Source organism: Phyllopteryx taeniolatus, chromosome 19 (genome assembly GCF_024500385.1).
Source record: "Phyllopteryx taeniolatus isolate TA_2022b chromosome 19, UOR_Ptae_1.2, whole genome shotgun sequence".
NCBI classification, from domain to species: domain Eukaryota; kingdom Metazoa; phylum Chordata; class Actinopteri; order Syngnathiformes; family Syngnathidae; genus Phyllopteryx; species Phyllopteryx taeniolatus.
Genome location: NC_084520.1, coordinates 9490001 through 9608642, shown reverse-complemented (window position 1 = coordinate 9608642; position 118642 = coordinate 9490001). Strand labels below are relative to the sequence as shown.

At 42.0% G+C, this 118642-nt stretch overlaps 1 protein-coding gene across 1 annotated transcript; it reads left to right on the top strand.

The window, feature by feature from the left end:
• The first annotated feature begins 49862 nt into the window (after positions 1-49862).
• tanc2b (tetratricopeptide repeat, ankyrin repeat and coiled-coil containing 2b) lies at positions 49863-118378 on the top strand. The gene is made up of 26 exons (XM_061755429.1): positions 49863-50313; positions 55426-55629; positions 71365-71469; positions 80934-81082; positions 84178-84361; positions 85233-85496; positions 92256-92387; positions 97707-97982; positions 98068-98192; positions 99197-99428; positions 100659-101107; positions 101627-101794; positions 101874-102034; positions 103155-103263; positions 104654-104776; positions 105796-106032; positions 106267-106473; positions 106923-107016; positions 107124-107257; positions 107342-107465; positions 108059-108234; positions 108322-108454; positions 113544-113635; positions 114546-114696; positions 114791-114890; positions 115328-118378. The coding sequence occupies exons 1-26, from the start codon at positions 49977-49979 to the stop codon at positions 117396-117398; spliced, it is 6537 nt and encodes a 2178-aa protein (XP_061611413.1). The 5' UTR covers positions 49863-49976; the 3' UTR covers positions 117399-118378.
• Positions 118379-118642: the final 264 nt, after the last annotated feature.

The window sequence follows — 118642 nt, the reverse complement described above, 5'->3', positions numbered from 1 at the left end:
TGTAATCTGAAGGAGGTTACCGACTGTAAGGTTGTGGTAGGGGAGAGTGTGGCTCGACAGCATAGGATGGGGGTGTGTAAGATGACTCTGGTGGTGGGGAGGAAGATTAGGAAGACAAAGGCAGAGCAGAGAACCATGTGGTGGAAGCTGAAATAGAACGAGTGTTGTGCAGCTTTTAAGGAAGAGGTGAGACAGGCTCTCGGTGGACAGTAGGAGCTTCCAGAAGGCTGGACCACTGCAGCCAAGTGCGTGAGAAGATGCCTGAGGAATGGACGAAAAGTGTGCTGGTGCCCATTTTTAAGAACAAAGGTGATGTGCAGCTGTGGGAACTATAGAGGAATAAAGTTGATAAGCCACACAATGAAGTTATGGGAAAGAGTAGTGGAGGCTAGACTCAGGACAGAAGTGAGTATTTGCGAGCAACAGTATGGTTTCATGCCTAGAAAGAGTACCACAGATGGATTATTTGCCTTGAGGATGTTGACGGAAAAGTACAGAGAAGGTCAGAAGGAGCTACATTGTGTCTTTGTAGATCTAGAGAAAGCCTATGACAGAGTACCCAGAGAGGAACTGTGGTACTGCATGCAGAGGTCTGGAGTGGAAGAGAAGTATGTTAGAATAATACAGGACATGTACGAGGGCAGCAGAAAAGCAGTGAGGTGTGCTGTAGGTGAGACAGACGAATTTAAGGTGGAGGTGGGACTGCATCAGGGATCAGCCCTGAGCCCCTTCCTGTTTGCAGTGGTGATGGATAGGCTGACAGATGAGGTTAGACCGGAATCCCCGTGGACCATGATGTTTGCAGATGACATAGTGATCTGCAGTGAAAGCAGGGAGCAGGTGGAGGAAGAGTTAGAAAGATGGAAGCATGCACTGGAAAGCAGAGGAATGAGGATTAGCCGAAGTAATAATAAGAATAATTATTCTTATATATGTGCATGAATGAGAGGGGTGGTGGGAGAAGAGATAGCAAGGGTGGAGGACTTGAAATACTTGGGGTCAACCATCCAGAGCAATGGTGAGTGTGATCAGGAAGTGAAGAAACCGGTCCAAGCAGGTTGGAACGGGTGGAGGAAGGTGTCAGTCAGGTGTGTTATGTGACAGAAGAGTCTCTGCTAGGATGAAGGGCAAAGTTTATAAGACAGTGGTGAGGCCAGCCATGATGTACGGATTAGAGACAGTGGCACTGAAGAGACAACAGGAAGCAGAGCTGGAGGTGGCGGAAATGAAGATGTTGAGGTTCGCTCTCGGAGTGACCAGGTTGGATAAAATTAGAAATGAGCTCATCAGAGGGACAGCCAAGGTTCGATGTTTTGGAGACAAAGTTAGAGAAAGCAGACTTCGATGGTTTGGACACGTCAGAAATAGTGAGTATATTGGTAGAAGGATGATGAGGATGGAGCTGCCAGGCAAGAGAAGACCAAAGAGAAGGTTGATGGATGTCGTGAGGGAAGACATGCTGGCAGTTGGTGTTCGAGAGGAGGATGCAGGAGAGAGGCTTACATGGAAAAGGATGACGCGCTGTGGCGACCCCTAATGGGACAAGCCCAAAGGAAAAGAAGAAGAAGATTGTTTTTTTTTTAATTGACAAACAGGATCAAGTTTAGAAAATCAGCAACATTGTATAAGATGTACTGCAACTTGTGTTTTAATGTACAGAAATTATTGCGCATGAGTGACATTTGAAAGCGTTTTGTGTGTCTGTGTGCGTGTGTGTTTGCGCATGTGTTGTATAGTTATTTAGTGCAATTGAACAGCCTGATTGCCTGTGGGCAAAAATGGCCTGCAGTAGCGCTCTTGCCTGCACTTAGGGTGTAAAAGTCCGGCACTGAAGGAGCTGCTCAGGGATTCTACAGTGTAATGCAGAGGGTGGGAAGTGTTGTCCATGATGGATGTCTATTTGGCCGACATCCTTCTGTCCGCCACCTCCTCGATGCAATCCAGTTGGCAGCCCAGGACGGAGCTAGCTTTCTTAACCTCTCATTTAAATCTCTTTCTGTGTCTGTACACAATACCTCCTCCCCAGCAATTAGGCTGCCTGGTGATGAAATTCTGCCACCACGAATGATAATGCAATGAAATTTCAATGGGCGCTCACTTTAAGTGCGTGTGTGGGATTATGGTTGATTTAGGCAGCCGTGGCCCAATGGTAAAGATCATTGCCTGCCACCGTGGGGGACCTAGGTTCAAGACCCTGATGGGACCATCCGCCAACATTCCCCAGACTCATGTCTGTGGTGTCCTTGAGCAAGACACTGATACCCTGAAATGCTCCCCGGGCGCTTCAGCTGCCCCCTGCTCCAGTGTGTTCCTACTAACATGTGTATGTGTTCACTGTGATGGGTTAAAGGCAGAGAACAAATTGCATGCATGCATGTTCATGACAATAAAAGATGATTCTTCTTCTAACATGAACGTACCAGTGAGAGCCAGGGCTTTGATTGTCAATCTTACAAAAGCTGGTCGTGCCATTGGGGTTTATGGAACAGGACGAGGGCTGGCGCTTAGCAAGAGACAGATCCGCCCCTAAACTGAGCCATTTCACCATGGCAAGAAATATATTTAACAACATATGTAACTCTTGATTTTTGAGATATTTGGCAAAAGCATGCTACAAACAGCTGGAATCTGATTCAAAATGTAGGGGGGGAAATGAACTTCTCCTTAGAATGTGTTTTATTTTGAAATTGTCGTTTTTCGGTCTTGTTTTGAAAGACGCCACCGGAAGTAGAGCGTGACAGCTGCTGCGGTGTTGACACGTCGAAAGGAGGAGGAGGCAAGTCGTCGCACCGTGTTGTTGCGGCGCTGCGTGGCACTGCTCGCCCGGGACTGCCTGTGATTAACTACCCCCACCACCACCACCAGTAGCAGTAGCAGCACGTACGGCGCACATGGCCCGAGTCCTGGTTCCGTCAGCGGTGCTGAGCTAGCAGCTACGAGCCGGCCGGAGAGGCGAGCTCGACCACCGACAAGCACTCACCGCCCTCTCCCCGCTTCAACCTACCTCCCATGGGTGTCGCTGCCGGGAGCGTCCCGACTCGTCGTCCGGTGCGGCAAACTACCGCAGAGTCGCTCGGCTCGGGCCGCCGGGGAGATCGTGTGTCGGCTGGGAAGCGGAACGAGAGGACGCGGCTGCCGATGTGATGCCAGACTCGGACTGCAAGACAAAGGTCCGAGGGTAGGAAAAGCCTCCAGGTAAGCAAGACACACACACACACACACACACACGCACACACACACACACATTAAATACTCCAAATGCCTGTGCATGTTTTTATAATAGAATACAACAGAGTAGAATATTGCTTGTATAATCAAATAAGCCTGTTCAATACCGAACACTACCCACCACCAATAATGAATGGTGTTTTTAAATGAGGACGCATGTCCTTTGTAGATAATAACAATCACATTTTTATTTAGTGTGCACAAGGCAACGTGTTCTTTTATATTGGGTCCCTCCGCAATGTATTGTTGTTGTTGTGCACACACACAAACAATTAGTGTTATACTGACTTGACAATCAGTGTGGTCTTGTGTGGGATTTCTTCCTCCCATAGTCCAAAGATGAACCGAACATGCGTGTTAAGTTCATTGAAGGAATTGTCAAAAGGTGTGAATATGAGTGTGAATAGTTGTTTATATGTGCCCTTTGATTGGCTGCTGACCAGTCCAGGTTGTACCCCATCTCTCACCCAGTCAGCTGCAAAAGGCTCCAGATCACCCACCACCCTAATGGGAACATGCACGATAGAAGATGGATGGAATCTAAAGTGGTAGCACAGTTCACTAGTGGTTGGCACGTCTGCCTCACAGTTCTGAGGTCATGGGTTAGAATCTTGACTCTGCCCCCCCCCCCCCCCCCCCCCCCCGTAAAGGTAGAACGTGGAAGCTTGGAAGCTGTTGTTACTTGTTGAGTGGCTGGAGGCCAACAAACTATTATGTGACATCTGCTCCGTCCTCACAGACGTGTTTTAATAGGATGTTGCAACAAAGGCCCGCTAATCAGTTTAATAAAAGCCCGCTGCATCCCGGACGCTCATTTTCTTAACGAGATTGCGTTGGCTGCAGTGGAGGTTTTACGACAAGAATGTATTTTGCGAGCCCCCTCGGCTATGTTAAAACCGCCGTCAGAAAAAGTAGGTCTACGCCAGCAAAGGTGTCAGCCAGGCAGATAAAAGACAGTCGGGCCTCAAAGCGTTCTCTGATCACATCATGTGTTGGTTTTACTTATCTTCTCATTCTCAACCCCCGCCATCTTTATACGTGCTTTTCCATTGTGCTGCTTTTCTCGTTTTTCTTCCTGTACCAGCTGGTCTGAAAGTTTTTATCTTGTCGGTCAGTCGCAGGGCGAGGACAAAGCCTCGTTTTCCACTAGATGAGCCAAAACTGTCCATCCACAAGGTTAAAAAAAAGAAATTACTCTCGATTTAGTTTATGCTATCCTTCCGAAGCTGAAAAAATACCCATAATGTAGGGCTTCGCTATATGGCCTTTTTTCCACAAATGTTTCCCCCTTATAGCAAACCCAAAAGTCAATGGTATTATTCAGGACATATTTTGCCTTGTTTCCTCCCTCCTGAGATGTGCTTTATTTTTCATACCAAACAAGACAACCCCAGCATGAACAACATCAACTGCCACTGAAATAATTGAATTTTTTTTTTTTTTTCTTAACAGAAAATGTCTTGGAAATATGTCCCCTTTTTGAAAAGATGTATGTGAGTGCAATCCTTACATGATTCTGCTTATGTTGTGCGTTTCTTAGCTGAAACTGAACTCACTAGTCTGTTTTTTGAAAAATATTTGATAAATCGGTGGGAAAAGTTGCTAAACATAACAACCACATTGCAAAGTTGGCAACTGTTTTGTAAACGAGCTCCTCTCTGTTCGCAGCCATGTAGTTAGAGTAAGCATTGCACGTCAACAGAAAGGCACTTTGAACCAGGGAAGTTGCTAACATAAAGGAAATATCATCGTGACAATTAAACGAAAATAAAATCGCGTAATCGCTCAGCCATACCATATAGGTAATTCAACTCAAATCACTGACTATAAGGGTATAATACAGACAAAAGTCATAAACAAATATCACTCAGTCCACATACATAATTTTTATTGAAAAAAAACTGTTGATTGGACACTTTGCTGACATGACAACAGCCCTAAAAATTCGAACATTTGAAAATGGCTCTCAAAGTGGAATGTTAGTGTTAGCTGTTTACGACATCGCTAATGTGTATGGCAGAGTTCCGTAAGTTCCGTTCTTCCGTAAGTTCCGTAACTGACTAAAGTCGTCCTTCTCGTATCACACGTATGCCTTCGAAGCGTATTTAAAAGAAGGCTACATCTAAATGGCGTGTCATTTTAAGTGACATTGACACCTGGTGGCATGGCATGCATATTACACCGTTTTCTTGTGCAGGTCTGTAAACGGGGACAAAGTTGTTGTCGTATAAACAGACAGTTTGTGTTTCACATCGTGTTGTCTTCTAAACAAAGGGCCCACTTTTCTTTTGCCAACTGTTGTTTTGTTCCATTTAATAGTCTCAAAATGTCGTCAGAAGCAAAATTAGCATACAGAAGTCTCAATGAAACAGGAAGTGTCAACTCCATGTTCAGGACTTTGCTATCCAGCCGATATTTCCTCTTTTGACAATTTATTGAACCCATTCTACTCAAAGTGCAGTTTCTATTCCCAAATGTGCTGTCCATTTACAAGTGACACCTGCCGCTTTATAACAGTTGCTCCCTTCAGCATCAGTCTAAACAAGGGCTGGACAAATTTACGGGTTCAAGGCCCACATTTGTTTTTTAAAACTGACAGATGGGCCGTTTGAAGATGAGGTAAATATGTAAAATAGTTGATCTATGAATACAACTGGTGTATCATTTATTTTATTTTAATGAAGCCAAGTTTATTTTTTAAATTAATGCCCTTAATCTCAAAATAGTCTCAAAGGGCTTCACAGAGAGCCTCCTTTTTGTGTCTTTGGCACAGCCAACATTTTCCAGACAAATCCATGAGTTGTTTAATGTTTGCAAAAAAAAATATATAAAATAAAAAAGGAACAAATAAGTGAGATCTTTCTGCCCCCTCATTTAGACCCTCATGCCATTTCCGGGTCTTATAAATTTAACATTCTCTTAAAATTCGTATAATTAAAAGAAGACAAAAACGGGGTGTTGAACTTTATTTTTTTTAATTTTTAGAATATTTTTTCTATGGCTTGAAACTTTTTTTGTCTCTTCAATAGACAAATGTAACAAAAAGAAAAAGAAAAATGTGTGGATTGCCTTGTGAAAGCGCCGATGCAATCAGGAGTGGACGAGGCCGAGTGTGTACTCGAGAGAAATCCAATTAGGGCGCTTCATTGGTGGACAACATTTGGAAATGTGTGGACGGATTAATAATCACACTTTAAAAAGTTTTAACCACTTCCATGTTTTTCATGCTACTTGAGCTCTCTTTGAAGTATCATTAAAAAAAACAACAACTTTGTGTTTCTAATATTGTGACCTAATTAATCAGAATATTAGAAACCGCTCTCAGTATGTAATGCATTTCTACACAACTGATTCCTAAAGAAGCCTTAAAGAAGAAACGTGATGTGAGGAATGTGCTTTTTATTTGTATTTTTTTCAGTTTTTAAACTATTTTTCACATCCATGTTGTTGTCTGTTTCTCATCAGAGGGTCTATTTTAAGAGCAGCCTGCTCGATCACAGCGCACCGCTGTTTCCGCCTTCTTCAATACCAGTGCGAACAAAGAGACGAAATGTCTTAGATGCAGAGGCCTACTTGAGGTTTTCGGAACAGTACATGCTCCTCACTGTCAAAAATGTTACCTTAAAGGACTTCAATCTCCTTATGTGACTCTAATAATTAAGCGACATGACGTCAAAGTGGCTTTGAGCTTATCATCCACACATTCAAAATGTTGTAGTCGGGTGTAACAAAGCAAAGCAAAGTCCAACTACAATCACAACCTTTATATTGCATGGAAAAAAGGCACGGTGTTCATATTCAAGGTTGTCGTTCATACAGAAAAGGTTGGCTCCAACTACCAACTTATTCCACTACTATCTGGCCTTTGGTTGTCAGCAAATGAATATGCTATGAAATCATTCTGTAACTAAAGACTGGAAATACATTAAAGGAAATAATGCAACAAAACTTACACATCGACACAGAATATATATATATTTTATGACAACACTTCCAAAGTAACCCACACAAAAGTCAATTGAACCGTCATTTAATATTTTAATATCATGAAAAACAACTCCAACTTGTCTGGTAAAAATATTGTTAGAAATACGCTATACATTATTCAATGAAAGCAGCCAGATGCATTCAAGAATTGCACGATGAAATGAATTAGTGACCTACATAAGCCAGAGGATGATACTTCCTGAATGAAAGATGGAAAAATGCAAAGCAGCCCTTCTGTTGTGCAAAAAATACACTTAGGCAATATAAGATTCTTAACAATATAATACACCCCATCACAGCTCTATAAAATATGCCTGAAAGTGGATTGTAAATGCATTAAATACAGTGTTAGTGAAGGACCTCGACGATAACCAAATCAAAGCTATCTGGGCATCACGAAGCAAGTAATGATTACCACGAATGTAGCCATTCTACATACACCACAAACGCGTGTATTGGGAAATCGGCATACCGTATTTTCACGACCATAAGGCGCACTTAAAAGTCTTACATTTTCTCCAAAATGGACGGGGCGGGGCGCCTTATAATGCACCGCGTCTTATGTGCGCACCGAGTTCCAAAATCTGTAAATGTTGTCGTGTGACTTTAATGAGCTCTCCGCTTGACTGACTGGGAGCATTTCCTGCCGACATGCTGCTTATATAGAGGAAGGCGTATGTGATTGAGGACTGCACACGGACGTAAAGGGGGAAGGGTGCGCGTGACAGGGGAGGCTAAAGGCACGCCCCCAGTAGGTATATAGTTCCGGTATGTGCATCGGTTTGGCTAAGGACCCCCGAAAATGACACCGACGAAGAGACACCCTTACGAAGCACAGTTTAAACTGCAAGCTATTAGTTACGCGGAGGAACATGGGAATCGAGCAGCCGCAGCCGCGAGAGAATTCAAGATTAACGAATCCATGGTTCGCAAGTGGAGGAAGCAGGAAAACGAGCTTCGCCAAGTCAAGAAGACAAAGCTGAGTTTCTGCGAAAAAAAAAAAAGAAAAACAAAACGCGGAAACAAGGCGAGGTGGCCCGAGTTGGAAGACTAACTCGAGCAATGGATTAATGAGCAAAGAACAGGCGGGAGAAGCGTCGCTACAGTCACCATTCGACTGAGTGCAATAACTCAGGCTTGGCGAACTGCTGGACATCCGTGTAAACAGGGCGTTCAAAGTGAAGTTGCGAGCGGCGTGGGAGCCATGGATGGCGAACACAGCTTTACTAAGACTAGGAGGCAGCGCCGGGCGAGTTACGCCACAATTTGTAAGTGGATTGTGGATGCTTGGCCTAACGTGTCTGCTTGCACTGTTGTACGAGCTTTCGTAAAAGCCGGCATCATTTCTGAGGAGCCGCTCGGCAACGAGACTGACTCCGACAATGACAAGAGGGAACCTGGCGTGTTTGATGGAGAAATTGCCCAGCTGTTCATTTCGGATACAGAACATGAGGACTTTCATGGATTTGTGGATGAGGATTGATAAAAAAATAACGTGAGTACATTGTTGAATACTTCAATAAAATACAACCGAACTCAGTTTTGCTCCCGCTGCCTTTTTAAAAACATTGTTTTTGCTTGCAACCGTATGTTTTAAGCTAGCGTATGCTTTACCATTCCTGCGCCCAATAATACGGTGCGCCTTATGTACGTGTTAAATACAGAAATAGACCCCGTAACTGAGACTGTGCCTTTTAATATTGGTCGTGAAAATACGGTAATTTCATTGTATCTCCAAAGAATGAAAATCTTTCTCTCCTCACAAAATTGTAGTAATGAATATCTGGATTGCTGAAATGACGCAAAGCCATAAAGAACAGATCGCTGATGCAATGGAATTGATTAGGCTGGAGAAAATTGCCTTTATATTGAAAAATGATGAGATCGACTATAACAAGGGCGCCATTAGAAATGTACTATAAATAATACATGTTGTTTTTTTCCCCCTCCCCTTTTCTTGACATAAGTGAGTTTGTGTCAATTCTGTGGCAGTGCTTTTTCTTTTTATTAGGCTCCAGCAGCCCTCGACCCTAGGTAGGATAAGCGGTAATGAAAATGGATGGATGGATAATATTAAAGTGTTGCCTTGAGATATGAGTTTCATTGGTTAAACAATTAAACAGTTTTTGCATCATGATTAATTAATTGCGACTCAGATTTAAAAAAAATATATGTAAAAAAAAAAAATTCCCCTCCCCCCACCGGGGAGCAGCATAATACAGTCATGCAGACCCAAACGAAGAGTTTAACTACGGTAAGGTATTCAATAAGCTGCAGTAGCATTAGTTGTTTTTCACAAAGTATAAAGAATATATGCAAGTGAGTATTGTTATTTTGTCTGTCTACATGTGTGGATGCACAATTTGTGTTCAAATATCCTTTGCTTGGAGTGTTATAACATCGCCACATTGATTGTGTTCGTTAGCTCATCTATGGCGTTTTGTATTGTTTGTTAGCTTTAAGCTAAGTGGACTTTTTAAGGCAAAGCTATGTGGTTGTTTTAATGACATAGCATGTAATTCTCTTTTTATGTTTATTTTGACAGTGAACTTCAACTCGGACAGTCATTAAATAGATCTGTTTTGAAGCATTGTTCACTTCTCAACTACTGCTTGCTTTGAAGGGGGTTGAGTTCACTGCCACAATACAGTGCTTGTATCTCAAATTTCTGCTGGCACGTCAAAGCAAAAAAAAACAGAAACTAAAAAATCAGCTGAACGATTGCTTATAATCAGGTCACTTGTATCTCAAGGCTTCACTGTATATATTTTTTTATAATTAACATGACAATGATTTCCCCAAAATCAAACATGCTAGACTTTTTATTTTGGCATTGTATGGCTATCGTAGGGCCAAATCATTGATTGTGGATTATGTCACATTACAAGAGTTTTTGTCGTTCCCGACGAAATCTGTCAGGCCCGATCTAAAAAATCGGCCGCGATAGGGCCAATAAGAGGGCTGAAATCTTGTAGTCTGATCCAGGAAGAGAAGAAGAGGATGTGACATGAGCTATGGGATGTTGAGCTACATTCACGTAGATCTCCAGATTGCATTATTCTGCTGCTCAGTGTCACACTGCTGTGGAAAAAGGACTTCAGAATATTTAGAGATTCTCCAATCCCCTTAAAGAAAGTAAAAACAATAAGTAATTTTGCTCAGTCATCCATTCATCCATCCATCCAGCCGCCCGCCCGCTGTACTGCTTATCTTGCCAAGGGGCGCGGGAGTGCTGGATCCTATCACAGTGAGCCAAGAGGCGGGTACGCCCTGAACTGGTCGCCAGCCAATCGCAGGGCACATATAAACCAACAACCATACATACTCACGTTCACAGCATCAATTAACCTAGCATGCATTTTTATGGAATATGGGAGGAAACCGGAATACCCTGAGAAAACCAACACTGAGAACATGCAAACGGCGCACAGGAAGGCCGCAGCCCAGATTTGAACCCCCGACCTCAGAACTGTGAGACCAATGAGCTAACCGGTTGGTCATCGGGGAAATTTAGCCCCCAATTGGACGGGGGAACCGTTGACTATTTTCTTATAATGGTACTAAGATGAACGAAGTGTTTCCTTTTCCGTTCAGACGGCAGACTTATTTATATGGGCCTGAATGAACCGCGCCCTCTGGTGGTGGTTTACAGTTAGGAATGCGGAATTACAGCGGAATGCCATTTGCCAGAGTCGGGAGGACTGCTGCCGGTTTAAGTAACATAAGTCAGCCTAGTAATTTTGAACTCCACCGAAGTTCTTGCTACCCGTCTCGCTACATTTAACATACCGAGACACCCCCCAAATAACACCCACCCAACCCCCATATTGTAGTCTTAATAAAACCGCGTTAATCCCTTTTTCTCCCGAGCAGTGTGAGCATTCTCTTTTACATTGTGTCCAATCACGGTGGGGGCGTCCTCCGGGGACACACACACGCTTAGCCTGTTAGGCAGCTGCTGGACTCGAGCCCAGCTGTCTCGTTGGTCTTGAAGGAGAACCTCCTGGCTGGAATGACGGCGATGATGTCAACAGTTTTGGAATGTTGAGCTACGTTCGACTTTTGTACCACACAATAATCACACACCCGTCAACATCAGTCGCTGCTAGCGGATTGCCATTGAAGTGTACAGCAGTGGTTTCCAGACCAGGGGTGTCCAAACTTTCTTTTCCATGGGCCACATATAGAAAAAGCAAAAGAAGCAGGGGCCACATTGACATTCTTCACGTTTAATTTATTAAACACAAAACAATCCATCCAGCAATGACTATTAGTGTATATTATATAGAGTATATTGTAGTTAATTTGCTACATCAAAGATTTACAGTGGTAAGGCATTTGCATTTTCAGATTTTTTTTGGGTGTGGCCCAGCGACCTGTATCTCACTAGAGCAATCTGTAGTAAGATGATAATCTTTAAGAAATGTTAATTTAAGGATCAGTAAAGAGGTTTGCAGTTTTGAAACCGTTATCCAGATTTGGCTTGGCTGGACTCAATCCCTATTCCCCTGTGAATAGTGACGGTTCACTGTTTACAAAACTAATTTATCATTTGTAGTAGTCGTAGTCGTTGTCAGGGGTAGGGTTGTCACGCTGACCCCTTCCCCACTTTTTTTGTAATTATTAAAAAAAAAATTGTAAATTAACATTGCACGGTGGTTACAATGTTATTTTTAGTCTAGGCCATGGGCAGTGGGCCACAAATAGCCCGTGGGCCAGACTTGAGACACCCTTGAAATAGAGTTAGGGCCTACTTCAAGGCCCCGTGTGCCGTCGAGGCTCAGCGACTTGACCCACCTACGCGCACACTGGTGCTCTGTGGCGTCTAAATGGACGCTCTGTTCCTCGTCCTCCTGTGTACATGTGCGCAGCGGGAGACCTCGGCTCGGCAGTGTGAAACGCCATTTGCAGGTTAACTCGGTTGTAATTTACCAGCCGTGTTTCGGCTTGAGGACAAGCAACGTCGTCGTTATGATCACAGCTGCTTCCCTCAGCTTTGTGTGCAGAGGAGGGCATGGTGGGCGGCGGTACTAAATGGAATAATTCCACGTGTGGGCCACCACGGTAGTCAGTGATACTGTCCCGGCTTTTAAAGGGAAGTCCTGTGTTTAGCTTGACCTTGTTCTTCTGCACACAACAAGATGATATGATAGCTACCTAGCGCTCAGCTGCTGTTTGTTAACCCTCAGCTGCATACATTGTCACAACATTAGTGTGGGGTAGCTGTGAGGAGATCTGTGTTTCATTATCTCTGCAGAGAAGATTATGCATTCTTCACTTTTTTTGGTTAGTTACCAGGGTTAAACAGTTTTTTAGCATTAGCATCGGCCTGAGTTTGGGCACTTGAATCAAGTCATGTGATTCGAGTCTCCAACTCTTACCCACCTCAGATTTAAGCCATCAATTTAAGGATTTAAGGACTCGCTCACTAAAACTTGTAAAGACTCAAGTTAGATTTGAACTATATCACTTTTTTGTGTACTGCGGCAAAGCTGACAACCCACCAGTATGGTTACCATCTTCCATTGGGCCATTGATAGTGTGGTGGTTCAAATAGCTGACTTTTGTGCAGCTGCCACAGGATCAGATTCTTGCATGCAGGACCTTATTTTTTCGCTCTCATGAAGCTACGTGGCACCGTGCATCTGCGCGCCAGGGCCGACTGAGGTGGTTTCTCTGAGCCGCCGGTGCACACTACATAAAAAAGCAACAATCATGCAGATCAAAGACACACAAACAAATGTCAGATGACTGACCGCAGCAGCGCTGCAGCTGCACAGGGCCGCACTCCTCTGCACAGCCCCAGAGTCGTCAACCTCCGCCAGTGAAACAATTCGTTGTCAATAAATGTTAAGCAATCTGTTGGCATGTTAGCAAACTGACATAGGTTTTCATTGAATTTGCTTTTAAAGCGCGGCATATGTAAGAAAGTGGCCTTTTTGCAGGGTCCATACTGGCCTGAGGCATAAGTGAACTCAGCAGCTGCTTGGCCCCCTGGCCCCTAACTCTGCTTATGGTCCCATAAAGATTTGGGCCAGCACTTCATACAATGTTGCAGCCGTGTTCTGAACAAGTAAAATGTCTGTTAAACATTTTTCAGGAGTGCCATTCACTGCTGGAGATTATAAAACAGTTGCACTGTTCACACTGCTCATCCAAGCGAACTTTTTCCCCCCCGTCGTTTTCACCACGTCGCTGTCCTGTGTGAAAAGGTACCGCTACGTAATAGTGGCGGTCGATGTCGACTTATGAATTTACCGGCTTCCGACCTAGTATTGGCAATGCCTCATTGTATTGAAAGCAATTGTTGTTGTCGCATTGAAGTCGCTACGCATGTAATTATCCGTTAATATAATAATAACTTTAGGACTCTTGACACATCAGATGGTTAAATCCTCGAAATTCTTTCCCCTTAATGACTGGCACATATTTTCCTCTGAACCTCCAGGAGGGGAAGCGCATCTGATGTAACAGTCTCCAAGGGGCTAGAAAGATGGCGCCCTAGCCGCACCTCAAGGTCAAGGTCGGCCGGTTTCGCAGTGGGTAACCCCTAGGGGGAGGTCTGCGCTCTCTAACAGGCTAATGAGCGTCTAATTGATATCCAGCTGGAAAACGCCATGGCCGCTTAATGCCGCTTGCGAGTAAAGCCTATTCTATGCTCTTTGAGTTGAGCCGGCGTGACATGGGAGGACCTAGAGCATGAATTTTTAACACCGCATGCCCCTGTAGGTAATGACTAACAATCACACTGGCGGCTTAGGGTACTTGTTTTTTTTTTTCCCCAAAGATGACACTTTTGTGTTTATTTCTGTCTGCCCAGCTCTTATCTCCCAGACTACAAGAAACCGAAAGAGTGCTAGCGTCGCGACGGCCTAGCGACATTCCCCACGACACCTTGCTCTTTATGAGTTGTAATGAAATGGGCTCAAAGGACGAGGTTAATCCGAGGTGGCGCACTCAAGCCGTATCACATTCGCCACGCCAGGAACGCCGACGTGGCCCCGTGGGGACGGCTTTCTGACGTTTAATCAACAGCAAATGAGATCAAACGAGCGGTCAAAAGTAGCAGTAGATGCAAAAGCACCCTCTGTGCCACTACGGCCTTGTAGGGTATTTTTCAGATGCAACTACCAATCAAGACTTTATGAAATCTGGCGTGCCTGTTCATCGTAACATTTTGTTTTGAAGATAAAGATGAAGGGATTGAACCGATTAGTCGATAGGTCGACTTGACCACTCAGAAATGACGGGTAGAGCTTCAGACACTTCACGGAAAGCAACAGGTGAGGATGGCGCTGGTTCTGTGCAGAAATCTAGAAGCAGTACCTCAAGCATGTAGAAATATTTTACTAAAAATGAGACTGGTAGCATGGTCAGTTGCAAAACATACAAGCCTATCCTCAAATATAAACACAAGTGCTATACATCCCATCTGAAAAAGCAGCCTAAATCGAGTTCAGCAAACACCGTTCTGTCATTCTAAATGGCAAATGGACTGCACTTGTATAGCGCTTTATCTACACTGTCACAGTGAAAAGAGAATATACTGTAGCGTCTGTTAAGACGATGAATCGAGGACAGGAGCAGTGGTCGATCAACAAACTCTTTACTGTCAAAATTAACGGTTGATGTCGGCTATGAGTATGCCAAAAAACAACAACATCCAGCTAATGTTTCGCTCAAGGCTTTATGTTGGCCTGCCCCCCGACTCACTCGTCCATCACAAATCAGTCTTGGACACCTTCGCTGCCTTGCTGACTGTCGGAGCTTGTAGAGCTTTGGCAAGAATACACACAACAGTTATTAGAATGGTTGCAACAATACATTATTGCTAAGCATTCCTTCCCCAGGTGATGTAAAAAAAAAAAAATACAAATCATAGTACTGAAGTGATTAGGGGCCGTGTTGCTTGGATTGAAGTTGGGGTTATGTGGGTTCCAGCTGTCTGGGGGTCACTGATGGTGTCTGAATGTGATTGGACGAGTGGGTCGGGGGTTGAAGCGACTGCACCCAGAGACGGTGGGAAGCATATATCTATGGCAAGGAGAGTGAGCTTTTATTTGGAAGCTAAGAGTTGCGCGGATAGATAGTCGACAAGTGAAAAAATAGAAATGACTATGTCAACCTCGACTCTACTATTATCACCTTAGCGTCGACTTCAAAAATTCGGAAGTCGTTTAACCCCTAGAATTGCCACATTTTTCAACGATTTTGACCATTTCAGGAGGTTGCACCTGAACAAACTCCATCTCAGGAATTCACCTGATCATCACCAGAATAAAACATTCTACATAGAGACAGATGTGTGATACTTAATTGTGAAAGATGTCACAAAATCCGTCATGCATGTTCATCATAACATTTTGACATGAAGGTGCTCTTATTCAAGGATTTTGACTATTTCCAGAGGTTGTAACCTGATGAAACAGCTCTAAGAGAATTTACCTGACAGCCACAAAACTCATCTGTGAAAGCTGAGTTTTCATGATTTGTCAACTGTGTCTGGTTGGCACAAAATCCGTCACCCATGTTCATCACAAAAGGACTGATGCAAATGAAAAGAGAATCTAGGCTTTCACAGCGTAGGTTCCGGTTGACCCATGAGGCTTCCATGACGTGGAGAATCGTCCTTGCTAAATGTTACACGTCTTTTTGGGGCTTCTGCCGTATTTCATTTTATTTTTTTGAACTTTAAACCTGTCAACTATCTGCTCTGGCTGGCTGAACATCTTGTGCTCATTTGCATAATGAGACCTTCACAATGATGTGTTTGAGCCAAGAAGGATGAAAATGCAGCAAATATTTGTTAAGAGAGGACCGTCTTTTACGAAAAGAAGTCGATGTTATTTAAATATATTTACCATTCAGTTGCCGATCCCACAATGGCTTCATTGAATTCTCTACTCAGGAACCAGAGGGTGTTTATTTAGACTCCAACCAGCGGGTAGCACTTAATTACTGGACTCAATGTGGAATTCACCTAGAGAGCAACACGGTTGCGCACTCTTGAGGAAATACAATAATTGTATTGCGGACTTCTTTGTGCTGTGTTGACAATCGACTTCCTCACTGCATCCACACTTACACCCCTTAAATTGTTCACTCTTTTTTTTTTTTTTTTATATTGCAGCCATTTGCAAAAATCATTTAAGTTCATTTTTTTCCACATTAATGTTCACACAGCACCCCATATTGACAGAAAAATAACGGAATTGTTGACATTTTTGCAGATTTATTAAAAAAGAAAAACTGAAATATGACACAGCCGTAAGTATTCAGACCCTTTGCTCAGTATTTAGTAGAAGCACCCTTTTGAGCTAATACAGCCATGAGTCTTTTTGGGAATGATGCAACAAGTTATTCACACCTGTATTTGGGGATCATCTGCTGTTCCTCCTTACAGATCCTCTCCAGTTCTGTCAGGTTGGATGGTGAATGTTGGTGGGCAGCCATTTTCAGGTCTTTCCAGAGATGCTCAATTGGGTTTAAGTCGGGGCTCTGGCTGGGCCATTCAAAAACAGTCACGGAGTTGTTCTGAAGCCACTCCCTCTGTATTTAGCTATGTGCTTAGGGTCATTGTCTTTTTAGAAGGTGAACCTTTCGGCCCAGTCTGAGGTTCTGAGGACTCTGGAGAAGGTTTTTGTCCAGGATATCCCTGTAATTGGCCGCATTCACCCTTTTTTTTTGATTGCAACCATTCTCCCTGTACCTGCAGCGGAAAAACACCCCCACAGCATGATGCTGGGACTGTATTGGACAGTTGATGAGCAGTGCCTGGTTTTCTCCACACATGGCACTTAGAATTAAGGCCAACAATTTCTATCTTGGTCTCATCTGACCAAAGAATCTTATTTATCACCATCTTTGAGTCCTTCAGGTGTTTTTGTAGCAAACTCCATGCGGGCTTTCATGTGTCTTGCACTGAGGAGAGGCTTCCGTCGGGCCACTCACTCTGCTTTAAAGCCCCGACTAGTGGAGGGCTGCAGTGATGGTTGACATTCTAGAACTTTCTCCCATCTCCCGACTGCATCTCTGGAGCTCAGCCACAGTGATCTTTGGGTTCTTATTTTCCTCTCTCACCAAAGCTTTTCTTACCCAATTGCTCAGTTTGGACGGAGGGCCAGCTCAAAGAAGGGTTCTGATTTGTCCCAAACGTCTTCCATTTCAGGATTATGGAGGCCACTGTGCTCTTAGGAACCTTAAGTGCAGCAGTTTTTTGTTTTTTTTGTAACCTTGGCCAGATCAGTGCCTTGCCACAATTCTGTCTCTGAGCTCTTCAGCCAGTTCCTTTGACCTCATGATTCTCATTTGCTCTGACATGCACTGTGAGCTGGAAGGCCTTATATAGACAGGTGTGTGGCTTTCCTAATTATAATTCCTAATAATGTTCCCAATCAGTCTAATCAAACACAGCTGGACTCTAATAAAGGTGTAGAACCATTTTAAGGATGATCAAAAGAAACAGCACCCGAGTTAAATATATGAGTGTCACAGCCAAGGGTCTGAATACTTATGGCTGTGGGATATTTCTGTTTTTCTTTTTTATGTCAACAATATAGAATAATATAAATCAATATTGGGTGCTGTGTGTACATAAATGAGGCAAAAAATGAACTTAAATGATTTTAACAAATGGCTGCAATATAACCGAGTGAAAAATTTAAGGTGTATGTGTCAATTGGTGGAAGTGAACTGCGCTGACACTGAATGCGATTTGGTAAATTTCACTCCTGCAAAATGTTCCTCCCCAAATCCATCAAGACAGTGTTGAAGACGTGCGAAATAATCACCAAATGGCCAATCGGGAATCTTAATGAAATTATTGATTGGAGATATCGCACAAGCCTCTTATCGCATGATTGAAAAGCTGTGCTGAGATTTCAGTCGCTCTCCCATTAGCAGCTCACCAACTGACAACATAATGACATTGCTCGGATCCCCTTAAACCCAGACTGCATCTTTTTAGGTCCAGTCATCCTTGATGGGGTTGACAAGCGTTTACTGTGCCACCTGTTTGTAAGACCCTCTCACAGCCAATGTTGTGAGTTGTCCACCTACCAACGCTTCCAATCAGCATTGGTTTGCATGCTCATGGTGGCTCAACTCTCAAGATTTAAATGGAGCTATTGTTGGTCATTTAGAGCCGCAAACCATTGGTGCATCTTGTTAAGGTCTTAATATAAGTGTACAGCGTATCCCATGTATTTGTGTGTCACTAGTCATAAATACTGTATACCTGTTGGATTTATCTTACCCAACATTATAAAAAATAGACACAAAAGGAATGAAGACTCTGGTTTCTTTTTCTCATGAGGAGGGCGTATGGGAGATTGTTCAGATCACAGCCTCTCAACACGCTCTAAACAATCCCCCCCCCTCGCTCCTGTATTTATTTGAAATTGGAGGGATTTACAAATCAGAATGTTTCTAAGCAATAAGACACAACACAAAATATTTGATAATAAGAGGGTTTTTCCCAGACATAGTATTCTAAGTAATAAGACACAACACAAAACATTGGACCAACACCTGTCACGTCCCCGACCACATCCGATCACGTCCTTGGTCCAGGCGCCCTTCCATCGGATGATGCTGAGTCTTCTTTTTGAAGGCGAGACATCTAAAATCGTCCATAATACTAATGCAAGCTAAGCAAATAAATGATAACTTCTAGAATATATTTAACAATACCTAACCTATTCACATTTTGTTCTGTGGAACATAAAATGGACTAAGATGCTGCAAGATGGCACCAAGCCCCGTCTAATAGGAAAGAGCGTACATTGGTGTCAAGAAGTGATACATCTCAACTAAGAGACAAGCTTTGTATGTCATTAAGGAGCAACTGTAAGTTTGGCCTGGGTTGTTAGCAGAAGAAGTTACGAAAGTCTTTGCCCCAAGTGCATGTACATGTACACTTCAGGTGCAGTGAAATGAAATCATCTGTAAGTCATTTATTTTTAAGGGTAATGTAAGATGAGTTTGACATTAAATGAAACTGTTTGGGCATTCTAGTTTGCGGTATATTTACTGTTAAAGATATTAATTTAGGCAATTCTAATAATTTTTTTGGGTGGACGTCACTTACTTGTGATTTTTCACAATCCGTGGCAGGGCTCCGCCCCTATTACCGTATCTGTACAAGATCTTAGCATAACTATGGACATGAGCCATAAATAGCATGTACCTGTCATTTCCTAGTTCTGCTGGACTTCAGCATGTCTCCCGAGTCTACCCTACAAAATTGATCTTTACCCCCGTGCATTCAGGAGAGCGCAACCGGCCCTGCGGGATAATTTGACCATCTAGCAAAGTCCTTTGTCATCAACGAGTCGAAGCATGCGTTTTCATTGTGTTTTTGGTGGAGCCTGGTGTATACGCCGCGTTTGATGACTCTTGCCCGGCTTTAAAATTGGCTGGGAAATAAATCCCGCCTGATCTGTAGAGTCTGTCTGGTGCTGCTGCAATCATTCCGAGTAAACAGGCTAACGATATGGTGGTAGCTGTTGCATACAATGATGCTTACTATTCATGTTCTTCGGTGTGTTGTTGGGCATTTTAATCATGACAGGACGCACAAAAAAGTGTAAGGAGCCAGGCCAGAGGGAATTGGCTCAAATGAGCCCCAATCGGAAGCAGGTAACTGACACTGAGGCTTGATTATGACAAAAAGGGGGTGTGAGGGCCCCTTTATTGTTGCTTAAAATAAGTTGAAGGCAAATTCAGTTCAGTCACCTCGATCAGACTTGGCTGTGCTGAAATGGTACGGTCGTCATCCAAGGTTGCGCTTGGTTCATTACAACAAATTAACAAGATAGGCTTGAGTGTGCTTTGGGCTCAAAACAAAGGGAATGCTGGTCTGCAGAGGCTGTACAGTGGCACCGTGGCCTGCAATTTTTATTTGTGTGTTCAAATACATTTTCCCCATTGCAGTGAATGAAAATGCCATTAAACCAGTCCAGCCCCTCAAAAACCAACACAAAGAAAAAGCACTGTATTGTACAAAAACATTATAAAACAAAACATAGACTATTTTTGTAGTGGAATTATGAGCGTATTGTAGTCTTGTCAAGTTGGGTGTGCCTTTACGAGGTGTGGCCTAGTGAGTAACGTAAAGAGCTGGAGTCGGGTTGGGCGGTTAGTCTGCGTATGAGCATCAAGGCGTGAATTGTCACTGACAGCAGCTCCTTGCAGGTGTTTTCATTTTGGATTTGCAGGTTTGACTGTTAGTCCCGTTCAATGAACGGCTCAAAGTGTATCTGTACGAAAGGCTCTACTTGCCCAAATGTGAGGGCATTAAAGCTACTTTTTTTTTTTCCAACTTAAATCGACCGCCAGGGACGTGCTGTCACCTCACTTGCATCATGAAGAGTAAAATATGAACAATTAATGATTTATTAAAATTATTTTCGATTTTAGTTCTCTGGGCTGTGCTTTATATTGATTTTCTTTTTGAATCCATTAATGTCCATGATGTAATAGTCCAAATTGCTTTTGCATATTTCCTGTCTGTAGGCGATACAGTTCTAATTGGTGGATGACTCCTTGTAGTTAAGAGCCACTATCTAATTTACACGTGACCTGGACAAGCAAGCTCAGACCTTTCGTTCTCTGCACTGTCCGTTTTTCAGTGTGATTGGCGGCTGCTGGCGGGTGCGTGCGGTTGCATAAACATGACATCTCCTGCTCGCTGCCTTCCGGCGTCCTTGAAAGATGCGTGTGCTTGCCTTTGATGTGCTTACCTGGCGAGGCAGGAAATGCATTTAATAACTTCCTCTTGCCTCGGGTCCCTCAAGTCATGTCATCATTCTGCAAAAATGCTGCATCAGAGTGTGATGACCGAGCATCCCGCTTTTGTTATGGCTCTGATAGTACCTCCGAAGGGGGTGTATTGAGTTTAAACCATGTACAAAAACAGAGTTTTGTCAGACATCAACTATTGCTTCAACACAGCAGTGTGGGAAAAGTGAGTGTCAGGTCAATTTCACTCAACTGTCACGGCTTTCAGGCATTCCCTTTTAGCCTCTGATGCTGATAGGGAAAATTGGCAGGACCGCTTTGTCTCCTATATTCCATGTTTGCACAACAGCTGCCCAGAAGAAAGGTGGAATATGACTTTGGTTCACCAATTGACTCACCCTTTAGGGACCCCTACCTCAGTACTCAAACGGTAGAGGGTGCCAAAGTTGCTTTTAACATCGGAAACCGTGTGAAAAATGATTTATCCCGCTTGCTTATTACATTTAAAGCCTTTGCCGTGATATTTGTCACGCGTTGACCAATCAGACGCTCCAGGCTGTAAAGCTCTATGAGGAGGATGATGAGTGTTGTCAGGTTGGGGAAGGAGATCTGACGAAGTTGTTTGCTCCTCAGGGGAAGTGTGTGTGTGTGTAAATGATTGTTCAGTTGTGTGTTTTTGTAGTGTGTGTGTTGTTTTTTTTGTTAGCTCAGTCGTCCTTTAAGGTGGTAGGCGGACTGTTTTGTCTTGTATTGAAACTAAATGAGATGAAATGGTGCATTAGTTGCAAAGTACAGGATACAAACTGACGATTGTCATGATTTTTTTCCCAGGGTATTTTAGCTAACCTACCGTATTTTCCGGAGTATAAGTCACACCGGCCAAAAAATGCATAAAAAAGAAGGAAAAAACATTTAAGTCGCACTGGAGTATAAGTCGCATTTTTGGGGGGAAATGTATTTGATAAAATCCAACACCAAGAACAGACACTTCATTTTGAAAGGCAATTTAAAATAAAAAATAGAATAGAGAACAACAGGTGTACGGTATGCTAACGTATCACATTCAGCTAATGTTACATGTCTTTACCGCTAATGTTGAAATTAATAAATTTTCAGAGGTACAGAAGTAGTAGGTAGAGATACACAGGGCTCGAGCGCCCTCTTGCGGTTGTCAGTGTGAAAATAACGTGAAATTATATAATCATGTGTTAATAATTTCACATATAAATTGCTCCGGAGTATAAATCGCACCGCCGGCCAAACTATGAAAATAAACTGCGATTTATAGTCCGAAAAATACGCTAATCCTAAAAAGACGTCTGGCAGGCGTTTTGTAAGCTGGACACGGCACAGTCGCTGCTGCCGCGGAGTTTTATAATCCAAGTCGTACATGAAAGGGCTCTGACAGACTTTTTATGCTCGCTCGTCACATGAATAACTTTTTTTTTTTTTCAGTCCCGTCTCGGTTGAATGTCAAAAGCTTTAAGCGTGATGGGTAGAAGGCCTCGCTTGCTGTGTTAATGGATGAAAAACTCCCATTTGTGACATTTGACATTTTCATAAAGACAAGCTTATCATTTGGAGGATGTGGTGAGGTGAGTGCAAAAAAGAGAACTATAATAGTTTACAATGGCGTAGTTTACAATTCAACCAATCAGATTATTGGTCCGGTCCACCACCTCCTTGAGAGCTAACTTTGACAACTTGTTTTTTTGTTTGTTGCATTTTGTTTTTCAATGCGCTTCAGCATCATTATCCATCCATCCATTTTCTGAGCTGCTTCTCCTCACTAGGGTCACGGGCGTGCTGGAGCCTATCCCAGCTATCATCGGGCAGGAGGCGGGGTATACCCTGAACTGGTTGCCAGCCAATCGCAGGGCACATACAAACAAACAACCAGTCGCACTCACAGTCACACCTACGGGCAATTTAGAGTCTCCAATTCATGCATGTTTTTGGGGAAAACCCACGCAGGCACGGGGAGAACATGCAAACTCCACACAGGCGGGGCCGGGCATCGAACCCGGGTCCTCAGAACAGTGAGGCTGAAGCTCTAACCAGTCGCTCACCGTGCCGCCTTCAGCATCATTAATTAAGTCTATATAATTAAGTCCTTCAAAAATGAATAATGAATACAAAAATGGAAATGAATACATATCAGTTCCATAAGACTATTAGAAATTCAAATAAACACAAATACCATTAAATAAACGTAAATAAATAATGATGTAAAATTCTTAAAAATACAAATACAAATTAAAAAAAATCAAGACAAATAAGAATAGTTTAAAAAGGTAATGAAATCCATAAATTGGTCATTAAATTAATAATAATTCACAATGTTTTAAGTTATGTTATTTTGTTATTATTAAAATATAATTCAATAAATACAAAAGTCATTTGGTACAAATATCATTGAATACATAATATTTACAGGAAATTATTACAAATTAAAATGAGTAAAAATGCTATTAAATACATTAAAATGCCATTAGATACATAAAAATGTCACAAGAAATATCCTAATCAAAAATTCTATTAATTCTATTCTATTTAATAAATTTAAAATACTGCTAATTTAATAAAAGAGAAATTAATTAAAAAGAACATGATAGATAAATCAGTCATTTAATCAAAAATAGTTCACAATGTATTTAATTATTTCAAATCTATTTCATTGACTTCATGAAATTTTGGCACAAAAAAAAAAAACCCTCCATAGTACATCTCTTTGTTCCCTGCTTTATTTACTTGCAAAATGTCTTCCAGGTAAATTTAGGATTTGCATAATAGGACCCACGTTGCACTCCATAGAACACTTCTTCTCACTCATGCTCCCTTACCATCGCTCTGTTAAGTTTAATTACTGTGTAATGTAAACAGAAAACAGAGCCATCCTGTTAGAATCTGAGTGAATTCTTTCAAGTAGTCTCCTTTGGGAACGTCCATGCACGCATTTGTTTAAACGAGCTCGCTGCCGCCGCCTCGCCATTGGACAGATGGGCCCGTCAAAGTGTCGCATTCCTTTCCGCCACAATTCGCCATATCAAAGAACGACAAAAAGGTACAGCAGGGCTACCCTGAGGAGGCTCAACTACAGCGGAAACTCTGAAGTCCGACATAATCCGTTCTAGAGCTGCAACTAACGATAGTTTTAATAATCGATTAATCTGTTGATTTTTTCCCCCCCTCCAATTAATTGATGAATCAAATAAAAAAAAAAAAAAAAAACAACAACACTTTTTCCTTGGTAGGGTTGTACAGGTGAGGCAGGTGACCTTGGCAAAAAACACAGAGTGAAAAGTAGGTATACAGGTAGACTTAAAAAAAACAACAATCATTTTATTACATTTACACTTATTTCTCACGATTACATTTAGTAAACACTGTTTAATCTCATAAATGCTCAAAATGTCCTTTTTCAACATTGTAAGATTCCGCAGCCCTTTCCAGAACATTAAGACACACAGCACGAGTCAGTGTTTACCAACAATTGGGCTTTTTGTAGTCTGGAAGCACGTACCTTGCGTCAAATTTCCAACGGGTTGATAAATCATTGCACGAATACCGAAAAGCCCCCCCCCCCCCCCCCCCCCCCCTCATCTAAAATGGTTTATGATTGCCTATAGATTCCACAAGATGGCAGCTAAGCAGTAAAATGAAGCTCCTCAGATCACTTCGACAGTTGGCGCCAAAGTAATACTTTTATATGAGGCAGGGCTTAGACCTGTGCATAAAAACAGCAAATTTGTCAGTTTCTAAGGAAATATCGGAGGATAGGTCCCCCAAAAAAATCTGTGAATGGGAGAATGCACAAATTGTTAATAGGCGGGGGTACACTGTATCCCCCAAAAATGAATAAAATAGACTAATACAATTGATTAACCTCCTAGTCCTAGGGTATCGACACACTTGTTGTCCATCGCTGTTAGGTCTTTTGTTCTGCACCACAAGAAAAGGCCAAAAGACAGCTAAGACAGCTGATTTATTCATTAAGAGGTGTGTCCCTAATTTTGTGCACTAGATACTTCATCACTAGATACTTTGTTTCAGTATGTGATGGCTGCCAGAATGTAAACAGTCGCGCGTGTGTGTTTGTGCACGCACGCATGCGTGCGTGTGTGTGAGTCACTGTTTGGCTAACACGCTAATTAGCTCCTTTAGAGCTCTTCTGCTCTGTCAATCAAACATCTGCAGCGGTCTGAAGCACAAGAGCGAGTCGTTTACGATGTATTCTCACTCCAGCACGCCCACGCTACCCTTTTTAATCCCCCGTCACTGTCATGCATTGAGACCCCGGAGGTATTGCTGCCATTGCACGGCACAGTCATTGCACTCAGCTCATTGTTACGAAGCCATGCTGTAGAGTGAGCACATGCAATGAACGATAACACACTATGGGTTTCACACAATCGTTAGGGGTTTGAAGCAAAGGTTTTGTTTCAAATTGCCATTAGAACCTTGGGTTAGGGTTTCAAAGTGGGTTTAAAAGTCAGGTTTTAGAACTCGGTTAGGGTTTCAAACAAGGGTTAGTGTTTCAGAATGTTAATACAAGGCAAGATTACGGTTTCAAACAAGGGTCAGGTTTTAAAGACAGTCTTTTTAGTTTCAAAATAGGATTTTAAAACTGCTATAAGGTTTCAAAGCCTGGATTAGTGTTTCAAATTAAGTTTTTTTTAGCCTGGTTTAGGGTTTGAAGGCTGGGTGTGGGTTTCAAAATAGGGTTTTAAGTCAAGGTTAGGGTTTCAAACCATAGCGTATCAAGCCAAGGTTAGGGTTTCAGAGTACGGTTGCAAGGGTTTCAAACAAGGGTTCCGGTTTCAAATACGGGTTTCAAACCAATGTTTTTGTTTCGACCCATTGTTATGGTTTCAAAGTAGGGTTTGAAGTAGAGGGACAGCAAATAATTGGTTAGTCGACAACTAATCGATCGTCAAATGAATTGACCACTATTGATCGTAGATTAATTGTTTATTCCTTGTTTAAAAAAATAATGAAAGTGAATTAAAAGAAAGGAGACCGATTATCTTTGTGATGAAAATGAGACATTTGCAAACATCTGGTTTTTACTTCGGAAAACAATGCTGAACATTTTTGCATATTTTCTGATGTTAGGGTCACAGAAACGGAATCATAATCCATTTATGCTTGTGCTTAAGCACTGTCAATTTGAAATAATATCCTGTTTTTGAATAATGGGATGTCAATCAAAAAAAAGTTTTTTTTAGAATCCAATTCATCAATTAAAAAAATAATCGATTGATTATTAAAATAATTGTTAGTCACAGCCCTAGTTTGAAATCAGGGTTAGGTTTTCAAACCAGTTTTGGGGTTACAAGTAGGACTGCAACTCATGATTATTGTAAAAAATCAATTTATCTGTTGACTATTTTTTTGATTGATCAGTTATTCGGATAAAACAAACTTTTATTTCCATCCCTTTATTCAAAATACAGGGCATTTTTTCACGTTGACAGTGCAGAAACTGCACAAACGAATTGATTATTACTCAGTTACTGGTTTGATTGGTAACAGCTGTCAGGAAATCGGCAAAGATGTTGATGATTGTTTTCCAAAGTAAAAGCGGATGTTTTCAAATGTCTTATTTTGAGTCAACACAAAAATCAGTCTGCTTTCATGGAGGACTACAGAAATCTCAAGAATATTTACTGGTAAGAGGCTGAAATTCTGTGGATTTGGACCAGTTTAAGTTAAGCAAGGTCTCTAAACGATTAATTGATTATCAAAACAATTGTCGATGAATTTAATTAATTTAATTTGATCGATTACTTGTCAATTAATTGATTGTTGCACCTCCTAGTTTTGAGCGTGACTTTGGGTTCCGAAGTAGGCTTGCATGTAGTGTAGTAGGCCCACTTTGACTTTGAAAGTGACTTGAGCTCCATTTTGCCCATGACTGAAATTCCCTTTATGTGACGTGCGCATGATTAAAGCACGAGCGTCGAGAGGACGCTTGCAGGTCCCAAACCGCACCTCCTCCGTCTTTTTAATTCTCACATTCATTCAGTCCCTTTTTAAACGTCTTCATGTTAATGTGTGCCAGCTTTGATTACCTGCCATGAGCGGGGTGACCTTCCCTCCCCATTTCATGAGGGCTCCTCCTTCTCTTCTCCTCTTCCTCCTCTTCCTGAATCACTGCCCTGTTTGTTCTGAGCGGTACGAGGGCGGCCCGGCCACGCTAAATTCATGCAAATGAGCGTACGTGACGGAGACCTTGGCGGTTATAGGCGACGTTTTCAATTAGGTTTCCGTTTGTCGTCCCAGTGCTGCTTTCGCCGTACTCCCCGAGTGGCCAGCAGGTGTAGCAATGAGAGCTCGCCGTGCAGAGAGTGGATTTACGAGCGGGATTAATCACACAATCATGTTTAACCTCACCAAGCGGAAATTCAATACCTGATCCAAATTTTATTCTGCTGTAGTCAGGCTTGAATCTTTTCTTCGTTTTTTAAAAATGGAATCATTACAATTTCATTTTAGTACAGTCACACGAATCCGAGAACTGTGATAAAGTTTTAATACGGGTTTAAAGTAGGGTTAGAGGATGACAGAGGTTTAAGGCTGGATTAGGGTTTAAAAATGTGGCTCAAATTGTGGTTAGGGTTTGAAGTTTGGGTTTTAAGCCTGCGTTAAGATTGGAAACAAGCTTTAGGGTTTCAATCTTGGGTTAGGGGTTCAAATTTGGATTTGAAGTTAGGTTTAGTGTTTCAAATAAAGGTTTCAAACCAGAGTTATGGTTTCAATCCAGGGTTTGGTTTTCAAAGTCAGGTTTGAAATCAGGGTAATGATTCCAAAGTACGCCTTCAAGCCAGGTTTATAGTTTCACATAAGGGTTGGGGTTTCAAATGAAGGTTTCAAAACAATGTTTGGGGATTTAAGCATGGGTAAGTGTTTCTAAGGCGATGTTCACACTGCAGGTCAGTTCCAATTTCCTTGCCCAATGTGACATGTATCTGATTTTTTTATGTCAATGTGTACAGTACAATTCCATTTTTTTCATATGTGGATATAAATTGGCAAAACAGCCAGTGGCGAAAAAAAGATACTTTACAACTGATAAATATAACAAAATGTTGGCGCCGGTTGTACAAAATCCTTGAAATTGCTACAAATGCATCATGATGAGACCTCCTCCACAACATTTACTTGTGTAAAGACGCCGCCTAGCAGTTGTGTGCATGCGTGTGACGTTGTGAAAGCATTCCGTCCACAGTACAAGTCTCATTTGTCTTTTGTAATGTGAATGACTACAAAAGAGATTGGATTGAACAAAAAATGCAAATTGACCGTCATGCGAACGTAGCCAAAGTCGCGTTTCAAGCCAAGATCAGGGTTTTAAAATAGGGTAAAGATTTGAAACAAAGGTTAGGATTCCAAAGTACGGCTTCAAGCCAGGTTTAAGGTTTCAAAACAGTGTTTGGGTTTCAAGGTTAGGGTTTCAAAGTAGGATTTCAAATCTGAGTTAGTTAGGGTTTCTTCAAGTTAGCATTTTCTTTTTTTTTTTTGATGTACTGTTGTGTGTGCGTGTGCATGCGCAGCACACATCTGCTAGCACACACACCTCGGAAGAACCTGAAACCTTTCCCAAAAGCGGTTTTCCGTGTGTTGGTCACAGATGGCCCTCTGACATTGATTCTCATGCGTCAGCACACTTAAAAAAAATGTTTTTTTTAAGAAACATTGTTCTATTGCTGCACTTTTACCAATAATAAAATGTGTGTGAAGCTGACATATTCACGTCTACTCGTAAAGAGACAAACAAACGAGCTTGTGCGTAACCCCCCCCCCCAAAAAAAAAAAACGCTGCAACTGCAGCTCGCAGAGTATTTAGAGGCAGAAAGCCATGTTTAATAATTCAGCACGATATTAAATTACGCACATTATTACTAGTGCTCTTCTTTGTGTGTGTGTGTGTGATTTTAATGGAGTGTCAAGCATGTTCTTTGAGAAAAGTTAGTTGAAATGATTGACTATGTTTTTATTTTAGGGCTGTATTGTTATGTCATGTAGTAATTATTCATTTCAGCAAGCACTTAACTCAAACATTACATAGCTCCAAACTCTTAGCTTGGCTACAAACCAGAAAACTGCAGTACTTAGTTAAAGCAGGGCTCAAAGCCTGCGATAGGGTTCCAACAAGTGTTGGGGTTTCAATTTAGGTTTTCAAGCCTGGTTTACAGTTTGAAACAAGGGTTAGGGTTTTAAAGTAAGATTTCAAGCCAGTGTTAGGGATGGCGTTAGGGTATCAAACATGGGTAAGGTTTTCAAAGTCAGGCTTTTAAAGCTAATTTTAGGGTTTCAAACTAAGGTAAGGCTTTGAAACAAGGGTTAGAGTTTAAAAGTAGGGTTTTAAAGCAGGGTTAGGGATCACATTTGGGTTTCAAGCCCTGGTTAGGGTTTCAAAGAAGCCAAAGTTGGGGTTTTTAAGTCAGTGTTAGGGTTTCAAGTAAGGTTAAGGGTTTCAAATCAGGGTTTAAAGCCAAGTTAGTGTTTCAAGTGAGGGTTAGGATTTAAAAATTGGGTTTCAAGTCCAAGACTCAAAATATCTTTTTTTTTCCTTTGAGGAGCAGTTTTGCTAATCAATGACTTCCTTTGAGGAGCAACTTTCTAATCTTATTTCGAGCCTTGAAGCCAGGGTTCAGGTTTCAAGTTAGGGTTTCAAGCCTAAGGTAGGGTTTGAACTAAGGGTTTGGGTTTCAAGCTAGGGTTTAGGAATAAATTAGGGATTCAACTCGAGGTTAGGGTTTCAAGTCAAGTTTAGGGTTTGAAAGTTGGGTTTCTAGTTGTGGTGAGGATTTCAAGCCTGGGTAGGGGATCACATTACGGGTTCAAGCCCAAGTGAGGGTATCAAGCCAAGGTCTGGGTTTCAAGTCACGGTTACGATTTCAAATGAAAGTTTTAGTTAAATGGAAAGTACAGTAAAATGTATTATTTTTGTAATTGATCGGTGCAACACATCTTGTATGATTTCCTACTAAATTCCTATGACATAAAGACTTGTTCACAGTCACTTTAAGAAAGTCCTTGTATTCTCCATTCATGAAAATATGATTATGAAAAAACACAAGGCGGTAACTCGGTGAACGTATTCCCTCTGGAATGGTGTCTTGGCTAACTCCTGATTGAATCTGCATTGGTTCCTCTCAGATGACTTTTAATTTGCAGGCCGTGAGGGTAACGGGAGATAAATCCAATGGGTGTGCCCTGCAAACGTGCCCTTTGCCATTAAAGAAGCTTTATTGATTGTAAATAAGCTTTGTAATTAATGGATGGGGCAGACGGGAGGAGCTTGGGGGAGGGCAACGGCCTGCTTGCACCTGCGGCAAGCTTGGATGCCTTTTGTTCTAGTCCGGCACACTTTGGATCTGATGCACACAATTACTGTATGACACTTGTACCTTGCATGATAGTGTTAAGTATTGCTCGAAATAATGCACAGTCAAAATAAACCGATGGGATGCTCGGTCACACAAGGGCATGTCAATACTGTAATACGATATTTCTACGCAAGTGATTCATTATAACCACATTCTTGCGCAAAAGACGAGTAGTCATAATTAATCAATGATTCGGATCCAAATTTGTCAGTGATCTGGTCAGTTACATCTGCGCAACGTACATGTAGCATAATTAATTTGATTTCTCTTCTGGCCAGTTATTCGTGATAACTTCCTCCTTGCACAATCAGAAAAGTGAAATAATCCGCAGTCAAAATCAGTCCACAGCATGGTTATTCCTGGAGGGACCAATTACAGGCATTTAATGTTATGTGATCATTCCTTGCAAGCTGTTCTTTAGCTTCTACCTTGCACTGTATGAATAAACACATGGACTAGAATTAATCCATGAAGTCAAAATGAATCCATGACATACCCGGTCACATGTATCCAATGTACTTGTCACATAATTAATATTTGATATAATATAATGTTATTCTCATAATTAATATTTGATATAATATGTTATAATATGTTATTCTTGATAACTGCCACTTTGCACAATAGAAATTGAGTGGCCCCCCGCTATTTGCGAGGGATAGGACCGGCCCAGACTGCGAATAGTGAAAATATGCGGGTAATTGATGCCCATTATAATTGCAATGAAATAAATGAATTAATTAATAAACCTTTCATTATTTTTTAAAACCCACAAAAATAATTGAATAAGCGGGAATAAACCGCCAGTAAGCATTTCTGGGTTGGTTGCACTGCAAAAATGAAAAAACAAAACAAAATGAATGAAAAAACAAAACAAAATGGAAAAAAAAATACAATTGAAGAATAATTGAACAAAAATCGACAAATTGGTGAATCCTCGAGTGCCGTCCACTGTAAATTGAAAAACTAGAAATGCACAGTCAAAATAAATCCACTGCACGGTTGGTCCTGTAGGGATCATACAATTACTGTAATGCCTTACAAGTAATTTTTGCCACTATGCATAATAGTAATAAATGACTAGAAATGCAGTCATCCACAAAATCATAATAAATCCATGACATACTCGATAACGCGTGCAAGGTATGTGTCTCAAAATTAACGCAATTTGTCCGCTCTGCAGTTATTCATGATAAATGCCACTTTGCACGATAGAAATAAAAGGAATGACAAGAAATAATCCACAGCGTCAAAATAAATCCACAGCACATTTGGTCTTGCAGGGGCCATAAAGTAACAGTAATGTGATTGTTCCTTGGAAATGATTCTTGATAACACCATCATGTACATTAAAATTATACCGAATGGCTAGAAATAATCCAGAGTAAAAAATAAATAAAACATTCGTGACACGCTTGGTACCACAGGGGTCACACAATTAGTGTAAAGTAATCGTTCTTTGCAAATTATTCTTAACTGCCACCTTTCACAATAAAACTAAATAGACAATGATTATTGCGATTGCTCCTCTCGTCAGTTATTCATGATAACCACTACCTTGCACAATAGAAATAAATGGAATGACTGGAAATAATCCACAGAGTCAAAATAAATCCACAACACAGTTGGTCCTTCAGGGGGCATACAATGATTGTAATGTGACCCTTCCTTGCAAGTTATTCTTGATAACCGCCAACTTGTAAAATAGAAATAAAGAGAACGATAGAGATAATCTACGGCATCAAAAAATAGTCCATGGCTGAATGCTGCCCCCAAGATGGCCCGCATCCGCTGACGCACTTCGGCCTCCCGAGCATGCTGCTTCTTGGCTTGCCTTCACGTGGCCGGAACGCCGGGTCAGAGAGAGTGGGAATGAGCACTCACACTCTGTCCTCCTCCTCCTCTTCTCTTTCTTTCTGTCTTTCCCTCTCTCTCTCTTCTCCATCTCTCTGGAATATAAAAAAGCTCCCGAGCATTTGTAACCATTAGCTGAGCAAATTCAAATGTCTCTGGACGTCGTTCCAGTGACTTTGCATGCATCAGTGCCTGCTCCGTGTTCTCCTCATCATGCATCATTCACGTAAACTCAACGCCGCTATTGTTCTGTGTGCGGATTAGTGCCTTGTTGCATACGCTGGCATTATCGCAGCTTCCAGTCACAACGTGTAACAATCTTCTTTGGATGAACTCATCGGTGTGAATTGTGGCTCCTCGATTGGTCACACCTCGAGGACCCACATTTATTTTTCTTTCAAAAGAGTCCTTCAACCCATTTTAATAAACCTAGCCCTATGCACACTGAGCTACGTGGCCGAACCTGACTAAACTGTCACAGGGTTCCGCATCTAGTTTTCATGACTGACCAGTCATGAGCCACTATTTTTTTTTAATCACGTGAACGCCGTCACAATGTTGCAGACGTTACAGCTAATCAAAAACGCACATGAACTGTCACAACTCACAAAAATATGTTTCCCAAGTTCAAAGCAAGACCCCGGCAGTTGCCACCACACAAATACAGTATATACAATGTGTGTGTGTGTGTGTGTGACACTTCAGTCAGTGAATGGGGCTATCTGTCATTCAAGATTTACTCCTTTTTCCTTGCCCGTTTCCTCTTCTTTGTGGTCATCCTGCTCTTCCTTGACAATCACACCATGTTTTTCATGGTTCCATAAAAACATCCATCCATCCATTTTCTGAGCCGCTTCTCCTCATTAGGGTCGCGGGCGTGCTGGAGCCTATCCCAGCTGTCATCGGGCAGGAGGCGGGGTACACCCTGAACTGGTTGCCAGCCAATCACAGGGCACATACAAACAAACAACCATTCGCACTCACAGTCACACCTATGGGCAATTTTAGAGTCTCCAATTAATGCATGTTTTTGGGATGTGGGAGGAAACCGGAGTGCCCGGAGAAAACCCACGCAGGCATGGGGAGAACATGCAAACTCCACACAGGCGGGGCCGAGGATTGAACCCGGTCCTCAGAACTGTGAGGCTGACGCTCTAACCAGTCGGCCACCGTGCCGCTCCATAAAAACATAATACAGTATTGCCACCTGTAATTTTTTCGCAATTCAGTCCCGTGGGCTGTGTGTGGCAGCCTTGCAGAAATATTATTTGTGCAACGTAACTGAGGACGAACATGATAAATGTGTCTAAAAAGCAATAAATAAAAATGAAATAAAGTAAAATCCACTAAAATGAATACAAAATAAATCAATTAAAATAAGTGTAAAATTAATAAATAATAAATCATAAAATAAATATTATTGTCAATATTTTAATTGGTGATTATCAACTGGTTCGTGAAAGCCAAGTCATACTGTGATACATACTAAATTCTTTAATTAGAATTCTATCCATTTTTCTGACTGGTGGTCTGCCCCACCCAGCACCCAATTTGTAAATAAGTAACAAATAGAAAAAAAAAGCAAAATTAAATATGAAAAATAAAAACTATATTAAAATGAAAGCCAAGCCCAAGTGGATTGAATATTTTAATTGAATTCATTTGATCATATTAACTTATTGACTCGGGGCCCACAACCAACCCAGAATTTTGGCTTCCAACCCACTAGTTGAAAATCACTGGTTGAAAATTGTCATATTCATGATGACTTATCAATTGGAATGCCTTGCTTAAGAATTAAAAATGGCTTGGTTAATCACAATAAATAAAAGTACAGAAATAAATTCTCCAAAAGTGCCAAAGTTATTGAAGAGCTAACTAGCATCCTGGGTAACCTCTCTCCATTTACTTTACACCAGTTATTCACACGATTGCATTATATTACAGTACATATGAATTCTTCTAGTTCTCTTTTTGTTGTATTCTCAGTTCTATGGCAACCCGTTTTGGCAACAAACTCTTAAGTGTGCCCCGCTACAGGCATGACAACTAAACAACACAATCACGTGTACATTCGACCAATACAACTGTATGTAATAAAAAAAACTAACAAAACAGTCATTCTTTTTCCCCTCTGACAGATTGTGGTGCAGTCCGGTCCGACGCATCCGGCCATCCCGCCATGTTCCGCAACAGCTTGAAGATGCTGCTGTCGGGGGGCAAGGCCAACCGCAAGAGTCGCAGCAGCGGTGAGTCAAACAGCTTTCCAGGCTTCTGACGTTGTTTCGCTCCGTCTGCTGCCAGAGCTTGGACAATTTCGGGAATCGGTGGTTAAGTTCTCACATCAAGTTCCTTTCTGGTTACCATGGGGACGGGGTGGACTTGTGGGTCTTAACCACCTGGCAGGACAATTAGAGCTTGTGGCATCGCTTGATTGGAAAATGAGAAAAGGGGTTGAAGGTGGACTTCTTTTGACGAGCACTTGCATGACTAATTAGTGTGCAGGAGCGACACCGGAGCCACACGAAGCGCTCATACATGGCCAAATTAGTTATGTATAATTGAGGAAAAAATAGGCATCATTTTTAATTAAAAAAAAAAAAAAAGTTCTTAGCTTGTTAGTTAGCACGCCACTTCCTGGTTTGAGGGGCATGATGTAAGTTGATATGGCTGGACGAAGTGTGCCATTTTGATTCCTGGTTGAAAGTGCCCCAGTATTTACGTTCTTCTTTGGCCGATGGGTCAACATGACACACATTTTTTTGTAGAAATCGAGATCACATACAAAACACTTGTTAACAAAAGTAGATAAAAAGAACGTAGAAAGTTGTTTGGGTGTTCACTTGTCAGTTGGTTTGTTAGTTTGCAGGCTTCTTCCAGGTACTTGAAGGATGAGTAGAGTGAGTAGAGTCCTGGTAGAGTGACCCAAAATCTTCTTTCTTCCTGGGCTCAGTTTCATGAAAATCAGAATTCCCCACTTGATTTATTAAAAAAAAAAAAATGTAGAGTACGGGTGACTACTTTTTTTTAAAGCTTTTTTTTAGCATGCAAGGTACTTTTACAATGCAAAACCTATTTATTTAGAAGTACAGCGAGTATTTGAACGATATAAGTTGGTGTACCTTACAATATGAACTGATATTGCACGTATTTTTGTTACTACATTCTTTCTCTGACTTAGACTGAATGGAATAAGCCAGGGATGCATAGCTCGGACAGTAGCTACTGCTGTTTTATTAAGTCTCGAAACAATGAGTCAGCCATTTCAACAAAGGCTTACAAACGCACGTCGATCGTGAAAAAGAAGTCCTCCTCCCATTCCTCATGGAAGTGGTAGGATTTTGGGTTCTCACTTGGTCCAGCTTCCCCACTCATTTTTATACCCTTTCTTAAGTTCAGTACAAATAAATGAGGATAGCTGGGCAACTTGGTAGCTTGTTTGAATTTTGAAGCTGCTAGTTGTCCTGTTCATCAATCAAGTGATTGATTGATCTCATAGGAAGGCTAATGTCAATTTGTCTTTATGCCATGCGATCTACCCACACTACCATTGTGATCTTGATCAATGTAATGGGCACCCCTGATGTAGAATGTCCTCTTTTAGTTTGCCTGTTGGTTCGTTTGTGAGTTAGCAGGATAATTCCTGTTTCTTGGAGGATGACATAAGATGTTATGACTACAATTCCTGGTTGACTGACCCACAATCTTCTTTCTTCCTTGGCCGACCAGACACACATTTTCGTGGAAATCGGAATCAAATTGTGCCATTTAGACTCCTGGTAGACTGTGAGCCAGAATCTTGTTTCTTCCTTGGCCCACGGGTCAAGTCAAGTCAATATTTTGTGGAAACTCAAATGAGACCTCTACAAAGTGAAAAGACTTTGTAGAATGTCATTTTTGTGTTCGTTTGTCTATTCGTTAGGCTACTTCTGGGTTCATGGGGGATGACTTATGATGACGTGACTGGACCTTGGCCCATGGGTCAACTTGATAGAATATTTTGTCAATATCGGAATCAGACATCTGTCAAGGTGACACTGTTAGCAATTGAATTGCCACCTTTTGCGTCCTCCGACATGCCCAAACAAATACTCAAGTGAAAATGCTTCAGTCAGTTGTGTCGAATGTGTTGGAGGAGCTTGACAGGAGATGGCATTGCTCCCCTTCATTGCAGCCTGCTAATTGACGGCTCATTTTCCTCCGGAGGAGGAGGACAACGCTAATTAGAGATCAGCAAACATGCTCCGGTAGTGCTACCCACAGGTGGTAACTTGTGACGTGCTACATTTGCGCTATTATATTTACCTAATTAATCTGGGGATAAATTACTGGTATACTTGTCAGAGTAGTTTCCGTGCAACACTTTTTATTTTTATTTGAGTATTTTTGTTAAGCAACACTACTTCTATTCCGTGACACTGAGCTGCGTCCTTCTCGCTACTTTTATTTGAATCTGTTATTGCTTGCACGACGTATTTGTTTTGGGTAGTCAGAGAGACGTCTGCCTCGGCTGCTGTCACATGACTGTGTCACCAATCCACTGTAACCACTAGCGATATTTGACTCCATTTCACCAATCAAACGGAGTGAAGCAGTCACCTGACTGCACGTCTTTGCGGCACCGCCCACAGCGAAGAAAAGTTTTCAAAGTGACTCATTTATGTGAAACATTTCTCACAGTCAGAAGAGGCTGAACACCCGAGGCCTCACATTTATTGTTTCCCATATGGACTACGCAAAAGAACAAGTACTATATATGTCATGCGTTGTCATCTGTGTCTGCCTACGAACATATCAGCCTCAAAGAGCTCAATTTTGAATTTGAGAAAAAAAAAAAGAAATCAGAAGTTTCTCACCAGTTACGTACTCAGTACTTGAGTTTTTTTAGTGAGTGCTTTCTTACTCTTACTTTAGTAAATATTTGGAGGACTACCGGTACTTATTACTTGAGTCATATTATTCAAAAGCAACAGTACTATTACCCGAGTAAATTTTTTTGACTACACTACCCATTTCTGGTGCCAGCACAACATGCTTGTATTTTGCAGCCGTTTCTAATATTTTGGACTTACACAACAGGGTCTGAATACTCGAAAGGTACGATGTAAAACCACAGCAATCATCTCTACGGCAGTGTCACATGATCCGACCCAATGGATCAAATCCAGCGAGCGACAGATTGGCTCCTGCTGATACACAGACGCTGCGCTTCCTTCCTGTGCCACCCGACATAGGAAGGAGCGCTATGAATGGGGGGAATGTGGCCCAGTGGCCAGGAATGAATGGGCGACATATCATTGATGTCTAGTAACAAGTATATATCTCCAAATGTTCAGATATTTGGGGGTATATAGGAAAAGCTGTTTGGAGATGTATGCAAAAACATTTCAGGAAAATCTCAGTGAAAACTCGAACTAAATCGAACACGTTCCGTTGTGTGATGATGGTTAGGGTTGGGAATCGAGAACTGATTGGAACCGGTTCTCCCGGAATCGTTCAAATTTTTTAAATTTGCTTCCCAGTTTCGATGCCTACAGTCCGCCCACCCCGAAGAAGAAGTGGTGAAAACCAACAAATAAGTGGTGAAAACCAACGAAGAGCAACGCGCACCAAGATGTGCTTGTTCCCAACGGCGGCGAACAAAAGTGTCTTAACTTTGTTAAAAATTAATGACCAGTCGTCTCAGTGCAACTTGGAATAAGATTATATTGTGCATAGGAAGCTTTCACAATGTGTAGCGTCTGACGTACTCCGAGCCGCAGCCGACACCGCGCGCAGCTTCAGTGAAGTCACCTCTCAGTCAGTTGGGTGAATGAAACATTCAAACACGTCTGTGCCAACATTGAGACAGCTATCAAGGTAAACGGTTGGTTGCACTTTTGCACTGATGGTTTTTAACGTTTATTTTAGACTTCAAACCCACGTAAGTTACAATGACAAACAAAAAGCTTAACATTGGGCTAAAATTTCACCTTAGCAACTCTACATCACAATGAATTGGGACAAAATTCATATAAACGTCTCACAGTATCACAAACACTTAACCTTGTGCCTCATCGGTGGGTAGGGAAAAGAATCAGCAGTTTATAGCTTTTGGTTTCATCCATTAAAAAAAAAAATGTAAATAAAAAAAATAAAAAATAAAAAATAAAAATATATATATATATATATATATATATATATATATCTCACCGGTGCCGTGTGAAGTTACTTTTCGTGCCAAAACGCTGAGTTCCGATGCCTACCCTTCAAAATAAAAGGCTTCAAGCTTAAAACAGGAAGTCAAGTTAAAACTTGCACATATAAACCATTTGACATGATGAAACGGTCCCAAATAACGATTTTAACAATGCTATATTTAACTTTTAGCTGAAACATTAATTAATGAATATTAAGTCAGTTGGGTTAGTTCCACACTCATTGCCTTTTAGTTCATAGGTTTGATATTGATACTGGTTATAAAGAACCCCGAGTCAAATGTTCATTTTAGTCTATGCTGCGGCCTGCTAAGAAAATTGATGTTCACAATTTGGACACCCTTTATTTAAACCATGCAAACATTTTTGACCCAGCCCCCTAAAAAAAATCTGAATCGGGAATCGTTTGGAACGGGAATCGAAATAAGCAATCGGAATCGGACTCAATAAGGAGCATTATAGAATGGTTGGCTTGGTAAATTTCATACTTCTCTATCAGAAGTGTGTACTTTTTGAAGTAGGTATGTCGTCCGGCATCATCTCTTGTTTGGAGTTATCCAGGAAATGGATATGTACCCTGATTCTTTTCCCGTTGTCACCATGTCACACAAGTCTTTTGCGAAAGGGAAGTGTGCTCGCTCCATTTTCACCAGGAGCATGTGGGCAGGATGGCGCGTGGGTACAAAAGATGAAGAAGAAGAAGAAGAAGCTGCAGCGTCCGTCTCCTCCTCTTCCTCCTCCGCGCTCTCATCGCAGCGTCATCGCCCCGCTGGTGTCGGCGTTTCCTGTTGTCCCACTTTGGGCCTTCGGCATTAAAATCTTAACACTTTTATTCTCCTCTAGGAGATTCTGAACTAATACATGGCTAAAGTTGTCATATTAAATGAAGAGTGTTTAATGTTTAAATTGCACTGTAACACAAAAGTGTGAAAGTTGTCTACTTTCCCAGTGGCAGCGAGCTGTAACACTTCAAACAAGACTTTTCATGGTTGTATGTAGGGCTGGGCTACATTGATTTTATTGATTTAAATCCAGTTTATTTGTCTGGATGATTTTAATTCTCGCTTGGAAACCAACAACAAGAGGCTAATCATTTTCAGGTTGTTTTCCGTATGACAAAAACCTGACTGAAATTGCTAAAGACACGGCGCCCATTTATACTTTGCAAAATTTGTGAATTATGGACCTGAGAAACTTTTTGGACCCAAGGTATGTGTGTGTGTATGTGTTCAAGCTTCAAATAATATGCAGAGGTCACCTTGCCTCACCTGTACAACTCTACATGACAAAAGACTGTGAGAGAGCTGGAGGGCGGGCGGCATTACTCTTGCATATGTACCAGCCATACAGTTTGACAGCTCCTTTTATGTTAAATTGTTTAGCATTTACATTGTTGATTTATTAAGGATCGTGTTAACATGTGTTTTGAAAAAACGGATGTTTTACCAAGAGGAAGTGGTTATTCTCACATTATCTGTAAAAAAAAAAAAAAAAAAAAAAGTTTATTTTGAAGTTGAGGCAAGTAAACGTTGGGGGAAGCAGATTCAAAGTGTGTTTGGTAGCAGGAGAGATGAAGCAAATCCTCGACGGGGATAAAAGAAAAACTTGTCAGTTAATGTGGAGCGGTGCATGCCAAACAAAAATACCCCCAAGTCCTACGTCAAATATTATTATAACATTATTATCAGAAGATAATGCTGGTAGCGCTGGAAGCTAACACAAACCTGTGCTAGCACTGCAGCTCTACTTATCTTTTGGCTTTTGACATGATAGTGCTTTGGAAGTCGCACAAGTGGTTCTTTCACTCTGGAATTATTATTATGTCATTGGCTGAAACACTCAGTATGGGGGTGGTTATTATGTTAATAAGCCCTACTGTTACCAAACAGTGGAGCTAATTACGTACTTTCAGAAATAGGTCAAAAATGTACTTGGTTGTTTAATTTCACACTTGAAGTTTGGACAAGCATTCCATAGACCCAATTTTTGTGTCTACAAACAGAAATTAAAGCGACACAGAGCTGTTGATGAACGAGTGAAGGAATTTAGCTACTGGTGGAAGAAGCAGAGGGTGAGGGTGAGGAGGAGGAGAAGGAGGAGGAGGAGGAGGACGAGGACGAGGAGGAAGAGGGAGAGCGAGCTTGTTTCCGTCTGCATGTGTTTGTGCGTGTGAGCTGAAGCGCGACTCGTTGAGTGGATGCGTCCTGACACCTGGCGCTCCCTCACTCGCCTCGCTCACACTCTCCGGGCTTGTCTGGTCCGTCCTCCGCCTCCTCCCTTTATCTTTTGTCCTCCCCCTCTCTCTCTCTCTCTCTCTCACTCTCTCTCTCTCGCTCTCTCCATTCGTTATTCCGCCTCGGTTCTCTACCAGCGTCCGCTCCTTTTGTGTCGGGATCTCGCCTCGCTATGGTGCAGGATTTTTACGGCTCGGGGGGACGAAGCGCTCGGCTGACAAAGGTGAGCCCTGGGGGTCTGGTTGTCGGGATGGATGGATGAATGAACGAATGGATGGAGGGATGGAGCAAGCGCTCATCTGTTGATCATTTCTCAGGATTTATTGGCAGCAGATCTGAGCTCCTGTCACACGTCACACACATTGCATCTTAATGTGAAACTGTATTTGAGTGGATTTTATTTTGTTAAGAAACATCTTCATCCTGTCTGTTTCTCGCTCTCTCTCTCTCACTTTGACCGTAGTGCCACACCTTCGTGCTCACGGTCTGGAGTGCTATTTTCAAAAAGAAATGAATATTTTTCCTGTTCATGCAACATGTTGTTGTCCAGTACATATCTCTTCAGAATTTGTGTCATGTTTTTTTGTACAAAAAAAGATTTTATTTTATCATCTTGTAAACTATTTGTTTTCAATCTTAAAAGGGAAAGAAATCTAATTAAATATTGATTTTGCACAAAAATAATGGAACATATATTTAGTTTTTTAAATGTATTTGAGTTCATTTAACAATATTTAAATATTAAAAAAAATGTTTTGGGGTATTGTCACTGTAGAAAAGCTAACTTTATTTATAAGAACTATATTTTAGTCGTTTGTGTAATAAAACAAAATCACTAAATTCGTTTTTTAATTTGAAAGCAATTTTTGTGTTCATACTTTTTCATTACCATTAGTTTGTCCTTCAGTGCAATATATATACAGTGATGCCTTGTGAAACGCGTTTAATAGCTTAATTTGTTAATTAATTAGTTTTTTGTGTTTCTTTTAAATAAGTAAAAATAGCACTCTGACTCTACAATATTGTACTATAAAAACCTACGGTAATAACAATAAATCCAATGTAAAGAATTGTGCTTTATTATTTTATGCTGTAATGCAACTGGTGTGCCAACCTTGCCCATCAGGAGGCAGTATAATAGTCTATGTGTGTTGCTCCACCAATTGTGTTCTAATAGCTGTTGCTTCAAGGGTTCTAAAACCGTGACTATCGATGCTAACCGTTAGCATGTCAATGACGTTTTCCTTTCATATGTTAGCATTAACCTAGCGGACCATTCAGAATGTTTGTTTTAAATACACAATGTATGATTGTCTTTGTTTGATGTTTATGTTGACAGTAAACTTCACCTGGGAGTGGCATTAAAAAGCTTGAAGCCTCTTTTTTGATGAAATGTTCAAACTCCAGCGTATTGTGAAGTGAGTTGAATTCGGTTCACTGCCACCATACAGCGCTCGTAGGTCAAGTTTGTGCTCGCAAGTGGCGCTACATAGTGCCGCAGTAGGTAAACGATGCTCTTAAGAACTCAAAGAGAATTGTGCAAATTCCAAACACAATAATAAAACAAACAAACTAGAAACACAATAATAAACATGATGTTGGCAGACTCTTCTCACCGCCTTTCCCTACCGCCCACTCAGACATTTGCGGAGAACAAAAGGAGCAGGCGATCAGGCTAATGAGTCCAACTTAGCCTTCTTGTTACGTTTGCGTCTCCATTCATCTTCCTCCTCCTCCGCATCTTCTTTTTTTCTTCCGCTCTCATCCCATCTGACTCCCTCTCGTTTTCCTTATTTGTCAAATCCCACTCTCACCACTACGCCCCCGTCGTCATCCGCTTAAGATCGCCGTCATCATCGCACGCTGATTTCCTTGCGCATTATCGAGAGAGATTTTTTGATTTGGAAGTGAGGAAACGATTGAAATCATGATTCAAACAGCAAAAAGAGACATTGTCGAATAATTTGTACTTCCTGGTTCACAGAACATGACATAGCAAAATGGGACTGTGCCACATTTGATTTGGGGCAAGGAGTAATGATCCAATAATGACTCATGCAAAAAGAGAAATTGTGAAATTATTACGGAATAATTTGCTTTGCCTGGGTATAGAGCTTGGTATAAAACGACAGGTAAGTGGGGAGCAATTCCAATCATGACTCAAAAAAGCAAAAAAAAAAAAGAAATTGTGTTATTATGTAATCACAGGCCTCATTTTTTATTAGGGACGGGGGAACGATCCCAATCATGATGAGTCAAACAACAAAAAGCAAGAAATATCTTGTAACAAAAGTGGTGGGGAAACGGTAACACGTTAAGAATAGGCAGACAATTCTGGGGTGGGTGGAATGAAGATATTAGCTGTTTTTTCATTTAGTCTTGGAGATCAAAAGTGGAACTTGCACAGCTAAAGAACCACTTTTGACTTGGCTGCAGAAGCAGTCATGTCAAAGCCAAAAGGTAAGCAGAGCTGCAGTATTGGCGCAGATTAGGATGAGCTTCTGTTAGGCTAAATTGTGGACGTAGGGGGTTATTTACGTTTGGTGGCGTTATGCACCACACCGCTACACTAACTGCCATTTGGTGGCTTGGTGATGAAATATTGCATCCATTGGTGATAATGCAATGGAATCTCCATGGTTCGAAAAACACTTTAGCTTCTTATACACGATATGAACGGGAATTGTCTGTACTGACTCTCCAGTAGGCCTGAGCCGAAAATGAACCCCGAACCTCAGAACTGTGAGGCAGACAGACGAACCACTAGACTTACTGTACTGCCCTGCATTTAGTCCTCCCTGTCGCAGCAACAATGAGAGAAAAGTGACCAAAAGGATCCGTCCTTGTTTTTTTTCCTCGCGCTTGCATTTCCTTCCTTCTATTTTTGCCGCGTGTGATGTAACAACACAGTGATGTGCTAGAAGCCTTGCCAGCTTCTATTCATTTTTTTATTTTTATTATTTTCTTTTCAAAACCAAGACCACCCACTTGTGACACAGCTTCCCTCAGCCTTCCGTGGTAGTGTGGGAGGTTTTTTTTCCTAATCCAACACATTTTAGACGTACTGTCCTTTAATACCTCAATCCAATGGTGCCTCTGAGCTTCTAGCTGTATGTCATTCATCAATCAATACATCCATTCCTCTATATGTTGAAAAAATACAAATGTAGCAGACAAAAATACAAACATAAATATTAGAAAAAAATATATATATGAAATAAAAATATTGGAAGTAGTACAAAAATACAGACCAGACCCCAAAGATATTTTGTCAAATACACAAATATTAGATTTTTAAAAAATATAAAAAAAATACAGATGAAAAATATTTAAACAATGTTATACCCCCAAAACTATTGCATGTAAATACACAAATATTAAACAAAATTATTATGAAAAAAATATTAATTACAAAAAAGTAAAAAATTATCTAATGGAAAAATAAAATAATATTAGACCAAAATGGAAAAAAAACAATTTGAGCAAATATGACAAAAATACAAAGATTAGTCAAAAATACCCAAATATTTTATTAACATCCCAGATATTACACAATGAAAATATTAGGTGAAAAATACCCAAATATTAGTAAAATCATAAAACCAAATATTAGGCCCCCTAACAATACTCTATTGATGAAAAATGCACAAATACTAAAAGAGAAATACATTTTAACGCTGAAATAATATAAAAATATAAAAATTTTGATACAAAAATACCAAAATATTAAACAATTGTCTTTATTAAACCTTTATTTAATCAGGTGAAAGGTTGAGATTTAAAATCTTTTTCAAAAGCGACGTAGCCAAGAGGCAGCAGACATTTTTTACAGTACATAACACAACAACATTCATACAGTAAATAAAAACAAGGAATAGAAAATAACCGCAATATTAAAATGTATGGCATCTGATTTAAAAACAGCGACAAAGCCCAATGCCTTTGAGTCCTGTGGTTCTAACAATGTTGGATGAAAAATACATAAATTAGGAGCAAAAATATAAAAGAAAATATTAGATCCCCCAAATATTAGCTGTAAATACACAAACATTCAGTTAAAATGTTTTAAAAATACAATGCAATATTCGTTACAATAAATGAAAAATATCTGATGGAAAAATATTCATTAGACAAATGCATAAAGTATTGGACAAAAATACAAATATATGACACAAAAATGCAAATATTAGACACAAATACTAGCTGAAAAATCCCAAAGTATAGACGTGTGTGTGTGTGTGTGTGTGTGTGTGTGTGTGTGTGTATGTATATATATATATATATATATATATATATATATATATATATATATATATATATATATATATATAGTATCAGAATAAAAACAAATATATTTGGTAAAATACAAAAAAAAGATAAAAATGCACAAATATTAGTTAAAAAAAATATAAACTAAAATAGTAGACCAAAAACAGTATTAGTTGAAAATACACTGTTCACTATTATTTTATGAAGAATTCACCACTACTTATGCATAAAAATAAAAATAAAAATTTCTGCAAAACTACAAATATTAGTCAAAAAGAAATAAAAACACAAAAACATTCGACAAAAATAGTAAAAGAACAAGAAATATGTCAATATTACACCAACATTAGGAGTAATGACTACAATATTTAGAAAGAAATAAAAATTGTTAGCTGAAAAATACAAAAATATTAGGGAAAAAACAATGATATTAGGAATAAATATGTAAATATTAGACTTGGATTCATCGTTCCACGTCATTTCGACTTCTCCCATAATGACTCTTTGTCCGTGTGAAATAGTCCCAATGCATGGCGATGCCGTCACCGCTGTAAAGAAAAGCCAGCAAACGCGATTGTACTGTTATGTCGGCGGCGTAGGAGGCGGACAGAGGGCAGATTGTGTCACTCTGACTTGGCTTGTGTTCTTCTCGAGAGGCCGCCACGTTTTGTCTTGTGTCCTGCGGTGGCATGAAGACGTGTCTCTGTCCTTGCACAGTCAGAGGTCCTGCTCCTCCTCCTCTTTTATCTCCCCCCTGAAAGAGGCCACTTGTCTGCGTGTCACAACATCCTATTGTGATTACGAAACAGCGCAATCTGCGGCGAAGAATGGACGCTTTCTCTCTCTCCAATAAATATGCAACAAAGATACGATTCTCCAGCCTGTAAGGATTTGAACAAGGGAAGAAAAGCGGTAACGATGTATAATCCTGTTGCCACTGTTTCACATCTCTTAGAGACGGAATTGGAAAATAGGAATTGGTTCAATAATGTGATGGTAATAATAATAGTAATACCTAACTACCGGTATAGCTATAAATCTTTACGTACCTGTGACTAGAGACAACAGGAGGCAGAACTGGAGGTGGTGGAAATGAAGATGTTTAGGTTCTCTTTAGGGGTGACCAGGTTGGACATGATTAGAAATGAGCTCATCAGAGAGTCACAGTGAAGGTTAGATGTTTTGAAGATGAAATTAGAGAGAGCAGACTTTGGTTTGGCCACGGCCAGTGGAGAGAGAATGAGTATATATGGCTAGAAGGATGATGAGGAGGGAGCTGCCAGGCAAGAGAGCTAGAGGAAGACCTAAGAGAAGGTTGATACAGTAGATGTGTAGCGAAGGGAAGACATTAGGGCTTTGGTGTTGGAGAGGAGGATGCAGAAGATGGGCCTAATGGAAAAGGATGACATGCTTTGGCGACCTTTATCAAGACTAGCTCAAAGAAAAACATGTACCTGTGGCTAAAAGCTGAGAGTGTAGAGTCTCTTTCACCAAAAGGGCTCTCGAGTGCAGTCAATGAATGAGGCGATTATTGCCAACAGCCTCGCAAATATCCACACACTCTCCGATTGTCCAGTTTGTCTGCGTCGTTCGGTGTGCCCCTAACCCTAATCCCCTCACCTTAAACCTACCATAAATTTAAAGATCCTGTATAGTGAAGTCTTTTTTTTTTTTGTCTAAATACATGAGACATGTTTGAAGATAACTGCTGAAAATGTGCAAAGACTTGAGAGCTCTGTAGTACTGAATTGTGGAGATATAATGTTAAACTGTTTTCCACCATTTCAGTTTTCTGGATTTTTTTCAGTGTGACAAAAACCGCACCCAGTTGATGCACTTGGGCATTTGGCATCAGTCACCCCTTCCCCACTGTATAAGAACTTGAGCTGCCCAGTCACATAGTTGGGAGACCAGAATGAGTCCCACTTCCCCCACTATATAATTTCTACAGCTACAGCATACATTTAGCAAGCTAACTATGCATACGCCTTGAAAATGCATCTTCCCTGGATGCCGCTACTTAGAGAACAGCCGATTTGTTTAATCATTCAGATTTGGCAGGGTTGTTAACTACCATCTTCTTTGTAGTGTCTCAAATTTAATCGTTTATTTTGACATTACATGGCCTTTATCTCTGCTTCAATCCTGTATGTCTGCCCCAACCCTAACCTTACTTTAGCACTAACCGCCAATTTAACCCGAGCCCTAAACCTAACGTAAACCATGCCCTAACCCCTCCCCCTTAACTCCCTAACCCTATAACCCCATCATACCTGAAACATAATTTCTCCATCCTAACCCCAAACTCTACCTAACCCCCAACTCTGACCCTATAATCCCCTAATCCCTCATTTTAACCCTACCCTAGCCCTGAACCCCATAACCAGACTTTAGTGCTGCTACATTTATGCCTGTAGTTTAAAAAAACAAAAACAAAAAAACAAAAAAAATATAAACTGCACTCGAGCGTTCATGTAACTTCTTGACTCATTGACGGTGATGTTTTTTTTGTAGCGCAGCGCGTTGGTGTCAATCTCATGCTGACCCAGTTCCCACACAATCGCCCTTGCCCCCTCGGGCTGTTGGAATCTGTCCATCGACCAACTTGATCTTTCCACCAGAGAGGCCTAATTCTGTGCTGTTGACCAAAACTCCGCCACCGTCTTTGCTTTAATGATGTAGCTACGTACCTGGTGCTTTCCGACTTTTCCCACATGACATGCATACTATCCGGTCTAGTGTTGTACGAACGCAGTGGGCCATGTTCTTCCGGGTCTACCGGCTTCTCGTAGCCTAGTCGTGTAGTTCGTCTTAGGCCGTTTATGATTCTGATGTATGATTTTGTTTACAGGTTGCGATGGATCAATTTGAAACCATATCATATCAGTCACACGAATGTGTTTACATGTATCCCGAAAGATCCAGTTTATTTATATTTCCTATTACAGCAAAGTATGGCCTGTGGGCCACATACGTCTATTATTTTTCCTCCTTTGTTTTGGTGCTGATCGGGTTGTTGTTTTTTACACCCCACTGACAGCTGCTCCATGTCGGCCTGGTATGCACACTCATACTGATGAGCCCCACCGCAGTGGTATCATCGGCAAACTTGATGATGTTGTTTCTGGGGTGAGTGGGGGTGCAGTCGTGGGTGTAGAGAAGGGGGCTCAGCACACAGGAGAGCCGGTGCTGAGGCTGATGGCTGTGGAGGCATGAGAGCCTACTCTGACTTCTGGGGGCGGTTTGTTTGGAAGTCTTTAATCCAGAGGCAGGTGGATTGAGATACACCATATTGTCAAAAGGATTCGCTCACCTGCCTCGATACACACACAAATTTAAGTGACATCCCATTCCTAATCTATAGGATTCAGTACGACATTGGTCCACCCTTTGCAGCTTTCACAGCTTCAATTCTTCTGAGAAGGCTGTCCGCAAGGTTTAGTAGTGTGTTTATAGGAGTTTTTGACCATTCTTCCAGAAGCGCATTTGTGAGGTTACACACTGATGTTGGACGAGAAGGCCTAGCTCTCAGTCTCTGCTCTAATTCATCCTAAAGGTATTTGATCGGGTTGAGGTCAGGACGCTGTGTAGGCCAATCAAGTTCATCCACACCAGACTGTCATCCGTGTCTTTATGGACTTTGCTTTGTGCACAGTCATGTTGGGAGCATGAAATTGTCCAAAATCTCCTGGTATGCTTGAAGCATTCAGAGTTCCTTTCACTGGAACTAAGGGGCCAAGCTCAGCTCCTGAAAACTAACCCCACACCTATAGTCGCCCCTCCACCAAACTTTACACTTGGCACAATGCAGTCAGACTATTTTCCTGGCAACCGTCAAACCCAGAATCGTCCATCAGATTGCCAGATGGAGAAGCGTGATTCGTCACTCCAGAGAACGAGTCTCCACTGCTCTAGAGTCCAGTGGCGACGTGCTTTACAACATCGCATTGCATTTGGTGATGTATGGCTTGGATGCAGCTGCTCGGCCATGGAAACCCATTCCATGAAGCTCTCTGCGCACTCGTCTTGAGCTAATCTGAAGGCCACATAAAGTTTGGAGGTCTATATCGGCTGAGTTGCTGTCGTTCCCAAATGCCTCCACGTTCATACAGTGTAATACATCTGACAGTTGAAATTTGGACTTGTTGCACAGGTGGCATCCTATCTCAGTTCCACGCTGGAATTCACTGAGCTCCTGAGAGCGACCCATTCTTTGACAAATGTTTGTAAAAACAGCCTGCATTGCTAGGTGCTTGAGTTTATACACCTGTTGCCATGGAAAGAGATTGGAACACCTGATTCCGATTATTTGGATTGGTGAACGAATACTTTTGGCAGTATAGCTGTGATGCTGCTGCTGTGTAATGCTCCAGATCTGTATGTTCGAACACATCCCAGTTTGTTTGTTTGTCCTGCATTATTCTGAATGTATTAATTAACTGGTAAAATATTTATTTCAAATACATTCTAATTAAAAAAAATGGCAGTAATTATTAAAAGAAACAATTTTACAGTCGTCTTTCGGTGACTCTTCATTAGGGGCAGTAAGTATTGCGTATTGTATTGTGTTTTGTACATTGTTTTTTTTTTTCTGATGATGATGGGGAGTCCGTTTATGGCTTGTGGAAAAGAATTTCTCTGCAGGGACAATATAGTCGCAATGCGCCACCAAATCCAGCAGATGGCACTTTATTTTGCAAAGTAATGCTGATAGCTTTGGTTTTTTTGGGAGTCATTTCTTTGGTGTGTGTATCTGTCAACATATGTCAGTTTTGTGTCCATTACCCTATGCAGCTTGAGACCTATGAACTCTGCTCAGCAAAATGCGACCGCAAAAGCAATTTTTGTTGCTTGCTACGATTTAATTTGGGATGATTGTGCTTCATCATAACAAACAATCCTGGGATGAGACCAGCTACACTCCCGCCCGCCTCTTTCAAGCTCCGTCCACTGTGGTTAATTCCGGCTGCGTGCTCCCTCGGGCGTCATTGATCCTCCTATAGTCAACTGTACGTGGATCCGAGCTGGGAGTTGCCCACTGTTTCTCTGGTGTTATCAGTATCAGGCTTTAGATGATGGCGAGCAGGAGGAAGAGCAGAAAACGGAGCTTGGCAGCATGCCCCACCTTCGCCACTGTCAAGGGCCACTTGGGCCCCGGCAGGAAGGGCGTGGAGGGCCTGTGCGTGAGCAGCCTGCTGGGGGTTCTGAGGTCCCACTTGTGGATGGTCGGGGACGGGCGTGCGACCCGGCTGCTGCTGGGCCCCCACGTCGTTCCTGCGTCACGCCAGCATCACCGTGCTCATTCCCTCTCCTATTCTTTGTGCTCGTCCTTCACAGATGGCGGGAGCGAGGAGCTGGCAGACCCCCGCTCGCCCGGTCTAGACCCTCACCTGAGCCACTTTGGCCAAGGTAAGCACACCTTTGAGAGCCATGAATAAAATAGGATTAAAGTATATTTATACAGAAGTGAATGTGAACCACAGCAACAAGGAACAGCATTGTATGTATGTAATTAAAAAAAAAAAAAAAAAAAAAAAACGGTTAGCTTTAGCTCTCTAATCTTTACTTTTATAATAGGTGATGATATTACACGAGAAGTGAACTTTAACAATAAAGTTCTCAATCCCCGTTCGCTATTCATGTTGACAGTAACGAAGGACTGCAGAATTAGAATTGGATCGTTACTCCTTGCATTATTCTGAAATAAAGATGTATTTGTCTAACAAATGAAAAATCCGATTTTTGAAAACTCTAATGAACCGGAAAGATGCGCATTTTGGCTGCCACTTCTCCCTTCAGAAAAGTTTTTCTTTTGAGTTTAAAACGTCTTAGTTTAACCAGGATCCGTTGCTGTACCGTTGCCAAAAATAAAACCTGCGTTGGTTTTACACCCATCTCGGTGCCATAAAATGCATAAATCCACACTGGCTGGGACCATCTGCCTCCTTTCTAGCCAACTAGCTAGCTAGCCGACTACCTCTCATCAATCATCTGCCACGCTGTGTTGAATCTTGCACAACTTTCTCCCATTCAATCTGCCGCGTTTGCCGTCTGCCATGAACATCTGTGCAGCTCCTCGGGCACGGCTATCAAACGCCTCCTTCTGCGGAGGTCATCGTCTTGGTGGATGGCTACGGCTATTGGCATCTATGATCCATGATCAACTGCAGTACTGTAAAACTGCGCACACGGGCAGAAACTATGCGGAGCAAGTGGAAATGGCGTCGGCCATGAAGACAGGCTAAAAATCTAAATATTTTGTATTTATTTTTCTAAGTAAATGCAGCGTGGCAGCAGGTGCCACTCTTGTAAGACTAAAGTAGTATGGTATTCTAAGGTTTGTTCTGTCTTAAAGTTCTGATTCGATGATAGCTTTTCCATGCACATTCAAATCCCAATTCGAAGTCATCACCCATTCGTGAACAACTCTAATGAACAGTCAATAACAGTAGTCAGCAGAGTTGCACGTAGCCAAAGTAAATGTGCATTTTTAGATTGAGTTGAAGATAGTTTACCTGAGGAAATCCTGACCTTCTTCTAATGCTCCTTTGAAGTGAAAGTACTATAGACGTTTATCATCAAAAACAATAGTCAGCAGCGTTGAATGTAGCAAAAATGTGTCAATAAAGTTGACTTTATAGCCAAAATCTTTATGCCAGTTGAAGATGACGAAGTTACATGACAAAATTGATATTCTTCGAATTTGCCTTTGGAGTGCTGCAGAGGTTAAATCTGTTTGTAGTGTAAACCGTGGCCAAAATCTTTACGCCTACAGAAGTGGTCGTACTGCAGATGTTTATCAGCAGTAAGAGTAGTTAACAGTGTTATGTGTTTAAAAAAAAATACTAGTGAAGATGATGAGAGAATTTGCCTTTGAAGTAGGTGAACTGGAGAGTTTATCAGCAGCCGGGAGGAAATGTTTTCCGTAATTACCTCACCCCCCACCCTCCTCCCAATGTTTTTTTCTTTCCGTCCTTGTGCGTGTTGGAACATGTCGACCAGTGTGGGCGTTTGTGTTTGTTTGGAGTCACGCAGCAGCCTAAACGTGTCATTATCACATCACATCACATTGCAGACTAAAATATATGTATTTTTTATAATTATTTTTCACAATTATTTCTTCTCCTATTAGCAGTCATCATAACGATCACATTAGCAGTGGTCTGATAAAGTCTTGGGCTCTTATTAGATGCTATAATGATGGTATATAACTATCTTGATTCTCACCAAAATGGAATGGGTTTTTCATTCACACATGTTCCGCTAAGCTACATAAAAGGTTTATGTTCCCTATCATGGCAAAACAACAAAGCTATAACTATGCGTTTTTAAAATATATATATAATATATATATCACGGTTCGGTTTTATCATGGAAAGCTGACTGTTTTGCAGGAAGGTTCACAGTACGAAAAACCTCTCTTTTTTTCATGCTCTTCTTCTTCTTGACTCTTGCCGAGCCCTTCTCAATGGGTTTTCGTAGTTTCTGACCGTTTGCCCACAGGATTTTGTGAAAAAGACAGCTTCAAATCATACAACCCCAATTCCAATGAAGTTGGGACGTTCGTTGTGTTAAACATAAATAAAAACAGAATACAATGATTTGCAAATCATGTTCAACCTATATTTATTTGAATACACTACAAAAACAAGATAGTTAATGTTCAAACTGATAAACTTTATTGTTTTTAGCAAATAATCATTAACTTAGAATTTTATGGCTGCAACACGTTTCAAAAAAGCTGGGACAGGTGGCAAAAAAGACTGAGAAAGTTGAGGAATGCTCATCAAACACCTGTTTGGAACATCCCACAGGTAAACAGGCTAATTGGGAACAGGTGGATGCCATGATTGGGAATAAAAGGAGCTTCCCTGAATTGCTCAGTCTCAACCACAAGCAAAGATGGCGCGAGGTTCACCTCTTTGTCAACAAGTGCGTGAGAAAAGAGTCGAACAGTTTAAGGACAATGTTCCTCAACGTACAATCGCAAGGAATTTAGGGATTTCATCATCTATGCTCCATAATATCATCAAAAGGTTCAGAGAATCTGGAGAATTCAATGCAATTAAGCGGCAAGGCCGAAAACCAACACTGAATGCCCGTGACCTTCGATCCCTCAGGCGGCACTGCATCAAAAACCGACATCAATGTGTAAAGGATATCACCACATGGGCTCAGGAACACTTCAGAAAACCAATGTCAGTAAATACAGTTTGGCCCTACATCCGTAAGTGCAACTTGAAACTCTACTATGCAAAACAAAAGCCATTTATCAACAACACCCGCCGGCTTCTCTGGGCATGACCTCATCTACGAGTGTTCTGTGGTCTGACGAGTCCACATTTCAAATTGTTTTTTGAAATTGTGGACGTCGTGCCCTCCGGGCCAAAGAGGAAAAGAACCATCCAGACTGTTATAGACGCAAAGTTCAAAAGCCAGCATCTATGATTGTATGGGGCTGTGTTAGTGCCAATGGCATAGGCAACTTACACATCTGTGAAGGCACCATTAATGCTGAAAGGTACATACAGGTTTTGGAGAAAGATATGCTGCCATCTAAGCAAAGTCTTTTCCATGGACGCCCCTGCTTATTTCAACAAGACAATGCAAAACCGCATTCTGCATGTGATACAACAGCGTGGCTTCCTAGTAAAAGAGTGCGGGTACAAGACTGGCCTGCCTGCAGTCCAGACCTGTCTCCCATTGAAAATGTGTGGCGCATTATGAAGCGTAAAATATGACAATGAAGACCCCGGACTGTTGAACAGCAGAAGCTGTACATCAGGGAAGAATGGGAAAGAATTCCACCTCCAAAGCTTCAACAATTAGTGTCCTCAGTTCCCAAACGTTTATTGAATGTTGTTAAAAGAAAAGGTGATGTAACATGGTGGTAAACATGACCCTGTCCCAGCTTTTTGGAACGTGTTGCAGTCATACAATTCTAAGTTAATGATTCTTTGCTAAAAACAATAAAGTTTATCAGTTTGAACATTAAATATCTTGTCTTTGTTGTGTAGTCAATTAAATATAGGTCGAACATGATTTGCAAATCATAGTATTCTGTATTTATTTGTTTAACACAACGTCCCAACTTCATTGGAATTGGGGTTATATATTACTGTGCCCCTCTATACCCCTCCATCCAATGTTTGTTCATTTATGCTACCTCCAAAACAGTATTATTGCTGCAGCAATATATACTCACAATAACCAAACTGTCCATTGAGAAATTGTCTTTTCAATAGTTTAACAGTATTTACTCTATTGGCATTTTAAAAAATTTATAACATTAGAAATTGGATACTGCCTACAAACTGATTTATTTGCTTGAGTCCAAAAATTCAAGTCATAAACGCAGGAGCGCTCCTAAAGGCATAATAATCCTTAGTTTCTTTTCCATGGCTGAGTGATATTGTAGAATGATTTATTTTTCTGAGCAGCCTCTGTAATATATCATTTCAAACGTGGACATTTAATTTGAAGAGAGGGAAGTATGTCAGATTTATTTTTGCATTTGTATGGAGTAGGCCTATTTGATCATTGGGACTACTGTAATGTATTGGCAGAGGTTGTAATGGGGAGTTGCAATCGTTATTCTCTCTCTATGTGATGGTCTGTCACCCACGATTTTCGACTTGAGATAAACACTCACTAGTATACCAATAAAGAGTGCTGCTGTTACAATATGCTTAAATAATTTGACGGATCATCTCTTCGAGGGGGAGCGGTGGTGGCGGCGGCCGGCGGAGGGCCGGCCAGTGGGGCTTCCCGGAATATACGGGAAATAATATACGGATACATTAAATTTGAATATAAGTACAACCAACATTCTTTTTTTTTTTAATGAAATGCTCGCTCGTGGTACTGGTTGTATAATTATTTTCAGTTCTCCAGTTGTATAAAAGTGTGTGTGTGTTCAGTGCGAGGTGAGGCAAGGTCGTGTGCACGTGCATCCCGCCATCCTGCCCTCTCTTCTGGGTCAGTCGTGTTCACGTAGTCGATATGGACGCGCGGCGGGTCCACGAAACATGCAGCTTCAAGGCTGAGGTGCTGCCAGAGTGCCGACTAGAACTCTCCACATCCATCCATCCATCCAGCCATCCATCGTTTTATTCACAATTAAGAAACACAAAATCTGTCATTTTGGTAACACAAGGAAATGAATCAAAATATCGGATTAAACAAGGACCCATGATTAACTTTTGGAACGTCCAAAACGTTCATTATTATCTCCACCTTTTGCTTGGTGTTGGCTTGTTGTTTTATTTTTTTTAAAATTAGGATTATGATGACAAACCATTAAAAACTACTTTTTTATTTTTTATTTAAATTTTTTTTTTTTTTTTTACATTTTGGTGAATGTCTGGTTAAAAGTGCTTGACATTCTGGAGGAACAAAGTGTGACTTTTCATCAATTGTCTCCACTTATTTTTGGCTTCAAATCAACTTTTTTTTCTCGTAATATGAATGAGGGGGGAAAAAGTGTTGATTCATGCTTATTGTGGCTCTCCTGTCCCGTAGGTGGAAGCTTAGACGGCGACTGCGTCTTCGAGGTGGACTACTACGCTGCCTTGCCGCCGCCGCCACCACCACCACCGCTCTCCATGGCCGAGGGCGTCCAGCACATTCGCATCATGGAGGGCGTGACGCGCTCGCTGCCCTCGTCGCCACTGCTCGGCCACCAGGCTCTCGGCGCCCGGCTGCAGGCCGTCAAGAAGCTCACAGGTGAGATGGCGGAAAATGACTTGGCACTTTTTTGTTATTTTAAATGAGGAAGCAGTGGGGGATGCTGTGTGCTTGCTGTCAGATTGGATTTGGTTTTGATTGTGGGATTTCATAGTCTGCCACTAGGGTGCACCAGATCATGGAAGCTTTGACGCCACACATGCTGGATGCTGATTTCCCCCTTGAGCCAAACGCCGTTATTTAACCCTCCTGTTATCTGTGTTATCTGTGGGTCGAATTGACCATAAAAATCTTTTGTTTTTTTTAAATGTACACACTTTCGTCCCCACTTTCTAAAAATGTTGATTAGTGCAAAAATGTTAACTTATTCTACTGGCCTCACTTTAGTTCTTTTCTTATTTTTAAATATACTACCCAAGAAACTACTTCAGCCCCCTTTTTAATTTTTTTTTTAACCCCACCTGTCTTCGTATGGGTCAAATTGGCCAATGAAAATCCGTTTATAATTTTGTAATTTACAAACATGAATTTTTTTTTTCATTTAACCCTCCTCTCAATCAGATTGACCCGTTAAAAAACATATTTAAACCCCTTTCTATCCTTTTTTCATACCTGTTATTTTGACCCTCCTGCTATATTGCGGGTCCAATTAAGCTTTAAAATTGTAGATTTCTGCATACGGAAATGTTTAAGTAACGTACAAAATTTTGAGGATAAAACTTGAGAAAATGCCCCCTTTCCTTAGCTCTCTTATTATACTGTGGGCCTAATTGACACCTGAATATCACAATTTTTTTTTAGAATGTACAAAGTTTTTTATCCCCCTTTTGTCTTTGTTCCCGTTATATTGTAGGTCAAACCCACCCATAAAAATTTAAAAATTATGCACCAATTTTTTTCACCCATATTTTCTTTACTTAGTTTAACTCCGTTCGTTATATGATGAGTAAAACTGACCTGTAAAAAAAAAATATATATATTTTTTAAATTTTAGTTAATTTACCGGTAACCCTCCTGTCCACATCAATCCATTTATTTTCTATGCCGCTTATCCTCGCTTTCTGGTCAAATTGACAGGTAAAAATCAAGATTTGTTGTCTATGCACAAAAATATAACTGCTTCTGTCTGCCAAATTTCTGTTCTTTTCTTTTGATTTTACTATTGCGGGTCAAGTTGACCCGTGAAGGTCTTGATGAAAAGAAAAATTGAATGTAAAAAATTTGGTATGATCCAATCTTTTAGTTCCTGTTATATTGTGGGTTAAATTGACCCTTGAAATTTTTATTTATTTTTTATTATGTGGAAACGCTTTATTCCCCCCCCTATTTAGTTTAGTTAGGCTTCATATATATATATATATATATATATATATATATATATATATATATTATATTATATATATTTTTTTAATATATGTTGTGACTTGGCTTTTTGATTTTTTTATTTCAAAGATTTTTGAAGTTGCCTTTTGGCCACGATGATGGTGATTAAACATCAAAGCAGCAGGTCACATTGATCCACGCGCACAGTTTTCAGGGTAAATAGGTTCATTTTCAAATACATTTTCTTCCCTATCATAGATTAGGAATTAAGATGGGGAGATCTGGCCTTTTTTTGGTTGCACGTCTCCTGGCAGATGAAGCCTAATTTTGGGACTCTTTGATCAGAGCGAGGAGTTTGGATGTGCTTCTGTTGTTGTGTTGTGTAATTAAAGAGGTGCGTCATCGCCTTCTTTCATGACGGGTAACAGCAGAGTTTCAGTGCTTTGTATTTTTGGCTGTGCAGAGTTTGTCACCTTTTGATGTGTCATCTTAACTGTGTCTTAGTTTGTGTTGGCAACAAACAGGGAGTGCTTTCTCTTTTTTTTTTGGTTGCTTTTTTGGTGGGGGGTTTAGCAATGTTTTAGCAAACTTCCAACAGATATCTGTAGAATTGATCAAAGGTGTGTGGTGTGCATGATGCAATCTGTTTGACGAAGGTACTGGGGCACCTTTCACCTATAGGAAGTGAAGAAAATGTGGTGTTCACTTGAGCTTCATTTGCCCTTTGTTCCTCATCTACACAGCAAACACATTTCATTCTGTCACTCCGGGCTGTGTCACCCTTTAATTAATTCAACTCAGTGCCACGTCCCGCACAGCGTGACGGTGCCAAACTCTTCGTGCATGTGTGCACTGACGTCAAAGACCGCAATTCACCCATCACCCCCTCTCTGTTATTTCGTTAAAGTTGTGGATGCTTAAAGAAGTGCTTTTTGGATTACTGTGACTTTAGTACAAGTAGGGTTGGGAATCGAGAACCGATTCCGTTTCTCCCGGAATCATTCAAATTTCGGTTCCCAGTTTCGATGCCTACAGTCTGCCCACCCCGAAGAAGAAGTGGCGAAAACCAACGAGGAAGAGCGTGCACGAAGACGTGCTTGTGCCTAATGGCTGCAGGGGCGAACAAAAGTGTGTCTTAACTTTGTTAAAATCAATGACCAGTCACCTCAGTGCAACACTTGGAATAAGATTATATTGTGCAAAGGAGGGTGGCTCGTGAACGACCGGGTAGGACATCTGCCTCACAGTTCCGAGGACCGGGGTTCAATCCCCGGCCCCGCCTGTGTGGCGTTTGCATGTTCTCCCCGTGCCTGCGTGGGTTTTCTCCGGGTACTCCGGTTTCCTCCCACATCCCAAAAACATGCGGGGTAGGTTTTTGAAGACTCTAAAATTGCCCGTAGGTGTGAATGTGAGTGTGAATAGTTGTTTGTTTATATGTGCCCTGCGATTGGCTGGCGACCAGTTCAGGGTGCACCCCGCCTCTCGCCCGGATAGGCTCCAGCACGCCCGCGATCCTAGTGAGGAGAAGCGGAACGTAAGATGAATGAATGAATGTGCAAAGGAGGCTTTCACGATGTGTAGCGTATGACGTGCTCCAAGCCTCAGCACACACCGCGCGGAGCTTCAGTGAAGTCAACTCTCAGTCAATTGGGTGAGTTTGAGACAGCTAACAAGGTAAACAGTTGGTTGCACTTTTGCACTGATGGTTTTTAGCGTTTATTTTTGTCTTCAAACCAACAAAATTCACATAAACATCTCTCAGTATCACAAACACTAAGCTTGTGCCTCATCAGTGGGTAGGGAAAGGAATCAGTGTTTTATAGCATTTGGTTCCAGCCATTAAAAAAAAAAAAATAATAATAATAATAAAAATACAAAAAAATCACCAGTGCTGTGTGAAGTTACTTCTTGTGCCGCAATGTTGTTTTCCGGTGCGTACCTTTCAAAATAAAAGGCTACAAGCTTAAAACAGGAAGTCAAGTTAAAACTTACACATAAACCATTTGACGTGATGAAACAGTACCAAATAACTATTTTAACAATGCTATATTTAACTGTTACCTGAAACATTAATTAATGAATATTAGGTCAATTGGGTTAATTCCACACACATTGCCTTTTAGTTCATATTGATATTGATACTGGATATAAAGAACCCCGAGTCAAATGTTCATTTTAGTCTATGCAGCGGACTGCTAAGAAAATAGATGTTCACAATTTGCACACCCTTTATTTAAACCATGCAAACGTTTTTGACCCAGCCCCCTAAAAGAATCGGAATAGAGAAACTTTTGGAACCGGAATCGAAATAAGGAGCCGGAATCGCTCAAATTCAAACAATGACCAACCAAGTACAAGTTAGACTGTTTGAACTCTAGGGAAGAATAGTGGAAATTTTCGTTGCAGAAAGGTTGATTTAAGGCTCAGGTGCTGCCCGAGCTCCGACAAGATCTGTTAATACTGTGGTTGAAAATAAATGTCTACAATATTTTTTTGTAAATTTTTTTTTTTTTTTTTTTTCACCAAAATACGTTTTCATTGTATGTAATCCGAATGTATTCGGCACTTATGCAGCACCTCATCCTTGAATCAACCTGTATTTTTTCCCCCACCTTCTTTTAAAAAAAAAAAAAATAATAATAATGATTAAAAAAAAAATTAAAAAGAACAACAAATTTGGGCAAACCTGCCATTCATCCACACTAACAACAATTCTAATTCTTGAATCAACCTGGATTTAGTTTAAATGAGTTGATATTTTTCCCCACCTTAGTTTTTTTTCAATTTATTTCCAAAAACACTGAAAAACTACAAAATTTGGAAGAGCACACTTTTCATCCGCAGTAGCGCTGATTCTAGTCGGCACTCAGGCAGCACCTCAGCCTTGACTCAACCTGGATTTGTTTTAAATTACATATTGTTGAAAAGCCACATAATTGATAACATTGTAAGAATGATCAGTAGTCAGAAAGAAACCTTCATTTGTATATACTTGTAACTTAATACTTTAATTTCTTTTACAGTAGAATTTAATCGATGTATGATGTGCAGACAGGGCCAGAGCTTTAATGTGTCACCGGATGGGTTCCAGATCTAATCAGATTGGAACTGAACCTACAAAATGCAGCCACTAAAGCCCCGTAACTGATTCTAGTGTTGTGCTTTCTGTGGCTCCCACTTTGTGACATCATATGTTCTCACTGACTTTCATAGATCCCCCACATTGGCTATTTTTAGTCTGCAACAATGCCTCATTATAAGAGCGGGGCTGTAATCACTGATGTTTCGTTGGTTCTGGCGCAAACTCCTCACTGTATTGATGGATCGGCTTAATTTATTGATCGACTGTCAATAGAAATGATTCAAAGGGAATCATTTCAACGTTCTCAGTGGAGCTTTCCTGGAGAATTTCTCAAAAGGGCAATACACTAGCCGCTTCGATCAATGCAAAATTTGGTTGGCTTGTCTATCGTGATAGGACACAAGAAAATGTGTCAAGGACCTGTTCCCTAAAATGAACAGCAAGGCGTCGATTTTCGAGGACCCAGACATACCCTGAAATGAAGAAGTCAGCTATTTGGTTCAAAAGAGACGATTTTGTCCAATGCCCAAATTGTTGTCTTGAAAAAATAAATAAATGAATTGCTAAATAAATAAATAAATCGCTAAATAAATAAATAAATTGCTATCTCCACCAAATTGATCGAGCAACATGAACCTTTGTGGGTTTGTCAAGTCAAAACGAGATGCATCAAAAATTCTCAAGGACTTGTGCCCTAAAATTAACAGAAAGTCGTCTATTTGGAATAAAAGTGATTATTTTGTTAAGGCCACAAGTTGCAGCCTTTTATAAAAAAAAAAAAAAAAAAAGTTTACAACCCAACACCAACTTCAGCGATCAATTCAAAATTTGGTGGGCTTGTCGGTCACAATGAGATGCATTAAAAAATGAAAGGATCTGTGATTAAAATGAACACAAAGTCGTTTATTTGGGATGAAAGTGACAATTTTGTCCATTCCCCAAGTTGCAGTCTTCCCACCAACTTCATTGATCAACTCGAAATTTGGTGGGCTTGTCCATCACGGCAGGAAGCGTGAAAACGGGTAACAGGTAATCAGCCATTTTGGTTAAAAGCTGCATTTTTATTTATTTTTCCCAGTCCCGAGGCTTGTTTACTTTAACTGACTCCTTCAAGCCCAAACAAGCCCAAATCAGAATCAGGGATACTAGACAGATAAACAGGCCATGATGAATTGTAAAGGATTTTAGCCCACGCCGTACGAACTGGGCTGAGCCTTTGATGATTCGCCATGCGACAGTAAATCCAAACAACGTGCCACCGAAAGGTCAGAGCTTATCATCCAGTATTCCAAGATTATTTCCCTCGCCATTGGCTCTTTTATGAGAAGCGATTTTGTGGATTATTCCAAATTTGTCACGCACACAGCCTGCTGGTGACTATAGCGTCAGCCGCCCCTCGCGAGCTTCACGCTGCATGTCGTTGACAACGACAACACACACTCGCCGTCGTGTCACACCGCAGGGTTAAACTACAAATGCGTCTATTATTATGTGTGCGCTCATAGCTGTACTGTGCATTAAGGAGACTGACCGACATTCGCAAACTCATATGACATTTATGAGCCTCACCGTTCAGTGTAAAAACTCTCTCTGTAGAAAGAAGCGTGACTGACGAGGATGATTATAATAGAAAAAAAAACCTACTGCTTTTGACACAAAATGACCGTAAAAGATGGCTGCACTTTCAAGGGTAAAACAAGGGCATGCAGGAGCTGACGGGGAGTCCCTCGCGGTGGCTTTTCATTAAAAACCCAACAAAATCATCCCCTTCAGCGTGTCCGTCAAAACTGTGCGCCTTTTAATAAGAACGCTCTACTCCCCTGCTAGTTTTTTTTTTTTGATTATGCCCTTTTTTTCTAGCTCTCCATTCCTACCCTTTTTCCTCCCCCTCCTTTTCTGCTCGCTGGTTGCCATGACAACAGCAGCACTGCGCCATTCATCCATCGGCAGGACCCGGGCTCGTGTTCCTGCTCCGTACTGAACGACACTAAAGGCGCCAGATGCGGCGGACAGAGGTGCTCGCTTTCTTCAGGCTGCCGCATCGCTCCTTATTTTCCCGGGAGGGTGAAGGTTACTTGGTAGGCTGGGGTGTCACCTCTGTGGTACCCTCCCACCAGCAGCACCATCAACGCCCCCCACCACCCCACGGAGACGCAACCGCCTTCTTTTCCTCACTCCTCCCCTCGCCGCCGTATCGCTTGCTCGAGTGCAGCATTGGCGTCCAAAACCTGAGGAGATCCCACTCCCGCCCCACCCTTCCCTGAGATAGGAGGACCCTCTCGCTTGACTTTTCTCTCCCACTCCGGAAGGACCTCCAACTCGCCCAGCCTCCGGGAATGCGGGATCGTTCCTGTTGAGAATGGTGAGCAACCGCCGCGCCCTCGTACCCTGTTCGCACGTTGTCAGGGTCGCCGGCGCAAGTCATGTGACGCTGGGCTGACGGGAAGCGATTTGATGCACTTGCCGGTGGGGCCCTAATGACGCTAACGTAGGCTGTGGAGGAGCTGTGAATCAAGCGGTGTGATCAAGTGTTTTTTTTTGCTGTATTCATGCATCAGCGTGGGTGAGCATTCAATTGTCTTTGAGTGTGTGTGTGTGTGTGTCTAAGCACAAACTGTGGGTGGCTAATGATGCACTTTTCCAAGCATAGCATCAGACTATGTACCATATGCATGCATAAATACCTTAAAGTTGTCAGGTGGGAGGGAGGTGGAAGAGTATTGGGGGGTGTGGATGCCCACTTTCTCCAGCTCTGTTGTTGCAGGCTGCTCCCCTCCCTACCCTCTCCCCAGGGGGGCCGACGAGCTACTGTTGAGCGAATGGAACAAAATGTTACAATAACAGCAGCCAAACGTCATCTGCCTCTGCCGGTTGGCATCGACTCCTGATTGGCTGATGACGACCAGTTCTGGAAGGCGTTTGTGTCCCAAATTGTCAAATAGAGTTGCATTTGCATAGGCGCCTATGGCTGTGTCCGCTCAGGTAATTTTTGTCTCCAATATTATAATTCATATCTCCAATTGTATATGAAAATCAAGAAGGATGGCATTTAACAGCGGTCAAGAGCAAGCGAAAGCCAAAACAGACCTCTTAGCCAATCTGAAACTTGAAGATAGCCATAATCAGGAATAATTGAGGGGAGCTGTGTTCCATACCACTGTGAAGTTGTAATTTTAAACTTCTCACTAAGAATAGTTGGGATTAGCCATCTTTTAGTATCTGATCGCTGTCTACTAAACAACAACTGTCTCACTTTGTCCAAAAATATATCCACATGCACAAACGCCAATCAGAAACGTGGAGTCAGGCATTCCTGGAAAAAGGCAGAGTAACAATAACCATAAAGGATCGACTAGTAGGGAACTCTACACTAGTAGGAGTGTAGAAACAGCTACACTAGGTGTAGACTGACAAGCTGCATTCCAGATGGGATACAATCATACGTAAAAATCACCAGGAAAACGTATTTAAGAGCTGTTGAGTGCAAGCCAAAGTCAAATTACATGTCTTAGCCATTCACAAACGTTAAGAAAGCCATTGCCAGGAATAGGCACAATAACAATAATCGCAAACAAAAAAAGACAATAGGTAAAAACTTTTAGAGCCATCAAGTGCAAGCCAACGCAAAACTGATCCCTAAGCCAACCAGAAGCATGAGGAAAGTCATTTCCAGAGAAGGCACAGTAACAATAATTATGTATTTCTTTTGAAGTTCATGCTTGAAAATCGTCAACCTGGGTGGAGTTTTCCGGAAAGACTGTCTTCAGTCACTGTAAATGCAGTCTGCACATGGCTCAATAGCCAAAATACACCTTTTTCAGACCTCTGTCTCATGCTGTTATCTAAGTTTCATATTGTACTATTTTTCACCGGTGCTCTTCAGTAGTACCCCTGTGACTTTGAATCGCCCCTCTATCTACTCTATCCATCCAAATAAAGTTAATACTCGTTACCTTGGTGTTTAGCAGCCCCTGCAGTGTGCTAATAATAACCCTGAGAGAGGTTTGCTTACAAAACAGAGGAGTATGTTACGTGCTCCACCAAGAGCTGCGCTGGGTGTACGTGTATGTGTGTGCGCGCTCGTCCAAGCGTGTCCGAGGCTTTCAGGCCTCCACAATGACACCGGCACCACCATTAGCATTCAGTGCGGCTCTTGTCTGCCGCTGCCACATTTGCGCTGGCATTTCAGCGGCTGCATCCATCTGGTTGGCGGCTCAACCTTCGCCCCGCTAACCCGCCGCGGCTTCGGGGCGTTTGCTTCTTAATCGGCCCTGCTTTTGCTCACTTGTCTTCTTGAGTTCTTTTCCAGTGACAAGAAGGGCGTGGTCCTCAGGTTTCGTCAGCCCCGAAGGGGGATAAACTTGGCCTGGGCGGCGCCAACTTTTATGCCAGCTGGGGGTCATGACAGCCTCGCTATTATTAGGTGTTCGTATCATGTGTAGTCCTTGAGAAGTACGCGTCTGTCACTTCCTGAAAAATCAGTGAATCGGTGAATCAATAGACACGGTCACCATGTCATAAGTTTAACCAACATGCTGTTTTTTTTTGTGGGAATTTAGTAAGAAATTAAATTTAATTTTACATATCTAGATGGAACAAAACTTCTATATTTGGACCACAAAAACAATGTTTCTACTTTGTTACTTGCTATTTCAACTTACCATGTAGGTATGTACAACGCCAATTCCAATGAAGTTTGGACATTGTGTTAAACATAAATAAAAACAGAATACAATGATTTGCAAATCATGTTCGACCTATATTTAATTGAATACACTACAAAGACAAAATATTTAATGTTCAAACTGATAAACTTTATTGTTTTTATCAAATAATCATTAACTTAGAATTTTATGGCTGCAATACATTTCAAAAAAGCTGGGACAGGGTCATGTTTACCACTGTGTTACATCACCTTTTCTTTTAACATTCAATAAACGTTTGGGAACTGACGACACAAATTGTTGAAGCTTTGTAGGTGGAATTCTTTCCCATTCTTGCTTGATGTACAGCTTCAGCTGTTCAACAGTCTTGGGTCTCCGTTGTCATATTTTACGCTTCTGGACTGCCGGCAGGCCGGTCTAGTACCCGCACTCTTTTACTACGAAGCCACGCTGATATAACAGGTGCAGAATGTGGTTTGGCATTGTCTTGCTGAAATAAGCAGGGGCGTCCATGAAAAAGACGTTGCTTGGATGGCAGCATATGTTTCTCCAAAACCTGTATGTACCTTTTAGCATTAATGGTGCCTTCAGAAATGTTTAAGTTACCCATGCCATTGGCACTAACACAGCCCCATACCATCACAGATGCTGGCTTTTGAACTTTGCGTCCACAACAGTCTGGATGGTTATTTTCCTCTTCGTCCAGAATTTCCAAAAACAATTTGAAATGTGGACTTGTCGGACCACAGAACACTTTTCCACTTTGCATCTGAGATGAGCTCGGGCCCAGAGAAGCCGGTGGCATTTCTGGGTGTTGTTGATAAATGGCTTTTGGTTTGTATAGTAGAGTTTCAAGTTGCACTTACGGATGTGGCGCCGAACTGTATTTACTGACATTGGTTTTATGAAGTGTTCCTGAGCCCATGTGGTGATATCCTTTTCACATTGATGTTGGTTTTTGATGCAGTGCTGCCTGAGGAATCGAAGGTCCATCCATCCATTTTCTGAGCCGCTTCTCCTCACTAGGGTCGCGGGCGTGGTAGAGCCTATCCCAGCTGTCATCGGGCAGGAGGCGGGGTACACCCTGAACTGGTTGCCAGCCAATCGCAGAGCACATACAAACAAACAAGCATTCGCACTCACAGTCACACCTATAGGCAATCAAAGAGGTGAACCTCGCCCCATCGTTGCTTGTGGTTGACTGAGCAATTCAGGGAAGCTCCTTTTATAACCAATCATGGCACCCACCTGTTCACAATTAGCCTATTCACCTGTGGGATGTTCCAAACAGGTGTTTGATGAGCATTCCTCAACTGTCTCAGTCTTTTTTGCCACCTGTCCCAGCTTTTTTTAAAACGTGTTGCAGCCATAAAATTCTACGTTAATGATTAAATGCTAAAAACAATAAAGTTTATCAGTTTGAACATTAAACAGCTTGTCTTTGTAGTGTATTCAATTAAATATAGGTTGAACATGATTTGCATCATTGTATTCTGTTTTTATTAATGTTTAACACAACGTCCCAACTTCATTGGAATTGGGGTTGTAGTTTTTGCATGAAATTGTACAAACTTCTTGTTAGTTTTGATATATACCACAGCATAGTTGGCCCATAGTGTTCTGTCAAGTGATGGTCAGGCAAGATAGGTCTGTTACTTTTAACAGCCAAACGAAATCCTTCAACGACATATTCACATTCCTCGCTTTGCTCATTTGCCGATGGAGCGTTGGTCTCATTAGATGCCACGCTGGCCTCGTAATAATCAAACTTTTTTTATAATGAGCCTTCTTAGCAAATATGCGCCGCCCTTCCGTCTTCTTAAAATTCTGCCTGAGCTTCACCTTGCTCGGATAATCCTCCCAAGGCGGTGATGATTGATACACACACACATACAGGTGCGCGCGCACACACACACAGGCTAATACAAACATAGCGAACGGCAGTCTGGCTAATGGACTTTCACTTGCTGCCGCAACATCTGCTCTGCATTGTTGTTATGTGCCATCTGAGCCCCACTGTCAGTGCAACATGCTGTCTTATGAATACATGTTTGTACTTATATACTTGTACATACAGTATTTACGTCTTACCTTACGTACAGTAAATACAGTATGTACATACGTTTGTATTTCTGTAGTTAACTCAAAAAGTATGTCATACCACTAGGCTATAGACTTCTCCAAGAGTTAATGGGAGTCAGCCAACCTAGAGTCCAATCAATGTGACAAGATGGGAGGTATTGTTTAAATCTGTGTCTCGGTCATGGCCATGCCTTCCACTTCCTGTCTTGTGCAGTAACGGCTATGCCGTAACGCCTGAGGAAACGAGATGATTTTCATTGGGCCAAATTGAATTAATGAGCGCGTCACGTCTCCTTCTAAAATATGAGCCCATTGGTTATTTATTTGCACGTTTACTATTACAGCGATGACATTTTGGCCCATGTGATCATGACTTCACTCCAGTGAAGCTGGATGCTTGTGGAACCCATTGTTGTTTGCTGTTGGCGTGCCGACCTGGGTGGCCTGCTAGCTTGGCATAAAGCTCCGCTGACAGCTGGCCCGATGTATATCCTTGTCTGTGTGTGTGTGTGTGTGTGTGTGTGTGTGTGTGTGTGTGTGTGCGTGCGTGTGTGTGTCTTGGCGGGGGTTGAGCGGCGGTGCAGACTGTATCCTGTTGCGATGGTAACCTTTTCCCTCCGCCACGTGCTCACGGCTCACTTCATTCGCAATGATTGTTTTCCACACCGTTGCTTGTACTTCACATTTTGTCATTTGATGCATCACAAAAATGTGTTTCATCACGTGCTACATATTGCAAATCAGTGGTTTTTTTTTTTCAGTGAATAGCTGGGACTAGGTTCCACAGCAATTATGTGAATATGTTAATAGGTGAATTTGTGAACAGTGACTCAAGAATATGTCTTACGATAGGAAATAAGTGGAAACAGCACAATATAACACGGAAGTGTGTGTGTGTATATATATATATATATATATATATATATATTTTTTTTTTTTTTTTTACAGTACTTTGCACTATTAGTGTCTCTGAAAATTGTAATGCTACTTTTAAATTGCTTTCAATTTCGAGAATGACATTTTACTTAAATACATTGATGGCCTTTAATAAGACAACAATGCCAAAACAACACAATACAAACAATAATAATCAAGACAGACCTATTTTCTTTTGATCTTTTGTACTAACACACTAAAAACAAATGTTACTGCCTGCTTTTAATGGTTTGATCAATTTAAATCAATGGCTTTTTTTTTTTAAACACCAAATATTCTTAAAACAATTTTAAAATGAAATAAAGAAAATCCTTTATGAGGTTGATGAGTAATGATCTACAGCTGTTGCATCCAATGGCTATTCAGCGGTAGTTTAGAAGCCATCATATGTACAGTCAGACCATGCGGGAAAGCGGGACTTTATTAGAAACCCAAGTCATGGTGAGAGAAATCATACGTGCCGATGGAATTAAGGGAATGCATCGCAACTCCCATTGTAACGAGTATTAAGTGTTCCCCCGCTATATCGGAGTTAATCGTTTTTGCCCCAGCTATGTTGCAGATTTTTTGGGGAGGGGTAAAACATTTTAAAAACGTGTTTAAATTATCTCGATATCGTCGCTTTTCACCTAGTCTCCTGTGATAAACGGGTTAACAATAAGTTACCAAGTTTAGTAATAATGTAGTCTCATTCACCATGTGCAGCACGTGTATTTACTTACCCACAATGTGGGTGTAGTTATTCATAAGCTCATTAGAGGAGTGGATTTAGACCACTGCTATCCGTCAACACTGTCAGCCATCCTCGGCTTGGCGAGCTATCACAACACAACGCTACCGCAGCCGCCAGATTTAAGTCGCCGGGAGCCGACACCGCGGAGAGGATTTACTCCGGGGGATAGATAGTCGCACCTCCAACCCTTTCACACAGGTGAAAATCCACGGGAGGAACAAACAAAACCGCTAATCTCCTGTTTACGGCGCACGCTGATGGTGCGCTTGGTCGATGGCGAAGGTGGATGTGCGATATGAGTCGCCGCTGGCTCTTCGCCGTGCCTGCAAGAGAGGAGCTTATCGGGATAAGTCCAAATCGAAGTGGATTGAGGCAAAGCTGTTTTGCGACCGCTTCCTGGTCATGTGCCACGACAGCCACTATGCACCAAAAACATCAAAGCAGTCATCGTTTTCTGGCTCTGAAACACCAGTTTCACCAGTCGTCTATCATGACCACACAAAAAGGCCTAAAAAAAAAAAACTCACGCATGAAATGGATGAAGGAAGTCAGTCATTTTGGTTTGAAGCAACCATTTTGAGCAAACTCAAGGGCTCGTACTTTGAACAGCCGTCCATTTCCTATAGCGTTTGTCGTGTGGGGTCACGGTTGAGCTGTAGCCTGACTTTAGGTGCCAGCCAATCAAAGGGCACATTGAGACAAAAAAAAACATTCAGCCTCAAATGTACACCTTTAAGATCTTCACTGTACTGATTGAACATGCGTGTTTTGGAATGTGGGAGGAAGCTGGAGTACCCGGAGGAGACCCACTGGGAGAACCTTCAAACTCCATACAGGAAGGCCGGAGCCGACATTTGAACCGTGAACCTCAAAACTGTGAGGCAGATGTGCTAACCACTAGTCACCCGTGTTGCCTCGTCAAGTGTTTTATAAATTCATTGACTCATTCAGTTTCATTAATTTAACAGTTGCATTTTTATTGGCACTAACAAGGCTTTAATCATTTATACCTTCTGTGCTTTCTTTTCTATATTTTTATAGCTACCCGAATAAGTCCAAACAAGAAAGTAACATGATACTTTATAAAAAAAAAAAAAAAAAAAAAGAGGTCTTTGTCTACCCATCAATATATTTTATATACAGTGGATTCTCGCATACTCTGCATCCACTGATTCACCTAACCTCAGATTTAAAAAAAAAAAAAAAAAAAAAAGAGGAAAAAAAACATTTTTAAAAACATTTTTGGTTTCTCTTCTTTTTTGGGGGGAACCAACTCCAAAAACGCTTATTGGTGGTATATTCCTGCTTATTCAAGAATTTGGGGTTTTAAAAAAAACAAAACAAAACTGTAGGTTAGTACTTTCTGACAAATTCAGGTTACGTCGCTGACAAAAAAATCAAGGACCCCATGTATTTTTCAAAAACTAAAATAAAAATTTGATTGAATTTTGGCTCCCAGTCCACCATTTGAGAGTACATCGATCCATCCATTAGGTATACAGCTTATCCTCATTAGGGTCATGGGTGCCGCGAAGAGAAATGGGCAAAACTGCTCAAAGATAGTTGTGCCAAGCTTATGGCATAATATTAAAAAAGACTTGAGGCTGTCATTTTTGCCAAAGTATTGATCGAAGGCTGGGAATTCCAAATATTTTCTAGAGCGCTTATCCTTACAAGGGTTGCAGATGAGCAGTAGCCTATTTCAGCTGACTTTTGGCAAGCTGTGACCTCGCAGGGGGCCAGCCAATCGTAGGGCACATATAGACAAACAACCATCCAGACCTATGGGCAATTCAGAGTCTTTGATTTATAACGTGCATGTTTTTGAAATATGGGAGGAAGCCAAAATACTCACGCAAGCACAGCCAGAACATGCAAACTCTGGGCAGGATGGCTGGAGCAGTGATTTGAACCCAAACCCAAATCAAGGCAGACGTGCTAACCACCCGCCACCATGCCTCTGCAGTTGAAATTCACTAGCGTTTTAGCATGCTTTTCAGTATTCATTCAAGGAAATAGGCAGTTTACCACAGCTTTAAGGTGCCCAGATGCCCTCGTGCCTTTCCCGCTTTCGAAATAAAAAGCCTAACCCATGAATGAGCCCGTTGCGAATGGTGCTGTGCTTGTTTGCCGCCCAGTTCGAGCAACTCATCTCATGTCTGTTTCGTCTTTATGCGCTCAGTCAAAGCCAGACATTTGGAGTAAACAAGCTTGTGAACACATTTTGAAGGCAGATGGCAGCGGCGGGCCGACGCATGCTTGCAAAAGTCGCCCTTGCTGACTCAACAATGATGCGGAACTTTAGTTTGCAGCCTCTTCTCGTGGCTGCATCACGTTGCTACATGGGACTTTGTTGAAGTTGTTGCTAGAGGTAGGCGACACATTGTGTTCATCCTATACGAAAACAAACCTGGTCTTCAATCATATCACTGATTTTTACTTTGGATTGATGTGTTGGAGTGCAGTGGTGTAAAAATCACAAAGTGAGATACACTGAACAATATATAGACTATATATAGACACCAACAGGAAGTTGTTCCCTGAGCATCATCCGGGCAATTCTTTTTGTCTATTTTTGAGGTCACACGTTGGAGCTGTAGCGCATCTGTTGGCTCTTTGATCAGGTTCTTTCACACCAAACTTATTGAATCATGCCTATCTGTATGCACCTTGCTTTGTGGGATCATAAAATAAAACACCCCCAAAATTTTCCAACATGTCTTGCTAAGATGAACATTTAAGATACAAAGGGTCTCATTCAACCTCTGATTGATTATTAATAAATGGTGGTGTTAAGGTGATGTTTATTTGTGTGGGTGAGCTTGAGCCGATTTGTACAATTGTTGCTTCATAAGCTTTCTGTCATTCCCTAGTTTCACCCTCCATCTCCCTAATTTATGTGTGTGTGTGTCTGTGTGTGTGCACGTTGTCTCTGTGTTTGTCTATGCTACCAGCCCCTCTGCGGAAAGCAAAGTTTGTGGCGAGCCCTCGCGTTCCGCAATCGGAGCTCGGCTCCCCCGACCCTGCTGGGAATTCCCACCTGGACAGATTGTGCCCAGGTAAGTTTATGGCCGTCCTACCCCGCCCATCCCGTTTTTCCGCATGCCGGCTTTGCTGTGTTGTGTGAACGGCAGCGGAGAGGGAAAGCTTAATGCTTCATGGTACGAACATTGTTAAAGAAAGATTCGTCCTCCTAATCCCACGCCGCTCCGCTTCCTGGAGTCAGTTTGGAGCCAGCGGTTGGTCTGTAATCCGCACTCCAGTCCGGTATCTGTCAAACGTTTCCGTCCAACCCAATCAACCCCCCTCCATCCTGCCTGCATCGCTAAAGCAGGTCACTCGAGGATATACTTAGATGTCTGCGTGGATGTAGACACGTGTGAAGCTCTAAGGTCTTCGCCAGTGCAATTCAGCAACAAAATGGTGGACTTGTCGGTGTGTCAGCCTCTCCTGTGGAGCCTGTGCCCTATGGGAGCTCCAGTAGGTGATCAAATTTCAGATTACTGTTCCAATTATAATTATTGTTAGGACAGTATTTAGCGTCTTCGAGAGTAGTAGTAGCTTTTCGACTTCTCATTTGGTGCGCTGTTATAGTGCAACAAGACTGATTTCTTAGAAATAATCTTCCTAATGTTTTTGTACATTTGTATTTCGTTTAGTTTGTAGTATTTGTGTACTTTTCAACTAATAGTATCCCAATTAGTTTAGGATATTTGTAGTTATTATTTTCAGATAGTATTTTTGTCATATATTTTGTATTTTTCATCTTATTTTTATAGAAATATTTATTTATGGTGTTTTTTTTCTTCTAATGTTTTCCCCCAATATTTTTTTTAAAGATTTGTAATCAACAAATGTTGTTTTATTTTTTCTTCAGTTATATAGTGGTATTTTTGTCTTTATTTCAAATATGTTTCCATTTTTCCCTCGTATTTTTCTTTAACATTTTGTGTATTTCCGTCTAATTTTCAAAGATTTTTGTGCAGTATATTTGTCGTAATATTTGGGGGTTTTTTTTCTAGGAAATTTATTTTTCAGATAGTATTATTTTTTTCGATTATTTCTTTTAATTATTTTATTTTATTTTAATATTTTACTCTAATACTTTCTTGAATATTTTTACATGATTCATCTGATTGTTTTTTATCTAATATTTTAGTCATAAGTGTGTATTTTTTGTCTAATATATTTGTATTTTTGTCTGTTATGCAGAATATTTTGTCTAGTATTTGTATATTTTTCCTATTTTCTAATATTTTTAAAAAAAAAAATTACTTTTGTTTTTTTGCATTATTTCTATAATTTTTTTTATCAAACGTATTTTTTTTGCTTAGTATTTTTGTATCTTTTAGTAATAGTACAACACTACCTAATCTTTTGACTATTGCCACTGCCATTCGCAAATCCCTGACATATTCCTTTTAACAATATTGTGATGATACTGATAAACGTGATAATTTTGCTCACTTTAATTGCGATGTCACGCAATTAATCCCTGATGCAGTTGATGTCTTCCAGTACCTTTGTTGTGCATTTATCCCAACCCCAAATTGAGTGGGCTCAGGCAAGTGCGCGTGCGAGTTACTAAAGATGCAACACTTGAAGATAGTCAATCAACAGCGCCGCTGATGCAAGGAGAGCACTTGATTCCAAATGACAGGGTGACTGGGTTGGTAGCAGAACTGCAGCGGCTTTTATTTCTTGGCCGGACAGATGGACATCTTAGCGCTTAACCAGCGTCTCCTGATACAAGTCACGGCAGGGTGTCGACTTAAACACCTGCTGTCATGCCAGCTCGTGTTACTTGTTTTATTTGTTGACTACCCGCTGGAGATTTGGGCCCCGTCAATGAATCAGCTGTTTTTCAAGCCCCTTTCACAGTGTTTCGGCAAAATCTGCATGGTAAGAGGCATAACAGGAGCCTGTGCCTTTCACACGGAAGCCAGCGAGGCGGAATATGAGTGCGATTGTGTGCTCTTCCATGCAGTGGCAAAGCGAAACTCATCCAGATCATATGATGTCAGCGTTCATGTAAAAATACTCAATTTACGGTTTTTACTGAATCAAATTGAGGCAGCGCTAGTAGCATTCTGAATATTCGCACGCGTCTGTGCAGAATAGTTTATTGGTGGCTGTCTCATAAAAGAAGCAGCAAGTGAATGCTGCGTAGGGCCACAATGGATCTGGCATTTATTAATCTTGACAGAGTAGGAAAGAAATTGACATTCAAAACACCATAATCTACTGTCATTTCAACATTACCTTTTCCTTTCCACTTTACTAACGTCTGCTTTACATCACAATAACGTTATGTGTCAACTGAATACACTTGTTTCACCACCATGTCTCCATGTATTTACCTGTTTGAAAATCCGACACACATGCAGTAGGAAAAAAAATAATCTGTCATTTGTGGCTGCTTCCAAATTTGCTATACAGGAAAACCATGATTTAATTGCTTTCAATGCAAGTAAATGGCAAGTATTAAACTTCCCATCCGTGAGTGGCTTTCTCCCATCTGTCACACAACCTACGGGAAATTTGAGGGTCGACTTCCACCCACACTTCTGTGTTGGTACCTTTCATACAGAACATCGGCAGAGAAAAAAAGCTGTGAAAAAGCATTTTTCATTGTTCTGTATAAACGACACTGACATAACGGGGTGGGACGCCGCCTGTGTGTAGGTTTAATCCGCAATGACAGGACTGGGGTGTGAAGTTTGACATCGGACACTCGAGTGTGGAGAAAAGAAAGTATATACAGGTATATATATATATATATATATATATATATATCTTTGGGATGAACTAGAACAAAGATTGGGGCCCGTTTCACACTGCCCGTCAAACCTTACTATTTCCCCGTGCTTTTCTGTTCTGTGTGAAAGTGGCAGCCACAGAATGCTTGGTTAGGCAATGTCCTGGCTTCTGAGGTAACAGCAGAGCCGTAACTGCATGTTGTAAGAATATTCGTGAGGATGTCATCTAATTATCTGATTGCGGCATGCTGGATCACTGCGTAAAAGCGTAAAGTCAGATGAATGCATGTTTTGTTTCAGCTCTCATGCGGCAGTTTGCCAGCTGATCTTAACATGAGTGTGAGTGACGCGAGCATTTACAAAAGAAATCAATCTCGAGGGTGTGATGCCATTTATTTGACAAGTAACAATACGAGAACACCTCACAGGGCTCCAGTAACCTTATCAATAGCCGCAAGTGGCTGGTATTGTTTTCACGCGTTAGTGTGTGTGCGTGTCTGTGTGTGCGCGTGTAATCATATCTAAATGTGGCTTGACAAAACTCACTTCGTGGAGCAGGAAAGTCCACTGTGGGAGTTTATGTTTAAGGAGTACAATACCTGTGATAAATACTGGTAATTCATTTGAACCCAAACAAAGATACCCTGGGATGAGTAGTAGTAAAAAAAAAAATGTTTTTTAAACATCATAAATGGCATCCACTTGATTCCCTGACGTCATTGGCTGGAAGACAAAGCACTGAGTCACCGCAACTTTTGCGGTTAACCATTTGTGAACAAAAGGCCAAGGCTGTGGAATGTACTGAGTTGAAAACTCGGCTCTTTGATAGCTTCCATCAACATCCGGAAGTTTTCTGGATCCGAGGGGACAAACTGTAATCATGCCTGTGAATAGGTACAGCGGGATTTTCAATGTTGCTGCGACGATCTAGAGGTAAAACACTATGGACATTATCGTATTTGGTGAGTAACTTGTCATTGGACTTGTAGATGCTAAATATGGTAGTAATATTAATAACTGCATCGCGGTTTATTATTTCATCTTTAGTAGATTCCTTTCATGGCTTTCCTTCACGTGTGAATGAAACCTTTGAGAAGATAACATCAGAGGAATGTGACATTCCCAGTTATCTTCCAGACTGCTGCTTTCTTTGTGTGCAGAATATTGGGATGCATTCCGCCTACGGGAAAAGTGGGAACGTGTTTTTCTGCTGTTCCTCGCGCATCCAAATTGTTTGTTCTTTGGCGTTGGTGTCCAGGTGAAAGCCAAGCAGTTTTCCCGCTATTAATCCGCTTTTCCCGGAATGCTCGGACGCGCATTCCTAGCTGTGCGGCGAAAGATAGTTGCCATGGCAACCATCAGTCTCCCCTTTTGCAGCTCAGGAATCCAGCGGGTGGGGATTGTGTGTGTGTGTGTAGTTGTGAGATGTTTTCATACACTCACGTTGGGTCATTAGAGAGCCTGGAGGCGTCACAGTGATGAGATGACATCCACTTGATTTGCTCAGAACTTTTCTCTATGATTTTCCTCACTAAGGGAACGTGTGTGTTTAAAATGCTATATGTACCGCTGACCATAGTGCCACATAAAGGAAGCACATCCTGTATCTGCTCATTAGTGAGCTAATTAGCAAATTGGTTCAGCACAAGCACAGACAGTTTGATGTGACAAACAACCATTTAAACACTACATTTTTGTCTATTACAAGACTTCCTTTGTACTGTTTTTACTTCTTCAAAAATGGGCACTGTTAACGAACTTCATGCAAATAAACAAAATTGCACTACTTCAAATGAAGCTATTCGCTCTTTGAGTTCGCAAACAACAAATGTTTAAGCCTTGGCAGAGGTCCTGTACGAAACTTTAGACATAAAAGGCTTGTTTCCTTCCTTTTTTTAACAATTAAAATCGGTTCCCATTTGTCACATGTAACTGCTGAGTACGGCCTATGTTACCATGACAACCGGGGGAGGAGCTAGGGCATTGCGACCAAGCAAGCGGCTACTCATAGTTGCCAATTTATCGAATACGCTGCTGTATTTCGAGAACTTTTCTGACCCTTCTAGCACATTTTTTTTCAAGTGATTAGCAACAAATGTAACGAGCGACCATACGAAAGGTGTGGGTGTCGAAACGTTATATTGCAAAAAGTGTGGGTGTTGAAAACACTTACAGGGAAAAAGTGTGGGGGTTGAAACAGCCACATCCCTCGTCGGTGCGACGAAATGTGTCAGTGTTGAAACCTTTCACTTGGAAAAGTGTGGCTGTGCGACGGCTCTGACCCCACTGTTACTTATAAGCCATTAAAAAGTACATTTTTCATATGTCCCCATTTAGCAAATTCTACTATTATCTCCCCCAAGGAGGTGACACTATCTTATGCGATGTATTTGTTTGTTTGCTAGTTAGCCAGATTAGACATAATATGGCATCAATCTAGATGCAAGTGTGAATTTGTGAAGAGTTTTTGCACTCCTTGGTGCTAATCCAAATTGCCAATGTTCGGCCTTGGTGGAGGTCTGGTTGATATTTTTCCCCTATCAGCTGGTAAATCTAATCTTTGTTTTTTCAAGAGGACGACAAACCCCATCGATTTCCGCATATTCTGTCAACTGTTTATCTTCACGCTGAAGAGAAATGTGAATTAAGATAATCTACTTAGTATCTAGATTGACATCCGTGATCCTGTCACACAAGATGTCTGACTTCACTGCAGTGTGTAAAAACACACCGTTGATTGGTGATTGTGCCTTTTGAGGAAATGGCTTCCCTCAGGTCTCCGACTGTCTAAAAACGCCTTATAGGTTGGATTTATAGCTTTGACGTTGGTTCTCTAACACCAAAAGATTGAAGCTGCTTGTGTATGTGTGGATATAGCAAGGGTGGTAAACTAGTTTTAGTGGCGGCCCACATCGTAGTTGTGGTTGCCCTAAGGGGGGCCGTTTATGATGGTGAAACCAAATACTGCATACTTATTGTCGCGAGGGATTTAACACTATGACAAAAAACATGGTTCTGTGCGTGCTGTACTTTCGTTTGTTCACATTCAGTACAATAAAAGTATCTTTTGTGTAAATAGGTTGATTTAATGATATTTGAAAAGAAATATACAAACAGCTTTTCTTTTTAGGAAAGTGCAACATCAATAGTTTGTCTTCTTTTTAGGAAAATGAAGGATGCAGATTAGTGCAACACTGACATTTTGAAGTGTGAATAATTGTGCTATAAAAACACTAATTATGGCATTTTTATCGTTTTGGCTCCATCTGAAGATCCAGCGTTAATTAAAAAAATTACATCATGACATCTGCTAGCCAGAAGCTGAGCTCCACTGTATTTGTTTACGAACTAATCGTGTGGCTATAGTGTGAGACGGTTAAAGTTCCTGTCCCCTATCTAATATGTTCTGTATGGGAACCCTCATAACCACCTCATCATGTTACATAATGGCTCCTGCATTTATTTGTTATCATGACTACTTTTGAACAAAAGTCTAGTACAAATTGTGGCAAGCCTTTGCAGGCCATATAGAATGACAGAAAGAGCAGGCTCTGGCCAGCGGGCCTTGAGTTTGTCAAAAAGTCTGGCCCTTTGCTGCACATCTTTTTATTGGCCTGTCACATATTCTAATAATAGAATTAAACACGGCCCCCGTCAACGTTAAACATTTTAATGAAAATTTCTCACGTTTTATAGTCGTTTAAATTATAAATAATTTTAATGTCACTATCAAACTAGTTTTATTTTTAAATGTTTTGTTGCATGTTAAACGATATCACAATATTAATTTTTTTTACTATTCCAAAATGTATCACTCAGTAAAACTAATAACTTTTTCTTTGTCACCGATAACACAAAGATGATATTTTGACTTTCTTACCTTTAATTATGTGTAACTGCTTAGCTTATGTTGACCTAGAGTGTACTGAATTGGTTTTAGCAGTTTCATAAACACAAATTGAAGTGGCCCCCCTCTACCTTCCATTTATCTGAATGTGGCCCTCTGAAAAAACTTTGGACATCCCTGATCTAGATGGACATGCATGATCCTATCAGACAAGCTATCTGACTACATCCCAGTGTGTAAAAACACACCGTTGCGATTGTGCCTCTTCTGAAAATGGTTTTCTCAAGCCTCTGATGGGCGAAAAAGGCGTTAACTTTTGGATTTATGGATTTGACGTTGTATTCTAACTACTTCAGATTAAAACTGCTTGCGTACGTGTAGATATAGCCTTAGTATAATGTCATGACAAGACATTATTCTGTCTTCTGTCTAACGGACGCTGCAGTTACCTGCCGGTCTGGTCCGACCTGCCCCACTGGAAAACGACGACAACAGAAGTGGCGACGCGAGCATCTCCGCCTTTTATCTGAACTCGGACCGTCCCGCTCGCTCATCCACTTAGAGCTGCTCGGTTCGGGAACACTCCAGGGAGCAAGCGTAACCTGGAGGTTCCTACTGCAGTTTATTGACCTCATATGATAGTAAGCTAATGGGGAAGGCTGCTGAAAATCAGCTACAGTAAGAGTGTTTTGTTTTTGTTTTTTTGTTTTTAATCAGAACTGCCTATTGTGTTGCAATTGTCTTTGTCAGCGTGCAGGAAGATGTTAGCATTACGCAGTAGCTATTCTAATATACTGCCAGAGTGTAGCATCACAGGACAGTTAGCATAGCATGTTGGCATGCTAAATTAAGACAGTAAGAGCAAATTATAAAGTGGTTTTGTAATTTTGCGGCATTTAGCGCAAAGAGTCTTCAAGTAATAACTAGCGTGGTATGTCAGACAATTTAATGCATGAATTAAGAGGGATAAGCGGAATATAATACTGTGCAACTCTTTTGCTAGTGCTGGGCGATTAATCGACTATATCGTTTATTTGTCAGGATGTTTTTTTAATCAAACATTTTTAATGGCTTTTGTAGTTCAAGCGCGTCCCACACTGATGTGCACTGCTTCCACAAACAACATGGCTGCAACAGAAAGGAGCTAGTTTACAGAAGCAGTCAGTTTTGCTAAATTATCATCTTTGTTTTTGACAAGCTTTAATAACTTTTTTTTTCCCAAAATGTGACTAGCAAGTTAAATGCAAACATGAGCGGAATCATATTTACATTGTTTTACATACACGAAAGGAGCCCTGTGGAAGACAATCCTGCAGTCACTCATGCTCAACATTGCCAAAGACATTGTTTATAAGTTCCAAAATAAATGATTTATCGACACAAACTTTTGACCTGAGGTATGTGCTTCCAAGCAGCAAATACTTGGCTGCGCTTGCCTTACTTCACATATACCACTTGACATGAGAAATGACCGTGACCGTCAGAGAGCCTAAGGGGGTGCGACATTACGCTTTATGATGTTAAATAGTTGAACATGTAAAATTTTAATGTATTAGTCGTGCTAAATGCATGTTATGACAAAAAGAAAAGAATCACCTAATTTTCCATTACTAATTTAATTACCGTAATCCTGTGAAAGTTGATTCTGGGGGGGAAAAAACTGAAAGATTGATATCAGGAGAAATAAAGCAAAAACCACCGGGGGGGGGAATCACATTTTGATTGATTTAATCTATCCATACATCCATTTTCTACCGAGTATTTTGGGTTACGGGTTGTCGCCCATTCATTTTTTTTGCTTTGTTGTGAGCCAAAATCTTAGTTAGAGCGAGCTTCTGATACACTGCCACTCAGGTGATGTGAATTTTCTTTTAACATAATTAAGGTACACTAATGCCCTCTCATGTGGGCAAGAAGAGCCTCAGTCCTCGATGCACTGTCAACCAGCTATTTAAACAGTCAAACACACAAATATAAAATGATAACACTCGCACGGAGCTTGTCGGACACAACTCACGCCCAGACACTCACATGCAGACTAACTGACTCTAGCTCCTGACGTTACTCACTAGGCCTCGCCCCTTAAAGGCGAACACAAATACTATGTACAAACAGTAATTACACAGAAAAACAGTTTATTTCATTACATTCTCATCATTATTTTAGATTTTTTTTTAAATACAATACAGCGCTATTTTTCTTCAAAATCAAGTAACAAAAAATGTGGTGTTTTCTGGGTGGCTGGGACAGATTAATGGCATTTCAATTCATTTCAATGGGGAAAGTAGAATTATATGAATATGAAAAGAAAATCCGCCCTGCACTGAATCTACAATAGGTGAAGCGCAATGTAGCGCGGTAACACTGTACAAGTAAACTGAGCTTGGACACGGAACAAATTAAACTCCCAAGTTAAGGTACCACTGTATACAAGGGGCGCTTGTGTTGATGTTGCTATTTTGAGGATGCAGATGTCAGTGTTTCGGTCAAAGATCCACACGTTTTGTTGTTGTTTTAGTTTTTTAATTTAAGGTGGAGCTTTTCTTTTCCCTCCTTACTGCAGAAAGCTTGTACAAACAGGACAGAGGGGCGTCACCTCACCCGCTTTGTCTGGCGTCGTCAAACAGGTGAGCGGCGTATCTTGTTACTTCGGGCGTGTTGTCCCGGAAGAGGAAGGTCTGTCAGCGAGTAGGCAAGAGTGAAGTTCGCTGCTCTGAAAAGGCTCGTGAATGAAGGCACTTTGGACTTTGTTTAAGACATCCAGGCAGCGAGCGCGGGATGGAGCCGCGGTGCGTCCAGGTGGACATGTTGCCTCTTATTTTTGTGGGGGCGGGGGGCCTGCGGGCTGCTGCTGTTTTGTTTTTTTCCACCTAACACTCATTCTCCCTCTCTTCTCTCCTTCCCGCCGCCTTTGCAGGGGAGTCGAGCCAGGAACTGGGCCCCCCTCCCACGGTGGATGAGGCCGCCAACACATTGATGACGCGCCTGGGCTTCCTTCTCGGAGACAAAGCGAGCGAGGGGCCAGCCGGTCCCCACTACAGCATGGAGGAGCCCGAGGCCAGACAGGTGAGAGGAAATAGCTCTTATTTTGAAAGGTCTACAGGCAGGATGCAAAACTCCATTCAAATCTCCCTTTGAATTGAGGTCATTGTTTGATGTTTTGTAGGGCTAACCACATGTAATGTTGTTTACATGACTGAACTAACTCGCCATAATTAGTATGATCATAGTCACTGTAACTTGGGATTCTTCAATGAAGATTTGAAACGATAACTATATTTTGCACAATAACTATCTGACATGATTTTTTTGATTGATGAATAACAATACATTAAATATTTAGGCATCAATGATCTGTATGTAAGTAGTGAGGAGAAGCGGCTCAGAAAATGGATGGATGGATGGATGTGGAAATGATGGCAGTTTTCTCAAAACTTGATAGTTGTTTGTTATCTATGTGGCCAAAGGAATACACTAATCCCTTATTGACGGACTAATAAAAGCTTATTCTACGAACCCTAATTTTATTGAGTCACATTTTGCACAAGGACATGGAGAAAGAATGGCAATTTGATTTCAAAAGTCCACTTGATATTTGAAATAGTATGTCAAATTGTTGATGTGGTATCGATGTGGCCAAAGAATACCCTGAGTCTTTATTGCGGTCCTAATAAAGTCCTATTCTATGAACCCCATTTGTATGGAGTCACGTTTTTCTCCGGTACATATTGAAATTTGATTTCCAAAGTCCACTTGAGAGTTGAATGTGAACTCTAAATGGCGACGTTGTAGTATCGATGTGACTAAAGAATACAAGAAGCTGTTATTGTGGGACTCTGAAAAACACTTGTATGGAGTCACATTTTGCACAGGCACAAACAGAAATGATGGCTTTCAAACAAAAAATTCCACTTGATAGCTGAGCATGAAGTGTTGGTATGTTATCTATGTGCCCAAGGAATGGACTAATATTTTGAGGCTTATTTAATGAACCCCAATTGTATCGAGTCACATTTTGCACAGATACGTGTGTAACTCATAACTTTGTGTGATGGACCAACTGCTGCTTGAGGTGAGCGTTGCGGTAACGGCGGGGGTGTAGAAAGCGAGAGAGGTTGATTCAAGCGCCTCTTTTTTAAGAGACGTGACTCACGCCGGCCGCCCGCTGCACGCAGTGTACGCTCATCTTGTTTCTCCAGCCTGCCCCAAAGTACAATGCAAACATGTCAGGTACACTGCTTTGCTATGCAAAAACAATATGCACATGAACGTTTGTGCTATTAGCTGATTGCTAGTATTATAGTATCATTATGCTGTCATGCTAAATTAAACAGCTAGCAGGCTAACCATTCTTCTCATCTTTTACTTGGGTTGATGTTGTGATATTCGGCATATTAGCATATGGATGTTTTCATTTACCTCAAAGGTATGACAAGACAGCTAGCATAGCACAGAATGATATCATAATGCTAAATTAAGACAACAAGGTTGGTGATGGTGTCATTTTGGGCATAGGGATGGCATGTTAGCATTTAGGCCAAAACTCCACAGTTACCACAGAACAGTTAGCATTGCACGTCAACATGCAATGCTGTCATCAAGGGTTGTCCTTTTTGTTTTTGGGTTTGCTTTGCTTGTGTTTATGTTGTTTGATTTGGGGCATGTAGGCATAGGAATGTAACATTTTGCTCAAAGCTTTGCCACTACCATAGCATAGCTAGTGTGCCACGTCAATATTTTATCATACAAAATTGAGCATTTCAAATATTTTGCTTGTGCTAGTCTTGTGTTGAGTGAGCGTGTTGTTAGCATTTTGCTCAATTCTCTGCAGCTGCCATTGTGTATCATCACATTCACAGAACTGTTAGCATAGCACATCAATATGCTATCATGCTAAAAGCAGAACAAAGTAATTTTGGAAGCTGTCACATTATTCAACCATATTGGCATTATGCTGCTTGCTTTCTTATCACCTTTAGCATTTCACTCGCAATCTCTCATTGGACCTAGTACATACTTCAGTCACAATAAAATCAATAGTATACTTGTAGTGAAGCCCCAACTATTCACGGTTGGTTCTCGTTCTCTTTTCTGTGGAACCTTTCATTAGCTATTTGCTTGAAACTCACCTATTTGTGGAATTTGCCTTTTTGGGGCTTACTGTAATGCCCTAAATGCCAGAGGATGGCACCACACCCCTGCCTACTAGTAGTAATTGTTTTCAAGGAAATATATGGAAGTGATGCGTCTTAACTGTTTATGATCGTTGTATGTCAGGGAGGAACTAAGTCTAACCAGGCTTGTTAGGGGAAGTTACAGAGTCTTCACTTTGTGTATGTTTTTGCTTTGATGAGTGGCATTTTATTTTTATTTTTTATTTTTTTTAAAGGTAATGTTTTAAGATGAGTTTGAAATGATATTAAAGTGTATTAGGGTCAGAGTTTGTGGTATTTCTTCTAGTTTTCAATATTAATATAGGCTTTTTGGGGGACCAGGGATCAGTGATTCATAGGATTGCTCGGCCCAGGGCTTTACTCTTTCCAATTTTTAGCTGTTGGACTACAGTGTAAACAAATATAGAAGTTGCTTGGATGGTGAGAAATCGGACAATTTTGAGCATTTTTACTTCATAGTAGCTTGTGCGGATATATGTTGTGTACATCTATCACATCGAGTGTGTTACACAGTCAGGTGGATGTAGCCTTGAGCACCACTTCACCTTTCCTCTCCTCTCAATGGAGACCTCCACACACTTCACATACACGTACATGAATGTTTTATGCTCGGGAGCGTCTGTGAGGGCTCGCAGCAGCAGCAGCAACAGCAGCCGCTTTTTCTTAATATTTTTGGTCCCCTGTGGTGCGCAGTCTGCTAACCCAAGCTGACACACAGGGGACTCACTGCAGGGAGACAAACAATGAGTCTCTTCCTATGTTGTGTCAAAAAGGTTCCAGGACTGCTGTCACAAAAGATATATTTCAAATTCAAACAACGTTTTCCCCTTCAGAGTAATTTCACTGGAGCCTTCATGCACTCCTGGAAGTGTTCTTCCGGTTTTCTCCGCAGCTCAGTCTTTACAACCATCTTGATGTTGTCCACGTCTTCAAAACTTGGCCCCTTGATGACCGGAATATTAATGTGTGTGTTTTTGTCTTTTCGAGGGCCAAAACCAGCGCATCAGCCCATGCTCCACGCTGACCAGCAGCACAGCGTCGCCCCCCGCGGGCAGCCCCTGCTCTACACTGCCCGCCACCATGCCAGGCCAGGCGGGCACCAGGGAGTGCGCCTACGGCTCCGTCACCAGTCCCACCTCCACACTGGAGAGCCGGGACAGCGGAATCATTGGTGAGAGCGCCTCCAAATGTCTTGGAAATACATAAGAAGCAGGTATTGAGGTTACAAATTGGGGGTTTCATGCCTGGGTTAAGGTTTCTAATGTGGGTTTTGAATTTGGGCTTCAAGCTAGGGTTAGTGTCTGAAATTAGGTTTAAGGTTTCAAGTCTGGGTAAAGGTTTTAGATTAAAGTTTCAAATTAGGGATTGAAGCAAGGTTAGGAAGGTTTTAAATTTAGGGTTTCACGCCTGGGTTAGGGTTTCAAATTTAGGTTATAAATCTAGAGTTTAAAGCCAGGGGTAGGGTTTTCAATGTGTGTTTTAAGATAGGGTTAGGGGTTTCGAGATACTTTTAGGGATACTTTAAGATGTTTGGGTTTAAAGTTAGGGTTCCAAGCCAAGGCTAGAATTTCAAATTAGGGTTTCAAGATCGGGTTCAGGATTGAAGTTCGATTTAGGGTTTTAAGCAAGGATAAAGGTTTCAGGCAAATTACCGGTAGGCTTTCTAGCCAAGATTAAGGTATGGTTTCAGTTTAAGGTTATGTTTGCAAATTTAGGTTGAGAATAAGGATTTCAAGACAGGGTAATTTATTTTTTTAATGTTTTATTTAACCAGGAATAGTCCCATTGAGATTCTGAATCTCATTTTCAAGGTAGGGTTTAAAGGCAGGGTTTTTTTTGCACTGGGGTAGGGTTTCAAGTTAGTGTTTCATGCCAAGGTTAGGGTTTCAAGACAGGGTTAGGGTTTCAAGATCAGCTTTCAAGCCAAGGTTATGCTCTCAATTTGGGATTTCAAATGGATGAGCTGCGGTGAATATGAATAAAGTTAAATTGAGTTAAAGTTACCAAGCATGCTTCCTGACTAGCATGATTTGTCTCCACAGCCACTCTGACCAGCTACTCTGAGAACATGGACCGCGGCGGCAGCAAGCATGGCGGCGGCGGCATGGAGGGCTCGCGTGGCAACCTGAAGCTGTGGCAGTCACAGAAATCAGGCATGGACTCCTTCTTGTACCGCGTGGACGAGAACATGACGGCGTCTACGTACAGCCTCAACAAGATCCCCGAGCGCAGCCTGGAAAGCATGTCCTCACACTCGGCCCACTCCATCCCCCTGTACCTCATGCCCCGCCCCAACTCAGTGGCTGGTGAGTCCCCCAATCAGACCCCCCCCCCCCCCCACTCCCTTCCAGAAATATGCTTACTCACCATTTGAGAATACTCGGAGTTATGACATATTTCAACACCCAACCTCTTTGGTCCTTTCTTTTCCTGCTTGCTTTTTTCCTTCGTGATGCACTTTTTTTTGGGGGGGGGGGGGGGGAATTCAAATGAGGGTTTCAAGACATGGTTAGGGTTTAAAGCCTGGGATATTTTTTCAAACAAAAAATAAAAATAAAAAATTCACGGGTTTCATAGAATAATTGGGGCTCATGTTCTTGGGGTTTGGAGCCACGGTTGAGATTTTAAATTACAGCATCAAGGCAGGTTCCAAAGAAGAATTGAGGTTTCAAATTTTAAAAATTACAGTTTACAGCCCAGAATATGATTGAAAATTATGGTTTCAAGGAAAGGTTATGGTTTCAAGCCTGGGCTAGTCAGGCCATTAAAGAAAAAAGGGGGTTTTACATTTTTAGGCTTTGCAGCCAGAACAAAGATGAAAGTAGTACATAGATGAAAACGTGCATGTGTAAACATGCACATACAATGTTCACAAACATTAAACCCACATAATCGCAACCACCATGTACATGAATACATATGTTATAGCATAAGGTTAGGGTTTAAAATTATGGTTTCAAGACAGCTTTGGGTTTCAAACAAGGGATAGGATTTCATATTATGGTTTTAAGCAAGGGTTAGAGTTTCAACCTTGGGTTCAGGTTTTAAATTAGGGCTTCAAGCCTGGGTTAGAGTTTCAAGTTAGGGTTTAGAGGCCAAGGTTTGGGTTTCCAATTAGGATTTTAAACCAAGGTTTAGGTATAAAATGAGGGTTTTAAGCATGGTTTAGGGTTTCTAACTTGGGTTGGGATTTTAATTTAGGGTTTTTTAAGACATTTGGTTTGTAAATTAGGGTCTCAAACCTGAGCTAGGATTTGAAACCAGGGTTGGTGTTCCAAATAAGGGTGTCAAACATGTAAGTATTTCAAATTATGTTTTTAAGACTGGATTAGGGTTTCAAGCCTGGGTTAGGGTTTTGATTAGAAGAATTGGGGTTTCAGTTTCTTTGGGTTTGATGCCAAATTAGGGTTAGGGTTACAAGCTTGGGCTAGGGCTTTTAATGAGGGGTTCAAGGCTGGGTTAGCGATTCAACCTTGGGTAGGGGTTTCAAATTAGGGTTTGAAGCTAGGTTTAGGGTATCAAGCTTGGATTAGAGTTTTAAATTAGGGTTAGAAGTCAAGGGTACAGTTTTAAATAATGGTTTTACTTGTACTGGCAAGTGTACAGTATGTCAGCATTTAGCACATGATGACACCGGTCTCCTTCGTAGAGCAGTTTAAAAGTTGCATGATGGGAAAACCGGGAAGGCCTGAAACAGCAGAATTCCGTAATCCCTTCTTCTCGCTTCCTACCGCAACGAGCCATCACGGCGCCGGCTTTCGATTGGCCGCTCTCGCTCAGGCGGCGGCGCATCAAAAGCCTTGGGCGTTAACGGCTTCTATCCCCCCCGAGGGAGGGAGCCGCGCTTTCATGTGCGAGGGGGGAGGAAGGCAGGAAGTGAGGCGGCAGGCTCCTCGGTTACCTCATGCAGACACGTAGAGTAATGCCGTTCGATATCCTCCGATAAATACTTCGCCTCCATTATTCATCACGTCAAGTCCTCAGGACAGTCAGGGTAATTGCACATCCGCCATTACTGACATTAGTATTCATGCATGATTATATTACATAATCACTTTTTCAAACATGCTGTGCCTATCACTTCCTTCCTTCCTTCCTTCCTTTGTTCCATCCATCCATCCATCCCAGTATTCCTTTCCTTCCTTCCCTTCCTTCCCTGTCCATCCATCCATCCATCCAGTTCTACTCTTTTCCTTCCTCCCTTCCCTCCTTCCTTTCCATCTACCGTCTTACCTACCTACATAAAAACCTACCTACAGTGCCACCAGAAAGTATTCACACCCCTTCACTTTTCCACATTTTGCTTTGCTACAGACTTATTCTAAAGATGATTTGAGTATAGTTTTCTACATAATCTACATAAAAATATCCCATAATGACAAAGTAAAAATATATTGTCAGACATTTGTGTAAATTTATAAAAAATGTAAACATTCAAACATAATAGGTACATAAGTATTCACACCCTTTTCTATGACACTCAAATTGAAACTGATTTCCACTGATCATCCTTGAGATGCTTCTACAACTTGAATGGCGTCCACCTGTGGTAAATTCAGTTGATTGAACATCATTTGGAATGGCACACACCTGTCTAGATAAGGTCTCATAGTTGACAGTGTAGGCGGCGCGGTGGGCGACTGGTTAGAGCGTCTGCCTCACAGTTCTGAGGACCAGGATTCAATCCCCGGCCCCGCCTGTGTGGAGTTTGCATGTTCTCCCCGTGCCTGCGCGGGTTTTCTCCGGGTACTCCGGTTTCCTCCCACATGTTAATTGACAACTCTAAATTGCCCGTAGGTGTGAATGTGAGTGAGAATGGTTGTTTGTTTGTATGTGCCCTGCGATTGGCTGGCAACCAGTTCAGGGTGTCTTCGAGTGGCCCAGCCAGAGCCCGGACTTGAATCCAATCGAACGTCTCTGGAAAGACCTAAAAATTGCTGCCCACTGACACTGCCCATCCAACCTCACTGACCTTGAGAAGGATCTGCAGAGAGGAATGGGAGAAAATGCCCCAAAACCGGTGTTCCAAGCTTGAGGCAGTGATTGCTGCCAAAGGTGCTTCAACAAAATATTAAGCCAAGGGTGTGAATACTTATGTACCTATTACGTTTAAATATTTACATTTTCAATAAATTTGCACAATTGTCTGAACATACATAATAATAACATAATGAAATTTTTACTTCGTCATTATGGGATATTTTATGTCGATTTATTAAAATAAAACTATACTCCAATCAGCTTTATAGTAAGTCTGTAGAAGAAGCAAAATGGGGAAAAGCGAAGGGGTGTGAATACTTTCTGGTGGCACTGTACCCTTTCTCACTTTTCCCATTCCTACCGAAAGCTTTCCTTATCTTTCCTTCCAAACCATGGGTTTAAACAGTACTTCCCCTACTTTCCTTCCGAACATCCATCCTTTTCACAGCAACAATTTTGTAACATCATTCTTTCCATCCACCTCACTGGTTGGGCGTTTTTTCTTTTTTCCTTCCTAATATTCTTCCTTCATTTCACCGGTTTCAACAGTTTTCCCCCTTTCTTCCGAAAGCTTGCTTACTTCTTACCTTCGTAGTTGCCTTCTTTCCTCCATCTTTTCCTCCTCTTTCCTTCCCAACATCCTTCCTTTTTCCTCTTTTTCCTGCCGCCAATGTGCCTGAGTGCAGACTTAGCCCGTTGGCACAACAGCGGCGGTCATGATGCGTGCAGACTGCTGCATTGCAGATAGACAAGATGAGCACACAGATTGGAGTCCACACATTGAAAATTGAGAAAATAGAGCCTTTTCAGCTCAGTGGCCCTGAGTCATTCCTCCTTTGCTTAGCAGCAGATTAATGTCTTCTCTTGCTCCTCTCAGAGACTAAGTTATAGACCCTCCGCCACACGCTCCAACCCCTTTAGGGCCAAGCCTTTCAGTGTTCTTTGCTGCCATTTTACTTCCACTTTGGGAAGCCTGTGCAGCTCACATTTTGGCCCTCAGCTGTATACTTCATTAGGCAGTAGAAGCGTGATGGCACTTAGAACCACAGGACGGTCAATAATCTTTTTATTTTATTTATTTGTTCTTTTTATTATTTTATTAAACAAACATGCTAATGTCACCTATTCTACTTCAGGCCACACATATAAAGGAACAGTACCTCTGCTGGTCACACCTGTGTAGTGCACTCCATTTTAGTCCCAATTGTTTCAAGACACAATTGATCAACAATTAATTCCAAACTATCGATCATTATGATTAACCAACACTTCTTAAATGACTTGTAGGCTGGCAAACCTTTTCTGTAAAATCATCTTCTGTTGGAGCTAATAATAATCGTTGTTGTCATCATCATCATAATATTTTAGATCAATATACATAGAGCCTTTCAAGGCACCCATGGACCTTAACCAATAATTAATGGGGTTAGTTAAAATATTGAGTAATTACAGTATGTTAAGTGTGCCATGTTAATGTCCACAGCCGAGGCTCCTTGTGGTGTTGATGCCAGAGAAAGCGCGGTGGTAATCATCAAGATGATGCAGATAAATGTCTGGATCACTGTAGGCAGTGGTGGAGTTTAACAGCTGATGAACTCATTTGAACTCAAAATGACCTTTAATTATCAGTTTGCTGAGTTGCTGTTGTGTGAGTACAATGATTAAAAAATGTCGTATGGAGATATTAGATTAGATCTAATTTGAATCTGAAGTAGATAGGCAGGCTTTAAAGGCACAACGGCTCTCATTTGGATAGTTTTTTAAGCAAATGTAGACTTGTACAACACTAATCCATGTCTATTCAGGGAAAAAAACTTGGTGGTGGTCTCTTCTCCATTTTTTATTTTTTTATTTTTTTTATTTATTTATTTATTTTTGGTTGCTTGCCTTCATCCCAATTGGCATTCATTGTCGGGAATCGTCTTTGCCCTCCTTTGTCTCCAGCCGAGGTCTGGCTATGAAGGTCTCTCACGTCGGCGGCGATCTAATCTCATTGCATATCGGCCGCGAAACAATCAGCAGCCAGCGGCGCGCTTCATGAATAAGACATTCATCTGTGCGGCTAATTAATCCTGAGAGAGATCTGCAGAGTGACAGACACCGAGAGGAGGGAATTCTTCGGGGCGGGCGGGTGCATCCGTTGAAGCTTCCTCTGGCGAAGGAACGGCTCTGGAGTCCATCTTGTTAATTGCGCTTTACCCATGCGCACTCACTGGCCACTTAACATTATTACATCCTGTATGGAAAGCAGTTTTGAGCATTTATTCCATATCTTTGATATCCATTTTAAGCTCAATGTATTAGCACGCTCTTTGTGCTCACAAGTAAGACAATTCGGCGGTCTAGTATAACGACTAGGCCGCACTAGTCGAACAAATGTCTTACTAGTATACATTTTTTACAATGCAATTAAACCTTACTAGTAAGCTACTGTGCTGTAATAGTAACATTACTAGGGCCCAACTGGTAGGCATGTGTCATGCACTAGTAACCTTCCTATCAAAGATATCAAATAAAAGCCATTTGACCATTTATTCGAGTTCTAGTTTACTAGTTAGGTCATTAAGTTAATACAGTAGTTCTGCTAGTGCGCCCTAGTTGTCGTAGTGCACTGGATTTTCTTATTAGTGAGGACAAACAGTATACAAGTACATGGACCTTAACTTGGATATTAAGCACATCGAGTAAATGTTAACAGCTTTTTGGGAAGCCTTTGTAACATTTATTTGTTATCCTTGATAAGGAAGCCACTAGTGTGTGACACATGCCTACCATTTGGGGCCGAGTACTGTTGCGATTACAGCACAGTAGCCGAGAAGTGTTATTCGTGCAGCACAGTAGTTTACTAGTAAGGTTTAACTACGCACTCGTCGGCCAAAAATTGCATTAGTAGTGGAAAAACATTACAAGCGAGACACTGTCGTTCTGCTAGTGCATTGAATTATCTTCCTATTCAGGACAAAGAGCATACTAGTTCATGGACCTTATGATGGGTGATATACATTTTACAGTTTTTACTAATACAGCTTTCCATACCTAAGCACCAGGCAGACATCCCCCAAAACTCATCAGGTTTTGCAGACGTGTATTCTGGTGAAAGTGTATGTTTTTAGGGGTCCCTAACATGACCACCGAAAACTCACTCAGTAAGTTAGAAAAAAATTGCTCCTGACACGAGTTCCACCGATCAACTCGAAAGTGGATGGACGTGTCTATCACAACAGGACGCATGAAAAAGTCTCAAGGACCCATGCCCCTAATTGAACTGCAAGTCAACCTTTTTGGTTTCAAGCACCCATTTTGGGCAAATTCCAAATCGAGGAAATTTGGCCAAATGAGCCACAATTGGAAGCAGAGTCCTAGACAGATGAGCGACTCTAAATTGCCAAGCTCTGTTGCCTAGGACGTGTTATGTAGGTGGAGAATGGTGTCAAAGTTTGCTGATCATTTGGAGGGCTTGCAATTACAGGGCGTGCGAGGGCGCAGTCTTAACTGCTTGCTTTAATTTCAGTCAGCCCCCAAACTTGTTTCACCGAGCGACACGAAATTGGGTGGACTTATCCACCATATCAGGAAGCACGACCTGCACCTGAAATCAAACAGGAAGTCAGCCATTTTTGTTTGAAGCAGCTACATCCAGAGCTTTAATGTTTATTATTGCGGTCCGAGTTTTTGGTGGCCCAAAACTTTTATGGGAGCTGCTTTTTATCTTATGAGCATCTCATGTAGCGAATAAAAAATATTAGAAACAGCTCTCACTTTTTCGGCACTCAGTCGAGCGCAGACCTCCTCCGAGGCCAAGGGCAAATTTTCTCTTCCAGATTCATTAATTATTCACTTAGAAATTCAGGAAAATGACCAAACATAATTCACATTTTATTGTTATTACCTCTGGAAATGATTATTCATACATTTACCGGTTCTGCACTAAAACTGAGCATTAAAACTTGTAAAGGCAGATTTGTTGTACTTTTAAGTGCAAAAAAAGGAAGGATTGTGCACTTAATGTTGTGGTGAGTGTACTGTACATATTTACAGACTTGATAATAATAATAATAGTGTTTTTTTTATTTGGATTTTTGCAGCCACAAGCTCGGCCCACCTGGAGGACCTGGCCTACCTGGACGAGCAGAGGCACACCCCCTTGCGCACCTCGCTGCGTACGCCCAGACAGAGCACCACCTGCGGGCCGGGCCGCTCGGGCCAGGACCTGAGAGGTGGGCACGCACACACGCACGTGCACACGTACACACTAACTGTGACCAAAAGCCGACCAATCGCGGTAGGGTCAGATGGTGCCGTGTGGGGAGGCGGACTTCAGGATCGGCGAGGCTGCCTTTTTGAAGCTTGAGGTTGAGGCCTCCATGACGACAATGGCAGACCGCATTCGTCATGTCCCCAGCATCCTTCTTCTTTCCTCCTTCTATCCTTCCTCTTCCTTCCTTGTATCCTCTTCTTTGTTCCTTGCCACCTCCTCTTCTTTCTGTCCTTCGCTTCCTTCCCGTGTCCTTCCTTGCCTCTTTCATGTCATTCCTTGCATCCTCCTCTTCCTTGTTTGCATCGTTTTTTCCTCTTCCTTCCTTGCAACTTAGTCTTCCTTCCTTCTTTCCTCCTCTTCCTTCCTTGTTTCGTCCTCCTTGCTTGCCTCCACTTCATTCCTTGCATCCTCCTTCCTTGCATCCTCCTACCTTACTTGCTTCCTCTTCTTCCTTCTTTACATCCTGCTCTTCCGTCTTTGCATCATTTCACTTCCTTCCTTCCTTGCATCTTCCCTTCCTCCCTTGCTTCCTCCTCTTCCTATCTTGCCGCCTCCTCTTCTTTCCTTGCCTCCATTTCCTTCTTTGCCTCCTCCTATTTGTTCCTTTGCTGTTCCCCTTCCTTGCCTCCTCCTCTTTCTTCATTGTGTCCTCCTTTTTCTACTTTGTGTCCTTCTCTTCCTTCCCTGCGTCCTACTCTTCCTTCCATACATTCCCCTCCTCCTTTCTCGCATCCTCCCCTTTGTTCCATGGGTCCTCCCCTTGTTTCCTCGCGTCCTCCTCCTCCTCCCGCTGGAGACCGCTCAGGCTCCATGAGTCATCGTCACCTGGTGAATAATTCAACCGTCTGGCCACCGAGCTTTCCGTGGTATCGGGCAATGGAGGATGCGGAGGAGGTGTGCAGTGTTACTCAATGTCACCCTAGGGTGGCAAAAGGTGCGTTTGGGAAGTGTTTGGATGATGAAGCATCCATCTTTCCCTAAACAACTCCCCAGCCCCTCATTGACAACATGGCTACCGTCTTTTTATAGAGTAGTGAGGCCGTGAAGCAGCGGATTATGCAAAACTGGAGAACAGTCTTGAAATTGGAAACTACGTTTGAAACCCTAGCCCAGGCTTGAAACCATAGTTTGAAAGCCTAACCCTGGTTTGAAAGCCTAATTTGAAACAAACCCTGGTTTGAAACAGAACCCTTAAAACTGTCTTGAAAGCCCTAATTTGAAGTGATAACCCTAGTTTGAAACCCTAACACAGGTTATAATCCTAATTTGAAACCCTAATATGGGCTACAACCTCAATTTGAAGCGCTAAGCAAGTTTTGAAACACTAACCCTGGATAGAAACCATCATTTAAAAAAAACATACCTGTGTCTGGACACTCTCATTTGAAGCCATAACCCTGTTTTGAAAGTCTAATACAGGCTGTAATGCTAAATTGAAACCCTAGCAAGGGCATTCAACCTGAATGTCAAATCCTAACCCAGATTTGAAATCCTAATTTGAAAGCCTAACCCTGGTTTGAAAACCTAATTGGAAACTCCAACACGGGCTGTAATCCTAATTTAAAGACTAACCCAGGATTGAAACCCTAATTTCTAATTTGAAACCAAAACCCATGCTTGAAACTCAAATTTGAAACCCTAACTCGAGTTTGAAGCCCAAAATCCTGCTGTGACGGAGTGGCTTCGAAGCTCCCTGTGTTAATTGGATTAGCCACACTTAATTCACACAGAATTAAATTTTTGTTGCATCACATGCTATCTTTCACCCAAACGGAGGGACGTTACATCAGCACGAGTGTGGTACTTTCTTCCTTTTCATGAGGATTCCTGGAAACTTTACTAGCAGCTCTTTGGAGACCGAGAGAGCGAGCTGTTGTATGTGGCCAAGAAAAACGATCAAGATATGTAATATGGGTTTATTATTGCACTTACCTGGGGCTCTTTAGCAGCGAGCCATTTGCAGAGGACACACCAATGTACTTTAGACAACCCTGCCAAACACTCTGCATAAATGCTCCATCGTGTACAGAGACACACCTCTTCATTGGTTCTTTACTAGACCTCAACGTCACAAAGTGAGGTTAGTAAAGGCGTGCTTGAAAGGAGTTTGGTGTGGAGCAACACGTCCGTCAAACGTCCTTGGGATGAACACGAAGGGCGATCATGAGCCTCTTTCACACTGGCCTGTCAAGGTGTTCTTTGTGAAAAGTCGGAGGAAAAAGACGGACACCCAAGGCTCACTGTCGAACGCAACTGTCGATACACAGTTGGAAATTTTTCGCCGATTTACCAGCCTCAGAGGTAATATCAGTGGCTGGACACCATCTGTGTAAAAACGAATACCAAAAAGATGAAACAGGACTGGAAAGAAAGTGTCAAAACACAACCGCTGGGAATTTTCTGCCTTTTTTAGTCAATCCTAATTTGCAGAGGCAGAGCAGTGCCTGTGTTAAAGGTAATGGCGGAGGGATGGAAGTTGGCTGCCAAACTGAACATGCAACATTCATTTCCCCCTGGTCTGTTGTGTCGAAAGCTAATGTAAGCTAACAGCTGGAAATGTTCTGCCTTTTTAGTCAACCCACCAATTTGCCAGCTTCAGAGGTAGTGTCAGAGGTGGGGCGGTGCCTGTGTTAAAAGGGATAGCAGAAAGATGGAATAGGGGTGTGAAGTTTAACACCCAAGACTTAACTTCCCCCGCTCCGTTGAGTCAAAAGCTATCCAGTATATGCGCAACCTACTACCTCATTGGGCAAAACAGGTTGAAGCACTTCCTCTTGGCTTGGATGAATTCCGAATGGGACCGCGAAAAGCGCCCGTTGGAACTTAAAAAGGCCTTCAATGTATTTAACTTTTGTCTGAAGACACCAGCCATAAAGAAACACAGATTTTAGCAGGTTCGGGTCGAAACTACCATGCCGTCAACTCGTAACGATCCTCGTTAGCGTAGCATTCACAGGAAGTCTGCGAACCCGTTTTCCGGGTTTGGTCACATGACATTCTCCCTATAGCGGATTGTCAAAACACAGCCGCTAATTTGCCAACTTTAAAGGGTGTATCAGAGGCGGGGAGGACTCTGTGTGAAAGGTAATAGCAGAGAGACGGAAGTGGGTTGTGAGGTTTAACACCCAAGACTCACTTCCAACGTCCTGTTTAGTCGAAAGCTATTGTCAAAATGCAGCAGTAACATATTTGTTGCTTTTAATTCTCGATGGATTCAGATGGTTGTGTGATCTTCCACCTAGCTAACATTTCTCATAGTTGCTTTTCGGTTTTTAGAAAGGGGATAATAGTCACTCAGGATGTCGATCAGCCAAAAAATCAATTTCAATGCCGTGACTGCAATGCTTCACCATGCTTCATTCACGCTGGAACAAACTTCATATGCCATCTAATCAAAGCAGTTTGTGCAGTGATTTGTAATGCTGAGCTATAATCTCTTCCAGGAGGCTTCTAATATGCCGCAGTTGTCTAAAATTTACACTGGAAAAAAACGTTTTGTTTTGCTAGCGTAGTTTGTTTGTCTACGGTAGTGTTTTCTGGGAATGAAGCACACGCGCAACTGTGATCTGGGAAGTAATGATTGGTCTACTCAATCATGTGACTGACTCTCACGTTAAGGTCCGTTTGCCAGCTTCAGAGGTTGTGTCAAATGCAGGAGCGGTTCCTGTGTGAAAAGGAATAACAGAAAGAGGAAACAGGAATGTGAAATTTAACACTGGACAATCACTTCCACAGCCTTGTTGAATCAACTGCAATGGTCAAAACACAACAGTTGGGAATTTTTCGCCAATTTGCCAGTTTCAGAGGTACTATCAGAGGCGGGCGCGGCACCTTTCTGAAAAAGAATAGCAAAAAAAAAAGCCTGAACAAGGGTTTAACACCTGACACTCACTTTCCGTGTTGAGTCATAAGAATCTGTCAGAACACAAGAAGTCGTGCATTTTTTTGCCTTGTTCCCTTGTAAGTGTGTGGGAAAGGCACAGACACGGAATGCTGCCTTTCCCCCCTTCACTTGAACACCCCCATAACATACTTTTTGTCCTGCTTGCTTTACCTCAGCTTCCGCTAACAACTCCCATGCCTGGCAGTCACAATCACGTAAGTAACATTTTTGTCTCCGTTTCCCATAATGTCCCCTATTATGTCCCATTGTATTACATTTTGTTCCATACTGTCCCCTAATGTCACCTATTGTGTCGCATAATGTCCCATCATATCCCATTTTGCCCCGTAGTGCCCTTTGAATATCCCCTTTTATGCCCCATTTTATTCCATAGTCTCCCATAATTTCCCATATTGTTTCATCATGGCCTATTTTGTCACTTAGTGTCTCATAAAGGGGACCTTATCGTGTCCCATCACATCCCATTATTTCCCATTTTGTCCAACAATATCCCCTATACTGTCCCATCATGTCCCCCCAGGATTGATGTCTCGCAACCCCTCCAGAACTTTAGTCTAACAACTCCTCCTAGTGTCAAGAAATGGAAGTGATAAATAGCTTTTCATTGCAGTGATCTGCATGAAACCAAATACAGACAGTACTTGTGACATGTCAGTCTGCATCAGAGACCAAAACTTGTGATTGTGGCTCCGCATTTTTATCTAATATACAGACAGGCATGTGTGATGTAAGGGGCTGGCAAAATATCACAGTGTATTTATCTGCTTCAATTGAAAGGGAAACTTCAAACCCTAATGTGGTCTTGGCAAAAAACAAAAACAAAAATCTTGAATTTGAATTTGAATTCATTTGCAACCCTAAACCCTTGTTTGAAACCCTAACTCTTGCTTTGACCCCTAATTTGAAACCTTAGCCGAGGCTTGAATCCCTAATTTGAAACCCTCGTTCAGGTTTAGGCTTGAAACTCTAAATTGAAACTATAACTACACTTTAAAACCCTAACTCTTGCTTAAAACCGTAATTTGAAACCCTCGTCTAGGCTTGAAACCCTGACTTTAGTTTGAAGCGCAAACTCTTGCTTGAAAGCCCTATTTGAAACCCTAACAAAGAATTGGAATCTCAACCGTGGCTTGAAACACTAATTTGAAACCCTATACCTAGTTTGTAACCAAGTTGAAATTCTAAAACTTAAAATCCCAATTTGAATCTCTAGCCCTAGTTTGAAACCCTAACCGAAGCTTCAATCCCTAATTTGAAACCTAACCCTAATTTGAAGCCTGAGACCTTAGTCTCGTTGTTGTAGTGTTTGCTATTTAATAAATAAAATATTTTTCTCTTCCGAGTGAATCTTCATTGTCTTCTCCGACCCAGCAGTACGTTTTGCGCCATACCGACCCCAGGACATCGCCCTGAAACCGCTGCTCTTCGAGGTGCCGTCCATCACGGTGGACTCTGTGTTCACGGGCCGCGAGTGGCTCTTCCAGGAGATCGACGGCCACCTCAACCGCCCCGGCAGCAGCCGCGGCGTGGTGGTTGTCGGCAACATCGGCTTCGGCAAGACCGCCATCGTTTCCCGCCTGGTGGCGCTCAGCTGCCACGGCACACGCATGCGTCAGATCGCCTCTGACAGCCCGCAAGCCTCACCCAGACGTAAAAATACTCTAATTACGCTATATTTTTTTCAAAAGGACATTTTGACTGGGATGTCAAAATATGTCTCTGTTTATGTGTCCAGATGGTGAGGGGCTCCCGCTCAGCCAGCCCCAGCCCACGCACGGCACGCTGGGGGGTGGCAGCTGTCCAGGCACCCCTGAGATGCGGCGGCGTCAGGAAGAGTCCATGAGGAGACTCGCCTCGCAGGTACACGATCATAGCGCCCCAATGTGGCTTTTTTGTGTACAGTGTGTGCACGGGGGAGAGGAGGTACATCAACAAATAAAATGTTTAAATACTCACATTTTCCCAACAAAATACAATTTTAAATGCAAAAATAAAACATTTCCCATAATAAACCACGCAGTGTTTCGGTTCAGACTTTTTTAACTGTTATGCATGGTGGTAAGGGGTGCTCCAACAAATTTAATGGTGAAATATTATCATTTACTTGTTGTTTCCTTTTTTTTTAGCAAAAACAAACAAAACTGTACGCAAAGGTTTGCTTTGAATCAACAAAAAAAAGGTTAATTATAAACATTTCTGCTTTTAAATTCACTTTTTAATGCAAAAATAAATGTCAAAAATATTCCCCCTCCAATACAGGTTTGTTTGGTTTGAACCTTTTTTACGGGTCTGTGCCCCAACAAATAAAATGGTTGAATATGACTGTTTCTTCGATACAACTGAATTTTTACGTTTTTTTTCTTTTTTTTTTAAATCACAATTGTGGAAGTTGTGTCCCACGTGAACTGTATAACGTGTAAGGACACCCGATCCCCCACCCCGCCGCATGCATTATGCACATGTGTTTAGAAAAGAAAAAACAACTTTGCCAGGGAGTCTTGTGAAATATTAATACACGCGGAATGTCACTTCCCAGCCTGCTATTAGATGTTGTTAAGTCTGCGTATTAATAATTGAACTCTCTGTTTTTCACCCCCCACTTTTGTTTTTGACAATGTTTTAGAAAATGTTTAAATAACATTTTATTTATTCATAGTTAAACAACATATGTAATAGATAATAATCAAATAGATTTTTCATTCGTTAGCACATGGTACCAGTTGCAAAATGTCACAGCGGCTTAAAGCTCGACTCCGACGAGGTCTCTGACCAACCGAAAGTGATTAATTATTAATATCTGCAAAATGAAATGAGGTGTCTACTTCCTGTTTTCCACCCTGTGACTAATCTGTCGCCCTCTCCAGGTGGTGGCCTACCATTACTGCCAGGCAGACAATGCCTACACCTGCCTGGTGCCCGAGTTTGTGCACAACGTGGCGGCACTGCTGTGTCGCTCTCCTCACCTGGCGGCCTACAGGGAGCAGATGCTGCGCGAGCCGCACCTGCAGAGCGTGTTGAGCCTGCGCTCCTGCGTCCAAGACCCGCTGGCGTCCTTCAGGAGGGGCGTGCTCGAGCCCTTGGACGCTCTCTACAAAGGTAACGTGTGGATTTTGGATAGAGTGTTGTCAAGTGTTTTCTACTGGTGCTATTTCATATGTTTTTGATGATCCTATAAATTTGTAATGACTTTTTTAGGGCAAGGGACTCCCAAGAATAAAAAAAAAAAAAAAAAAAAAAGTTAATTTCTTTAAAAAAGTATTTTCTTGCTCACTGGTCTTGTCTTGACTTTTTTTATTGATGTGGGCCAGGGAAACTGGGTGCGCCAACCAAGAAAATTGTTAAATGTCAACATTTCTTCCATAAAACTACAATTTTGAAGCGTAAATAAATAGTTGACAAAAAAAAGAAAAACAGTACTCAGAGGTTTTGTTTTTGAGGTGCCAACAAACAAAAAGGTTAATGGTCCCATGCCATCAGAATCCAATTTTTATGCATAAGATAGATCAAAATTAATGTGGGTGACCTGGTATAAATTTGATATCTATACGGTTTGTCAATTAAATGTAAAAGGCTATAATCGCATAAGGCTTGCAAAATGACCGGCTCAGATTTCTGTGTTTGTGTGATGTAAAAGGTTCCTCATTATTCAAGTACCTTCCCACTTGGTGGTTGCTACACGCCCACTCGTTTCGAGAAACATTGATGAGTGTCGGTGACCGCGGCTGCGTCTTGTGCAAAGCTTAAACATTGCATCACCTGCCAAACTCAGAGAAGGTGAGGAATAGGTGGCTTCAATTTTTGGGGGGAGAAACAAAACAAAATTGTATTGTGTTTAGGCCCATTTCGTGGAGGATGACTTTGTAAAATAAGCTTTCGCACACTGCTGGAAGTGCATTTCCGAGTTTGCAGAGAGCGACCCAAGTGTTCAGCCACCACCAAGCCACAAATACAGTTCATAAAAGCATACATGTTGCAGGGTGCGCCAACAAATAAAATCGCTTCATATAAAATATACTCATTAAAATGACCTTTTTAATGGAGAATTAATTATTTACAAAAAACAGTACTCAGAGATTTTGTTTGGATTTGTTTATAGATGTGTGGAGGGGAAAGGGGATGTGCCAACAACTAAAAAGGTTAATTTCCTCGATAAAATTAGTTTAAGGCATGAACAAATTATTTCCAAATCAAAAACCGTTCCCACAAAATCCCCTGCACTCACTCTTACAAATAATCTAAACAAAGCCGGTTCATAGCCCATAAAGGCGTTACATTATATATGATAAATGTGACAAATAATATGTATATATTTTTGGGATTCTCCAGAGAGGAAGATCAACTCTGAGGAGGACCTGATCATCCTCATCGACGGGCTGAACGAAGCCGAGTTCCACAAGCCCGATTACGGCGACACCATCGTCTCCTTCCTCTGCAAGACCATCCACAAGTTCCCCCCCTGGCTCAAGCTGGTGGTCACGGCCCGGACCACCTTGCAGGAAATCACCAACCCGCTGCCGTTCCACCGCATCTCGCTGGACGGCCTGGAGGAGAACGACGCCATCGATCAGGACCTGCACGGCTACATCCTGCACCGCATCCACAGCAGCCCGGAGATCCAGAACAACATCTCGCTCAACGGCAAGATGGACAACACCACCTTCGGCAAGCTTAGTGGACACCTGAAGGCCCTCAGCCAGGGCTCCTACCTATACCTCAAGCTCACCTTTGACCTTATCGAGAAGGGCTACCTGGTCCTGAAGAGCTCAAGCTACAAGGTGAGGCCTCCCAAAGACCCTTGTTTTATTGTGTTAGGGGCACAACAGGTGCCTGTTTTACTTTCATCCAATACATTTTGTATTCAATACTGAGCACTGTTTCAGATCTGGAATAATCTGATTAAATAAACTCTGCTCACAATTGTTACATTTTTAAAATACATTTCATCACGTATTTTAATACAGAGCAGTGATTCAGTTGTGGAATAGTCTGTTTAAATAAACTAGTGTCCTTATTTAATTCATTTACATATTTATTTCGTATTTAGTACAGGGCAGTGATCCAGGTGCAGGAGACTACACGTGGCTGAGTCAAGTGCCCGATCGGCTAAAGAAAATATTGCCATGTGCCAGTCAGGAGCCCAGATGTAGACACTAAGGGAAATTATGTAATTAAATCACTGCTCTGTATGAAATATGAAATAGATATTAGAACTGCTCCCTAACAGAATTACTGCAACAGAACCTTTTCCAACCTGACGCTACTGTCCATATTCCGTTCGTTCTTTCCTTCCTCAGGTGGTTCCAGTCAACCTGGCCGAGGTGTACCTGCTGCAGTGCAACATGCGCTTCCCCACGCAGTCGTCGTTCGAGCGGGCGCTGCCTCTGCTCAACGTGGCCGTGGCCTCGCTGCACCCGCTCACCGACGAGCAAATCTACCAGGCCATCAACGCCGGCTCCCTGCAGGTATGACACAATGTAGATTGTGGACGCGAGATTCTCAATAGTGAAGCTTCCATAAATGCTAACCGTCATGCTAATCCAGGGTACGCTGGATTGGGAGGACTTCCAGCAGCGTGTAGATAACCTGTCCGTCTTCCTGGTGAAGAGGCGGGACGGCACCCGCATGTTTGTCCACCCGTCCTTCCGGGAGTGGTTGATATGGCGGGAGGAAGGCGAGAAGACAAAGTTTCTGTGCGATCCCAGGTGAGACAAGATCGGGGACGGGGGGGCTTTCATTTCAGGGTGTGACATTAAACCTGATAATTAAGATGCACCACATGGATACAAGTACTGTAACAAAAGCTGTGTGTACGTGGGAAAGTGAGGTGAACCAACAAATAAAGTGGTTAAATATGACCATTTTCTCAATAAATTGTAATTCTTAATTCAGAAATGTTTACACAGTTTACTAAGAAGAACAGTACTCAGAGGTTTCGTGGGACTTTTCTTAACGGTGTGCATGTGGGAAAGGGGGTGCAGCAACAAATAACAAGGATACTTTTGAACATTTCCTCGATGAAAGTTTTATTTTTTATAAAGAAATAAACAATTTACTTAAAAAAGGGTTATTTAAAGGGGTGTAAGTGGGAAAGGGTTTGCGCCCAAAAATAAAATGGTTAGAAATGACCATTTTCTTTAAAAAAAAAAAAAAAAAACTTAAAAAAGCAGTGCCCACAGGTTTTGCTTGTAACTTCTTTAGGGTGTGTGCCAGAGAAAGGGGGTGCGCCATCAAACAAAGTGGTTAAATGTGAACATTTCCTCGAAAGTGAGTGTGGCAACGAATGAAATGGTTAAATATGACCATTTCATTGATCAAATTAATACAATTTCAGCTATGATGCAGCTTGAAACCATATTCCGAGAACTGCACTTTGTTGAAAATGGCAGATCTGTTTATGTACTAGCCTGACAGAAAATGAAGATAGACACTCCAAAAACATTGTAGGAAGTCTCCAGAAGAGTGTCGAAACTAAACTTTTCCTGTGTACTTATACACAGGCTCATACATAAAGAGCACTCCAGTGTATCCATTTGTGCGGGATTTTGAGTCTTTAATTGATACTAAATATTTATTGTAACTTGTGCATTCCAGTTTGAGCCCAAAATAGCATGTGAATCATGCCGTATAACTTCTGATGTGCAGAAATGCACCTCCAATGCCACATTAGTCAGTCGGATATAAATAGACACATGCCATTAGTCACCGTCAAGGTTAGGATTTTTTTTTTTTTCCCCTCAGAGGAAGTGTTTGTAAATACCACCTGCGGATGAGCATTTTCATGGCTCCAGCACCTGAAAGTTTTTTTCATGTGTGCGTACACAGGAGCGGCCACACCCTGCTGGCGTTCTGGTTCTCGCGGCAGGAGAACAAGCTGAACCGGCAGCAGACCATCGAGCTGGGCCACCACATCCTTAAAGCACATATCTTCAAGGTAGTGGCTGGTCTCCATGTTCACTAACACTCATTCAATGGCAAGAAAAAGTATGTGAACCCTTGGGAATTACCTGGATTCCCTCATGAATTGGTCAGAAAACGTCACATCCACATCACAACAACAGACTCTTCCAAAAGCTAATCGGAGTCAGGCAACCTAGAGTTCAATCAAGATGACGAAATTGTAGTTGTTGATTTAAGCTGCCCTGCCCTATAAAAAAAAAAAAAGTGTTTTTTTTCTGTAAACTCGTGATTCTCAAGGTGTGGTACGCATGCTCTCTGCTGGTATGCGAAAGAATCACTGCTAAGTGCAGTTCAGTTGTATTTAACTTTTAAGTTCAATACATTTGAATTTAATCTATAAGAACTGTTTGTTTTTAAACATTTATTTTGGTGTTTTTTTTTATGTAACTTTAATGTTCAGTGCATTTTCATTTAATCATTGAGTGCATTTTTGTGTTTTATTATTATCATTATTATCATTTAAGCACAGTGTTAATGTTCAAATTGCATAATGTTGAAGTGGCTTACAATTTTGACTATAATTTTTAGGAATAAAACCTCTTGTCTCCTTTTTGATGAACACTTTATTGTGTGTTTTAATGTTGGTCATTATGGTGATGTTTTGAGAGCGAAGTATTTTTTAGGTGGTACTTGATGTCAAAAGTTTGACAACCACTGCTTTAACCTGTCCTGTTCAGCTGCTTGGTCATGCAGAATAAAACAACAGAACAGTAGAAACAATATAAAACACACCAGTTTTGAGTTTGCTCAAGAAACATTGCCTGATGTGAACCATGCCTCGCACAAAAGCGTTCTCAGAGGACCTACGATTAAGAATTGTTACTTGCATGAGGCTCGAAATGGTTACAAAAGTATCTCTAAATGCTTTGATATTCATGAGTCCGTGCTTTGACAGATTTGTCTCTAAATGGAGAAAGTTCAGCATTCTTGCTACTCTTCCTAGGAGTCATCATCCTGTAAAGATGACTGCAAGAGCAAAGCACTGAATGCTCAATGAGGTAAAGAAAAATACGAATGTATCGGCCAAAGACTTAGCCTTCGACAAATGAGGCTCAACCAGTTTTTAATCCCAAGGTTCACATACTTTTTCCCACTGTTTGCCTGTTGTGTTCAGTAAAAAAATTAAAACATATTGTTTTGTGTGTTATAGGAACTCTGTTTTTGTCTATTGTTGTGATTTAGATGATGTTGAAATCACATTTTATCACCATTTTATGTAGAAATTCAAGTCTTTCCAAAGGGTTCACATTATTTTTCTTGCGTCTGTATCTTGTATATAAACACATGCGTGCGTGCGCACGCGCACACACACACACACACACAATAAAAATGAAAAAGAAAACATTTTATGCTGTCTGTTCAAGGGTCTCAGCAAGAAAGTGGGGGTGTCCTCATCCATCTTGCAAGGCCTATGGGTGTCCTACAGCACGGAGGGTCTGTCGGCTGCTCTCTCGTCACTGAGGAACCTCTACACACCTAACATTAAGGTGAGCATGTACGCTGGAGTTTGGTACAAAACGGTTTGCAAAGTCCTGCCCATGTACCCCGTCTTGGTCATCTAATCCTGTGTGGGACCCAGCGGTGGGTACAGCAGAGAGGCGCTGCATAAAGTGAATTATTAATTTTTGGATGTGCCTCTTTTGACCGTTTGTGCTCAAAAGGGCCACATTTGATTAATGAATATGTATGTAGGTATCTGAAAGATGTAAAATAGTCATAATAATAAATGCATAAATAAATATCAATTCAAAAGCAATCAATAAATAATAAAATCAGTTCTCATATTTAATTGTATTTATAATTGAATTATAATTAACCAATTATTTGATAAAATACACATTTTCAATCTGTAATGTTTATTTTACCGTTTTTTAATATCAGGTACAATAAATCAACAAACCAATTATTTAATTAGCTAAACAAATAAAACATGAATAAAGATTGAAAAAATAAATTTTAACAAGGGCTAAATTAATGTAGTGTGTATGCAAGTGAGTTGGTTGCTGCTGTGGGGTCAATAATTTAGAAGCAAAAGTAAATGTTTTTAGAATATGCTGTGGGTCAATAATGAATTAAGTTGCTTAAATGTAATTTGTAATGTATTTTTAGGTTGTTTTTAAATTACATTACAGATAAGTGATTTCTTAATTACATTAAATAGTTTTTTTTATTTGAATAAGTCATGGGTCAATAATTCATATTTATTAGTTAAATTTGTTTGATTTTTTTTTTAATCCAGCCATCCATTTACCGCTTATCCTCACTGGGGTCGCGGGCTGCTGGTACTTATCCCAGCTATCAGTTTTTTATTTTTAGGCCTAGTGCCAATCAAAAAAATTCAGTGTGGCAACATCCAATGTATTTTTGAATGTGTGGAACAAAGTTTCTTGTGCCTGTTTTCACCTCAAAGGCCTAATCTGTCAATCATTCCATATAAATTGTTTGTGTATATGCGCGTGCTTGTGTGTGTGTGTGTGTGTGTGTGTGGGTGCGTGCGCGTGCGCAGGTGAGTCGTTTGTTGATGCTAGGCGGGGCCAACGTCAACTACCGCACGGAGGTGCTCAACAACGCCCCCGTGCTGTGCGTCCATGCCCACCTGGGGTACATGGACATGGTGGCCCTGCTGCTGGAGTTTGGCGCCTATGCCGACGCCCCCTCCGAAAACGGCCTGACGCCTCTTGGCTACGCTGCTGCCGGGGGTCACATGGCTGCCGTGACGGCACTGTGTCGCAAGAGAGCCAAGGTGTGTATGGTGTGTGTGTGTGTCTGATTTTGTGTGTGTGTGGGGTGGGGGTTAATGATGGGGGCTCAGGCAAAATTGATTTGACTTGACTCGACTTGGTTGATTTCTGTCACAGTAACTTGGGGTTGCTTGAAACTTGAAGGTGAAGACGAGGCTTACTTATGACTTGCACATACAATATCCAACTTGTTTCCAGTATTTCTGATTGACATGAACGCTGTAATGTGCCTCCAGGTGGACCACCTGGACAGGAACGGTCAGTGCGCGCTGGTGCACGCAGCCCTCCGGGGCCACATGGAGGTGGTGAAGTTCCTCATCCAGTGCGACTGGAGTGGGGGGTCGGCGCAGCACTCGCCGCAGACCCAGCAGCAGGCCACCTTTACCAAGAGCCACGCCGTCCAGCAGGCCCTGGTCGCCGCCGCCAGTATGGGCTACACGGAGGTAACACCGCCGAAGGTCCCTGAGCGCTAATTCATGAAAGAAATTAAATGAAATAAATACAATTGAATGAGTTTTAACATGTCGCAGGGCAGTTGTTAATTAAATATATTCAATGAAATAGCTTTGATGTAAAGTTATGACGTGGGACAATAGCTGATAAATTAATAAAACGTAATATTAGTTTTTGAATAAGTCACACACATAACACCACATAACTTTGACATTCGTCTGATAGCTTGACCTAACACGCAATGCCAAACGACATAGACGTTCTAACAAAACTAGCTTCAATGTTGCGTTGTTCTAACCCGTGAAGCAACGGATATTTGAACACAACACATGTAGACAGACAATATAACAATACTCACAGGCATATTCTTTATCTTTAAATAGCAATAGATGTATTTTTCTAAGTTTGGAACCACAGTTCTTATCGAATTTCTGCTCAGGTCGTGTCCTATTTGCTGGACCTGCCCGAGAAAGACGAAGAGGAGGTGGAGCGAGCGCAGATCAACAACTTTGACTCGCTGTGGGGCGAGACAGGTGTGTGCGGGTGTCACGTGTTTTCATACAACTATGTCGTAGGATCGTACTAGCGTGTGTATCTATCAACGAGCGCATCTTGTCATATGACATTGCTCCTCATCCAGCTCTGACGGCAGCCTCCGGTCGGGGGAAGCTGGAGGTGTGCCGCCTGCTGCTGGAGCAGGGCGCCGCCGTGGCCCAGTCCAACCGGCGCGGCATCGTGCCGCTGTTCAGCGCCGTCCGACAGGGTCACTGGCAGGTCAGCATTTTTGATGATTTGTGAGGTATTGTCATAATAATCATCATAGTAATAGTAATAATAATTATAATATTTGTTTGTCAGATAGTGGACCTTCTCCTGACGCACGGCGCAGACGTCAACCTGGCGGACAAACAGGGCCGCACGCCGCTCATGATGGCCGCCTCGGAGGGACACCTGGGAACGGTTGAGTTTCTGCTCTCGCAAGGTGAGTGTCCTTTGCACGAGCATAGATGGACAGCACCTAAAGTTGCCTTCTTGTGTGAATGCTAAAGAACATTGATACGTGTTATTCTGCGCCCCTAAACATTTTGAATGTTATCTCGCTGCTTTTTTGTTCTTCTGAAACTTCCACATTTCTCAACTGATTCAAACCATTCCAACTTCAAAAAGTTCATCTTCACATCTTGGGTTCTATTTAGAATAGCTCAATTTCTCCAGTAATGGATGCGCATCCCTAAAAAGGTTTATAATTGCCTGTCTCTAACAAAAGGTGGTGGGCAAAGCACTACTTTGTCTAACAGCTCCTCAACTACTAGTTGAGTTTTTCAGCATACAACAGCTGATAGGTCCTCCACCCCCCCGCAAAATAATACAAAATATGTATATTTGCAAATGCAAAACCACAAATATGAAGGGGTTCACTGTATGCCCATATATGATGACACAAAGACCACAAAAAAAATATTTTCAAATTCAGGAATTAGTTGAGAATCACATAGAAATGGCAACATGGTTATGTTTTACTTGAGAAGAATACTATCTCAGTAGTCTTTCCACCTCTGCTCACTTCCTTCCCAGGAGCCTCCCTGTCTCTGACAGACAAAGAGGGTCTGACGGCGCTCAGCTGGGGCTGCCTGAAGGGTCACCTGACGGTGGTCCGTTGCCTGGTGGAGAGCGGCGCTGCCACCGACCACGCCGACAAGAACGGTCGCACGCCGCTCGACCTCGCCGCCTTCTACGGCGACTCTGACGTGGTCGGTGAACGGAGCGCTGGGGGAGGGCGGGGGAGGTGCAAATTTAGACGAAGACTCCCTAGTCACGTACGTAATCTTCTCTTTCAGGTCCAGTTCTTGGTGGACCACGGCGCCATGATCGAGCACGTGGACTACAGCGGCATGCGTCCTCTGGACCGGGCCGTGGGTTGCAGGAACACGTCGGTGGTGGTGGCCCTGCTCAAGAAAGGCGCCAAGATAGGTGAGACCGTGTGACGCGTGGCACTCCCATCTTCTTGCACCCGTGGCCACTTCACTCATGTGCTTGCTGCCATAAGATCAGCATGAGGCGCATGGCAGACCAGTCACAAAAATTGCAACCAGAGCACCATTATTGGAGTACATTGTGAGAAGTTTATTTTAAATGTGCCACATGTCCTCATCAGAAATGATTTTTTTTTGGGGGGGGGGGGTCATTTTTTGCTCAAAACATCAAAAGGAGAGACCATGGACATGCAAGTTGACATCACAGTTACCAAGTGGCATATTTGCACAGTATCTGGGGTTCGCCATGATGACAAACATGACAAACTGCTTTAAACCCTTAGTTATAGGCTTCAGCCTCAAACATGGACATCAAATAGTCATTTTATTTGGGGGATTTCAACCTTTTGGTATTGAATTTATTAGGCTTTAGACGATCAGGATTTTTTTGGACCGATCAGTGAGTTTAAAAAAATGATAACCTATCACCGATCCGATCACATGATAGAGGAATGTGTCTGTTTAAATGACCTGTTCATTTACTGTATATACTTGTGTACCTAATTGCTCAAAAAAATCTATTTACAATCAATAATGTATATTTGTTCCTCTATTTATGCCAGTGAGGCATAGTGACAGAGAGAACAAATGAATGGTCTTCTATTAGATGGCAGGAAGTAAATACAATAATTAATGCATCCACTTTTTGTGACATTTTTGTTTGTTGGTGTGCCGTAAGATTTTTCAATCGTAAAATATGTTCCTTGGCTCCATAAGGTTGGAAATCACTGCTCTAGTCAGATCGTGTATTCTACTCAGTCAGGTCAAACCAACATTACAACATGACAGAAATAATGGGTGCTAAGTTACTGTAATTAAATTACTTTATTTTTAACTAAATTACTTCACCCACACCGAAACCTTAGAGCATGAGTCGACAGAACGGCAGCATGTTTGCGTCCAACCATTCGTGCTAGCAGTAGCTTGCTAGGCTGCATAAAGTTTTGTTGCCTGCTTGCGTATCGTATTCAAAGTACAGGAACATAACTCAATCAAGCCTTAAACGAACGTCCTCTCCTGTCCTGAGCACCGTTGACCACCAACGCACGTTTTTCCCCATTTTGTTCTTATAATACAGTCGTCGCGATCCACTATTGTTGTCGTCGCCACGGTACAAGTGATACAAGTGTATCCGGTCACATTTGAGTTGACAAGATAAAGCCCACTGATCGTAAAAACAGCATGCGGTGGTATCGGAATACAAGATTTTATTGCAGTAGTCTGACATGGTGCAATCGTGAAAGAGCAAATTTGTCTTGTAGTCTGATCAGGGCATTACGTGCTGTCTGTTACACACCGCCAACAGGTTTTTTTTTTTTTTTTATATAACTTTATTGGCCGTCAGATATTTACAGTACTATGTCAAAAGACGCGACAAGGCTAAAAATAAACTAGCTTTTGGATTCAAATATACTGTGCACGATGGCGACGCGGAGTGAATGTCTTTTGCGGAGCCGATCAATGAGGTTATTGATCGGATCGGCGAAATATGACATTAAAGCCGATCGGCATCAAATATTAATTATCGGGCGATACCGATAATGCCGATAAAATCAGTCTAAAGTCTAGAATTTATTATTGTAAGATGTGACACTTGTTCTTTCTACCATTTGTTTTTTCTTTTTTCTTGTATTAGACTTTATTCTCGTAACATTTTGGCTGTTTTCGGAAACCCTCCCTGTCCTCTCTATAGTCCCTTATACAGTAGTGAGTTAGCCATTTGCTGTTCGAATGTGTAGTGAAGTATAGGTTGTTGTGCCCTCAATGTATCCCACAATTCATGTTGAAAAGTAGTGAACAACCAATGGTCACTAGAAACGTAATATATCCCAAGATTCAGTGCGCTGATACATAAAAATGATTTTCCTTCTCCCTGGTATTGTTTGATCTTCAGCACGAGACAAATTCATCAGTTGTGGCGCAAAAATATCTTTAATATAAAAAGAGCAATACAACGCGGATGGGCGTAAAGTGATTTTGTTAGTGTTAAGTTTTTAAGATACACTGATCTTAAAACAATATGACGTAATTATAATTTTGTTATTTGTACAATATTTTTTATGGAAGGTCGACCAGCTTTCCGGATGTACTGGACGTCAATGAATTAATTGTCTTTTGTATGTGCATTTCAGGTTGGTTACAGCATCTTCTGAGCATTTACGTGCAATTTCCAGTCAAAACTTTTTACTCAAAATATTTTTATTTTTATTTGCGATGAGAAATCACTTGACTGTTGGTGTCTCAAGTTGAAGTGGTTAAGACACCCGTGCCATTGAACAAATAGGGTTACATACACACTGAACAGCAGTCATGTATTGCTACACTGCCAAAACTGAAATTAAATATCTTAAATCAAGGCCAAATATGCTTGTTGTCTGCCAAGATATTTCTTCTTACCAGGCAGTTTGTTTGTAAGAGCATTTCACTTGCTCGAAAATGTTTTTTTTTTTTAAATCTTAATAAGCTATTAAATTTGTTATTGAGATTGTCATGTGAAAAATAAGAAATGCCACAATTCTATAGGTGTAGGTAGTATAATTACACAAATGTTAAGAGCTCAGTGGGGGGGTTAAAGCTAGTTACTTGTTTTAAGAAATCTTTCCCGGTCGATTTTCTCGTTGTAATGGCAGGTAATATATTTGTCAATATCATTACTTTGTTTTCCCAAATCCAGTTTTTGCAGGGTAGTGTACGTCACCCCCCGCCCCCCCCCCCTTCCACCATAGCTGCTGCTTTTTGTGTGTTTATCGTCATTTACTTTCTCTTTCCATCATGTTCTCTTGTCATCCTTCTCTTCCTGTCCTGAACACAGGTTGACAATAGCCCTTGTGGTGTTTTTTTTGTTGTTGTTTTTCAAATTATTTTGCCAAATCTCCGCTTCTGACTGCTGCTATTTTTGTTTCTTTTCTCACTCCTCGACCTCCATTGCCTCTTGTTCTCTCTCTTTTTCTTCTTCTACACTTCCACACCCTTCCTCCTCCTCCCACCTTTAACCCCGCCACCCCTTCGCCCCGCCGCTCTCTCCGGTCCCAGGATGTCAGACGCTGCCCAGTAGGCCCCGAGGTAAAGCCAAGGCTGTCGACTTCCCACCCCAGCAGGCATTTTGACAGCTCTATCTCCTCTATGTGTTGTCTGTGTTTCCTCCTGAGCGCCGGCGCGCCAGCTTTTAGCCTTAGCTAACTAAAGAGACTCATAGGTGTAAGCTTGGAGGTAGATGGCCCGGGCCGCTTCCTGGCAGCATGGATGCATGACAGCAGCCTCCGAGTGACACTGACCGCGTGGTTGTTGTTGTTTTATTGAGCAGGAAGTGCATGCACGACATTGTACCCGCCGCTACCCCGCACCAAGGTGGCTCACAGTCATCCTGACGTCACTCGATGCCCTCAGCTTTGGCGGCGTGACTCCTCCCGCCGCCTTGTGTTTTCCTGTCGCTTTGTTGTTTCTTGTGCTTTTGTGGTGTTTGTTTGGATGTGTGTGTCACGGATTGCTGATACACTTAAAACGGCTTCAGCCTGACATATACACTGCATCCAGAAAAGATACACGGCGCGTTACTTTTTCCACATTTTGCTATGTTATAGCAGTGCTGGGCACAATTTTGTGCTCAACGGCCATAATTTCATTTTTAAAACAGATAGATGGGCCAGGTCATTCTTAGATTAAGTAAATACAAAATCAAATAGAATCAAAGATTTACATCTAATCTCTGTAAAATACTGTAAAAAAATATTTTGATGAGATATTTCATTTTCTATTTGAAATTATTATTCATATTTATTTTGTAATTAAATATTAATAAAGTAAAATGTAAATACTCCAAATATTTTGAAACATTTTATTTACAATAGATTAACCAAATATTTACTAAAATAAAGTTAAACATTTTATGAATATTTTTAATGCTATAGTTGTAAAACATAATTAACCAATTATTTAATTTGATAAATTAATAAACATGAATAAATCCATTTCAATTAACAAATAGTATTAAAAACAGATGAATTAATACAACAAATATTGTAAGAATCTTGATATTGTAAATGCTTTTAGGGCAAAATTAAAGAACAGAGTATGTATATTGCTTTACTTTGCCTACCCCTGTGGTACGGTCTTATTCCAAAATGTAATGAATTCATTTTTTTCTCAAGATTGTATACACAACACCCCATGAAGTTTTTTTTGTTTTCCTTTTTGTAAATTGATTACCAAAAAAATGAGTATTCACAGCCTTTGTAACGAAGCCTCGTGTTTCTACAGCATAATTGGAGTCCACCTGTGGTAAACTCAGCATGGGATTTTTTTTTGTTTTTATTATTTTAAATAGATTTGAAGAAATCAAAAAATTATAATATTAATAATAATAATGGTTTTCACGTAGTATTTATGGGGTGTTGTTGAATTTTGTGGGGAATAAATGAATCAGTTTTGTAATAAAGCTGTAATATAACAAAATGTGGAAAAAGTAAAGCACTGTGAATACTTTCCGGGTGCACACTGTACATATGAAATATGAATGATATATTTGGCGGGTTTTAACCTTTTGAGAAGAATGTGGTTATCCTTTCAGTAGCGAGCACCCTTGCAGAAAATGGTAGTTTCCAGTAGAAAAGCACTGATCTTTTCTTGACAGTGGATTGCCTTGTTTTCCTCCTCCATCCGCCATTTTCAGCTGTTTTCACCCCCGTTACCCTATTCAAATAATTGTTGTTACCGTACCCCACCTGGATACACTGGCTTGGTCATATTTACTTTTATTTCTTCTATTTTGAGAGATTTGCATGTTCTCAGCCACACGTAAAAACTATCCAAGGGAGAAAGATGAGTTGTATTCACAATCACAATCCAGGAGATATCTGGTGGGATACACTTGTGGTCATCTACGACGATGCATTTCTTGTTATTACGATTATTATGTGTACGTGTTTGTGTGTGTGTGTGTGTGTGTCGTTTTGACTTCCTTCCTCTCTTCCTTGCTTATGTCTGAACGCGCCGTGGTCCTCACTTTCTCGTCTTCCCCTGTGACGCAGGTCCGGCCACGTGGGCCATGGCCACCTCCAAACCCGACATCATGATCATCCTGCTCAGCAAGCTCATCGAGGAGGGTGACTGCTTTTACAAGGTGCGAGATCGAGCTGCCTTCAAAGACGATGGCTTTGTCTGCAAATGTAACAAGTAAACCCAAACTATTTGTGGGGGATAGGGACCAAATCCTGCTGCAAATTGCAAAAAAAACGCAAGTAATTGAGGCCCCCCCCCCCCAAAATGTTTAGAACTGCCTATATTCATAGTTTACAGGTTAAACCAATAAATACTTCACCCCAAACTGATCCCCCCACATTTTAACATCATTTCCAACTCATCTTACGACATTACCCTGAAACATGGCGTACAGATGATTTTATTTTGAAAAAATGCACCGGACGTGCGAGGATGCTGCCGTCCGTGTCTGTCACATGCGCAACCTGTAAAAAATACCAAAAACACAACCGTACCTTGACTTTACGAGTGGCCTAACTTAAGAGTTCTTCAAGTGATGAGCTGATTTATTTTTATTTTTTTTGAGTTACGAGCATCAGATATGCTGTCGTAGTGTTAACTGAAAACAAAAACAATGGAGCAATCACGGTTGCTTGCTTGTATTGTACTAATATGATTTCAATTCATTCCACTGGGGAAAATGTATTTGATATTGATAAGTAGATTAATTTATGAGCTTCTTCATGAAACTAAATATACTCGTAAGTCAAAGTACCACTGCACCAGTCTAAATGTATCACTTCAACATACCTCCTTGATGCCATTTACTACTTTTCTATTAGCCAGGGCTTTGGGCGGCATCGGCTGGCATCTTAGGACATTATACATCAAGTACAAAAATAAGTCTGAAAGCTGCAAATAGGATATTTTTTTTGTCAATAGCTGAGGATAGGTGCGACAGACAGAAACATGGAAATGTGAATTTGTGAATAGTGAACCGCGAATAAGCGGGGATTGACTGCCAACGTGGATTTGTGTGGCTCTCCCGACAGAAGGGGAAGGTGAAGGAGGCGGCACAGCGCTACCAGTATGCCCTCAAAAAGTTCCCACGGGAAGGCTTCAGCGAGGACCTCAAGACGTTCAGGGAGCTCAAGGTTGCGCTCTTCCTCAACCAATCCCGATGTCGGAGAAAAATGAACGTGAGTCCCCAACGGGTCGGCAAAGATCCCAAAAAAAACGTTATTGTCTGGAGTTTTTCCCGCTGGTTCAGAGTTCAGAATTGTCGTCTTGTGTCCAGGACTTTGGATGGCTGAAGAATTTGCTACCAAGGCCCTTGAGCTGAAACCCAAATCCTACGAGGCCTACTACGCCAGGGCCCGGGCCAAGCGTAGCAGCAGGTACGCAGTCTGATCTGGTTGACTTGTATTGTGGAGAAATTACTCATTTTGATGTGGAGAATACCTGAAATAAATCTTAGAAGACAACGTTTATTATCTTTGCAAAGACGTCAGACTGTCAACATGGTGACATGCAACATATTGACATATCTGGCGCAAAGCAGAATTCTCAAGCCTAGATTTTGATACATGAAAATGATCCAGACCAATACACATCACAGAAAGACAGTCAAATGATCAAAAAGGCAAAGGACACCCTTCCTTTGGAAATGCATAGATTGTATGCATACCTCACGAGTCGCTCTTGTTCTGACCAGTCAAAATGGAACTTGCTCTCCTGTAATCTTACCAACCCAAGTGTTCCAATTCACTATGGAAGGCCAATGAATGCAACTGAAATAAATGATACAATAAAACATTTCCCTTTGCACTTTCAGGCAGTTTCCTGAAGCCTTGGAGGACCTGAATGAAGCCTTGAAGCAGTGCCCCAACAACCGAGAGATCCAGCGGCTGCTGCAGCGTGTGGAGGAGGAGTGTCACCAGCTGAGCCAGGGGGAGCTCCAGCCTCCAGACCTGGAGTTGGAGCCTCCTCCCTCCCCACCTCCCACGCCTCCCCCCGAGGATGAAGGGTGCCTGTCCCTCTCCATGCCTCTCCCGCCTCCCCCGGAGCCCCGTCTGGAGGACATGGAGCCCGTTCAGGATCTCTTTGAGGACGAGGACTACCTAGAGCAGGAACTGGAGGCCATGTCCATGGGTCTGCCCCCACCGGAGTCCCTCAGCAATCCCTCCAGTCTCCCCATCATTCAGAGCCCCCCACTGTCGCCCACACACGCAGACCAGATCTACCTAGCTGGAGGTTCTCCAATGGGGCAGCCTTACGAGTACCACCCTACCTCCTCCTCCATGTCCTCCCCGACCCGCGGGTCTTACCAGACCACGCCGCCCTCCATCTCGCCCACGCATCATAATTCCCACTATCGACACAGCCCCCCGCACACCTCCCCGGTGCACCAGCCGTCCTACCGCTTTAGCCCGCCACCAATGGGGGGTGGCGGGCAGGCGATGGACCGGCAGAGCCCGCCGCCCTCCCCTCTGCGCCGGGCTGCCCAGTACAGAGCTAGTCCACCGGTGGAGAGCGTTTGTCTTTACAGATCCCAGTCGGGCTCACCTGTGCGCTACCAGACGGAGCAGCACCCTGGCCGACCCAAATCCCCCCTGTCTAAGATGAGCAGCCAGCGCTCCTTCCAGCTTAGCTCACAGCCCTCGCTGTCGTCCCAGCATCACCAAGCCCAAGGCCTTCGTCTGCAGCCCTCCATCGCCCAAATCGTGCGCACAAACCAGCCCAGTAGCGTGATGGGCAACAGCGGCTACGGGGGGCAGATGGGCCACTCCATGGGTAGCCGTTACCCGGGCGGCTCGGTGGACGTGGACAGCCGACTGGTGTACCAGCCCTCGCTGGACGGGCGCTCTATGTCGCAGGTGCAGGCCAGCCTCAGCTCTGGCGCCCTCTGTCAGCACGGCGGCCGAGGAGGGGTCATGGAGTCTGTCCTGTTGAAGGACGAGCTACCCCAACGCCCCTCCTCTGCCTACCGCGCCAGCAGCGGGGGTCCGGCGGGCATCCGTTACAGTCAGACGCCTCAGATCAGTCGCAGCCAGTCCGCCGCCTACTACCCCGTCTCTGAGCACGTGCTGGAGCTTGCCAATGCCATGCCGCCTTGCCAGCTGGGCTCCCCTGAGGTCCCGCATATGGTGAGACGCCCCGTCAGTGCCAACACCACCGAGATAAAGCCACACGTGCCCACCCCCAGGCCCCTCATCCACTCGCAGAGCGTAGGCCTTCGTTTCTCCCCCTCCAGTAACAACATTTCCACTGGCTCCACCTCAAATCTGACGCCAGGCTTCAGGCCATCCTCCTCCATCCAGCAGATGGAGATTCCCTTGCAGGCCACCTACGAGCACTCCTGCGATGACATGTCACCAATCTCTCCCTCGCAGGGCGGCGGGGTTTTGTATCAGGGCGAGCCCACCCGATCACGGAACACCCCCTTTATGGGCGTCATAGACAAGACGGCGCGGACTCAGCAGTACCTGCACCAGGCCTCTCGGTCCCGCGCCATGACGTCCATGGACTCGGCCATCAGCCCCACATCGCCCGGCCAACTGGTCCAGCAGGGGTCCACTTACAGCCCGCCCCCCTCGCTGGGAAACATTGCCTACTACAACAAGACCAACAACGCACAGAACGGACACCTATTGGAGGAGGACTACTACCCCCAGACACCACCTCCCTCGCTGGGCAAGCTGGCCAATGGCTCGCGTGGCACTGGGGATATCCTGGAGCGGGTCAGCCAGGTGCCCACCTACCCGGACGTGAAGGTGGCCAGGACTCTGCCTGTGGCGCAGGCCTACCAGGACAACATGTACCGCCAGCTCTCCCGAGAATCCCGCACGCAAGGGCCCTCTTCACCCATCAAACCAAAGAGACCGTTTGTGGAATCCAACGTGTGACGGCTCAGACTGTGACGAGCAAAAACTCTTAGCAACACGAAGATGGACTCGACTTGAAAGAATTCCTGCGAGGGGGAGTACACACACTCTTAAGGGTCTTGGACTTCAACATGACTGAGTAATACACCATGACTTCACCATCCTGTAACGCCCACGGGCTCGATTCCAAGTTCTGCACAATGACCAGTGCACTTTTCCAAAAACTGCACAGTGACATGGACAACTCCTTTGGACTCGTGGACTCTTATCTTGCGTGCTCTTAACCATGGTCGCTACTAGGCTCTATTCAATGTAATACAATACTATATGTTTAATAATGTACATTGCTCGGCAGAATACAAAATGACTCAACAACTTCAATACTAATAGAGAACAAATGACCATATTTATAATTAAATTATGTATTGTACATAGAAGTCAGAGGAAGCATCGTTTGAATCGTATACCGTTCATGCTGCCTTGGTGTCCCCGCTGCTGGTCCAAGAAGGGACAGACTTGCTAAAACTCTTCACAGAAGCTCGCATGTGGAGCATCATTTTCCGGAACATGGTTCATTGATTAGCTCTTTGCCGACGGATTTACACATTCTACACAGAGCGGGAAGTGCGGGAATGTGCCATACAAAAACAACCTGCCCAAGCCGGTTGTTCGCCTTTTAAGCACTTTTAAAGCTCCACTTTTAAACGTCATTTAAATTGGGCCCTGGGGACCGGATGACGTACGTTTGCCCGGGCAGAGGCTCACGGAAAAACAAGCAAATGCACTCTAGCCCCGCCTTCCTTCCGGTTTCTTTGCATTTCCAACACAAACGCTTAAAAGGTGCACTTTATATTTTTCCGTTTCTTTTACATTCTATTTGTCGCATCAGAGCAGCCATGTCAGACTATCATAGATGATATTTAAGATGATCTTTTTAAGACTTACAAAGATGTAATGTCTTTCTAGCACAAGTTGTACAGGTACGGTCCAGTTGAAAATGTTTGCCGAAATCAATAATCCGGCTTTGTCTGAAATAGTGCGATATAAAAAAACTAAACAAACAAAAAAAGTTGCCACCCACTTTTCCCGGTGAAAGGTTTCAATACCCACTTTTTGTTGTGTTACAACACCCAAGCTTCTTCTCAGTGAAGAGTTCAAAACCCACTTTTTATTACAACTACGCAGGGATGTGGGTTTTTCAATACCCTCACTCTTCCCAGTGAAGGATTCAACACCCATAGTTGCCATTGCAGCCACGGGGAATG

Coding starts and splice junctions, on each gene's coding strand:
- tanc2b (XM_061755429.1), top strand. CDS start 49,977: ATGATGGCGAGCAGGAGGAAGAGCAGAAAACGGAGCTTGGCAGCATGC. Junction 50,314..55,425: donor CCTGAGCCACTTTGGCCAAG/GTAAGCACACCT, acceptor CCTGTCCCGTAG/GTGGAAGCTTAGACGGCGAC. Junction 101,108..101,626: donor TGAAGAGCTCAAGCTACAAG/GTGAGGCCTCCC, acceptor TTCCTTCCTCAG/GTGGTTCCAGTCAACCTGGC.